We start from the raw sequence: 141,462 nt of genomic DNA on the forward strand, positions 1-141,462 counted from the left end.
TTTAGTTTTAAATGCCTCTGGTTTGACTGAGGAAAGAAGTCCCAAAACTTTTGAAAAACTCCTCGAGTTTACATACAAAAAGGCTAAGAAAAGTTTCAAAGAGATGAAAGGAAAAAAAAACTGAGGATAAATAGGAAAAAAGAGATTTCAAATTTAGAGGTTATAAAAAGTTAAATAATTGATCTTCTTTCCATACTTCAAAATTTGGTCAACAATTTTAAATGATCAACATTCATCTACCTTAACCGTGGGATAATTTTTGGTTAGAATTTGATACCTTTTTAAAATTAAAAATTTTAAAATTGATAAATTAATCTCCATAATGTAATATACATTTCAATTTTATTGCATTACAAACACTCCCCTCATGTAAATACAACGATTTCATTATATCCCACAGGTTTATGAGACCAAATAGACAAACACATCTTACGGAGTCAAATAAATACTCACATTGAGTTACGTTTCACACGTTTATGAGACTAAATAGACAAACACCTCTTACGGAGTCAAATAAATACTCACATTGAGTTATGTTTCACACGTTTATGAGACCAAATAGACAAACACTTTTCACGGAGTCAAATAAACCAGCACACCGAGTCAGAGATTGGCTCTGATACTATTTGTGATAATCTATACCTCCAACTGTGTAAATATTATCTGTTTTTAGACCCAAACCACCCAAATTCCTATTGAAATTGGTTTGAGCCCCAAGCGTAAGTGTTAATTTAAAAAATTTCTAGCAATTTGTTAACAATCATACATAATTAAATTCTTATTGTGGTAGCCAATTATGATAAATGTTATTATTTTTCAAAATGATAATTTTTAAATTAAAAAAATGATCAATTTTAAAATTTTAAAAGGAGAAATATATATAATATTATAAATATTTTCAATATATGAAAATAAATACATTTAACACTTGATATTATTCATGAGTTAATTTTATTCACTTCCTTGATATTTTTTAGTTAAACATACCTAATGTTCATTGATTTAAAATTTCAATTACATCTAAATATGCCTGATATCCATTGATTTGAAATTTCAACTAAATCTATTCAAATTTTAAATAAAATTAAACACAAATTAATTCTATTTTTTATTTTATTTTTCCCTTGAAAATGAATAAATGTGAGAACACAACCATTTTCATAATTTTTTTCCTTTATGAATTTGGATATAATATTGTGAGCCCTTTTCCCATCCCACTGGATAAAGGGGGCCTTGCCATCAACATTTGCAATTTTCACTTTAACAACACAGTGGATTGAAAAAGCAATTTCCAACTGTCAATAACTGTTATTTTCCCACCCAAAATGCCCCCTGTCAATTTCAATTTTTATCGTCACCTTTCTTCCAATCCCACTCAACGGCTATCTCCCCTAGCTCAACCACACGCTTCAATTCTACGGAAACTCAAAGATCTCAAACCCCTTCAACAAATTCATGCCCAAATCATCACCTCTGGCCTCACCCACAACACCTTCCTCTCCAACAGTTTGATGAACGCATACGTATACTGTGGGCTTTTGGCTGACGCCAAGCAGATTTTTCACCATACACCGTACAAGAATGTGGTTTCCTGGACAATTTTGATATCTGGGCTTGCTAAAAATGACTGTTTTGTTGAGGCGATTGATGTGTTCCGCGAGATGATTATGGGTAACTTTAAGCCCAATGCCGTTACAATTTCGAGTGTTTTGCCTGCTTTTGCTAATCTAGGGTTGATCCGGATTGCGAAATCAGTGCACTGTTTTTGGGTTCGGGGTGGTTTTGAAGGTAATGTGTTTGTGGAGACGGCTTTGGTTGACATGTACTCGAAATTTGGGTGCATGGGTGTTGCGAGGCAGTTGTTTGAGAGTATGTCAGAGAGAAATGTTGTTACGTGGAATGCGATTGTTTCAGGTTATTCTGATCATGGGTTTTCTGAGGAAGCGATTGATCTTTTTAATTTGATGCGGAGAAAAGGGTTGCTAGTGGACTTCTATACGATAATGAGTTTGATACCTGCTTCTTTGAGTGTGGGTTGTTTGCAGGTGGGAACTGGAATCCATGGTTTTATAATTAGGACTGGGTATGAGAATGATAAACATATTAAAACTGCTCTAATGGATATATATGTAAGTCACAATTGTGTTGATGATGCTCATCGTGTATTTAGTGAGATGTCTGTGAAGGATGTGGCTGCATGGACACTAATGCTAACAGGCTTTTCAAGTGGTCGACATTGGGATAGAGCCATCAAACATTTCAATAAAATGTTGGGAATACAAAATTTAAAATTAGATTCTATTGCTTTGATGGGTATTCTTTCAAGCTGCAGCCATTCAGGAGCTTTGCAACAAGGTAGACGAGTTCATGCATTGGCTATAAAAACATGTTTTGCAAATAATATATTTGTAGGATCTGCTGTTATAGACATGTATGCAAACTGTGGAAACTTGGAAGATGCAAAAAGGTTTTTTTATGGGATGGGAGAAAAGGATGTTGTGTGCTGGAATGCTATGATTGCTGGTAATGGGATGAACGGGTATGGTACAGATGCAATTGATCTCTTCTTGCAAATGAAGGGTTCAGGTCTAGATCCAGATGAATCAACTTTTGTCAGTGTCTTGTATGCATGTAGTCATGCTGGGATGGTTTATGAAGGGCTCCAAATTTTTTATCATATGGTCAAAACCTCGCATGTCATTCCCAATTTGCAACATTATGCTTGTGTTATTGATATTCTTGGCCGTGCAGGGCAACTAGATGCTGCTTATTCATTCATTAATAACATGCCATTCCAGCCGGATTTTGATGTTTACAGCACCTTGCTTGGTGCATGTAGAATTCATGGTAACATAAAGTTGGGGCATGAGATTTCCCAGAAAATTTTTGAGATGGAGCCAAATGATGCTGGGTATTATGTTCTGCTTTCAAACATGTATGCTTTGGCAGGAAACTGGGAGGGTGTAAAGATGACCAGAGCATCACTGAGATCAAAGAGAATGAAGAAGGACCCAGGCTTTAGTTCAATTGAGATAAATCAAGAAATTTATACATTCATGGCAGGAGAAAAAGATCATCCTCAGTACTTCAAAATTGAAGGGATTTTAAAGGGCCTAATCTTGAAAATAAAAAAAGCAGGTTATGTACCCAACACTAATGTTCTACTCCAAGATGTTTCAGATGATATGAAGAAGGATATCTTGTATCATCACAGTGAAAAGATGGCCATTGCCTTTGGGTTGATGAGAACCAAGCCAGAGACAATCATTAGGATAACAAAGAATCTGCGCACCTGCGATGATTGCCACACTGCTAGCAAGTTTGTTTCCAAAGTTTTTGGAAGAGTACTTGTTATTAAAGATGCCAACCGGTTCCATGTTTTCCAAGATGGAGTTTGTTCTTGCAGAGACTATTGGTAACTGTAAGAACGCTATGCATATATTCATCCGGGAGTCATCTTGCTCAGGTATATGCTCATTCTAATCTTAGCTAGCTGCACTTCTATTACTAATCTGTGGATGCATGCAGGGAAAGCAATTAAGCCTTCTGAATTTGATTAGTGAAGTGCTGTCAAAGGACAGGATTATTCTTTCAATCCACTACTCCCTCCGATGCAATCAGAACAGTTTCTTATTATAATTGGTATGGGCAATATGTGTATTGAAAATGGAGGCTTCATTTTACCTGATTGAAATTCTAACTCAGTATTAATCCAACCACTTGGGGTTGGCTGCATGTCTTTTTCACCTTTCAACTTTATCTAGAGCCACATCTTCCATTAAATCCTTCAATCTATTTAGTTTTATCATGTTCTTTTCTACCTTCCTCTTATACTTTTGACACCTTTAAAAATCAAATCACTTTGCTGCTCTGTGTGTATTACTGTTCATTGCTCATAGCTATACCAACTTATAAACAACTGTCCTTGTGGAAGTCCAAAATGATGTGAACAAAGTATTTAGAATGGATTTTGGAAGATGTGATCACGTGCATAAGTTATATGGCTATGAGGAACAGTTATAACATGAATTTTGATTGCTGAAGATAGAGTTATAAAGGGATTCATTCAGATGAACTAAATGTTTGGGTAAGATTTTTCTAGTTGAGTTCAATCCTTGATTCAACAGCAGAAGAAATTGTTTAGTCTGTCAAAATTTTCAATTTCTTGAACTTGTGCTTGGATAGGAGAATGTCGAAAAGATCAACACAAAATGGAAAGGAATGGAAGAAGGCAACATGGGTATGGGTTCTTTGTCTTTTCTATAGTTCTCTAAATCACTTATATGTTCCCTTTATTATTTAATTCCAAATTATCCTTTATATAGTTTCTTTTACTTCTCATTATTTGTAAAATTGAGCTTCTTTAAACTAGTGTATGAACCACAGAATGTTTAAGCAACAATGGATACTTCATACATAATTATGAATTCTTTTGACTTTTATGAATTTTTTTATTTCACATTGTCTTTTGCACAGTGCTTCCGGTAGAATGATACTTCCTTTTTCCTAAATAATTAATTTTTCATTCATCATGGATCATTTATGCCCCCTCTATCATTCTATGAATAATGAATTTTGGCTTTATATAATGAATCCAGGGTTTCAACCAACAACAAATAGTGAATGAAGACATAAAATGACAAACACAACAAAGTGTTCTTAATTAGAATCTTCTCTGCCTGCCTCTGATGATGCTGTCTTTCCCATCTTGCAGCCTCTTCTCCAAGCTCTCCACCACAGGGTGCCACACAGGTTTCACATTGTAAGGGCCCCTCTTTTACCTCTTTGTTGCGAAGGTAATGTAAGCTTATGAGTACAATATTTGATAGAGATAAAGATGAAATGTGTGGAAATATAATAAACGATACAACACCATCAAATCTCTGAAATCCCAAGATTGTATACACTTTTCTTTATCTAAAAAATGCATAGCTTTTTTCACAATCAAATGCATTTCTTTCTTTTAGAACTAATAATGCTGAATGACAAAGACAGTATAAGAAAACCAACTGATTTTGCAGCCTGCATTTTATCTGTATTTACGCTTGTATACAGATTCTTTCTTGATAACCATCATGAATTAGGCTTTCCAACAAATGCATATACTTTGAAACACCTGAAAACACCTAACCTTATAATATAACTATGGTCAGACTTGACCTAATCTTAATCGTTTCAATACACATTGAAAATACCCTTTTTCTTTGCAATATATCCCCATCTGTTTTAGAAATTTGCACCCATGCATAGGAACAACAGATTTGGTGTTATAATCTCGAGACAAATATTAACCTTGAACATCCTACCCATACAGTCTTTTGAAAGTTTTAAAGAAGGAAAAGGATAAGTGGTAAAAGATCCATGAAAAAAAATATTACAAATGAACATACAAGATGATTTATTGGGCAAATTTCATATTTTAACCAAGTAAAGAGCCTAATGGGAAACTCATTGCGTATTGTTCTCCAAATGCCAACTACACCTCATATTCCTAACATTTTCAATTACAATAGCATGAAAGGAAAGGGCATTTACGGTAAAGCTTAGACAAGGCCCACAGTGGTTATGATTCGTTTTTGTATTGCTTCTTTGATTTTCCCATGGTTTATCAAAATAATCTAATTTATGGAAACTACTCTGCAAATATTTTCAATCTAATTTGTCTACTTTGGAAATAAATATTTTTATTTTGCATTGTCATGTGTAACTTCTTGTGCTTGACTGCATCGACAGGTCAACCGAACTTTCCTTTGCAGCAAAATACAGCCAGCCTTTCTAGGGCATTTCAGTGTGATGTTTACTGGAAAATACTTCGTTATAAGAACTCTCAGAGATTGTGGCAGCTAAAAGTGAAGCATTTAAAACAACCTGTTCTTCTGAAATTCTAGGAAGGGCCGGAAAGTAAACTTTCTGGTTTTCAGGTTAGTTCACAGTTCAAGGTTTTAATTTATGGTTTAAGTAGCTGCAAGAGTGTGAAGTTAGTTGTGGCAAGTAATGATGGAAACAAGGAACAGAGATGACAGGAACTAAACACCATCTTAATTCCTAATGCATATATAACTAGGGAACAAGAAACTAGTTATTTCTGCTTGTGAGTTCTTACATATTCTCTTTCCTATCAAGATTTTAATTGATATTATGATAGATAGATGTCTTGTATTGAGGAGACACCTGCCTCAGAAACTGAAAGGAAATGGATACTTGAGCTAACTTTTGCTTCTAATTGAATTTGCAGATGCATTTTTATGACAACTTTGGGTGTGTTACAAGATATCACGTGCAGAAGTTTTCTAAATTTTATATGGTTATGGATTTCTTTATATGCATATGATATGCAGATAAATTTTACTGTTGGAAATTTGGAATAGTGTATTATCTTTTCTTAGTGTTTTCTTTTCATCAGAATCTTTTCTTTTCTCTTTCATCAAGGCCTGTTTTAATCTCATTTTGTTTAATGCAATGCACCATAAAGTTTATATTCTTCTGTCATGATTTTTTTCTGAACAGTTGGAAAAATGATGGCAGTGAATAGTAATCCTAGATAATTAATTCAATGGATTTTATTATTGTTTCCACAGGTACTGGACAGATACCTGGGTGAAAATGAGATCACCCATGTGCATCAGTTTTTTGTTTATGCATTTCAGTATATCTCATTCAGTTCCTACAGTGCTTTGATAAAGTAAGAAGCTAAATGGAAAGAAGCAGAAACTAATCCAAGATGTAAAGATAATAATTGATCTCATACATTACATCAGATAGCAGCACTGAATCTGTTTTTGTGCCTTGGCACAGTTCTACTTTTAAGATAGGTCAAGTAACAATTAGCAAAGACAGATACAAAACCCTATGTCAACACCTTGATCAATCATAAAACATGGACCTGCATTTCATCTTTATTGACAAGCTCAAATATGCAGACATCACCTTGCTTGAGATTGTTATAGCGTGCAAAGGGAGCCCATCCTCTAGAAAAGTAATGCCTTCTTGCATGATAGATGCAACTCACATCCCAAGCTTTCTCTGCTGAATTCCTCAGGACAACCCTCATCTTTGATGGAGGAAAGTGGCCAGCAGCAGAGAAGGATTGGGGGATGCGCTGCATGAATGACATCCTATCTGTAAGTCACTTATGAACAAGAAAATAGGAAATTTAGGAGCATTATTTGCAACATTAAATCATCAAAATTCTAAATGCACAAAACCATCCATTGCTTTTCCTTTTTTACTTTATCTGTATATGAAATTATGTTACAGGACATTAGTTTCTGAATCAGTTGTCTTTACTATCAACACCGCAGTTAAAAATGCAAAGGAAACCAAAGAAGAATTAGAACACTACTTACCAAGAGAAAAGTTGGAAACCAAAGAAGAATTAGAACACTACTTACCAGGAGAAAAGTTTTCTCCACATTGGACTGGGTCATACCAATCATGAAGTGGGGGGAGATTTGGAGGTGAAAGACCCATCTGTTTTCACAATCCCAGAACTTCCACCTGAACCCTCTTCAGAATTATGGAGCTGCAATTTATGGGGATTCAGTGAACCAACTGGGCTTTTCCTTGGTCTACCTTGAGCCCTTTTTCCATTACTGACTCTTGTTCCTTCTTGTGTTCTGTTACCAGAAACAAGGGCTGCTAGTCTTTGAACCCCACTCTTATCGAAAATTTTGACATAGAACTGCATATTTCCATCATATCTAAAAGTCAAGAACTCACTGTCTCCCAGGTTGTTCTCTTTCATAAATTGCTTCCACCCCTTTTGAAGATAAGTGCCATTTGCATCCGTAGATACTGTAACACGCCATTGGCTACCAGAAGGACCAGTTAGTGTTGCTCTATTGGACATTTCTTGTGACAGATGCTTCATGAAAGCTGGAGGGATCCGCTGGACCAAGAAGAGAAAATTTAATCATCAAATAAACAGGAAAAAAAAAAAACTTTACAGAAGGGGTAGCATGACTGTTACTAAGATCAAAAGAAGTTCAAATCAATATGAAGTTCAGAATCAAACTGAGGAAATGCATGGCATCAACAATCCTATTGTTGGGTCAAAGGCAAAGATTCATATAAATGAGAAAAAAGGGAAGTACCAGATGCCGTTTGACATCTTCTCCATGGATGATCTTGAAGAAATGAGGCCTAGCATCTTCAGTCTTCAGGCTTTCCTTCTCCATCGTTTGTCTGTTTGAAGCTTTTGAACCTGTAAGTTTTGACACTCAAAAGAGGTGGAAACAATGAAATGAAAAGGCAGGATTCAGGAAGTAGGTTTTGTGTTGGGGTTTGAAGCTGTAACCAATAAATGATATCAAACAAATGAAAAAGCAGAGATGGATTTCTGGGTTGGGGGTTGTTTCAATAAGGGAGCATTGTTGAGATAAGACAGGTGGGTTGAATATTTCCATACATGGTATCTGAACATATATCTGTTCAAACTTGCAGCTCATATAGATGTATCCATTCTCATGCATAAACTATAATGCAGTGATGTTGAGATTGATTCATATCGTAATTTGTCTTCTATTCATTAAGGCGGTTTCCAAAAATAATGATTTTCTCCTCTCTATCTCTCTCTCTCTTGTTTAACATCGTGAAAAAATATAAAGGAAAATAAAATATAATTTAATTTATGTTTACGTAGAAACTTTAAACCATTTTTAAAAATTATTCTTTGATGTTTATAGAATAAAAGTGTTTAAAAACTTAAAATATTTTTAACATATTTTTAAATATATTTTAATAATAACTTTTATATTTGATATTTTATTTTTTAAAATAACTCTTATAAAACAAGTGAAAACAATATAAAATAACTAAAACATGTTATTTGAAAACACTTTGTTTTCTGTTTTTAAAAATAGAAAATAGAAAATAGTTTTTAATTATCAAACGTATTTTTTTAATTTTTTGTTCTGAAAAACAGAAAACTATTACCAAACAAGCCCCTACGGAATGACCGGCGTCACCCTTTGTCGAATCATCTTTGATGGGTGTTCTGAATTGGCAATCCCAGGGTAAAGGCCTCAAACTCAAAAGGTTCAAAGACTGGTGCTCATGAAGAGAATTAGAATACTGATAACCACTCAATTTGGTAGACAAGGTGTGTTCCTCTCATTGTCGGTCTACAAAGTTTCCAAAAATCCAGAAATCATGATCACTGAATGAGGGGAATCCCTACATTGTACATTGCACCAAGCAAATTGGATTTATAATGGTATCAGCCAGATTCAATTCCATGACCATAAGCTGGTTGCTGTGATAGAACTATGATGTTTAAATCAAACTAAGCACTAGCTCAGTTCAACTAGACTAGAGATGCAAATCTTAAGATAAAATTAAAGGTGAAAATACTAATTATTGGTACTGATACAACAGCATAAAGAGAGTTTTTAGTTCAGGAGACTGGAGAATCATGATGGCTACTGAGACAAGAGGAAGAGTTGCCACACTACTCTTCTGTAAGTTGTAGGCTTAACATACCAGATTTATTTTGGAAAAATATTGACCAGCAATTCATTTTGACCCACAAGCTCAAATATGCAGATATCACCTGTCTTCAGATTGTTGCCACGTACGAAGGCAGCCCACCCGCCACATAAATAATGCTTTCCTCCAGTAGGAATACAATTCACTTCCCAAGTTTCCCCTTGTAGATTTCGTAGAGCCATCCTAGTTTTGATATTCTGGAGATGTGCCCTAGAGAAAGAGGTGGGGATGGTCTGCATGATTGATAATCAAAAAGTAAATTCACATATAACAAACCTAGGAAGTGTGTATATGTAGATGTATGAGAGAAGAAGTTTTGGTGGTTGGAGCCCATAAGTTTTAAAAACTACCAATGACAGCAAATATTTGTACATATAAAACCCTTGGTTTTATCATTAAAGGTGCCTTTCAGAACTATACCAATAAGCTTATATGTACCATTACATGTTGTGGCAAGAACACAGGTTTTTATATGAAGTGGATGCTAGCTGGGTCTCAATTATACCAGACATGTGCAGACATAAGAAGCTAATAACGCGGATGATAGTATATTACATGGTTCATAGTGATGGAGAGATGCTCCAAAATCAAGGGATTTGGTCCATTAAACTGAGGAAACAAATGGAATCCTTCAGTAGGACCATGATTCATGATCGGGTAAGTAGTGATGTGCAATATATATGGCTCCCATTCCTCCCTTGAACTAAAAACCTGTCTAATACCTTTCCTCTGATGTGCAGGATAAAGTAATCCATAGAGACTGAGCTCACTTGATACCTACTGGATAGGTAAGTGTATGCTTCTAGTCATCCCCCTTATGAGTAGGATTATGTACCATTGAACTAATCACCAAAAGGAAAAGGGGATACAATAGAGAGAATGCTGCTTAGAGTGATCAAAACCGAGAGCCTAAGGTCCACGAATACTTTTCAGGTGTTAAACAAAGTCTCATCACATGCAAACTAAGGAATATTGTCTTTTGGAAAACACCTGATTAAATAGGAAACCGGACAAAAATGCTATTTGGCAAAATGTGAATTGAGTTTGACTATTGAAACTACATAATCTAAATTCAGGAATTAGAAACACCATTGATTCAACCTGTGTGGACAAAAGGTAAGAAGGCACCATATGCAACTTGAAGGGACTTAAAAGGGGAGAGGGTTCTCTCATACAGTTTGCACCCTATTAGGGCACAACTCACCAAAACTAATATCCAATAATTATACCAACAAAAAAGGTAAAACAAAAGGGAAAAAGGGCTAGAATGCTTACCAGAATGAATACCTTATCCACACAAGCCCTTTTCAAACGTCTTTGAAAGTAGGGAAAACCAGAGGTAAAGGATTCAGCTACTCTCTGAAACCCAACAGTGTCTTCTTCTTCTTCTACTTCTTCAGCTGGAGGCAACCTTTCCAAAGAACAGGGTCTAGTGTGTGAATCTATTTTCAGGATAGGCAGATGCAATCCTGTTCTAGTCTTCCTCTGGAAGTTATTGTCATCTTTAAATTTCTTCACTTCTGAATCCTCTTCCTGGAAGGACAGGTCAATTTTGTCCTTGCCTTTGTCTTTAATCTCCCTTAGGATGCTTTTCCCTTCTTTAACTTTCTCAAACTTCTCTGATTGCAGTTGCAGATGGCTTTGACCTGTCATATGTAAAACATAGAAAAATGTGACTCCAAGTTTATAATACTTATGACTTATGAGAGTATATGTATCTGAAGAGCCTACTTAGTGAATGTATGTGATATGTGATATTTAATGTCCTTTTGATGGTAGATGCCTATTTTCTTCTCTCCATATGCCTTTGGATTGTGTACATGCATGTACGTGCAAATGCCCATGTTTGTGCACAAAAGAAATATTTCAATTGCATACCTGGGCCATCTCCGCAAGACTTTAAGGGAGTGGAACCAAGAGGGATTTTTCGTGGTCTACCTCTTTTCCTTTTTCCTTCGGCGACAGCAAATTCTTTATGTTTTCCAGTGACAGACATGCCACCTCTTTCACACCCATTTTTCTCAAAAATTTGAACATTAAAACACATATTCCCATCATATCTGAAAAGTAAGAATTCCCTGTCTCCTAAAGAATTATCTTTTAGAAACTGCTGCCAGCCATCTTGAAGATACATGCTGCCTATAGCCGGTCTCAATTCAATATTCCAAAATCTGCTGGATGAGCACTTCAAGGTTGCTCGGTTAGACGTGTCTTTCATCAAATGCTTCATGAAATGTGGTGGGATACGCTACAATTTAAAAATAGATGTCAGTATCACTGGAATGAAAAGAAAAAAAGATCAACAAGAAATCTGAACATCAATTTTTTTTTTTAATAGTTAAACAAGAGTGTGTGTATATATACATACATACATATATATATATATATATATATATATATATAGAAATAAAAAGTGTCAAACTAATGTGGCGAACATAGTATACCGGAAGTATACAAGTAAGGAACAAAAAAACAGCAACAGTAGCTACAACCCTACTTTAAGACTTGGAGCACAACCATTCTATAAAGTCTAACAAAGAACATGGACCTCTCTGCCCGTCACCAAGAAGAAACCCTCAATTCTACAAATAAAGATTAGTAATTAGGACATTCTTAAGAGCTTGGATAGAGCGTTGCTCCGTTTCAACAGCCCTCCGGTTTCGTTTCCATATTGTCCGCAAAAGGCAAAGAGGAGTTGTTCTCCAAACCTTCCTTCTTTTCTTTCCCACAAAGCTACCATGCCAACCCATTAACAACTCCTTAACAGAAAAAGGGAGAACCCACAAGATGCCAAAAAAATAAATGCTGGGGCATCTGGATGGACTCCAATTCTAACAGAAAATCAAGATAGTTTACTCTACTTTAGGAATCAAGTAAGCCTCAGCATGCCCATATGGCAACAGGTCATAGTTGGAAGTTGGAACACTTAATAGGCCACTGAATTTGCTTCAAAAGCACAAAACATTCCTCAGTTTGGTCCTCTTTCAATCCTGTTCATTTCCGGAGTGCCATTAGTGGAGTAAAAAACAACACCTATTACTCCAAATGCCACCCATGCACTTGAAAGAAATTGGTAACAACCCCTGCAAATCTTAACAAGAAAGAGATTCATGTTTATATAGTAATCAAGTTCTCATAGTATACATATCAGGTAAGGGGATGGCTCCTGTGAAATCAAGCCTACAGAGTCTCCTCCTCAGCAATCTACCTTGAACAGATAACCATAACCACAGTTTCCCAACAATGCTGCACATTTTTCAGCATGATCCAATAGAATATACTTCTGTCAAATGCTTAAAGCTACAAACAAGACATCAAATGGTCTGATATGGTGTTTCTCTTTATCAAAAGCCACAGTGAAACACAACAATGTAAAAAATCTTCCCATTTTGGACAGAAAGTGCAAAAAATCTACTCTATTAAGCCTTGCTCATTACTTAACAGAAGCCTTGATCATTAAGTAACACCGGAACAGGGATAGAGCTCAATTCTTCACTTGTTCACTTTTCCTCAGGTTTCTTAGCAACCAAACAGAACAAAATGAATCACAGGGCACATCACATGGATTGTGGTCAAAGAACACGCATATGCCCGTTAAAATACCCTCAACGGTTCTCTAATGGTAAATCCTATTTGAATACCTGCTTGGAAATTTCAGTTCAACTTCAAATATCCTTTTTCCTTTACGTCAAATTTCTCAGCAACCAAACAGAAAATAAACTGATAAAAAACTCCTTAATTTCAGATCTAGCAACAACAAAGCAAGCCCTAAACTTCCAACCTAAAGAAATATAAAAATGTAAAAATAGAAAACTACTAACAAAAAAAAAACAAAAAAACTGCGATTACCAAGTGCTCATGGCTTTGATCGGGATATAGAATCTTGAAGAAGTAAGGCCTCAGGTCTGAAACCCATCCCTTAATGTCCATTTCTGACTCCTCCTTCCCCATTGTTTTGGTTGCTATGAAGATTTTCTTGGTGGGTTTCCCCTCTCTTTTCACCTTTTTCTTCATCATTTTCTTGGGTGCCTTGCTGGATTTTACGGTGCATTTTCTCTCCTTCTCCCTCTCCCTCTCCCTCTCCTTCACCATTTCTCAATCTCTCTGTCACTTTTTTTTTCCTTTTTTTTTGGGTGAGATTGAAGGTTCTTGGTACGAGTTGCAGTTTAGTACTTCTCCATTGATACCACAATTCAATTCTAGGTATCAAACTCCAATTCTGCATTTTAAAAAAAAATCAGAAAAACTAGAAAAGTAATGCTTCAATTACCAAACTGCATCAGATTTCTCAGTGAACTTTTTCAGTGAATACCACACATTGCACGAACTACTAAGTAGCTGTCTGTATTAACTTTTTTAATATATATATTAGCCTAAAAAATTATACAAATTTTATTTTATATTGAAGTGTGCATTTTTATTAATATTAATTGTTACATGTAATTAGTGATATAAATTTAAATAGTTTTTTCATAATATAATTTTGAATTTTTATAATTAATTGTAATAATTTTCATATATAAACTTTTTTTTAACAAATCAAATAGTACAAAACTTGAATTTGTAATGCATAACCTTTCTCAAAAATATTTTTTAAATCCCCGGTATTTTATATGTGGAAGAGATAATAAGGAAAGAAATCAAATATGCATATTTCATTTTGACACAGCATGGTTATGAAAATCCACACAATTACACATATTGTATGTGTCAATCATTGTTCAGCTAATAAACTCATGGATATTAAAGTTCTACAAGTAATATTTCTTGATATTGTATAATTCAAATTACCCATAAATCGTAATAATCAAGAATTGACAATTAACATAATAAGAAACTCATGGGGTACTAGATTTTGTGTTGATTTTCAATTATTATTTTTTTCAAATGATTTTAACAATAAATATTTAATGATAATTTTTTTGCTCTTTGAAATAATTTAATAAAAAAAAATATAACACTTTTGTTTTTTCTTCTCATTTTCTATATTTTCTTTTTTTTAAAAAAAAAAAATTCATTATTTTTATAAATATTCCAAGCACAAGAGGTTGCAAAAGCATTTCTCTTAACATTAATCATCTAAATTTTTATTAGAAATTAGAGATAAATTATATTATTATATTATGGCTACATGAAAACATACTTCTTCTTTTTTTCTAAAAATAAAATTAAATAAATTAACCAAGAACAAGGTGGTAAATTCTAATTTTCTCTAGAAAAGAAATTCCAAATTGTCGTGACCTTTTCACGTGAACGAGCAACTTCCATAACCGCTTTTGGGACAAGATCCACCTGGCGCGCCAGTAGAACCGTTTCGCGCCACCTCAACAACCGGTTATCAGACGTTGCATAAGCTTTGGATTTTTACCATAAACCAAAATCAACCTATTCTTATTTCGAATCTCTCAATCTCCTTCCTCAATTATATCATCTGAGTTCCATTTCCGTTGATTTCATCCCGTCTCTTTCGGTTTCGAATTCATTGATGAAATATATATGAAAAAGATAAAGAAACTCTGGTTTTGGTTTTGGAAGAACATTGAATCGACCATAGAATCACCCCCAAATATCATTCAATCGTGGTATGCTTTTAGGTTTTTTTTTTTTTTTTTTTTTTGGTTCTCTGCAAATACTTGGGGTTGATTTGTTGGATTAATTTGGATCTCTACTTGTTGATGAGTAGGATGAAATTTGAACTTTGTTCTATTATGGTGATTACAGCATGTTTGATTGAATTGAGGGCTTTTTCTTTGGTGGGTTGGGGATTTTATAGTAATACTCTGATTGAAGTTGATGATGATGGAGTTTTAACATTGGGTTCTTAAATGTTTCTTCTGTTTGTCTGCTACTTAGTTAAAGAGCTATCAAGGATGATGGCCATGGAGAAACAAATGGTGATGGTGGTGGTGGCGGCGGTGATGGCAGTGTTAGTTGCAGAAGCAGATGATACAAATGATGTTTTTGATCCTTGCTCGGATGCAAAGGTTAAGAGGTTTGATGGGTTTACCTTTGGCCTTGCATTTTCTACAAAGGACTCATTCTTTTTCAATCAAACCCAACTCTCTCCCTGTGACCGGCGTCTCTCCCTCTCAAGCACAAATTCCCAACTTGCTGTCTTTAGGCCAAAGGTTGATGAGATCTCTCTCCTCACTGTCAATAGCACCAACTTCAATCCTGTATGGGTTTGCATTCAAATCTTCGGAATATTATGGTTAACGTTTGATGAATGTTTCTTCATCTACTCAGTTCAATGACTTAGTTTTTTCGTAGATTTCGAATGGAGGGTACATGGTGGCATTTGCTGGCCGGAAATATGCAGCAAGATCGACCCCAGTGCTTGTTGCAGATGGTCAACACACCATAACTAGTTTCACTCTGGTAAGCTTCTTCACGGAATTTTTTCCCTTTCCTCCTTCAGGGCATTTTGATAATGTAGTTGTGAGTACTCATTTTCGCAACAGGTTCTCGAATTCAAGAAGGGGACTCTCCAAAGCTTTTACTGGAAGAAATTTGGGTGTTCAAAGTGCTCCAAGTCGTCAGCTTTTGTGTGCCTAAATGAGCAGGATTGTGCAGTGAAATCCTCGCACTGTAAAAACCAAGGAGGCTCTATAGATTGCAACATCAGCATACAGTTGATCTTCTCAGGCACCGACAAGAAACTTGTAGCGCTTAACTCCTGGTATGAGCTGAAAAACCTTCGACAGTACTCACTGTATGGCCTCTATTCCAACATACGTGATGCTATCATTGATCAATATGACAATTTTTTCTAAGCCTGTATGACTAGCCAATATATGATACCAATTGCTAGCCTGATGTTACTGATATATTGTTCCAATTTAATTATCTGAGTAAAGGATTAGGCCTTGTAGACTACAGATCAATTTATCTTAAGCAACTCTTACACTCTTGAAATCCACTTCATGGAAATGGTTGATGTAGAAGAATGGAAATTTCTGTGTAAGACACATTTTTTCTAAAAGAATTGTAAAAGAAAAAAGAACAATACTCTAGCAAAAAATCAACATATATTGCTTGCTTTGTATCAATTGCATTCTGCTAGTGGTTCTTGCTGGCAAAAAAGAGAGTGCTTCATCTCAAAATTTTCATGGGATGTTTAAGGCAGATTTGGGAATGGTTGGTCGACAACAGAAGGTTCCATGTGAGGGTTTAAGCAAATTCCCAGTCCACTACTTTCATCTTCATTACCATCATCTTTGACATATGCACCATTGGCATCCAAGTGATGCACTTCTGTCCCTGCCACCTCTTGAATTGCTTCATATTTGTTATCATCATTGTTGTCATGTTGGGATTTTGGGCACCCATCAGCTTCCATGTCTGCATCAAGTGATATTATCTGCAAAGCATGCGCTCCTGTATCAGCCATGGACTGTGGTGTCTTTGCAGAAACCAAAATTTCAGCATCAGGGTCTTCTGAGCTTGTCTTAGCACGCCGTGTTTGGATGAGATAATGTGCCACAGACTTGAACCCTAGTTCTGAAACCTGAAAAAGTAAATGAAAATTAAATGTTGTTCCCCTCTGTGTCTCAGCCTCTCTCTCCAGAAGTATCAAGCCCTAGTCATTTTAGGGAAGTTAGGCCAAAAAGAAGCATATGAATAACATTCTAAAACGATGCTAAAACCCATCTGAGAGCCTGCATATGTCCAGCTCTGGTTAATCTAACAAACCAAAGAAGACTGTTCAAGAGAGAAGCAAAGTTTTCAGCAAAATTTGATTTAAAAGATCACAAGCTTAATAGCATCCACCTTCTTATACATAGGACCAGTGGGCATCCATCCTTTTGCTTGTCGGCATAAACTGCAGTTGCAAATTCCTCGACAGACTGGGCAAATCCAACTAGGGTTCTTGTTGGCTTCTATCACATTCTCCCCATATCTGTGCAAGACGGCACAAATAGAACAAGAACCATTACCGCCAACATTTTCAGCAAACACAGTTTCTTGAGCCACATTAATAAAGTTGTGTGGTTGTATACTTATCCAAAATTTCATTCAACTTTCCACAGAAGTTTGGAGCATTTCATATCAATGCTTGTGCATGCAAAATCTTTGATAATGTTTGAAAAGAAATGTGGAACATGATCAAGATGAAAACCCCAAATTCGGAGCATAAGAAGAAAAGCAAGAAAACACCAAGAAGTATCTAATAAAAAGATTTCCACGGTTGTTTCACTGGTTGCCTCAAACGATCCTACAAATCAGGATTGTGATACATTTTTCTCTTAGATTTCAATGGTGGCTCGCTCTAGGTATTTTATTGGCCAGTACTGTTGATGGAGAAGCAAAGAAAAACAGAAGCTTGGTTTTCTGGAAGGCCAATAAACTTCATGATGGTTACCTCATGTATAAGCAGTCTCCACAAAACTGCCCTTGGATCAATTTACATTTGCTGCAATGAGTGCGGTAACCCAGAGTTTTCTGCCTGCAATGAGGTAGGTCATATCAAACTGAATCATTGAATATCTCATAACACAAAGAACTAACATGCAAGAAATTCTTTACCTGCATTGATGGCATGTCTTCCCTTTCACCTGATCATATATGCGTTTCCCCTCCTTGTTATATCCATCTATAAACAGGGTCCAACTTGTCTTGCAATCACCCAATAGCTCCTCATGTTCTTCAGCATAAACCTCTGGTTTTGAACCCTTTCGTGTATGACTCTCATTGCTCATCAGAGCCATTGAGAATTGGCTCTTCATCTTAGGGCGTAGTTCTGAATAGCTAACAGGACTCATACTCTTCAACCTGAAAAACCCGTAAGAAAAGATCAAAACATACTCAAAAAATTATCAAGCATTAGGGGTAACAAGAAGATCAATGCCCAACTGCACTCCCATCTTTTTGTTTGCAGAAAAACTGCAGGACGGGGAAATATTTACACATTTATGTTTTTCTCCCAACAAAAGTATCACTTAGATGAATTATTCATCTTTTGGAAACCTAAACAAGAATAACCATAAGCTTCAAATTTTCCTTCCTTTTCTTTACACTTCTCTGCTACCAAGCGGATGGAACTTATGGTGATATTCTTTCAACCTCAAGCAAAGCTTTGAGACATTCCTGCACAATAATAATTAGAAGAACAAAGATACCCTAAAATACCCGCCTATTAAAACATCAGGAACATAAAAAAGCAGTATTAAAGAGATTAATGTAGCTAGATTTGGTTCCAGAGAAAATCCAAGGATGCAAAACAAACTATTTAGATTTGTATTTTTTATCATTTGGACACCCATTAAGAATATCTAAAGAAGATTAAAACAAATGAGAGGATATCAGAGTTCAAGATTCAATAAACGTTAGGAAACCCACATCCTTTTCTGCTAAGAAAAGAAATAAGAGTTTGAATCTTAGTTCTTCCACCATTTGGGAGCCAAGACGACACAAGCCTCCACTCTTCACTAACTCGTGATGAAATTTTCTTTTCTCTTTTGACTCAATACAACAAAAACCATGTCCATTTGTCGTTACCCTTTTTGCTTACCAAAAGCGCATTTCAGACCTAATAACTCTTAGACTACAAAACCTACTGCATTTGGTCGGTGAGAAACTTGACCTACAAACTAGAAAAAGAAAAGGGTTGCCCATACGGGTCCGTCTCTTTTATTTGCTTCCAACTTTCTCAGAAACCAAACAGAAGTTAGACAAGTAAATACCCAGCTGGGAAACTGCGGGCAGAAAAGGAAAAAGTTGAAAACCAGTTGATATTTCTCTGTGTTTAACCAGAGAGAAGGAGAAAAGAAAAAATAGATACCTAGAAGAGCGTCGAAGAGGCTGAGAAGGAGAGGGAAGAGAAAGTTTGTGGTGAGGAGGGTTCCTCCGGGGACGCTTGGGAGGAAGAAAGTGGGAGGCGAGGTTGAGGGAAAGGTCCAAAATGCCAAGTGTCTGCATTCTAAGCATGTTGTCTCTGATGCTTTGTTGTCTCAACAGCTCGTACCCAGTCACCCCCAGAGCTCCTCCGGCCACGGTTTCCCCACTACAGCCAGGTGACGGCTTGAGGATTCCCCTCGCACCTCTCTTCTTCTTTCTCCCCATTGCCCACTGTCTGTCCGTCTGTCCGTCCGTCTGTCTCTACATGAGATGGGAATGAGTTAATGAGATAAAATGGGAAAGAGAGGAACCGAATAATAGAAAGACACGTAAGAACCAAGAAGCAGGTAGCCCATCTCTGTCTTTTCGGCTACTCATCTTACTGCATTGCACTTCACATCACTCAAATCTTCCCTCTCACTATAAAAAAAAATACTAAACATCATGCTGTCCGATGACTGCCACCAATGAAAAGTATGCCCACTGCTCTGTTTGTCTCAAATCTCTCTCCACCCTCTCAATCCTCTCCCTCTTCATGAATGGGGAATCCATTTCCTTATACCTCATCAGTCATTTTACATTTTGTACGTATTTTCGTATGTAAATCTTCAGTTTTGTCCTATCCAGTTTGAACAAGAGATATAAGAAAGAGGAATTTCATTTTTATGGTGAATATAATACAATCAAGTTGAAAGTATCTTAGCTTAGGATAACAATTTTTTCGTTTCTTACGTGCGAATATGAATATGTGAAGAAAAATATTATTTTAAATGATAATAAATTATTTTATATTCTTTATATCTTTACACCCTGATTACAATTTTTGTCTTATTGTCACATTCTTCTTCGTATCTTAATTATATTTTATACATAAGTTATATTTTCCATACCTATATTGATTATATTTTTCCTATTGACTTTTGTATGTAAGTCATATTTGTTGTAACTCTATTATTTATATTAGTTATATTTTTTTCGTGCCTTAATATTTTGTTTTCATTTTTTTACCTATTAGAATCCTAGTTTTATCGACCAAAGGTGACCAACTTAGATGGTGTTGAATAAGATGATTGTCACTTTTTACGAATTTAACAATTATGAATGCAAATGATAGTATAAGTGATAATATGATAAAAATTAATATAAGAACAATGACAAATAAATAGAGTAGGGAAAAGAGAAATACAAACTCAAAATTTTATACTGGTTTGATGCAATCCAACCTGCATTCATTCTTCTCAAGCTCCTATCTGAGTGAGAATTCTACTAATCAAGCCTTCCAAGCCTTCAAACTTTCCACTTGGATTATGGTTTCAAGGAACTCTTTGCACCAAAATTTTTAAAATTGAAGTCTTTAACCTATTCCTTTAGATAGTAGTTTCAAATCACCCTCTCAAGATATACCAACTTTTGAGTAATCCTCACAAGGTTACATTTTGATAAAAAAAAATTGATTTCATAAAATCCTAATACAAGTTTATGCTCGATTGGATACAAGAAAAAATAGGATCAAAGTGCACTACATGGATATGTAAATTTATAAGCAAAGTACACTTAAAAACTCTTCTTTAATACTCAAATAAAATTCAATAAAGATTTGAAACTCTCTCACACACAAATGTAAAATAATAAATTTGGAACATTTAAATAACAATTGAAAACCTAAACTAGTTGTTGAACACAATTTAAGGCTGACCAATCAACCAATCGGTCAAATCATCTACTTAGCTTTGGGCAAGAGAAGATGTAATAGATAACTGTTAGGCTACAAAATTGGACTAATTGAGTAACTAGTTTAGCCAATACCTTGATCGGTTAAACAAAGTTTTTGTCACTTTAATTTATGAAAATTTTCCTAAACCAACTATCAATTGCTTTGATCAATTATTAATAAAAAAAAAATATAGAAAATGTGAGAAAATTATACACAAATAATTTTTAATGACTCAAATTGTTTTAATATGAAAACTTTTTTAATGATGAAATATAAGTCAAAACATGAGTTTTTATCTTTGAAACAATCAATCTCGTTTATATATATAAACCATTAAACTACATAAATAAATTCAATAGGTTTTGTAACTTTTGCATCTTTGGCACAAAAAATTTGAGAAAACTAGAGGTGGTGTTTGTTTTTTTACTTAATTCTAAATAGAACCTTAATACTTAATAGTATTAAATATTAGGTTGTTTGTTTTTGTAGTATTTTATTTTTATTAAGTATTAAAAAGTAAAAAAAACCATTGTGTTATTTTTTCTATTTAGAAAAAGCCACATATTTTGGCTTTTTCTATTTAGTAAAAAGTTTATAATAAGTCATGAAAAAGTAAAAAAACAAACAACCTAAATTCTAAAACTAAATGATTTTCAGCAAAAAGCCAAAAAAACAAACACTACCTAAATTAATTCCTTAACATTTTGAAAACCTTTTTAACCAAGGAAATCATTAATCAAAGTGGATATTCATTTATAAAGATTCTTCATCCAATTTATAAATTAAAAAAATAAAATTGATTTAAGCATTTGAATGATTTTAGGTGCTCAAATAAAATTATAATGTAGTATGAACCTAATGCACTAACAATCTTACAAAAATGTTCTAAAAAAATGGCTTTGATTGATCTTTTCTTTGAGATCCTCTACTTCTTATTGATTTTCTTAACCTGATTTATTTTTGTGATTATCACTTTGAAAATCTTTGTATCCAAACACACCTAGGATAAACCATTAATATCAAACCTTATTTTGTTATCATTAAAACTGAGATTAATCAAATCTTGGTTTTATAGTCTCCAATCACCCTCCTATATTATGGTTTCATAGCACCCTCTATAATAAGGCTTTTCAAAACAAAATCTTCAAACTCTTCCCTTTGGATTATGGTTTCAAAGCACTCTCACAAGATATATAAATAAAGAAAGTATTCACAATTTATAATATTTACTCAAATGGAATACAAAGAAACTAGAATTAATGACGCACTAAGATGAAAGCAAGTTTGAAAGTAAGCATACTCTAAAAACACTCCCTTGCGAGTTAAATAATATTAAGAAACGATTTAGAACCATTCTTCATATACAACAATAAGTTTGGAACCTTTAAATAAGAATTGGAGATTCAAACAAGCCATTAAACACAATTTGGGGTTGAATGGAGGACCAACCAATCAAATTGGCTATTAGTTGTTTGGTGGAAAAATATACAAAATCTAACAATTATGTCACAAAAGCTCAACCAATCAATCATTGGGTTGACTAATCCTCAATCAATTGAGTGAACAATCTCAATAAGTTGAGTGAATAATACTTGATTCGGTAAATAGTAACTAGTTGAGCTGCTTTTGGTAAAACCTTGGTCAAATATATACAAAATATGCAAGATTAATGTACAAATGACCTTTAATAAGTTGTACGGTCTCGTTATGAAAACTTAAGATTGAAAACCCTTTTTAATAATGAAATGCATATCAAAACATGAATTTTTATCCTTAAAATTATTAATCTCATTTTTTATATAAATTTTTTTAAAAAAAAAATGCATAAATGAGTTCCATAGTTTTTGCAACTTGTAAATCTTTAGCACAAAATTCTTAAGAAACCTAGCTAGATAAACTTTTGTCACGATGAAAACTTTTAAAACTATGAATAGTGTTAACACATAGGTGGTTTTCCCTTATAAAGATTTTCATCCAATTTATAAAAAAACAAAATTAATTTAGGCACTTGGATGATTTTAGGTACTTCAATAAAATGTAATACAATATAAACCTAATATAAAAAGATCTTAAATAAATGATTTTGATAGATCTTCTCTTTGACCTTTTTTTTTTTAATCTTTTATTTCTCTTTGGCTTCAATATATTTTTATGATTGTCTTTTTAAAAGTCTTTTTGTACAAACACACTTAGACTAAGTGGTGTTTGTTTGTTTAGTTTTTTGCTGAAAACAATTTGTTTTCAGAATTTAAGTTGTTATTTTTCTACTTTTTCATGACTTATTATAAACTTTTTAATAAATAGCAAAAAACCAAAATATGCAACTTTTTTTAAATACAAAAAATAACATATTGGTTTTTTTTTTTTTTTACTTTTTAATACTTAATAAAAATAAAATACTACAAAAACAAATAACCTAATATTTAATATTATTAAGCATTAAGGTTCTTTTTAAAATAAAGTAAAAAAACATACACCACCTAAATCATTAATTTTAAATCTTATTTAGTTATCATCAATGAAAACTTTTTAGTTATCATTAATTCTTAAGAAACCTAGCTAGATAAACTTTTGTCACAATGAAAACTTTTTAAAGTATGAATAGTGTTAAACAAAGGTGGTTTTCCCTTATAAAGATTTTCATCTAATTTATAAAAAAAATAAAATTAATTTAGGCACTTGGATGATTTTAGGTACTTCAATAAAATATAATAAAATATAAACTAGTACAAAGAGATGTTAGACAAATGATTTTGATAGATCTTCTCTTAAGAGGTTTTTCTTCTTCCTTTTTTTTTTCTTTTTCTTTGACTTCGGTACATTTTTATGATTGTCTTTTTAAAAGTCTTTTTGCATAAATACACTTGGATTAGGTGGTGTTTGTTTGTTTGGCTTTTTGTTGAAAGTAATTTGTTTTCAGAATCTAAATTATTTGTTTTTCTATTTTTTTATAACTTATTATAAACTTTTTACTAAATTAAAAAAGTCAATATAACTTTTTCTAAATAGAAAAAAAATAACAAATTAGTTTTTTTTTTTTTTTTTTTTACTTTTTAATACTTAATAGAAATAAAATACTATAAAAACAAATCACATAATATTTAACACTATTAAATATTAAGATTCTATTTAAAATTAAGTAAAAAAAATAAATACCACCTAAATCATTAATTTAAACCTTATTTAGTTATCATTAATATCAAGTTTAACTAAACCTTAATTTCAAAGTACCTTTGTATCTTTGTTACATCCATTGCACTTAAATCATATTTTTTTTTTTATACTTTTCTATACTCGCTTCACTCTTGTATTTAGCCGATAGATAAATGGTTTCCTGGTACAGCCAGGCATGGGCCCACACAATACTTATTGCAAAGAAGAGACCCAATACTTGATTTTTATTTTACTATTTTCATTTATAATAATAATAATAAATACTTTTCAATAAAATAAGGCATAAACATTATAATATTTTAATTATTTATAAAATATTTATTTTAATGTAATTAAAAAAATTTGAAAATAATTTATAAAAAGTCAACCACATGTTCGGTGTTCCATCACAAAAGTAACTTGGTTTAATTATCAAGAGGGGAATTGAAATTAATTTAGTCAAAAGTTAAAGGTGGTGTTTATTTTTTTGGTTTTTTTATTGAAAATAATTTAATTTTAGAATTTAGATCGTTTGTTTTTCTACTTTTTTATGACTTATTATAAACTTTTTACTAAATAAAAAAAACCAAAATATATAACTTTTTCTAAATAAAATAAATAACATATTAATTTTTTTTATTTTTTAATATTTAATAGAAATAAAATATTACAAAAACAAATAACCTAATATTTAACACTATTAAGCATTAATATTCTATTTAGAATTAAGTAAAAAAATAAGCACCACCAAGTCAACATAAAAGACAAAAGAATTGAGAGGCCTCATCCGACAATTCATACGATGGTTCATATCTAAAAATACCCAACCACATGAACCTTTCTACATATGACGGTTTATGTACATACCAAGTACCAACTGACATAAACCTTTTCATAAACTCTCGAAAGAAAGCAGTGGAGGGATGGAAACCTTACAGCTAATTAAAGGAAGAAAATCATCAAGAGCTTAGTGGGATAAGAAAAAATATATATATTTGAAGATCAACTTGATCTTGAACCCAGTGGAGAAATTTAAAGCTCCTGTTTCTTTAAGCTTGCAATAATCCAAAATCAAATACAAAATCCCTGGAATGGGGTAGATATTGGGAGCAAAAGTTTGAGGTTACAGAGCTGACTTCTATACATGATCAGAATGTACAACTTTTGTACAGTAAGAATAAAAGAGATACAGACCTCTTTTGTATTTCCCACATCCCAAAATTGAATTCCATCCGTGCCTATAAAATGCGAAAAAACCAGAGGCGATGCCATTAAAAATGATGGCATTCTGGGATTCCACATCATTGGGAAGGCCGATTTACATCCCCAGAAGGGACTGTGAATTTGAACAGAAATAGAACTCTCAGCTTTGTATACAGGTTCAACACGCATCATTTCTTCGCATGAATATCCAGTACAAGTTCCCGCAGCTCAGGGAACACCGATATTACTAGTAGTTCAAGAATTCCATATGCAAGTTGCTTCACACAGACAGTGGACTGCAATTTTCAATAGATTTGGATGAAATGTCAATGACATGGGGAAGAAAAGAAAGAGTCATAGTGCAAAAGGTTTGGAGACTTTACCTGAAGGAAATAGTAAATATCTTTTGCACATTTTTTATACTGGTTATGCCCAATCAAGCTTACTAAGGCAGTAGGAGCCCCATCTGAAAAACCGGAAAAAGAGAAGAAATTTAATCAACTGGTTTTCTTCACAGGGCCATGATATCCAATCTTCTTCATAGAATGCGTGGGAGTCAAACAAAAAGAGGAGAACAAGAAAACAAAATGAGACGATTCATGAATTTTTAACTGGTCTTGTTGCTAAATCCTCGTTTAACCTCCTGGCAAATTGGTAATAGGCTGTAGAAAACTGTAACATCATCCACTACCTCAGACAGTATGTGATATTTATATTTGCCCGCTTTAACTCTATTAATGAGGAAAGACCATCTACTTGTCAGGGACAATCAGATTTTAGTTCACTTTCCAGCTAGATATAAATCAATAACATGATGAAACAAAGACAATGACAAGTTACATGTGATATTGACAATCTGTCTTTGAACTCTCTTTTTTTCAGTTATGAGATTCAAAAATTAGGTCTTGCCATGGATGATTAAATACAAAAGAGAAAAAAAAAATTGTGACTTTGCTTTTGTCAACCATAGACATTTTCTGAAACAACACATGCAGCTTATATAAGCTCATTAAGATAAGCAATTAACAATTAAACTTTCACAACATAGCAGATGAATCGCATGTTAAGAAATACTCAATAAGTTGACAAAAAAAAAAATAAGAAAGAAGAATATCAATGCCTGGTAGACTGAGAAAGCCATCTCAAAGGAGTGACCAAAAAATAAACTGATAACAAAATGATTGAAATTCCAGATTTATAAAGACAGATGAAGATCATGAGTAACCTTAAACAAAAACAAATTAATAAGATTTAAGAGGTTGATAACTTACTAAAGATTATTTTCTTGACATCACTAGCTCTACGAGATGCCTCAAATTGTAGCTCAAAAGACCCTGGTTTAGAGGCCTTACTGCCAGCTACATGGCTTGCAGTTTCAATAGATTGAGAATCATCTGTACTGCTTCCGGTAGTTCCCAATTTTATGAAGAACGTGCCATCAGGCCAGAGAACCTAGCAATGAAATCCATAATTAGATGAACAAAATATATGTAATTTGGGCATGTGCGTGCAAGTATTCTTTCTCCCAAACAGCTTCCAGAAAGAGTTTGGTTTTAAGAGATGTTCAAGACACACACTAAATTTAAGAAGATAAAAAGTTCAAGGTAAGTTTTACTCATCAAACAGAATATGTGACATTGCCTGCTTTATATGCTATGCAGTAAGAGGGCATGGCCATAAGAGAGACCATAATTTTACTCTGAATAAATAAAGTCTGTAAATGTGATTGGATGAAAATTTAGAGAAGGGATCTGTATACATCTGAAGAAATAGTTTTTGTTACATTCTATGTTCACAAAAAAATCTGCAATGGGCATCAAGATAACCAGCCAATCCATTTGATATGATTTACATGTATGTTATTGGTTAAAGTATCATCATCCCAACACTGTTCACTAAATGAAACAGCTATTCAAATTTCATTCTGCATTTGGTTCAGTCAATCCATCAAAAACTCTTTAATTAAAAATCACAAACATTTTTAGATATTTATTGATGTCCCAATCCACAGTTCTAAAGCTTTCCACTGTGTCTCCATGGAAAAAGTCTTCACCAAACCACTAACGCTCAATAAAGATACCAATGGTCTTAGACTGTTCTGTATCTTCATCACTTCACCCTTTTGGAGATACTTTGCCCTTTTGGTTGGCTGGGCTATCATAGCATTGCAGATGCCTTTGTGCCAGTTGGAAGCAATAGGCTCAAGTTAAAGCATGATCTCTAGTATCAACTCTAAATAAATTCCCCAATACTTGTTTTGGATAAATAATATAAATTACCCTCAATTGGAAGTTTTTAGGTCAGAATTATAGTCAAATGCATGCACAAAGTGGAAGGTAAGGTATCAGACAAATTATCTCAAGCATCATCAAGTGACTCACATTTGACTGAAACATGATGCAACAATACAATACATAGTAGTGTGCTGAATAATCCTTTTTTTAACAGGAAAATAGAAAGCATGTATTAAGGAGTGCCTAGCAAAAAGAGGGGCCTCAATTCCCATACACTGGGAGTACACAGAGAGAGAAGTGTGCAGGACTTTCATTATAAAAAATAAAAATAAAAAGAAGCAAAGCTTACTCTAATGATAATAAATAAACCAAATTGTTCAATTAAAATCATTATTTGGAAATGATGATTGTCTCATCTTGAAATATTGCAAGAACGAACAGTCGAGGAGAGAGGTTTGAAGGTGATCCATACCAGTCATGTAGCCCTTTCAGAGTAGCATTGCATGTTAAAAATCCAACTCTCATGCTAATTCCTCCTAAGAGTCTAATTTCTAGAAATCTAGCTCTTTGTGATGAGGGAAGAATTCCCAGCTCTAATACTGTGAAAAAAATATATATAAAAAACACATATCAGAGTTTCTTACATTGTTTTTCCACGGTATTAGAGTTTAACATTTTACACTCAGGCTTGGGCAGAGGTATTGACCGGCATCCTGTCAATCAAACTGAGCACTAACTCAGTTGGACTAAACCTCAGCACATCCCAAATCGCACATCTAGGGGGACAAACACTCAGGCCGAGGGGCTCCATCCAAAACAAAGACTACAGTCCACCCCAAGATTCATAGCAGGAACAATAGAGCATGGTTCCAAGAAGTTAGTAAAAAAAATTCATCTTCTGAGTCATACAAGTGGCTTGGTATGTGATGCAGTTAATTACAAGCATATTACTCAAGCTTTATGTTTATGGATAGATAAAGCCATTTCTGCAAACAAGGACTGAAAATGGTTAAGAACTTACATCTTGGACCCACCGAATTCCTTGAGCAATAACTTCCTCTTTCCTGAGTAGTTGAATTTGCCTCAAGAGCCAATCATCAATAGCATCTTCCATTATTAACTGCAATATTTGCTTTGATATCCAAAAGACCTGTCTTCTGCATTGACGAGAAAAAAGCATGTGTCAAAACCCAAGTATTAAAAAAGGGGGGAAACACAAGAATAGAACTATCAAGTAAAACTGGTTAATTAGTCCCCAAGTTACCACTTCCAAGATAAACTAATCAACTTAACCCAGGTAATGTAATTCTTATGGAGTAATAATTTTTTTCTACTCTGAAATGACAACATATGCCATCCACTTCATTTGTTGTCAAGATCTCTATCCAACATCAATCTAAAAAGTTTTAAGAAAAATCAAGAAATGGTTCAAATGTTTTTCAATCATAATTCTATTATTGTCAAAACAAGATCTATTGTAACAAAAACAGACAACATAATATCACTTCAGGTGAAAATCTGAGGACTAGAGTTTTTGAAATGCATCAACACAATTCATCATTTTGATTTTGATTTTTTTATTTGAAACTATAAAGAAAGAGATAGTTAATGAAACAAAGCAAAAAATTAACTTGCCTTAGCCAACCTCTTCTCTTGAGCTGAAATACCTTATCAACTAAATTCAACAACGGTACACTTACATTAGGTGGTGCCCACTGCAAGGAATATAAAAAGGTGTTAAACATAGCCACAGATATTTGTTGCAAGAGATAAGTAAACAATCAAGCAAGATGCTTTAAATTCAAAAAGACACTAAGTTTTTTTATGCTTCCTGTAGTAGGGAATCAGGCATGAAGCAAAGACAAGGCAAATATATAAATATGTAGTACTATACAAAACTATGCCACATGGGAACAACAGATATTTTTGGTTCATCTCTCTAAATCTCTACACTAACAAGTAACAATTGCATAACTTGAATTGCTCTTCAACCCTTTAAAGAGTTTACCGAATCACACTTCTTTTAGATGCACCTTGCTAAGCATAAAGGAGTTATCCTCCACACTTCCCTTCTCCTATTATCAAACTTCTATGCCACCCAGCCAATACTGGCCTCATGGAACATGATAACACCCAACTCAGACAAGATAAGATGAAACTCAAAGTCCATATGTTCCCAGCCATCTAACAACACAGCACAATCAGTATCCCCTCATTCTTCTTATACATATAACACCAATTCTTGGAATCATCCTCTACCTTCTTACCTGCTGATCTATGGTTAAAATCCTATTCCAAACTGCTGTCCACATGAAAAAGGCCACCCAGATCTTTTGCTGGAAACTCACTCTCATCCCTGCTATCCATGGCCCAATAAATGGATTTTAACACAAAATTTATTATCCCAAGGACAGCTGCCATTCAATGGCAACATCTCTGCCTTGACTGATCTCCATTTTATACAGGTGTTCCATGAAACAAAGCACTTCCACTAGCTCTCTTGTTTCAATGACTCCTCCACCCATTAATCTCCGACCCTCACTTCTGTCCATCTGGATGGACTGGATGGCAACTTCAGTTCATGCTTGTCAATATTTATCTTTCATATACTCCTTTCATCACTGTCCAAGCATCATTCAACATTTTGAGATCAGCTGCAATCTCTAATACCAGTTCTTGAGACTTCTAGAAGGCTGTGACAAAGACACCCCATCATCTCTGCTTTGCTATACCACCTATTGGGCTATTCCTTGGTGGTCTACATTCTTAATGTACTTATTCCAGTTTTATTTTGCCATCATCAACATTAACATTCCCAGTCCATGTATACTTGTTTAGGTTTAAAATTTTCGTACAATGGGAAGAATTAACATCGATAAATTAATTATTTCCACAATAAACATATTACATACTTCACATGCAGTTCATGAGCTATCTTCCAAGCCTCAAGATAGAAAATATGGGGAGTGGAGATGGGTTCTTTGAAGTCAGATGCAGTAGGATTCTCTCTGTTTTCTAAGATTGAGAAAGCTGCTTTGAGGGGATTATAGGATACTTTATAGGAAGATGTTGAAGGTATTGGTTGAGAGGAAGACTTTCTTGATTAGGTTGGAAGGCAAACAAGGAGGCGAATGGTGCTCGATAACAGAGATAAGTAGAGGCTCTGTTTTTGCATTAGGTTTTGAAAAGGAAGCAGTCGAGTGGTTGGTTGATTATTTGACGAAAGCCTTAGCATTGAAGAGTCATATGGGTTTCAACAAAAAATTCAGAGGAAAATGCAGGGTGCATCTGATGGAAGTTGGCTTCAACAACCATGGAAGGTTCATTAGGATCTCGGAGTATGTTACCAACAGAAAGCCTTCCGTTCTGATCATTCCTGAGGGCGACAAGGGCAGAGGTTGGGAGAATATAAAACATGCGTTATCTTCTTTGTTGGTGGCCCATTATCCGAATGTATTAGAAAAAGGAAGGAATATAAGAGGGGAAAGCTGGCCTCACAATTATGAGGGATCGAAGCACAGATCATATGCGAACGTAGTCAGTGATGAAGGACCAAGAGGAGGTGGTCTAGTTCCAATTGGGAGATGGGCGCGTGCTGTGGTGTGTGAAAGCAAGTTTGACAGGGAGAATTGGGCTGAGGTTGGAAGATCAGTGGCGAGAAGCTTAGGGAAGAAAGGGTTATAACGGTTGTACCCATTTCAGCTAGAAATGGAGTATTCTTCATTGAAACAATTGAGGAAGCCATATTTCTCCATGATTTGAGGAAGATAAAGGTTGGGGAAAGGAACATCATCCAGTTGCGAAGATGGTCGCCGAAGGAGAACGCGGAAATAGACGGGAAGTTTAGAGAAGGCTGGATCGAGTTACGGGGGCTGCCATTTCACCTATGGTCGGAGGTACACCTGAAGAAGATTGTGGAGCAATGGGGGACAGTAAATGAAATCGATTGGCGCACGTTGAAGCTGTTCGATCTCAGCAGGGCGAGGTTAAAGATCGCAATGAGGGATAAGGCAATCCTTCCAGCTTTGTTAGAAGTGTCTGATGGGGATTGGGTGTTTACGGTCGTTGTCGTAGTGGTCGGAGATGAAGAAGGAAGGAGAGGTGGCGAAAAAGGCGAGTCGACTCGGGTGGCTGGCGCTTCTCACTCGGGGACAGATGGAGGAAAACGAGGGGAGAGTGGAAGATCAACGGCGGGAGGGAGATGTCGTGTCGGGGAAGACAACAGACAGAGAAAGGAGGGAGAAAAGGGTAAGGCTATGATTACCTCAGCCGGCAAGTGTGACAAGGGCTACCAACTCCCATCACAGTCTTGTTTGAAAACAGATGGGATGGACGGGATCGAAGCAACAGGAGGAGAGTGGGCCGGAAAAGACGAAGCTATTACCAATGTGGGCTGTCGGGCCTGTGAGAGGAAGGCCCAGTCGCTGGCAAGGCCTGGGCTAAGTGCAGTTATAACGGGCTGCAAGCTTAAAGGCCCAATGGGGTTGGGCCTAAGTCCAGAAGGGCTCACTCCATTTGAGACTGGGACGACGTTACGCAAGGAAGAAGACTCTTCTTCTGCAATCGAAAAGGGGAAACCAGACCCCGGACCCCTCGAGGTCCAGTCGAGCAGGCTAGCGAAGAAGAAGGTGCTGCACAGTTCAAGGAAGATGTGGTCAACCTTCTTTCCCCCAAGCTCAGAGAAACAACGGGGAATCCGGTGTAGCAGCGAGCCCATTTCGCGCGGAAAGACCAAGGTGGATAGCGAAGGGGACTCAAGGGCAGAAGATTCAGGTGCCGAATCTCAGGCGAAAAGAGGTTTAAGTGCAAGCTCTCTTTTTTCTCCTCGATTTCCAAGGCCCCGCAAGAAGAATTTAGGGGAAAGGGCTTCGGCGCCGAGAAAGGAAGAGATTTCGAACAATGCTTCATCTGACGAAGATATGGAAGGATTTTTGGGCCGAGTGGAGTCTGATCCTCGAGGCTCAGCAGTCATGGGTATGCCTTCTTCGCCAGTAACCAGAGGTAAAGGGCCTAACTTGTTGGGGAATTGTGGTTTGATGGTTGCGGAATCTCTGGAGGTAACGCCTTATCTTTTTCAGTCTACCCAGCAATATATTCCCTCTTCTAGTGGCCTCACTAATTCCATCTTGAACCCTTCTGTCTCCATTCCGAGTCCTTCTACTCCCTTGCTTCCCGTTTCAGCTTCTCAATCCTTGGCTCCTACGGAAAACCGAGTAAATTCCGAATTTTTTTTCAAAAAAGCCAACGATGCTTTTAATGGTCAAATTACTGTTGATATCCCTAATTCAGAAATGGAGGTGATCCAGCCTGCTTGTCCCAACCAGATGTGTGAGAGTGTCAACCCTCTCTCAGCTTCCAGTAAGGCTGCAGTTAACCTGGGTGGCACTGCGGGCTCTCCTAAGAGAGAGTTCCAAATAGAAGGACTATCCCCCAGGAAAATGGCAAAAGTATGGGAGGTTTTAAAGTCTCTGGATATCAAGGTGTATTCCAGGAGGAAGAGCAGATGCTCTACAAGATTGTGAGACCAATTGGATTTGGTTCGGGATCAGGGTCAGAGTGTTTCACATGAAGATAATCAGTTGGAATACCAGGGGTTTGGGTTCTAAGAAAAAGAGAAGGGTGGTCAAGAATTTTCTGAGTTCAGAAAAGCCGGATGTAGTGATGATTCAAGAAACTAAAAAGGAGGAGTGTGACAGAAGGCTTGTGGGTAGTGTTTGGTCAGCCAGAAATAAGGAATGGGCAGCCCTTCCGGCGAGTGGGGCTTCGGGTGGGATTTTGATCATTTGGGACTCTAAAAAGTTGCGTAGGGAGGAGGTAGTGTTAGGCTCTTTTTCGGTCTCAATCAAGTTCGCGATGGACGGATGCGAATCTTTGTGGCTATCTGCAATTTATGGCCCAAACAACTCAACTCTTAGGAAGGATTTTTGGGTGAAGCTTTCAGACATTGCTGGGCTCTCTCACCCGCGTTGGTGTGTGGGCGGCAACTTTAATGTTATAAGGAGAAGTTCAGAAAAATTGGGAGGTTCTAGATTAACCCCATGCATGAAGGATTTTGATGAATTCATAAGAGATTGCGAATTGATAGATTCACCTTTAAGGAGCGCATCATATACTTGGTCAAACATGCAAGAGAATCCAGTATGCAAGAGATTAGATCGCTTCTTGTACTCAAATGAGTGGGAACAAGTATTTCCTCAAAGTTTTCAAGGAGTACTGCCAAGATGGACTTCAGATCATTGGCCGATTGTTTTGGAAACTAATCCATTCAAGTGGGGACCAACGCCTTTCAGGTTTGAGAATATGTGGTTGCAACATTCTAGTTTTAAGGAGAATTTTGGAAGATGGTGGAGTGAGTTTCAAGGAAATGGGTGGGAAGGGCACAAGTTCATGAGGAAATTACAGTTCGTTAAAGCCAAATTGAAAATGTGGAATAAGACTTCTTTTGGAGAGCTAAGTAAAAAGAAAAAAGATATATTAGCTGTTTTAGCTAACTTTGATTCCTTGGAGCAAGAAGGGGGACTATCCCATGAACTTTTAGTCCAAAGAGCTTTAAGTAAAGGGGAGCTAGAGGAGTTGATTTTGAGAGAAGAAATACATTGGAGACAAAAAGCTAGGGTGAAATGGGTAAAAGAAGGGGATTGCAACTCAAAATTTTTTCATAAGGTGGCCAATGGCAGGCGAAATAGGAAATTTATCAAGGAGTTGGAGAATGAAAGTGGCCTAATGTTGAATAATCCAGAGAGTATAAAAGAGGAGATCTTAAGGTATTTCGAAAAGCTTTACGCGAGTCCTTCTGGAGAATCGTGGAGAGTGGAAGGCTTAGATTGGTCCCCTATTGATGGTGAGAGTGCGTCCAGGTTGGAATCCCCCTTTACTGAAGAAGAGATTTATAAGGCCATTTTTCAGATGGATAGGGATAAGGCTCCTGGGCCAGATGGCTTTACCATTGCAGTGTTTCAAGATTGTTGGGATGTGATAAAGGAGGATCTAGTGAGAGTGTTTGCAGAATTCCATAGGAGCGGAATTATCAATCAGAGTACCAACGCTTCCTTTATAGTCTTGTTACCCAAAAAAAGCATGTCAAGGAGAATCTCAGACTTTAGACCCATTAGCTTGATCACTAGTCTTTACAAGATAATAGCCAAAGTGTTAGCAGGGCGTCTAAGAGGGGTACTTCACGAGACCATTCATTCCACTCAAGGAGCTTTCGTGCAAGGGAGACAAATTTTGGATGCAGTTCTCATAGCCAACGAGATAGTGGATGAGAAAAGAAGAACAGGGGAGGAAGGAGTTGTATTCAAAATTGACTTTGAAAAGGCCTATGATCATGTGAGTTGGAATTTTTTGGATTATGTGTTGGAGATGAAAGGGTTTAGTCTTAGATGGAGGAAATGGATGAGAGGTTGCTTGTCCTCGGTTTCTTATGCAATCCTAGTGAACGGTAATGCGAAAGGGTGGGTTAAGGCATCTAGAGGTTTAAGACAAGGCGACCCTTTATCACCTTTTTTGTTCACTATAGTGGCAGATGTATTGAGTAGGATGTTATTGAAAGCTGAGGAGAGAAACGTCTTGGAGGGCTTCAAGGTGGGCAGGAACAGAACAAGGGTATCCCATTTACAATTTGCAGATGATACCATTTTCTTTTCCAGTACTCGAGAAGAGGATATGATGACGCTTAAGAGTGTTCTGCTAGTGTTTGGACATATTTCCGGTTTAAAAGTTAATCTTGACAAAAGCAACATCTATGGCATTAATCTTGAACAAAATCACCTTTCTAGACTGGCCGAGATGCTTGACTACAAGGCTTCTGGGTGGCCTATACTATATCTAGGTCTTCCTCTAGGAGGGAATCCTAAGGCAAGTGGCTTTTGGGATCCTGTGATTGAGAGGATATCAAGGAGATTAGATGGGTGGCAGAAGGCGTATTTATCTTTTGGAGGTAGGATAACACTCATTCAATCTTGTCTAACCCATATGCCATGTTACTTTCTCTCCCTGTTTAAGATTCCCGCCTCAGTGGCAGCAAAAATTGAGAGAATGCAAAGAGAATTTTTATGGTCAGGCGTAGGGGAAGGAAAAAGAGACCATTTGGTTAATTGGGACGTTGTGTGCAAGCCGAAGTCGAGAGGGGGTTTGGGTTTTGGAAAGATTTCTATGAGATATGTCGCTCTTTTAGGGAAGTGGTTGTGGAGGTATCCTAGGGAGGGTTCAGCTCTATGGCATCAGGTTATCTTAAGCATTTATGGATCACACTCCAATGGCTGGGATGTCAACAATAATGTTAGATGGTCTCATCGTTGTCCTTGGAAGGCCATTGCACTTGTCTTCCAAGAGTTTTCCAAGTTTACTCGGTTTGTGGTAGGGGATGGGGATAGAATTCGGTTCTGGGATGACTTGTGGTGGGGGGATCAACCTTTGGGAACCCAATATCCAAGATTACTTAGCGTAGTCACGGATAAAAATGCTCCTATTTCTTCAATTCTCGGGTATTCCCGTCCTTTCTCTTGGAATTTCAATTTTCGCCGAAATCTTACTGATTCTGAGATAGAAGATTTAGAAAGCCTCATGCCGTCTCTTGATCGTCTACACATATCTCCTTCGGTTCCAGATAAGAGATCCTGGTCCATATCTCCTTCAAGTCTTTTCACAGTCAAATCTTTCTTTCTAGCCTTATCCCAATATTCCGAGTCGCCTCCAGTGTTCCCTACTAAGTTTGTCTGGAATTCTCAAGTCCCTTTCAAAGTCAAGTCCTTTGTCTGGTTGGTGGCGCACAAGAAGCTTAATACTAATGACTTGCTACAATTGAGAAGACCCCACAAAGCACTTAGTCCCAACATATGTAAGTTGTGCATGAAGCATGGAGAAACAGTAGATCACCTTTTCCTCCATTGCTCGTTGACCAAGGGGTTGTGGCACAGATTATTTCAGTTAGCAAAGATGGATTGGGTTTCCCCAAGGAGCATCTCTGACATGTTTTTTACTAATTTTAATGGTTTCGGTTCTTCTAAGAGAGGGGTTGTGTTATGGCAAGACGCGTGCATCGCGTTAATGTGGGTGGTGTGGCGGGAAAGAAATGCAAGGATTTTTTAGGATAAAGCAAGGAATTCAGGGTTTCTTTGGGATTCTATTCGTTTTTTGGCTTCTCTATGGGCTTTTTGTTCTAAGGTTTTTAAAGGGATACCTCTTAACATGTTACAACTTGATTGGTTAGCGGTGTGTAAATAGTCCGTTTGCTTATTCTCTCGTTGTATTTCTTATATTTGATTCTTGTAGTCTTGTTTTTCTTTGGTGGGAGGATTTCTCATCCTTCTAATTGTACCTTCTTTTTATCAATATATTCCGTTGTCGTTTCCTATCAAAAAAAAAATGCATATATATAATTTTTTTCCCCAATAATTTGAATTAGATCCTTTGATTTATGACATGATACCATCTACTCTGGTTCCAAAATACAATTTGCTTTTAACTGCTATAAACAATATCAGATTATAGTGCTCCATACTCTCATCTTATGCTTTCTTTCCATACTTCATTAATTGCTAGAATGAAGAAATAGCACCAATCCTTGATTCCCTAGGCATTTAGCATAACTTGTTTCTTGTGAATAATTATGGTTAAAAAATAAGATAAATGAATAAATAAATAAATAAAAACTTGTTTGGTGCTTAGAAAAAGCGTTTGCAATCTTAGCAGAATTTTAGTTGTCTAATAAGAGAATGAATATGAAAATAGCATTAGATATAAGCAGTACAAGAACTAGAGTAAAAGTCCAATAAAGGATGCACAATATCCATGTATGGAGATGATCAAGTGTCTTATCAAAAAAGGGGAAAAGAAAAGACACAAAAAAGGGAAATGCTGATTACAAGTAGTAGAGCAGAGTATGTAAGACAATGAGCCTCAAAATTAGAAATGAGGTTACAAAATAAAACAAAGAGTTAGTTTACCTATCACAAAATAAAACAAAGAGTTAGATGCCATAGGTGAAAGAATAAGGAAGCAAACTTATCATTGCATTAGATGCCCAAAAACCAAAGATAACACATGCAGGGAGAAGAACTCCAATGTAGATGGTAGGTCATGACACAGCAAAGAGCTTCCCAAACATGCATGGTAGTGGTAAGAAACATTCCAACACGTCATAAATGAATGGAAAATATGGCTAAATAAAGCTGATAGAATAGGGTCTCTGCAACCAAAGTTTAACAGTTGATCTAAGTCCAAAAGGATGATGATTATAGAAGGGCTCTTTTGTGGGAAAAAAAAGGAAAAAACTGTGGAAGTCCATCCCGCTATACATTTTTGGATGATTTGGAAGGAGAGGAATAGACTAGCTTTTTGGGGGGGGGGTGTTAGCAATTTAGAAGTTAAAAACTTCTTTTGTGTGTAATTTATGGGGTTGGGCTAAATTGTACATTGGAGAGGGGCCGCTCTCCCTTATAGGCTTCTTGGAGTGGTTAGCCTCCACTTAGGGGTTGGTGTGTTTTGTTCTTTTTTGGTTGGGAAGCCTTAGTCGCCTCGTATACTTCCTGTATGCTTTGCGGCTCTTTTGCCTCCTGATAATATATTCTGCGTTTACTTATAAGAAAAAAAGAGTTTCTTTTGCATGCAATGCCCATCTTCATTAATCAAACAAGAATCAGTAGGAAGAAGCCCCAGCTGAGGACCAAAAATTTTGTTGACACCAACAAAACTAGGTATTTGGAGATGCATCTCCAGTGACAAGCAATGAGTAAAATAGGGGGTGGTGGGGGGGAGGACAAACAAACAAACAAAACTCTGGTGAATGTATAATACCTCAGGTGGCATTCCAACTAGATCCACCAATGGATCAGAGGTTAACAGAAAATTTGCTGCTTGGTCAATCCATTCTGATTTCATTTCTGAACCACGTTTCTCCCCAGAATCTAAGCTTTTAGGCTCATTACCACGTTTGATCACCCTAGGTGGAAAACCCTTTGAGTTCAATTCATTATCCGAATGCCATCCAAGAGCTTGTGCACTAGATTCAACTTCCTCATGGCCATGGGTTCCATCTTTATCACCTTCCTCATATTCAGAAAAGCTACTTTCTGTTTTCATCATGTCATGTCTTAAAGCTTCATCTGCATGCCAGGACAAGTTCATGCCTGAAATTGGAGAGGCATCATTAGGGGAGGAAGATGAGCCGACAACCTTTCGCATTAAGCCATCTGAAACCCCTTTGACTTGCCGAACAATATCATCCACAGCATCATCCACATTTACTGCGATTTTAAAAAACAAAGAAAGAAATGTCGTCTGAGACCCCTAATAATCAAAGAAAAGGAATACTGTCAAACACCAAAAATCAATCAGCTAATATTTTTATCATCATGAGCAGCTATGAAAAATATCCTTGTACGGTTTTCAAAGAATTAGCGTTTGGATCATAAAGACTCTTCACCATATGAATTTCAGAATTATATGGTCATGGAGAACTTCAGTACAAATCCTCTACAAACACAAGGTAACTCCTAACCCATATTCTATAGGGATGAAAGGACATACATCCTTTACAAACCATTGTAAGTAAATAAAGGTAGCAGCAAAAATCATCACATTCAGAGCATCAAAATCAAGGTACAAACAACAGAGACCTATTACAGTAATTGAACAGAATATCCATTAACTCATAATCATAACATACAAATTGCCACAAGAAACAGGCCTTTAATATGATTTATCCACATAAGCTGATTGTGTAGCATGCACTAAAGAATGTGCCATACAGCTTAAATAAATTCATAGAAATGCAGTTAAAACATTTTAATCTTCAGAAAACAATAAATGACAACAGGGAATAATGATGCATATGCGTTTCATTGTCTGCATTATAGCAACCTGGTTTCGTACAGGCTTGCTTTGGGATCCTGTAAACAGACTTACACAGTGGAAGTGTTTTATTTACACAATATAGACATTAAAGTCACATCCATAGACATTCTAGTCCAAGAAAAAGGGTGCATAAGAATGACATTTAAATGAATGTGCTAAAAATTGGATATCGATGCAGCATATTGAAATTGCTAAAATGATGTTACAGCCAAGAAGAAAAACCACACACCTGCCAGGGTTCTCATCACTGAGGAAGACTTTCCAAAAGAGTAATTCTTCATGAATAAGAGATAGTCATTAGACCATTTAGACATCATTCAGCTTAAAAAGAACACAAGCTATAATAGAACAACCATCTTAAATCATAGAACAAAACATCAAGATTATGCACACCTTAGAGGAAAGGTTTAAAAAGTCCCACACTTCATGTTGTTCAGCAACATTGGCTATTGACAGCAAATCCTAGAAAGTTAACATAATTAAAACAACATGACTATGAAATAAACATATAACAGAAGAAATGCAGAGAGGGGACTAAATAATACTTGCAGATATTTGTCAAGCTGAATGCAGCGCTGATGAACAAAAGAATCTTCTGTGCTTGATGAAAATATCCTTTTGGGAGGTAAATGTAATGTATAGTTAGGAATATCCTTGAGGTGTCGATGCAATCTCTCAAAATTCCTATATCTGCTGACAAAAAAATGAAATAAAAATTCAACCAGTCCCAGGTCCCAATTGTGTGCTGAGCAAGAAACTTCAGGAACTTTCTTAATGCAATGAAGAATAGAAACAGTTCATAATGGAGCAAGACCTTCTCTTCACAAACCAAGTTTTGCTCTCTGCATCTGTCACTGCAATTGAATAAACCGCAAAAGATTTTGACCCAAGTTTCTCAAAGTAAGCTCCTATAACCTGAAAAGACAAAAGTAGTGTAAAAATTTGGTGGAAAAATTAGGTAGTAGATAATCAACTTAGATTCAAAATGCCAGTTTTAAGATGCTAGAGGCAGAGGCTAAGCTCTTTTGCTTGCCTCAAACTGTAAGGCATGTATATCATAATTTATAAATTTATTTTTTAAAAATAATAATAAAATATAGGAAAACAATTAAAATGCAGAAAAAGAACTGGATAAAAGTTTTCAAGATTTGCATCAGAGGTCTTAAAATTTTCAAAATGCAGGGGGAAAAGGGAATTAAATAAAATAAAAAAATTCAAAGTTTGTGGCACAGGTCTTTAAGTTCCAGAGGGTATAACCACAAAAACCTTTTTTGAGGCATTGTATTACTTTGACATCGCCAATTAAAAGAACAGTTTCTAAGAATTTCAGAGCTACAGGCCATAGAGAAACTAAATTGAGCTGCCAATTTGGATTAGACTTAACTAGTGTGTGAGCCACAATTTTGAAGTAAAATGAATTAGGTTGTGAGATGGATGTCTTATGAGAATCATCCAATTATCTAAGCCTCAACTTTTGGCCTAGGGGCATTTCCTTGAGCCTCTCTTCAAGGCAAGCCTCAAGGTGCAACTAACAAAAAGTTATTAAAATAACAACCCAAAGCAAGTATAAGATGTTTACAGAGCAAAGTGCATGAACCAGCTCTGACTTAAATCCTCCATTTCTATAAATTTTATTTATAATTCATTTTCTAAAATAATGCATCTCATGAACTTTTGAGCAATGCTCACCCTGCACTTGAGCTTAGGATCATGTGGCCCCCCACCGCGGATCATCATATCTGAGGGGTTATTAACACGATACACTTCATTATCCCGATCAAAATTTGGGCTGTAGAACTCTGAAATAATCGGCCCTCCACCTTCACCTGTAAATGCTTTTTTATTGTCAGGTTTGGCTTTTAAAGCAGAAGTACTATTTGATCTCTTAAGTCTGCTTTTATTTCCATCAGCAGTAACAATGGTATTATCCTTCAATCCATCAACAAAATACCCTCCATCAAGAGAAGATCCCTTGTTTAGATCCTGTGACAACTGTGTCATATCATTGTGTCCATCACTTAATTGTGCATCAACACTTAATCCAGCTGTTCGCGGCACCATAGCTCTGTCTTCTGGTCTAGCAGTAGAATGTCGAGGCTTGATGGTTAGTATTTCCTTTTCCAAATTTCTTGTAGATACAGAACTACTAATTCCTGAACCCTTCACTACAGGAGCCTGAGATTCTGCCTTAACATCCTTGCGAACTTTAGCTTTATAATTTCTTCCTTTAGTCCACATATTTTCAAGATTTTCAGGAGTGAGAACTTCCGTTCGTCTCTGGGTTGCGGCTTCTAGTAAACGAGCCCAATCAGCAGGCCGTGGCTGCATAGTATCTTCATGATCCCCTGAATCATCCAACTCAGTCCCTCCATTATAGGAGGCTGCATACTTTCTCGAGGTAGATTCACCATTTTGTGAACTTCCAGCCACAACAGAATTGTTATGGTCAAGACCCACTGTACTAAATAATTGATTATCAGCTAAGTCTTTAGAACTACCATCTTTTATGGCAAGGAAGAGACATTCAATCAACTCGTTGATGTATCTGGACATAGAGATTATTTGACAATAGGATTAGATGTCCCAATGAAGGGAAAAAGGCATAGAGCAATTCCTGAACTTTTTGATAAATCTATATACAAGGATAAGTTCAAAAAATGACCAATGTAACACATTCCACATCAGCATAGCCACCCTCATGAAGAAGAAACAATATAAAAATCCATGAGGGCAGAAAGGTTGCAACAACTGTAGAAAAACCATTTAAATGTAAAAAAATCATAAATGTGACAAGTAACACCAGTACAAACTGAAACAAAAGTGCATAATAATATATCATCACATATGACACAATGAGTGCTCTGAAGTACCAATATATGGTCAAAACCATGAATTAGAACAATACTAATTACAACTTCACATAAATGTCATTAACCAAATTTTCGAGAAACAAATGATAAATAAATTTAATTTATCTGAACATATATTCTCAACGCAATCTGTTCTTAATCAGCCACAAATTTACATTATGTCAAATCAGAACCCAAAGACCAACTATTTTAATTTTCAAGACTAGGAATTATTGTAATATTATTGGCAAAAATAAATTTTAAAAATTAAATTTCACAGCATAAGTAAAGACACAAAACCTACACAAACTCAATCGAAAATGATAAACTTGTCATATGTGAGCATGTTTATTTAACATTGTTTTATAAGCATAAATGAATACAATCCCTTTTTACAGTCATTTCAACTTCAATGCAAATACACCTGTAGTGGTCAAAGGTCAAGAGTGGATTTGACATGAGAGGTTGGAAGTTCAAGTCACCATGTAGGACAACAAAGCTATCTTTTTTTTTAATCATAAACAAACATATTCATTAATATGTATTTAAAAGTACAAGTAAAGGATGAGGAATCCCTTGCAAATTTACAAACTCTAATCAAAGCAGAGGTGGAGAAGCCTTCTCCAAAATACCACACAAGACTACACATTATTTGGTTATGTCTAGATGCACCAACAATAGCATTATTTGGTTTGCTATCGTTCTCCTTTCAATCTCATTGATTGGTTCAAGTTCATGATCATCAAGAGATTCAAGACAGTGAACCATTGTGACAGATGTGATCAGGAAAATAAGCATTGGAGCCAGATGAGCTGGACACTCCTGGCCACTGGCTGATGCCATCATCATAACAGGATACTCTAATATTTCACATAATTTTCACACATTTATACATGGGAATGTCGGCTAGGGTTATACAATAAAAACATTGGATATTTTAGGTTTGGAGTGGCTTGGCATGAGCCCTCCTCTAACCTTAATTTTCACAACAATGAATTTTCTTCCCCTCTCCTCCATGCCCACATCCATTACAATACATTTAGCCATATAGATTTTATTGTGCTTGTGAGTTCATTTTATTTCAATTCATCCTTTTTTGTCAGCATTTATTGGAAAGAACCTGGGCAAGACTTGGCACTAAAGGCCTCAACAATTGGATGGCTGAACATGCTAAAATTTCCTAAGGAATAGGGCACCAGTTTAGAGGATCTGGGCAACACCCACTTAAAATACGCTCACAAAACATGTTTAATATCTCTCTCTCTCTCTCTCTCTCTCTCTCTCTCTCTCTCTCTCTCTCTCTCTCCTCTCTCTCTCTTAATTAGATTTCCTTTTTGTTGATAAAAGAAATTGCACTATTGCAATCTTACACGCAAAAGACTGAGTGAAGCAACTTGGGTTTAAATTTTAACAATTGATCAACTTAAAAGGAAAGGATGGGCAATGCCTAATTGATGCTACATGTGCAAAAATGAGGAAAAATCGGCTAATTATTTGCTTCTCCATTGTCTTTAGGCTAGTTTCCTGTGGCAAATTGTTTTATCTATTTTTGGAGTAGCTTGGGACTTGGATGATGCACTTCACCATAAGAGGAAATCTATTGAATTGCACGGATCTTTCATGGGAAAGAAATGGAAAAAAGCTGGAGGAATGCCCCCTTGCGCTTGTTTTGGATGTTGTGGAAGGAAATAACAGGTCTTTTGAAGATCCAGAATAGTCAAATCAAAAAATCAAATTCTATTTCATGAGTACTTTTCCAGAATGGATTAAAGTATATATTGGTGATCGTTCTTCATCAAATATTGACTTTGTTGATTGGCTTAGCTTAAAGTAAGGAAAGGGATTTTGTTTTTTGTGTTTCTCTCCATTTTAAGTGTGCCTTTGGTGGGTGTACATTGATGCGCCTTTTGCTTAGGTGTCTTTAATATACATTCACTATTTCCCTATAAAATAATAATAATAATAATAATAATAATAATAATGCAACAAAGCGAAAACCCTCACTACTTAATAAACCAAATGAAAGTCAGACTCTAAAATAGAATGAGCTGTTTCTTCCATCACATCTAAATTGAATTGACGGGCGCACATTTCTACATGGGTATTTTCTGAGAGAGGGACATATTACATTAATTTTCAGTCCTCCAATACAGCCATTGATTATCACACTAAGATTTCCAGATCATTTTCACATTTACAGACAATCAATAGGGAAACCCTGAGAAATATTTTTATTCATGAAAAATATTTTATGCTATTAACCCTTCACATTAGACAATTTTTGCAGACTAAAGCAAAAAATTGATACTAAAATAATTGAATATAAAAACCAGTAAGTTTTATATTACTTACATAGGGCTTGCTAAATTCATAACAGGCTGCATTACCAAGCAAGTTACAATCTCTCGAGCAATGCATCGAACCAGGGGGCATTGAGCTTCCCGTGGCCTTAGCACCACAGCTAACAGTCCACCAATAAGCCGCTGAAGAACCTATTGAAAATCCATGAGTTAAACACCATACAAATAGTAAAATCCATGAGCAAAAGGTCCATTCAAAGGAACACTCCACTCACACCTTGTACTCACACTCGGAAGATATCAACGCAGGATGAAGCTCCTTCGAAGCCATAAGATGATGTTTCAACCTTTCATCCCTTTCTTCAGAAGAAAGTGTTCCCATAACATCCACACCAATAGCAGCTTGGTTTCTTCTGAAAAGATCTAGATGATTCCCTATCAAGTCAACAATATCCCTGAAACATTGATAGTCATTTGGTTAAGATGTTCCAGCAACTCAACTATGGTACACACTTAATGACACATAACAATTTTTTTAAACAAAAAAATAAAAACAAAAGAAGAACCTTGTTAACAAATCAACAAGGTTTATCTCTTTAACCCTTCTGGAAATTTCACCAAGAACATCCATGATTACTGCACGTATCAGCTCAGGGGCCTCTCTGTCTGGTGTTATATCCGAATACCACAAATCTACCACAAAATCCTTTAGAATCTTATCAATAAACCCACTAATAGCAGCCTCCACAATGGGAGAATCAATTTTTCTCTTCCATTTTGGCGGGGGCGGTGAAGTGGCAAGGCGTGAGTCATTCACAGACAACTGCTTCTTTTCCAAATGAGATAGAAATGTCAGCCGAGGAACTGATCGTACCCTCCACCGGAACTCCACCTCATTAGATAAAATGCGTAATGCGGAAACCAAAAGAATTGATATGGGTATATTCATCCACATTGATTTACTTGTATCTGCAATGAACATTAAAATAATTGAAACTCATCAGACATGAAAAGAACTGGAAGAATTGAAGGAATGTAAAAAAGGTAACTCAGAGTCTCATTCTCAAGATGGAGAAACCTCCAAAACAACTAAAACAGTCCCAATAAAAGTACCCAGGTTGATAAATTCAGCAAATTTTCCTCACTCAAACGTTTTTTACCACCGTATGCTAGATGAAAAATATAGAAAAGAAAAGAAACCAAAGCTTTGCACCTTAAATCTTGTCAATAAAAAGGACTTCCAAAAGCACTCCATTCCTAAAATTTCCCAATAATAGAAACCAAAATTTGACATGACCAAATTTTCTCTCACAACCGCAGAAAACTCTACTCGACTCATTTACAATTCCAGGATGCAAATAGCAAGAAAGAAATACATGCCTATGTTAACAAATCAATAGTCGTAAAAAATAAACCCTAATCCCGGTAAAAAAAAAAAGTCAATTCTACAGCATCACATGACCGAAAATCATCTCAAAAGCGAGAAATAAATCAAAATAAATACAAAAGCATCGTCAATCATCCAAAGAAAACGAATTGAATGAGACGACTTACGAGAAAGAAAATAAGAAATTGCGAAAATACACAAAGCCCACCAAACCGTTCGAAGTTTGGCCTCCTCAATCAGATCTTGCAAAGTCTCCATCGCCTTCATCTTCCCAAACCCTAGTATTCACCTATGAAACAGAAGATTCTATCTCAAAGAAGCACCAATTAAAAATCTAAAAATCATCCGCGTTTCAGTTTCAAGATGAAGAATAGAATTGAAAAGTGGGGTTTCTTCGTTGGCCAAAATAGAAGGTGATGACCTGAAATTTCTTAGTTTCCTCAGGCGAGAGAAAGAGAGAAAATGCAAGAAAATACGTGGGAAAAAGGAAGACTTGTCGTTACTCGTTAGGAAAAGTCTGTCGAAGTTTGGGAAGTAAATGACGGATTTACCCTTTTTATTTTGTGTATATAAATGTAAATTATGGAATCTAACACCTGTCATTGTTTGTAAATTAATGACCAGTATGATCATAGAAAACAACTTTTTGAATTAAAAAAAAATGTGAACATTTTAATAATTGAAAAAATAAATTATTTAATAATAGCCGTGAGATTTGTTTTTATATTTTTATTTATACATTTTAAAAAGTTTCAAAATATTTTGGCATGGTGCTTTTGTGAGTGATTATAGAAATCGTTTATAACATTTTCAAGAATATGTTTCATGGTGATTTTAAAAAGCGTTTTTAATCTAAAAAGTGTTTTTTTTAAAAAAAATTAAAAAAAAAATTTAGAAAACATTTCTAACACTTAAATAATAAAAAATTTTAAGTATTAAAAATATAAAAAAAGTTTTCTATAATCACTATCAAACGGATTCTAAGAGTGCATTTGGTAGTGATTTAGAAAACGTTTTAAATATTTCTAATGATTAAATGATAAAAAATTTCAAGTATTAAAAATATTATATGCGTTTCCTAAAATCAGTATCAAACGGGTTCTAAGTATTTGGTAAATTTCAGGAAATAATTTTAAAAATACAAAAAAAATCATTTATGTGTTGAAAATTCACTTATAGTGTTTTCTAGGAAAAAGTAAGTGATTCTCATAAAAACACCATAACATAAAACACTTCCACTAAAAACACTTCAAGTAAAAATATCGTTAAATCGTACTCTTTATATTAAAAATAATAATGGAGGTGAATAAAAATATCCCATGAAAAAAATTATTTATAAAATAAATTTATTTTATTTCTAATAAATAATTTAAATATCCAATAAATAGAAAATTAATAATTTCTTATTCTTGTGTCTTATTTTAATGTTTTAAACATGTTCTTTACTTAAATTATTTCTAATAATAAATATATGATTATGAAAAAAAAAACATCATAAAATTAGAGAAAGGAGGTTAATAAGGAGATTGAAAAAAAAAAGTATTATAAATATGTAATATTAATAATTTGTCTTTTTTTATAATTTATTATAAGATTGAAAAAAACAATTATATGTATCATTTTTAATGTTGAAAAGGAAATTAAATATCAATTAATAGTAGACAAGCTTAATTTAATTTTGTATAGAATGTTTTGGTCATGGAAAGAAAAATAGGAAATATATATTTTTTTTTCCATTTAATTTACATGGAAAGTAAAAAGAAAAAGAAAAATAAAATATAGTGAAACTATTTCATTACATATTTTGAAATTCTTGATTTTTTAAATAGAAAAAAAATTATATAAATATGAAAATTATATTAAAAAAATGCATTAAATTTAAATTTATTTTTTGTTTTTCTTTTTTTTATTCTCCACTTTTCTTTTTTGTCACACTTTTTATATCCAAATAGGGCATAGTGCTTTAAAACGAGTAAGTAATATTTTTCATGAAAATAATTATTATTACACTAAAATTCATTTGATTGTTAGATTGAATAGGCTTGAACTTATTTGGCTTATCTTAAACATCCCAAGTTGATGGATCCCAATAATCATATTTTGTATATTTGGAAATACCTCTAAAATTCCAACGGAAGAAAGATGTGATGATGAGTTGTGGGAAGAAAGTAGAATTTGATTGCTAAATTAAAATTTTTAACTATAAATATACACTTCATTAAAACATCAAAAAATAATTTTATCCATTTTTAAATACCTTTTTCTATTTTTTAAATAATTTCATCATTTTTAAATCAAATTATTTCATGTAAACATGTCCATATACAATTGATTTCCAATTTTCTTATTCATGCATGTAATTGATAAATGGACAAAACCTTCGATGGTATTTTTACCTATTTTATGATATTTAACAAAAAAAAAATGTACCTATAAAAATGTCCATGTATATACTAAAAAATGTGTCATAAAAATCATGATTACAATTTTTAAGGTAACATACACGTTCATTTAATAATAATAATAATAATAAAAGAAGTCGTATTGATGTTCTTGAAACATAAAATTGTTAGGAAGAATGAATTAAGATTGGTATGGGGTTTGAGGATAACTTAATACACCTAGATGTCTACATTAAGCATTTTGCAATTCTTTGTAACCCTCAAACTAATTGTCACTTTTATGGGTTTATGAGAAGTTCGGGTGATTCCTCCAAACCATATTGCATGTATTCAAGCATGGGTTGCCTTGTCTTGCATGCACATTCACACTATAAAATAAGGATCATAGAGCAAGGGTTGCCTTGTCTTGCATGTACATCCCCACTATAAAACAAGGATTGTAGGATGTTCTTTAAGTGTATACTCTCCTAAATTATAGATGGAACTACTTTGAATTATTAATGAAACTTCATTGGTAGCACTCAATTTTGTGGTTTTCAACTCTTCCACCCTTCTTGCAAATGTCAATGTTTTAGTTTGCAACGCGTGATTTAGGTCAATTGAATACATTCCTTCATTTATGGAGATGTTTGATACAACATTCATATTTTTCTTTCCTATCCTCTTTTCTACCAAGGGATTATCTTAACTCTTGGCTATGCCAACAACATAATCCAAAAATTGGAATGCTTATTTAGTGCTCTTACTTGGGAATTTTCCTCCATATAAGTCTCTAACATTTGTTTCATCTGAGGTAGCATTCCCTTATAAAATATTGGAGACCAATATCCAATTGTCGAATATATGGTGTGAGCATACTCTAAAGATTCCCTTGAATCTTTTCTAACAAGTGAAGAATTTTTCTCTATCTTTAGCCATAAAGTTCAACATCTCTTTGGGGTATTGGTTCTTTGGCTAGAAAGAACTTGTGCAAAAAGTTAGTCTCCAAGTATTCCAATTTCTTATACTTTATTATCTTGAGGTGTTGAACCACATTTTTACATTGTCTTATAAAGAGAGAGGAAACAACTTCATTCTCATAAGATCCAATGTAACTTTAACATCTTGGAAGGTGAAATAGATCTATTCCAAGTCCTTAATATGAATGTATGGATTCTCACATTCGATGCCTCTTACTATTGGTAGCAATTGCAGTATATGTGGTCTAATAAAAAAATCTTCTGCAAAATCTCTTTCCCAACCAACTTGCATATGCAAAAAGCAATAATGTCCACTTTCCACCAAAGAAATTGCCAAAACTAATTGACGGTCTAATTAAAGCAAAATTAACCTATTAACTGCAATCAATCCTTCCAATTGAAGCACTTGCAATCCTTAGTAACAATGCCACTTTTGTTGGACTTAGGGTTAGTGTTGTGTTGTTATCATGGACTTGATTTATAAAACCAAGACAATAACTTATGTTCCTTGCCCCCTCAACCCCCCCTCCCTTGCGCTTACCCCAATCCCCTAGAAAAACCCTTCTATATAGCGTAGTAGTTTGATCGATCAAACTAAAATTGAGGGCTAATTTATCCTACTCTAAATTAAATCAAAGAAATGGTTTTTATAACTATAAATCAATTAAAATGAACTTAGAAAATCAATTAATGGTATAATAGATTATATGAGAGATAACTATTCAGAGTAGGCTACACTCTTTAAGTTCTAGTAATGTTTATTCACGTTTTATTTCACCAAATTGAACATGTTACTCATCTCAAGTGTTGATATGAGGAGGTTATACATTTTTTATTAAATTATTCATCAGTGAATCAAACTATGATAGTAAGCATTCACTAAACCCAACAAGCATCATATATTCTTTGTCTTGATAAACTTACAAAGAGTTTTGATTCTTTTAATAGGTTAATTTCATTCATTTCCTCAAGTTATGACAAAATATACATAATCCTTATTGGTTTAAAATTTCATCAAATATCTTCGTTAGACATTTTCATTTGTTATTTTCACTCATCTTTCTTCTCATTCAAATATGTCTCGTAGATACATTCACCTCTTTTAGGATCCCTTATGAGTTGCACCTTTTTTATATATCAATGATGAATTTTAGCGATTCATGATCGACCAACATATTTAGGAAGAAAAAAAAGACAAAAAATAAATAAAAATTCTATTGACCTAAATAGAGAGATCAAATTGACAAAATGTACCATATCTTTTAAAAAACAATAATGTAACAACCCTTGTATTTATCATCCCCTTCGATTTCAAATTTAAATTCCTAAATAACTCAAAAATCACTAAAATCATGTTTTTATCTTTTATTTATTATTGCTAAATCAAACAATTATTCATCTTATCAACTTCTTTAAAATGTAACCATAACCTCATCCCACGAACTACATAATCACAAAAAAAAAAAAAAAAAAGAACATCAACAAATTGAATTGAATTAAAATTTTAACAAATATCATGAAGAACTTAAGTTTAAATTTTGATAAATATTATCACAAAGAAACTTATGCGGTTCTTCTATTAGGATAGAAGAAGAAAGATATTCACATTCATCTAACTAGCAAACACTAATCCTAACCCTCCTTCTACTAACCACAATATAACTCGAAAATCTCAAATAATCTTGGATTCTTTGTCTCTCATTTAACTATCATTGTCAAGGGCTTTTGCCTTCACTCAATTTTTTAAGTGAATGATTATGAGATTGTGACGAAACATTAGCCAAGTACTTCAGTTTAAAAAAAATAAAAATAAAGGAAAAATGGATGTTTTATGAGCAGTGTTTTAAAAACCGATCCTACTGCCGGCTAGTCCAGTCGGTCACCAATTTGATCCGATTAGTCTGTTTGAGTCTAGCGGCCTTTGAACCAGCGTCGAACCGCCAGAACCGACAATCAGACCGATGAATTAGCTGACTCGGCTAGTTTTGGGTGAACTGAACGGTTCAAAAAATCCCCTTCTCTTTCCCCCACTTCCAACTCCAGCCTCAACCACCGAGCTCCTTCTACTCCCAACGTGCGCCTTCGGCCTCAACCGCCCCCTCCCCCTCCCACATCCTTCTTCTATTCCTAGCGTGCCCCTCCACCTCCATCCCCCAACCTTCTTCCTCTTCTGCCACTACGACACTGCCCCTCTACCCCTCCTCTTTCATTTTTCAGTTGTCCCTTACTTCTCCATCGATTTATTTATTTATTTTACCGTATTAGTTCATATCCATTATTATTTATTTTATTATTTATTATTTATTATTTATTTTTTTAACTTTATGATTTTTAAAACATGTGATTTTAATTTAAATTATTAAAAACATTATAATTTAAAATAAAATTCTAATTTTAAAATAAGTTTTTAATCTAAAAATAAATTTAAAATTTTCTAATTTTAAACTAAAATTCTGATTTTAATTTTAATTTAGAATTTGAAACTAATTTTTTTATTTTCAAATAAATTTATGATTTTCTAATAAAATTTTAATTTTTAAGTAGTATATAAATTATTATTTTTATTTTTATAATTATTTTTAATTTTAATAATATATAAATTATATATTTATGACGTCATCGATTTGACCCTCTAGTCAAACCGGTGAACCGTGAACTAGTATCTTTTCTGGTTCAATTTTTTTTTTTTTGGGAGGGAGGGGGTTTGAGGAAAAAGAATTGAAAAAGAGAAAAAAAAAAAAATCTCGTATCTATGATTTTTTTTGGGGAATCTTGATAAAAAGATGATGAAACTGTTTGGAAATGTTTTTGAATGCTTATTTTTAAAATTTGTTTTTAAGTTAAAAAATAAAAAACAACATTTTAGAATTTTACTAAAATAAGGGTGTTTGGCAAATTGTTTTTAAAAATAAAAAAACAAAAAACTTGTTTAAACAAATTGTTTTCTAAATAAATTTTCTATTTTGATTTTATAAAAATATTATAAATTAAATTTAATTCAACTCTTATTAAAAATGAAATTAGTTTTAAAATTTATTAATAAATTAAACAATAAATAGTTTTTAGTATAAAAAATGGATTGTAATGTTATAATAAAATTAGAAATTATATATATATTTTTAAATATGTTTTAAAAATAATTTTTAGTGTTTTATTTTTAATTATTCTACTTATTTATATAATTATTTTTTAAAACAATCCTTAAAAAATAAATAAAAATAATATAAAACAATTAAAAGATGCTTTTTAAAAGGACATTGTTTTCCATTCTTAAAAATAAAAAACAAAAAATAATTTTTGATTATCAAATGTGTCTTCCTACTTTTTTATTTTTTCTAAAGAATAGAAAACTATTATTAAGACAATTACCAAACGAATCAATTCAATTTTTTTTCTTCAAAATTTCTAACATTCCTAATTAATTAAAGTAGATTTTCTGTCATTTTCAAAATTTGAGTGGGCCATTAGCCCACTTTGGCTGCGCCATGGTGGAGCCCGAAGGTACCACATGAAAATCCTTGGATAAATGACCCATTACCCACAAACCATCTTTTAATGTAAGCCCATAATGGGCCAGCCGGTATTACATGCAAAAACCCAAAAAGCAAAAAGCGAAAAACCATGGGCCCAAAGAAGCCCATGGACCCACTGGTTTTTTCCCACCGTTTTCAACTGTTCCGCCACAATCCAGTTGCCAAAAAGAGAAAGGATAAGGTCACTAGGGAGGGCACCACTACTCTCACCGCCACCACCATCAAACAGATCACCGCAATTCGTCCGTCACCTACTCAAAGCGTCACAGCCCTGACACTATCCTCAATAAATTCAAAAAATCTGAAAAAAATAAAATAAAATAAAATATCTTGGTCTTATCCGCTTGGTTCTCCGCCCTATAAGAAACAGAGCAATTCCTCTTATCTTTGAGAATTCACTCTGGTTTTTCTCAAATTTGCGTTCTGCGATTTAATTCAATGATAAAATCATTCGCTCTTTCATCTCCTTCTCTGATTTTTGATGTCAGAGATTCAAGATCCTCTACAGTTTGCTGTTCTTCAAGGAACAGCCAGCCTTACATCCCAAAGCTCGAGCCTTTCAGCCGAAGCAAACTCGATCGAGTCCTCAAAGAGCCTCCTTTGATCCAAAAGTGCGAAAACGAGCTCATGGGTACATCAAAATCTCTCCCTTTTCTGTGTTGTATTGCTGTAACGTTGACAGTTTTGTTAGATTTCCACTTCAAATAAAATAATGTTTTGTGTGTGGTGTTTTGATATGTTGTTCTTTTTCTGTGATTTTCTTTCTTGATTTGTAAGATTTTTTGTTGCTGATTTGATACTGAAATCTGGTGTTTTTCAGATTATTGTTCGACGCTCGAAGGAGATGACTCGTATAGCTGTTGGCAGGCATATTTCGAGCTCAAAGATTTAGAAGTGAGTTCCACAGTTCCACTGCTCCCTGTTTGGCTGTCAAGAAAATAAATTGAAATCCTAAATATCCTGTATTCATGTTAGGCTCTTTTGAATTGTGTAAAATTAATTGTTTTTTTCGAAGTACCATGGATTTAATCTCTTTGAAATTTTCTATTGGCCGATTTGCACCTTTTCCTACGGATTCTCAACAGCCAAACAGAAAATAATTCATAAAATTGGTTAGTGATAATTATTTAATTTGTTTGTGATTATGATATTGTTCAGAAAGAGTCCCCAAAGGAAGATGTAGAGAAGCTGATTCTTCAAGTGGGGGGCTTGAAGTCTCTGATTGGATGCCTACACCATGTTGCAACCTTCAGTAAAGGGAAAAAGGCCGGGATTGGATCAGTAAAGGCAGTGAATACAGAGAAGGAAGAAGGAGGGAGACCGTTTCCCGTCCCGGATGGACTGCCAAAATCACAAGAAGAGCTTGAAGAAGAGGACAAAGGTAGAATGCCAGATTCGGCTTTCACCAGGCTTCTGAGAACAAAGGGGAGGTTCCCTGCATGGTATTCTCCTGCCCCTGACCACGAAACCGATTGATAGTTATGGAAAGTCAATAGTGAGAGGTTGTGCCGAGTTAACTGAGTTAGCTGAGTTGCTTTGTGAATATTTTTGGATTCTGCAAAGTGTGATTTTTGATAGATCTTAGTGGGTCTGGACTTGTGGGTAAGTGTAATGAGGGGAGATCCGGGATAACTATTTTAAAAACTTGTGTTATAGCTTCTACAAATTCTGTAATATATGATCAGTTAAAGAGGAAATCAATCTTTCTTTGGACTCAATTGCTTAAATTTTGTGGTGATATGCTCCTCATTGTGTGAATATTGTTCTTTATGATACAATACAATAAAAGGAGGGCTTGTATTATGACTCGGCATAGGTTTGAGCCTCGACCCATGATATGTGACGCTTGTATCACCTATGTCATGTGTCAATACTGCTACAGACTTGATGCATGCCATGAGTTGTGCCTGGACCTGCATACAACACCAGGATAGTGTCATGACCCGAATGAGTTGTGCCTGGACCTGCATGTCATGACACGAATTGTTATTAGTACTACATTCATCAATACAGTTTTAATCTCCACAAGGAAATTTATGCAGGGGAAGCTAAAGGATTATATAGGGAAAGCCAAAAGATAATATAAATCTCCAAGGCAATTCATATTTAAATAAAGATAGCTTTAAACTGGACTAAAGATAGTCCAGATGGTATTAAAGTCTGTAACAGTAGTATCCACTTATGATATAAGTTTACAGTAGAAGTACTAGACATAGAAAAAACATTAAACAGAAAACTAGCACCTACCATAACTAAGTGGCACTCTACTCTTTAATAAAAATCAAGACTCAAATCAATTCTTGTGTCTTCTTTCGTGTTCTCCTCCCACAATCGTGGTGGTTGCTATCCTGAGCTTGGCTACGATTTATGTGACCTGTAGCATCTCCCTTCTTGCCATTCGGATCCATTTCTCTTTTATTTTCCTAATATTCAATTAATTCTTAACGCAAAACAAATGAATATTGTAAATGCTTTTTATTTTTGCAATATGAACAAATAAAAGAAAACAGGAATGCAAAATCTATGGTTGGACTGTTCTAACCTACCTGCAAGTCTAGCCAATTTGGAGAAATAGAGCCTCATTTTGCCTTCAAATTCAAAAAGTTTAGTGTAATCAAACTCCAATCCTATTTTACCCTTAACTTCAAAAGTTCAAAAACTACATTATTAACAACTAACATGGTGAGAACTGGGTTATGGACTACATACATTTGTAATATAACTCAGTTAATATAATTCAAAAGATAAATAAAAGCATTATTACTCGAACAATATTATAAAGTGTTTTAAAAACTTTTGGGTGTTTGGTATTTTGGTTAAATGAGACCATCTCATATTTATAAGCATCATAAAACTCTCTAAAACCCTTAATGGTTCTCCTTAAATTGAGAATACTCACTTATGAGGTGCACCCAAACACTCCATCTATTATCCAGACACTCACGTTCTGGGTCTGCTCTGTTAGAAGGTCGCTATGGTAACTAACCTTACCAGGTAGTTAAAGGAAGACTTGGTCATGATTAGTTTGTTTAGGTCTGCTACTCCTGTTTCATTTCCTAGCAATCCCTTCCTAAATTTATCCCTAAGTTAGAGGTGCCCCAGATTTTGTGGTGTACAGAGAGACACCACATGTTTGGGTGCTAATATCGGAGGCCTCTGTCTACAACCTCTCAATGCCTCTCAAGCGATACCATCCTCTCCCTCAATATAACACCTTCCCTCGTTGCATCCCTGCTTAAAGCAGCCTTGGGCCTATCCAAGGTGGTCTGGCATGGCTAACCTTCAAATAATGCAGGCCTTAGGCTGCTTTATTCTTCTGTCTTTCCTTTTCTCTTCGGTCTCATCCTTCTCTTTGGCTCTTTCTGATGCTGAGGCGTCCCTCATCGCCCGGCGTCAGCTCTTGTCTCTCCCTGAAGATGGTGATCTCCCTGATGACTTTGAATATGAGATTGATCTTGTTGTAACCTTTGCCAATTCTAGGCTCCGGAGAGCTTACATTGCTCTTCAGGCATGGAAAAATGCTATGTACTCTGACCCTTTTAACACAACTGGCAATTGGGTTGGTGCCAATGTGTGTGCCTATAATGGTGTCTTCTGTGCTCCGGCTCTTGATGATTCCAACTTGAGTGTTGTTGCTGGTGTTGATATTAACCATGCCGATATTGCTGGCTACCTTCCAGCTGAGCTGGGGCTTATGACTGATCTTGCGCTCTTCCATATCAATTCAAACCGGTTTTGTGGAATCATTCCCAAGAGTTTCTCTAGGCTGCTCCTTATGCATGAGTTTGACATCAGTAACAATCGGTTTGTTGGCCCCTTCCCCACAGTTGTCCTATCGTTGCCAGCCCTCAGGTACCTCGACATCAGGTTTAATGACTTTGAAGGCAGTCTGCCGGAAGAGGTCTTTGAGAAGGAACTTGATGCCTTGTTCGTGAATGATAACCGGTTCACAGGCTCCATCCCTGAAACTCTAGGCCAGTCAACAGCCTCGGTGGTTGTTTTCGCGAACAATAAACTCACTGGATGCATTCCAAAGAGCATTGGGAAGATGGCTAACACATTGAATGAGATCGTTTTCTCCAACAATGACTTTGGTGGCTGCTTGCCAACAGAGATCGGAATGCTGGGTAATGCGACTGTGTTTGCTGCGGGTTCTAACTCCTTCACTGGGGTCCTGCTCAAGAGCTTTTCAGGCCTAAAGAAGGTGGAGCATCTGGATGTTTCACACAATACACTAACTGGGTTTGTCCCTGACGGAATCTGCAAGTTGCCTAGTTTGTCGAATTTTACGTTCTCTTACAATTTCTTCAAGGGAGAGGCTCCATCGTGCCAGCCACCTTCGAGGGCGGACATAACATTGGATGACACAAGCAATTGTTTGTCGGACAGGCCAAAGCAGAAGTCAGCCAGAACATGTTTACCAGTTGTGAGTCGGCCGGTAGATTGTAGCAAGTCCAAGTGTGGAGGAAAATCTTCGCCCCCTAAACCAAGGCCACCAGTCCGTAGTCCAACACCACCCCCGGCTTCCACCCCACGGTCCCCACCTACCCCTAAACCACAACCCCATCCTTCTCCTTCCCCATCACCTCCTAAACCACAGCCTGCTCCTCCTAAGTCCACCCCACCAACGCCTAAACCAAGGCCCAGTCCGCCCAAGTCGGTCCCATCGACACCCAAACCGCAGCCTAGTCCTTCGCCAGTCTCTGCGCCTCCAACACCAACGCCAACACCAACACCAACACCAAAGCCAAAACCATCTCCACACCCACCTAAAACTTCCAGCCCACCTCCTCCTCATAAGGCCACCCCTCCAACCCCTACACCAAAGCCATCTCCAGCTCCGATTTCTTCTCCCCCACAACCGTCTCATCCATCTCCCCCGTCAGATTCTGCTGCTCCATCCCCTTCACCAAAACCAGCTCCTATTCCCCAAGTCCCACCACCGGCGTTTCCACCAGACCCGAAGAACTATTCGCCGATATTTTCACCACCGTTGCCAGGTCGTCCACCAGCAAAATCACCACTTCCACCAACCTCTCCAGCACCTGCTCCATCCCATACACCGCCGGTCCACTCTACACCACCCCCTGTCCGATCTCCTCCACCACCGGTTTTCTCTCCACCACCACCAATCCCCGTCCGATCTCCTCCACCACCAACCCCTGTCCGATCTCCTCCACCATCGGTTTCTTCTCCACCACCACCAGAACACTCCCCACCACCGCCGGTACAGTCCCCTCCACCACCCTTGTACTCACCATCTCCTCCAGTTCATTCCCCACCACCACCACCAGTCCACTCTCCACCACCACCTGTCCGCTCCCCACCACCACCAGTCTCCTCTCCTCCACCACCACCGGTCTCTTCTCCCCCACCACCTGTCCACTCCCCTCCTCCACCAGTCTCCTCTCCACCTCCACCAGTCTCTTCTCCACCTCCACCAGTCGCCTTTCCTCCACCACCTGTCTCCTCTCCCCCTCCACCCGTCCATTCCCCACCACCACCACCAGTCTTTTCTCCCCCATCAGCAGTTCGCTCCCCACCACCACCAGTCTCTTCTCCCCCACCACCTGTCCACTCCCCATCTCCACCAGTCTCCTCTCCACCTCCACCAGTCTCTTCTCCACCTCCACCACCCGTCTCCTCTCCCCCTCCACCCGTCCATTCCCCACCACCACGAGTCTTTTCTCCCCCACCACCACCAGTCTCTTCTCCCCCACCACCTGTCCACTCCCCACCTCCACCAGTCTCCTCTCCACCTCCACCAGTCGCCTCTCCTCCACCACCCGTCTCCTCTCCCCCTCCACCCGTCCATTCCCCACCACCACGAGTCTTTTCTCCCCCACCACGAGTCTTTTCTCCTCCACCACCAGTTCGTTCCCCACCATCACCGGCCTTCTCACCCCCACCACCAGTTCGTTCCCCACCACCACCGGCCTTCTCACCCCCACCACCATCACCATCTCTACCTCCTCCTCCTCCTCCTAGCTTTTCTGCACCACCCCCAAGCGATGATTTCGTCCTCCCACCAAACATCGGATTTGAATACTCATCTCCGCCTCCACCAATGTTCCCAGGCTACTAAGTAGTATATCTTAACATCTCTCCCATTTTGTCATTCTCATTTCTAGTTTCACAATGCCAAATACACACTTTGTTAGCTGAGCTTCTCAACAAATGAACTGTAATATTTTCCATTTCTCTTTACACTGTAAAGCAACAAAAGAAACATCATTGCACGCAGAGAAATTCCTTCTTGTAATTTGAATCTCCATTATTATTGTTGATTTCTCTGATTGCTCTCATTTTAATCTTGTTTAATTATATGGCATCTAAACTAAATAAGCCCTTTTTATAAAAAAGAAGGCATTTGATCATAAGATTCATAACTGGTTGAACCTCCTGAGGTTTCGAAGAAAATGGTCAAAAGAATCAGGAAATCAAACACAAGAAAACGTCTAGTCTTTCCTTTCTGATTGTGATTTCATTTCTTTACAAGAAATTGCTGTTATTTTTTAGTAGGGAGACGTTTAAGCACGATTAAACATCCCATCCAGAAGCAAAACATGGTTTCACTACTTCAATTCTTGAATCTCTTGCACCACTCTCTTCATGGGAGGCCTCTCATTTGGATTATATGAAAGGCAACGCTTTGCAATTACATACATTTTATGCATATTGTCTGTAACATTTCCCAATTTCTTATCGAATACCCCTGTCCATCCTTCCTTCTTTTTCTTCTCTCTTACATACTCTGCTAAGTTGGTCACTGAGGGCTTCTCCCCTGTGATGAGTTCAAGAAGCAGCACTCCAAAGCTGTAAACATCAGACTTCTTAGTGAACATTGGTGAGTAGCTATGACTAGAAAGTAGTTCTGGCGCTACTCGACGAGGATTCCTTCTGATGATTGTTCTGGCAGGTACAAGGTAAGGGATTTCATAGCCAGAAAGGCATGCAGAGAAGTCTGTGCGGATCAAGATATTGGAAGACTTGATCACCCCACAGACAAGGGAATCCCCATGTTTTGTGATATGAGTGTGAACTGAGGCCACTGCCTTGGCTGTACAAAGAGCGATTCCCCACCGAATTTCCCAATTCAGTGGAGTAAATTGAGCTCCTTCACTTCCTACATTGCAGCCCACAAAGTGAAGTCAATCAAAGGGGTTGGGATTTGAAGGGGGAAATTGTAAAGAAAATGGTGTCTCACCATGTAAGAGCTCCTCTAAGCTTCCCAAGCACAAGTACTCGTACAAAACGAAAGCCTCCCCACCATACCAGAGACTGAACTCAATCTTCAAGAGCCAAACATCACACAGTCCTCCAAAGTATTTAATCCAAAGTTCGAGATCATTGGAGCAAGCCAACCCTGGTCTGATCTTTCTCATGGTGACAGTGGATCCACCGTTAAGCACAACCTTAAACAAAGCCCCCAAGGTCCCTTCTCCAAGCCTTACTCTGGGAATTTGAGACATCTCAACAGGATCATACTTCTTTGCAGCAGTTTCATCCCCAAATATCACCTTAATATAACGCTCAACCTTAACCTCCAGAAGTGAAACTGGGGTGACATTGGTCACTTTCCCATCCTCCGATGATCTACACGTCCTCTCCAAAAGTCTTGCCACTGCACAACGAAAAGCTACATTCAGACCAGGGATTACCATAAATATGATGAAAAGCAATAAGATTTTCTCATATGAAGATAGTTACTCACCTCCATGAAAACAAGAACCATATAAGTGCCACATGTGCTGCAGCATTGTTGCCTGGAAACAAACCTAATGTAGTTAGAAACTTCACTGGAAGAAGAAAGGACTTTCATTTTTGTGCCACGTTTCAGTTTCTTGTTCATAGTTTTTTTCACCAAGAAGCTTTGGAATTTCATCCTCCCACAGATGCATACAACTTGATTATGGGTAGAGTTTAAACAAGTCACAATCAAATTAACTAAGAAAATATTTATGCAAAGAGCCATTTGATGGCATCAGGGTCAAGAATCACACTTCATTTTATTAACAATTTTAAAAACAGACAAGAGCCTTGCAAGTATCTAAGGGAGCCAAAATTCTAAAATTTTAAATCAAGAATTACAAGATTCATTATACCTGTCTTTGATCATTAGAAAGTATTAAAAAACACAAAGAGAACAAACAAGCTAAGAAAAATTATGTTTGGATGTCATGAAAAACAGTTGAGTGAAAAAATCTCTTAGAAAATTTGGGCCAAATTGAAAAAAATTAAATAAAAATAGAAAATAAATTTAAAATTAATTACTAAATTATTTTTACATATTTCTTCAAACACATTTCATTTGTTCCTTTTCATTTATACAAGATTAAATAATTTAAAAAGGTCAAAATGTTCTTGGTGAAGAGTTTTAAAGAAAAATAAAATAAAATTAACTTGTAAGAATAATAAAAGTTTCGTACACTCTAAAATTAAAATTAGCATCATTTAAATGAACAAATGAAAAGATGAGTTACTATTTTACATATATTTTTAGATGAACATATAAAACATACACAATTTTTTCTATTTGAAAATATATAAGTTTATAACTAATTTTAATTATAATTGATTTTCTTTCTATATGTATAACATATAAAAAAGAGGTTGATAATATATCATGACATTTATCATGTCTCATATATATATATATATATATATAAAATAATACACTTGTGACATTTAAGTTTTTTTCTTAATAACGAATTCCAATGAAAGCGATTTTCATTTTTTCTATTCAAAAAAGAAATGATTATCATATCCTCATTTCTAAATAATACATTTGTGACATTTAAGTTTTTTTTTTCCTTTTTATAATGAAAACAATTCTTAGTTTTTCTTATTCAAGAAGGAAAATAATTGTCATATCCTTCTTATTGAAGAAGGGAAATGATTGTTATATTCTCATTTATAAGAGGAGATTAATTTTTAGAATCATTTTTCATTGACTTAGGTGGTGTTTATTTTTTTACTTCATTCTAAATAGAACCTTAATACTTAATAATTTTAAATATTAGGTTGCTTGTTTTTATAGTATTTTATTTCTATTAAGTATTAAAAGGTAAAAAACCAATATGTTATTTTTTCTATTTAGAAAAAGTTACATATTTTGGTTTTTTTCTATTTAGTAAAAAGTTTATAATAAGTCATAAAAAAGTAGAAAAACAAACAACCTAAATTTTAAAAACAAATTGTTTTTAGTAAAAAGCCAAAAAAACAAACACCACTTAAATGACATTTTGAAGTGCTAATCGAAAATTATCACCTTTTATATAAAATATAGTAACTCTTGTATAAAAAATATGGATTTATTTTAAGTTTTTAAAATTTGAAGATGTAAATTTTTTTTAATGTTTCAATTTTTTAAAATAGTTTTAAAAATATTTATACTTTTTATATAGAAGTTATTATCATTTTTTGTTTTTTTTTTTTTTAAAAAAAATAACATCCAAACAACATCATGCTTATTAATTTTCTAAAATTAACAACATTGAAGCATAAAATCATGTCCGAAGTATATATTTTTTAGTTTATATGGTTCAATGATTTTTTATTTTTTATTTTTGTTTAAAATTAAAAGCATTTAGAAATAAACTCTTTAATTAATTTTTTTTCTTCATAAATTGAGATTATTTCTACATGAAATATACCAAATAAGCTCAAATTATTGATGAACATTTTTATGTTTATTTTATCTTATTTATATAAATATTAATAACTATTTATCAAATTTAAAAATATATATTGACTTTACTTTATTTAGGTGAACATTAAAAACAAGGGATAGTTATAATTTAGGGGTAGTTAAGGTAACTAATAGATCTATATATATTTTTTTCTTTAGTCTCACTCTTTTACTCTCCCCTTTTGATCTCCAAGTGTCATATTTATTTCACCTTTTTAGTTTTTTTTTTCTAAAAATATTTTAATAATTTTTATTTATATTTTTATTAAAAAGTTAGAAAAAGAAAAATACAGTAGACATATTAATAGACTTTTAGTTATATCTTTTTAATTTTTTTAATTTAATTTAATTTTTATATTTTATAATTGAATAAGTTAAATTTTAAGTAAAAATAAATATTTTCTATAATTTAAATTTATTTTCAGTTTTATTTTCTTATTTTATTTTATTATCAATAATATAATATTTTAGTAACTTTGTTGAAAGTAATTAATGAAACTTTCATTAAAATTTAATTTTAATAATAGCATTTTTAAAATATAATTTCCATATATTTGAAAGAGAGCAATAACCGTTTTTTTTAATAGATTGTTTTTGCATATATTTTAAAATTTTCATATCGATATATATTATTATTACATGAAATTAAAAATCATGTTGAAATCATTTAAAAAATAATTTTAATATTTTCATCTTAAATTGTATTTTGAAATATAATTTAAAGTTAAAAACTTTTCAAATCAAGATTTTACTTTGAAGGTGAGTTTAATTTATTTATTTTTAACATTTAAAAAAATAAATCATTAGAGAATTAAAAGCCTCAAAATAAAAAATAAAAAAAGAAAGTAGGGTATATTGTAAATGATACAACATAGTGATAAATTCATTTCATATAATTAGAAAACCACGTACTTTCACTCAATAATAAATGTTTTCTACTTTGAATTAAATTTTACAATTTTTTTGAACTTTAAACCCATTATTAATTCTATCTTTCCCTAAAACATAATTATCCTTATAAACAATCAATTCTATCTTCCCTAAAGCATAATTATCCCGAGACTTAAAGGTTGTATAAATTCATTTAATATATTTTATGTTTTCTATTTTCAAAAATAAAAAATAAATTTTTGAAATTTACATTAAAAAGATAATGACTTTTAAAACTGCTTACAAAATTGAGGCATTAATTTTTAAAAAAATTGAAAATTTAAAAATAATTTTTATGTTGGTTATCTTAATTTTTTTAAATATTTAAATTTAATATTTACGATTTTTCACATTCCAAATTCCGACTAGTTTATTGGGTATAAAAACACTTTCTTTTATGGTTTTCTAAAAAGTCTGGAAAAAATGATTTAAATATTTGGAACATAGGGATATAATTCAGGAATATTTGTGTAAAGGATCAAAATGTTTCCCAAAACGACGACGTTTCAGCTACGTTTGAATCAGCATTCACTTCCAACAAACTGAAAATCTAGAGCAGCAGAAAACGACGACGTTTCGGCTAATGCTGTTTTCAAATACACACACGTCAGTTGAATCAGATCGCCAGCCCTCGCCCGTTTCTACTGAAGCCCGGAAACCTCAATCCACGGCAATCTATTCGAAAAACACAATCGGAGTTGCTCCAAAACCCTAAATCTCAACCTCTCTGACTTCAGTTTTTCTGTAATGGAGCAATCCGCAAAGTTGCCGGAGGAGAAGAAAGAGGCGGAAGAGCCACTACCCCAACAGCAACAACAAAGCGGCGGCGGATGGGGCGGTTGGGGCTTCTCTCCTCTCTCATATCTTTCCGATCTCCAAAAGGCCGCCGCTGTGGCCGCCGAAGAGATCTCTCGCAATGTGCGTAAATTTTTTTCTTCTTTCACTCGAATCTGATTTATTTTGATGGAATTAGGGTTTTGTAGAGGTTCGTGTTGGTGATTGAGTTTTTAGATCTAGATTCTATAGGTTTTGGGATTGATGAATTTTGGGTTAGCGATTTGAAGATTGGCTACATTTGTTTTCGAACATTTGATTTTGTTGCTTGAAAAGCTACATTTGGTGTTTCTGTGGACCTGAAAAATGGATGTATTTGGAGACTACTATGGAGGCACAGACTTAAAACTGGTCATCATTTTCACAATTACTCATTGGATACCGCGAAGCTTAACTACTGGAAACATTTAATTGTGCCATTAAAACGGAAATTTAGGTTTTGAGTTGCTTTGTTATGTGTCTGCATCACTCTAAAGTGACATTCGCTTTGTAATTTATGGAATTAAAGGGTTGTTGTTAAATTGATTAGGTGCTAGTGTTATTTAAAAGCAGCTTCCCTTGTTATCGGTATGCAATCCTGATTTTTCTTTACAATCTTGCTGACATGCGCCTTCTTCACCGATGTTCAGTAACTGCTTTGATTCCCTTCTGAGTGTAGCTTATTTTTATCCGAGTTTCCTGTGGAATTCACAGCATGTGATTTTTGGAACTTTGGGTTTAGTTTTTCAAGGGCGAAACACTTGCGATTTGCTTCATAAGCAAACATAGTGACAGGATTCTTAGAGTTATTCACATGCATTGAAGTTCTCATTTCCTATTTAATTCTATGATTGTTTCTCTGATTCAATGCCTCACTTGGGAATTTTTCTTTTTTGAATAATTCCTGAATTTGGAACTTGCTTCAATGTGTGCAAGGCAGGAATTCCATGTTTATATGTATAGTTACACAGAGGTGAATTTGCTACTGGAAAACTAGGTAAGTATTGAAAAACTGCCTTCTATTAATAAATGACTTAAGATGGAGAGATGAGGAATTTTCTACTTTATTCTCCCATTCTTAAGGTTCCAGTTTTTGTTTATTTACATTTATTTATATGAGGGGTTCTAACTTTCAAACATTTAATACTTTGTGGTATAATTTCCTGGGTAGATTTGTGTGGTTTTGCTGAGTGATGCTTTTGTGGATGCAGGCTGTTGAGGCTGCTAAGACTGCAGCAAAGAGCATCACAGATGCACAAAACATGGATGAGGACTCAGAATCTTCTAAGGATGAGGAAGAAGTGGATGAATCTGCGACCGAAGATAAAAATGATCATGAAGATGACAAGCTACGGAAGTCTGCTCTGGATAAACTGGAGAAAGCTAGTGAAGATTCATTCCTTGGCCAGGCAAGTCATAGCTTTGGATTTCAAATTTCTTGTATATCTATGGATCTGTAATTTGTCTAACTTTTCAAGATGTGCAGGGTTTGAAGGTTCTTGATAACTCTGTGGAGAATTTGGCTTCAGGAGCATGGCAAGCATTAGGAAGTGCATGGAAAGGGAGTTCCAATTTCGTTCAGAAGTATGTACCAAATTTAAAGGCAATCTAATACAACTGCACTCTGTATTTTATTTGTTAAGGGTGAAATTTTACCTTCAATAATTATTTAGGTTCATTTATTTTAATGGGTTAGATTCACTTTTCTTGGTGTGCAAAGCATTGATATTTCATTTGATGATCAATGAGTTTGGTTCTTCATGTTCCCCAGGCTCGAGAATTCTGCTGTGAACCTTGCTGAATCTATTCACCAAGGTGGTCTTCCTGCAGCTGGTTCTGTTGCACCATCCTTAATAGAGGTTTGGTTGGCACTCATCTTTTTGTTTATTAATTTTGAGACACTTCCTTATTTCTTGCTTTTGTTACAGACTGGAAAAGCTTTTACTGCAAAGGGAATGCAAGTGCTGGAGCTTGTTGGTAAGGAGACCATGGACTTACTGATCACAGAGACTGGTATTGAAATTGAGAAGAGTCCTAATGAAGTGGAAGAAAAAGCTGGAGAGGATCAATTATTTGAGGAAGTGACATTTGATCGATGCTTCTACATATACGGGGGACCAGAGCAATTGGAGGTTACTTCTTTATGTTTGGAACTTGATTTCTTTAAGTGTGTTAGTGATTGAATGATTGTTTTACTAAAAGTGCTGAACTATGATGGTTCTCAGGAATTGGAGGCATTGTCTAATCATTATGCATTATTATTTAACCGAAGAAAAGGAAAATTACCATCTGAGCAAAAGTCTGTTTATGATGGAAAGCTTAAACATGTCCAGCAAATTCTCAGTTTAAGTACTGAAATTGATGGAAGTGGTGCAGAGTCAGACAAAGGAAAGAAAGTAGAAGCTGGGGGGGAAGGACATGGTGATGAGATGAAAATTTTACATGATTCAAGTGTCAGCAAGGCTGCAGATATGGCTGCTGGGTAATTTATTTATTTATGTTTTAGAATTCGATGTTTTTCTTCAGTTTACAATTCTTTCATCTTCTAAAATACTCTGGCTTAGCATGTGCTTGCCTCTGTTGTGTGTGTCACTTATATGACTTCTAAAATCCCAACTCGCATTGGTACTTCCTCAAACTAATAATATAGATCTCTATAGTTGCAAGGCATCCTATCTCTCCCTGTGGTGGATTTATATGGTCATAATATATCTTCTTGGTCTAGTGATGTGAATGGGCTCATGAGGTGATATTTTGGGCAGAGTTATTTGGTTAGAAGTAAATTTGAAACTTCATAGATTTATGTTTAGGCTGAGTTAGAGTTCTGTCAATTTCAGAGTGGTAAAGCTAAATAAAGTTGTTTTTGAATGAATAAATGCATAATGGAGATAAATGCCCTTGACAACAAAGTATGATCTAAATTTCTTGGATAAAAAGCAAGAATGATGAGGAGGAAGGTGAAGAAGTAGATTGTGTAACTAATTTTATTTGGTAAGGGGATATAACTGGACCAATATTGAAGATTGCCTTTTTGAATCAAATGGCTCCTGAGATGGTGGATCACAGGCACAATTGGAGTTGTATAAAATGAATTATTTAGTCCAACTGTGAGCTGCTATTTAGAATTTAATTGCTGTAGTTGTAATGTAATTCAATCCCTCCTTGTTTCCATCTAAATATCTGGAGGCTGAAATCAATGTTAAAATGCTGAGGTGGGAAGCAACGTGTTTCACATGGCCAAAATGGTAGACTTAGTTCTCTAGACTGATGAATTAGCAGTTATATCAGCCATGAACATGTCTCTTATAGATAAATAAACATTTATTTATGAAGGTTGTGTTAAAAGACATTAAAGAACAGGTTAGGACTTACTAGTTTCAAAAAAATCATGGACTTAGTCAATGAATGTTAATCCATGTTTAGAGTCTTCAGATTTTCCTGAAAAAAAGGATGAGTTTTATGTCAATTTTATGAACTTCTGAAAAGTTAGCTAGCTCATGAAATCACACCTTATTTATATCTAGAGCTTCATGTCTCATGTGTTTCCATATAGGCTATATACCTTTTTAATGCCTCAATGCACATGGATACCTGCAACCATCTCTCTCTTGAGTCTTTACTGAGATAGCCTTGTGTTTATGCAAAGTGCATTCCGTGACACATTACTTTGAGCCTGGCATGAGACTTATGCTTCAACACCTTTGAAAACTCTGTTTTTGATATTGAAGTTGTCTTTAACATTGATAATATAATATATTGTCTACTTGATGTAGGTTAAATTGATTTGCATCAGTTTGGGGGTTGGGGATGTGGGAAGTTCCAAGTTTGATTCCCAACTGAGACCAAAAAACAAATGTACATATCAAGAAGAAAAAGTTATCACAGAATTTCTCACTTGACCAACTTAAACAAAATAACAGTGGTAGTTTAATTCTTTCACAATTATGATTTGGGTTTTATTTTGGGTCATGGGGTTGAATATCTGGTTGTTGAAAAGTAATTTTGGGTGTTATTTTGGTGATCTTATAAATGTCAATCTTACATTGTTGGATGTTTTTTTGTTTGAAGTGATATTGAAAAATTGTGTATAGGATTAGTTTGTAGAGACTCGATTGAAATAGTTCCATAGGTTTTCCTGGAGCTTTAATTCTAGAACAAACAAGACCTTCTTGGCTCTTGCTCACAATACATCTTTACTCATGTTTTCTCCATCCACCCTAAAGAATTCATACAAAGCCTGGAATTGATATCAGGGATCATTTGTCACTCTTCTGTACTTTATACTTGCCTAATTTTTTTCCAGGTTCACGAGTGCCTTGGCAGGACTCACTGCAAATGATATAATTCAAAGGACTGCTGGCAGACTAGATTCTCTTCACTCAGAGGGGGTTCATGTATGGAAATATCTCAGATGTTTATCAAGAACTTTTTAGTCACATTATTTTTCCATTAACATTGGGTTTATAGTTACATATCTAATATGCATTTTGATACAGAGGCTCTCGGAAATGTGCTGTTTTGCGGTTTCTCAACTTCTGTTGCTTGGGAAATCCATCATATCTAATGCCAACAAAGTTGAGGAAGATGCTGATGAGGATATGATGAATATTGAATGGCCTGAGGATTCCGTTGAAAAAGCTAAGATAATCAGAACAAAGGCACAATCGATGACAGGAAATGTTGAAGCAGTTTCCAACAGTTTCATTACAGGTATGATTCTAATTTCTATTATTCCATTTCTTTGGATGTAATCAAATCGATCTTGCTTCAATTAAATGGATTGCTTTTTACTGGGGTTACGGATTTTTAACTGGACTTCACAATTCTTCTAAGTGGTTTCATTTGCACATTAACGTGCTTATAAAGAATTACAATTACATGAAGATTTGAAAGTCTTCTGCTCTGTGCCCATTTTAGATTTTAGGTTGTATCCTTTTTGGTTTTTTGATGGGCCACGAAAAATATTACGTTATAGATTATGTCAAGGAACCCAGAAAACATCTCTTGTTTTGCATGATTAAATGATGTATATGGAGCAAAAATGATGCATAAGGATCAAATCCAATTTATGATTTCAATTTAAATGAATAACTGAAAGTTGTCACAGACTAAATTCGATGTCAATGGTAGCTTAATACCTTTGCTAACACCGTTGAAGGAAGATTACAATTGTTATAATGTAACTCAAAGGCATATATGACAGCATTGAAATGTATTTGATAGTTAAAATACAATCTGTGATGCAGGTATCTCCGATGTAACTGAAGCTTATCTAGCGGCAATAAAGGGGGCCACTGCAGATTCCCATGAGGTTCTTCCACAGACATCCATCCACGACAAAGCCAATCTCTTCTCTGAACATCTGCGTGCCGATCAGACCACTGCGGTGAACAAAATTCAGGATGGGCTCCAATACTTGTCTTTCGTAGTCGTCTCTACTACAATGCCCGCTGCTTGAAAGCTAGTGAAATTCTCAACCCTCACCATATCATCTTTAATTTTTCTCATTAGTTTTTAGTTGTAAATAGTTTGCATTTCAATGTGGGGCCAACCTTGTGTCTGATTTTTAAACTTTACACGCTTAGGCCCACGAAATTGCTCTCATCCAGAAAATAGAAGAAACATTTTCTTTACATCTCTGCCGTTCATCTGCTGTATTTACACCTGATTTGAGACGATGTTTTGGTTCTAATAGAAGCCAAATGTTCCGATCAATGCGCCATGTACTTAAAAATTATTTTCTATTAGAAGTTGTCAAATTTGTTTTTTGAGTTAGAAAATTGGTTTGTTTTCTTAAATAAAATGTGTTTAAATTGAATTGTTCATTGAAAGGAAAATGGTATAGTTGAGGGGTCGGAGATGTCAACAGAGGCGGTGAGGAGGGCCACCCTATGTTTCGCAATTTCTGTGAAGACTGCGTTTACGTGCATGACAGCAGAGAGCTCCACGCGATTCATGTGAAGTTTGCAACAAAGGGTTAAAAATTCTGTAGTAAAATGGATTTAATTTGGTAAAAATAAATGTTTATAGTGGTCAGTTTTTAGCAGATGGTATTAGTAAATGTTGGGAATATGGGCAGAAAGGGTGGGTCACATCATGTGAAAAAACAAAAAAATGTTGTCAGAGGAGGAGTGGGGTTTTCCCTTCTGATTCCAATCCCACCGACAAAAACAATCGCGGCAGTTGAAAATCATGTTTTAACACATAAGACGAGACTTATAGCAGTGACAGTCATGGCTGATCTATGGTAGGACTCAAGACTTGAGACAGTAGAATTCAGCAGAGAATCGTGCTGAGAGAGATGGGGTCGGAATCCGAAGACTGGTAATGCTGAGAGTCTGCTCTGATGCCTGCATTTCTTCCACACTCCACTTATTGTTCCCTACGCCACCCACACCCACGCCCACACCTACCCACCAATCATGATTCTTCATCCCTCGTTACTATCCTTTCATTTCATCCATATTGGTTAATGTTTAGTTAACCCACTTTTGCATCCAAGGTCCTGTAAGGAATCAAAGATAGCTCCTACTCTACTTCTTCATTCTCATAGTGAAAGCTAGCTCCTACTCCACCTCCTTCTTTATAGATGGTATTTGAGGAGATAATAATTTGAAAAAAATTCTAATTATTATCTCAAAATTTTAAAATTGTAAAAATAATTTTTTATGGAACCCTTTGTATCAAAATTGGTAATATCTAAGTTGGGTTGCAGTGATGGGTGTAGTACTTGTACTTCATATATCACATGAAACATGTAAATCTACCAGTGAACTAATCAAGCGTGTAGTGTTGCGCTGAGTTGGTTCTTTTTCTATATAAAAGCCTTTTCTCTGCCTCATTTTCTTCCACCATCATCCAACTTCCAGCCCCACTTCACCATATGCAGTCAGAACCCGGCAACCACCAGCGGCCCACTGGCCCTCCACCTCCTCCGGAGAACCACCACCACCTCCAATGCCCGCGCTGCAATTCCACCAACACCAAGTTCTGCTACTACAACAACTATAACCTCTCCCAGCCCCGCCACTTCTGCAAATCATGCCGCCGTTACTGGACTCACGGTGGCGCCCTCCGCGACATCCCCGCCCGCGACAACGCCCCCAAGCGCTCCCGCTCCCGCTCCTCTCCGGTGACCCCGCCCCTGGCCTCTTATCCCCCGCAGCGCGTGCCTCCCGACCTTAATGTCGGCGCGTCTGGGAGTTTCACCAGGTTGCTGAACTCGCATGGATCCGAATTCTCGGGTCTGGGAGCGGAATACGGTCTCGGATCAGGTCTTCACGAGGTTGGTGATGGTGGCGCGTGGCAGATTGGGATTGGTGAAGAAGTGGAGCTGGTGGAGGGCAATGGCTTTACTTGGCCGGATATTCATGTTTCAGCTCCCGGAAGAATTCTGAAGGAATAAAAACGATGGGTCTGAATTCAAGTCGACCCGATTAATCCAAAGAAATGGGTCAGGATTTATAATTAAGTATAAGGTGGGGGTCTATTTTGAAAAACAGAATGAAATTTAGATATGATTGAAGGACTGGTTTGTGATAACTGATAAGCTTTCATTTTGTTTAACCAATTGATACTATAATCACACAACCTTCCAAAATAAATTTATTTTTATTTTGATCCTACAATTAAATGTATTAAATAGCAGCATTAATCACAATTTTCGCTTATTTTAATCAACTATCAATTTCACATCACCACCTTCACTCTTATCAAATGTAATAAATACTTCTCGCTTATTTATTTAATATGATTTGACATTAAAAAATTAAATTTATTCCATGGTGTGACTTAAAAGTAGTTTTTTAATCTTTAAAAGTAATTTTGCTTTTTATCTTTAAAAATAATTTTTAAAATGTATATATTGTTTTTAAAAATTTATATATTGTTTTATAGTTGAATATTTGGTAGTACTCAACAAATAATATTTTTTCTCGTTAGTTTCCTTCATGCGAAATAGCATACCAGTAATAAAATGTGTTGGGATGATTTTTCCGAGCACATCTAAGTTAGTTTCCAAGCATATCTGAATTTGGTGGGATTAATGTTTTATTTTGATAGAGTTCTAACGTTTTATTTCTTTAATGCTTTAAATATCAATAAGTGATCTTACAAATAATTACTTTTGGGATTGAATTTAGATGTCTATGTTTATACTATTAACAGTTCGATATATTTATTATTTGCATAATAAACATAGACGCTATTCAAATAACCTTTTATTAATTATCCGAGATGTGGATTTATGTCTGGATGGATGCCAAATCCCATAATATTGAAACAACTTTTACTCACAAAGTAAAATAAAAAACAAATAATTTTTAAACACAAAGTAAAATATAGAAAACATTTTTAAAAAAATAAGTAAAATAAATTAAATAAAGAGACAAACAATAAATTTATTGATGAAAGACAATTTTCTTATTTTAAATAAAATACCATTAATCTTTATTTTTTTTACAAAAATTAATTATGCCTTTTATATTTTATAATATATATTGAAATAATATTATTTTTCAGTAAAAATATAATTTATGATTTTATCTTAATATTAAAATACATAATTCATAAAAAATTATTTACTTTTAAATTTAATTGTAATTATAAAATTATTTTTTATTTTTAATAATAATTAGAATTAAAATTAATTAATATTATATAAATCAAATTGATGATTTTTACAGAATTAAAATAAAAGATTATTTTACAATTAATTCAAACTTATTTATTCAAATGAATTTTTTATTTTTTATTTTTTTCTATGGAAGATTCCAAAAGCGTTATTTTTTTCTTAATTAGAAAACAATTTTTAAAAACAAGACGCACCTTAATTTTGGTTCCATTCTAGAAATTTTTGGAAAACCAGAGCCGATCTTGTCCTATCCTATCCAAACACTACTGTACGTGACATTTTCTCACCATTTTTTCTTGCAAGACAACATTTTCTTGGTCCCAAACACTCAGCCATGGGAGAGATTGATCCAGCCTTCATCCAATCCATTGAACACAGGCCAAAGCTCACTGTCACCGATCCCGGAGAAATCCCGGTCATCGATCTCTCGGCGTTGCACTCGGGCGCCGTGGATCTCCTAGTCGCTGATATTGGCAAAGCATGCGAGGAGTGGGGGTTCTTTAAAGTGATCAACCATGGAGTGCCACTGGAAGTCGTTCGGAGAATTGAGGCTGCGATGAAGGAGTTTTTCGATCAGAGTATCGATGAGAAGAGGAAGGTGAAGAGGGATGAGGCGAAGCCTATGGGCTATCATGATTCAGAGCATACCAAAAATGTTAGGGATTGGAAAGAAGTGTTGGATATTGCTGTGGAAGATCCCCTGGTGATCTCAGCCTCTCCAGACCCTCAAGATCAGGAATTGACCAAGTATTACAACCAGTGGCCTGAGTACCCTCCAGAATTTAGGTGAGTGAGAAAACTAAAATCAATACATTTAGTGTGTACGACCACCCTCACTTATCATGCTTAAATTTATTGAATCCTCAATCCCATTTGTGTATGCAAGAGTTTGTTGAATTTAATTTGAGTATTGATATATTTTATATAATGACTTATTTTCAGGAAAATTTTGAAGGAATATGCTGGAGAAATAGAAAAATTAGCTTTCAAGCTCTTGGAACTCATCTCCTTAAGCTTAGGCTTGGCCGGGGACCGGTTGATTGAATTCTTCCAAGGGCAAACCAGCTTTATCCGACTCAATCACTATCCGCCGTGCCCGTGGCCGGAGCTCGCTCTCGGTGTGGGTCGGCACAAGGACGCAGGAGCTTTAACCGTTCTCTTTCAAGATGGTGTCGGGGGATTGGAAGTGAAGCGAAAAGCCGATGGAGAATGGGTTGGAGTAAAACCTATTCCAAATGCTTATATCATTAATGTTGGTGATATTATTCAGGTATGATTCATCAAATGACTTCAATTTCATTTATACACATTGGAAAATCATAGGTTATCAATTCAGAACCTCCTCAACTTGCTTTGATCGAAAGTATATGATAAAATCTAGATCATTGAATAAGGATAAAAGTATACGAAACTAAAACTTAATTATATACATGACACGTTGTGATTCGTTCGGGTGGTTTTTTTTGGGAAAGTTGTGCTTTGGGCTTCCCATCCCAACATAATAGCATTTTCGAAACGAAATATGAGAATCAGCTTTTAATACGAAAAGTATTATCATTTTTGTGCACTCTGAGCCGACTCCATCTTCTGTGCTCAAATTGTCCCTCCATTTCTCCAGCTGAGCATTCTCAGCATAATCCCAACCTCCATGTCACCCTCTCTCATTTGGAAGCTTTCTCCCATCTTTCTTCACTCCCGAAAGTATATGATAAAAGTTATTGTATCTTATTAGATTATCAATTCAGAACCTCCTCAACTTGCTTTGATTGAAAGTATATGATAAAAGCATGCGAAACTAAAACTTAATTATATACATGACATGTTGTGATTGGTCTGGGTTTTTTTTATAGATATTATACTTATTATTATTATTTGGAAAAAAAAAAAACATGTTGGAGAAATTGGTATTGTTTTTTCATAATATTTATCCGACACCATACAGGTGTGGAGCAATGATAAATATGAGAGCGTGGAGCACAGGGTGGTGGCCAATAGTGAGAAGGAAAGGTTTTCGATTCCATTCTTCTTATTTCCGGCGCACCATGTGAATGTAAAGCCATTGGAGGAGTTGACCAATGAGGAAAACCCCCCTAAATTTAAAGAGTACAATTGGGGGAAGTTCATGGCAACTAGAAACAGGAGTGATTTCAAGAAGCAAGCTGTTGAAAACATCCAAATTCATCATTTCAGAGTTTCCGAACAATAATAATGTTGTAAGAACATGGTGTTGGACGCTAAATAAATAGTGCCATGAGAGTTGGTTGACCCAATTAGTAGTTTGTTATAGAATTATGTAAAGAATTTCGTAATCAATCGTTGAGATGTGGGAAAAGCATTTCTTTGGTGCTGGAATTTCTTTTGGTTTAGCTTCTTGGGATGGTATGAGAGCCTCCATTGCCAACAATGGAGGACTCCTCAACCTCCATCAAGGTAGCTTCTTCTCTGTTGAATGAAGTAGTTTCCATTCAACATGTTGTCCGGGCAAAATCCATGAATTCCCCCATTTCCATTATCTGCAACTCAATATATATCTCTTGGCTAGTGCTTCCATGCCTTTAAACTAGGGATGATGCTTTCAGAGCTACTGTATTTTTTCTCATTAATGGGCTTTATCATTACCTGTGGGTAGAGCTGAATGACAAGTGGATTGCAAATGGATTTTGTTAGGGGTAGTTATGCTATGTTTGGTTTAAGAAAATTTGAAGGAAAATGCAAGGGAAAGAAAATACAGAGGAAAAGTAGAAGGAAAATAAAAAAATAGATTAAAAGTTGATAAATTATTTTTTTTGTTACTTCAAACTCATTTTATTTATTTTAACTCATCAATATAAAGATTAAATAATTTAAAAATATATAAGTTTTTAATTAGTTTTAATTATATTTGATTTTCTTTAATATTTTTCATAGGACAACTAAACATGAAAAAATCATTTTACTTTGTATTTTTTTTTTCTTTCCTTAGTAATTTTTCGGGAACCAAACATAACCTTAATATTTTTGAAGTTGAGAGATTCGAAAGTGGTGATAGATGCCTTTAATGAGCAAAAACGTACCCTGTGTAATTGTAATTAATTTTGTAAATGACATCGAAATGAATATGGAATATGGACATTTTTTTATGATACTTGTCTCTTTATATTTGCTTTGGCCTTCCATGAAGTCTATTTTATAAATTATTCTCTTTTGTTATTTTTTCCTTAGTAGGAAATATATTGGAAATTAGTTTGGGAAAAGTGTGCCCTATTTGCTGAAAAATAGTTTTTGAAAACAATTTTTGAAAATTGTTCTTTGATATTTTATAAAACAAAGGTATGTTTGGGAACTTGAAATATTTTTAACATATTTTAATAGTTTTAAATACATTGTAAAAATAATTTTTTTATGTTTAGAGCTTTATTTTTAATCATTATACATGTTTTTATAATTATACTTTTAAAACAATTCTAAAAAAATAAGGGAAAACAATTGAAAATAGCTAAAAGATGTTTTATGAAAACACTTCATTTTATGTTCTTGAGAATGAAAAATAGAAAATAGTTTTTTATTTTATTTTATTGCCAAACATATTTTCTAGTTTTTTTGTTTTGAAAAACAATTGTCAAACAAACCCGTATGTTTTCATGTTCTCATATGAAATTGGTTTTTAAATTAGGAAATATAACAACTTTTCATTTGGTCATGCCCGTGTGTAAATTTTTTAATATAACCTTAATTGTTATTTTAAATTAATATTCTAGTGTATTAAGGAAGACATTAAAGTTTCCTTCAAATAAGATTAGAAATGCTTCTTAAGGAAATCACCTTTCTAAATCATGGTTATTAGCTTATTGTTGGAACACTAGTTAGTGTTATGGTTCTCCCAGTGAGATAAAATCTATGTCTTGGTATAGCTCATCAATTTTCAACTCTTTGGACCCAAAATCTATGACCTATCAACAAGGAAAATATCTTGAGATCAAAACAAATTCAACTACTGCTAGCAATCAAGCTCATATATCTAACTCATCTTTCCAAAACAGATTAGCCAATTCAAAACAAAAAATGATGCTATAGGTTACAATTGAAGAAATTGGCAAATACTAACAAAGATCTATATATGATAATTAGAATTACAAACAAGAGATCTCTAGTAAATTAAACAAAAGACCCTTAAATTTGATTTAACTAAAAATCCAATAATCAATTCGCTTACACAAAGTACAAGTGTACAACTACTACATAATAATAAATATTTGGAAGAGTTAGATTGCACCTACAAAGTTCACAGAAGTAAAAACTAGAACTCCTAGTCCAAAGATGCCTTGGCTTTGGGTGGTGCCAATCTACTTGCTAGACATGGGAAGCACACTCCTAACAATGCTTGTATGCCCGCCTTTAGGCACTACATCTAGGGACCTTATTGCTTCCATTCCTTAAGTGGTAATCAACAAAATAATCAACTTGCAAAAACACAAACACAATAGCAAAAGCTAAGGTGCATTCACTTGCAAAATCTATAAAATTTTACATAAATTACCTTGAATGAATTCATACATTAACAATAAGTTCTTCCCAAGAACTCAAAGAACCAACCCCAAAAACTAGGAAAAGGCTATTTGCTTTTGACCTTATCCACCTTAAGAAACCTTTCCTACAATATTTTTTGCAAATTCACCATTGATTAAATGTAGCTCAATCCACCATTTTTCTAGCTTCTCACCCTTAGTTCCCACCCTTTTGTGAATCCAAAACCTTTAGTCTTAAATGAACAAAAAATGCACTTTATGATGTGATGTTGTTTTTTCGTCATCTGCATATAGAGATGGAAAAAGAATAAAATCAAATAAAACACACACACACAAAGACATAAAAAAAATACAAAGACATAAATAAAAACAAAAGAAAAGACCCTTTCCCACTCAAAAAAAAAAAAAAAAAAAATTCAAATAAAAATGAAAGAAAAAAAGAAAGAAAGAAATATGCAATTTTATTATCGGGTAGGATTTTTCCCTTTTTTTTATGTTAAAATTCTTATCATGAACCATATTTGTACCTGTTAGCCCAAGGGTTCTCCTAATTGCGTTTTGATGATAACAAGCCATGGTTAAGTTGCTAATTGGTTTGAATTATAAAGAATTTAAGGTATTAGTTTAAAAATTCATCAAAGGACCCTATGAATGCAAAATCATGACAATTGGAAGACCCTTTAATCATAGGAAACATATGTAAGATGAATGCATGGGTGCACTTAGGATTTTCATATCTTTTCATACATCTTTCCAAATCGATTTATGCATTAAATATACATTTCCATTTAAATCCAAGTTTTATGAAATGAACCTTAGGCAAATTGTTTTAAAATTGACATTTTAATTTACCTAAAGATTTTGCCTAAGTGTTAAAAGAGAAAATAACATAAAAATAGGTTTTTAAGCCAAAAATGGTGAGCCAGTCAAGGCATTAGGCCAACTAGCTTAATCGGTTAGGGTATCGGTCGATTGATTAGCCCTTATCGATTGAGGTCCGGTCGAGAGATGAGAAAAATCTTCTCTCTCTTCTAGTAGTCTTGCATTCTTGGTCGATGTTCAGTCGATGATCGATCGAGGCCTAACGGTCACTTGTTATGCATTTATTACCCAACAACTAGTCTATCGGTTGATCCCCAGCTCAACCGGTTGATGCTACTTTTTGGTATTCTTGACTCTTAAGGTTAGAAACCTATAAATTGAGAGCTTCACTTCATTTATGAAAAAGATAACACCTACATTTATTTGTTTACCTACTTGTTCTTGCCTAAAAAACTCCCATTCTTTCTTTGGTGCATCAAATATCCATTTGCATACTCTTTAGTGCACCTTTGTGATTCATCCTAGCATTTGTATTGTATTTAAGTCATTGTTGAGCTAGGTTGAGAAATTCAAATTTGTTATTTGAGTGTTAGAACCTTTAAGTGAGTAGAGACTTGAAGAGATTGTGTAAGAGCCTAGTGGAGCTAAAATCCAAGTGTAAAGGGATTAGAAGCTTGGTTGAAACTTTAAGTATAATGGAATCCTCACTCGGTTAGGAGTTTGAGGAGAGTGGATGTAGGCAAGGAAGTTCCAAATCACTATAAAATCTGAGTTTGTTCTCTCTAACCTTATCTCTTTATATTTGTGTTTACTTTGCTTGAATTTGTTTGTGCTTGAAAAATATTTTTAAAAACTCAATTCACCCTCCCTCTTGGGTGTTTTCCTAATTAAGATTAGTCTTTATTTTCTCAATTGGTATTAGAGTTATGCCTTTTGTGTAAGACTTAACCGTCTAAGAGGAAATGACTAATCCATCAAACTCATCTCACATTGAAAGTTTTGCAACCAATAGACCTCCATTTTTTATGGGAATCGATTATTCCTATTGTAAAACTAAAAAGATTTGGTTTTTATAATCAACCGACTTGGACCTATGAGATGTCAATGAAGATGACTCGACTTTTCCTTCAAAACTAGTTGATAGAGTCACGGTTCTAAAACCCAAATAAGAATGGGATGAATGTGATAGAAGAAATTTTCAATTAAATGCTAAGGCTATTTATACCTTGCAATGTGATATGGATATAAATGAATATAATAGAATTTGTCAATGCAAATTAGCCTAGGAAACTTGGAGATTACTTGAAGTAACTCATGAAGGAACAAATCAAGTTAAAGAGTCAAAAATCAATTTTCTTGTTCATAGTTATGAATTGTTTTTAATAAAAAATAATGAAACTATTGTTGAGATGATTACTAGGTTCACTGACATTGTCAATGATCTTGAAGCTTTGGGAAAAGCCTACAAGGAATTGGAGAAGGTGATGAAGATCTTGAGGTCACTTCCATTAAAGTGAGATGCAAAGCTCACCGCAATTCAAGAAGCTAAAAACTTGACCAAGCTACCTTTGGAGGAGCTCCTAGGGTCATTGATGACATATGATATCAATTTAGTAAAGAAGTAACAAGAAGAGAAAGACAAAAAAAAGAAGAGCATAACTCTCAAAGCTACAACTAACGAAAAAGAAGAAGTTGAAGAACAAAAACAAAGTGAAGAAGATGAAGACTTGGCCCTCATCACAAGAAAGTTCAACAAGTTCATGAGGGGTGAAAAGTTTGAAGGAAGAAAGTTCACTTCTAGAAGAGACTCCTCAAAAAGGGAATCTTCATTCCATGGTGACAAGGAGAGATGAGAGGAGAAAATGGACTTGGTGTGCTTCAAGTGCAAGAAACTAGGACACATTAAATATGATTGTCCACTTTACAAAAGTCAAACCAATAAGAGGAAGAAGAAGACAATGATGGCTACTTGGAGTGAAAGTGAAATGAATCATCCAAAGAAGAAAATGAGAAAGAAGTGACAAACATATGTTTCATGGCAATAGATGAACTTGATGAGGTAAACTTTAACATTAGTGATAAAGATATACTTTGAAAAACTTGGTTTGAAAAAAGTTTTTCTCAAAACTAAAGTTCAATAACTTGAAAAAGAACTTGGAAAAGTAAAAGAAAAATTTTCAAATGTTAAAAATTCTAAAACTTATCTTGAAAAAGAGTGAGCTTTTAAGAAAGAAAAATGAATGGTTTACCTCTTCTATTTCAATCTTCTTTTGTAGACAAAAATCTTGTGAAATGATCCTAGCTAGCTAAAAATGTATTTTTGACAAACAAGGGCTAGGATTCAAATCTTTAAAGAATCAAAAGTATTTTAAGAACTATTTTGTAAAGGGATCTGCAAGTGCAAGTCCTTCCACTACTTGAAACTTTTGTGGAAGAGCCAAAAAGATGTCCTTTAAGAAATGGTTCTAAAAAAAATTTAACTGCAAAAGCCAAAAAAATTTAGGTTGAAAAATCCAAGGTCACTAACCCTTAAGGACCCAAGATGATATGGGTACCTAAATCAACTTGAGTTATATGTTGTAGGGTTCAAAGAAGGATAAATGATTCTTAGATAGTGGATGCTCAAAACACATGATCGGAGATAAATCCAAGTTTGCTTTTCTTACAAGGAAAAATGAATGATATGTTACCTTTGGAGACAATGCAAAAGGAAAAATCATTACTCAAGACAACATTGATAATGATGACACATCTTTTCTCATTGAAAATGTTTTATTAGTAGATGATTTAAAACATAATCTTTTAAGCATTAGTCAACTATGTGACAAAAGTTTTAAAGTGATTTTAGAAGCATCTCATTGCATTATCAAAGATATTCAAAATGACAAAACCATCTTCATGGGCCATAGATGTGATAATGTTTACACCATAAATATTTCAAAATATGATGACCATGATAAATGTTTTTCAAGCATGCATGACCAAAGTTGGTTGTGGCATAGGAGGTTGGGACATGCTAACATGGACCTCATTTCCTAACTCAACGAAGATGAACTTGTTAGAGGTCTTCCCAAAATAAATTTTCAAAAAGATAAAGTGTCTGAAACTTGTCAAGTGGGAAAGCAAATTAAAAACAATTTTAAAAACAAAAACTTCATTTCCACAACTAGGCTACTTGAGTTATTGCATATGGATTTATTTGGTCCCTATAGAACACCAAATCTTGGAGGAAAGTCTTATGCTTATATTATTGTGGATGACTTCTCTAAATACACATGAGTCTTGTTTTTAAGTTAAAAGAATGAAGCTTTTTATGAGTTTTCAAGGTTATGCAATAAAGTTCAAAATGAAAAAGGTTTTGCAATTACTTGTATAAGAAGTGATTTTGGGAGAGAATTTGAAAATGTTGATTTTGAAAATTATTGCAATGAGCATGGAATTGATCATAATTTTTCGACTCCTAGAATTCCTTAACAAAATGGGATAGTTGAAAGGAAAAATAAAACAATTCAAGAGATGGCAATGACCATACTAAATGAGAACAACCTACCAAAATATTTTTGGGTCGAAATGGTTAACACCTCTTGTTATGTATTAAATAGAGTTTTATTAAGACCCATTCTTAAGAAAACTCCCTATGAGCTTAGGAAAAAAAAACCAACATTAGCTATTTCAAAGTCATTGGATGCAAATGTTTTATATTAAACACCAAAGACAATTTTAGAAAATGTGATGCAAAATCGGATGTTGGAATTTTCCTTGGTTACTCAACTTTAAGTAAAGTTTTTAGAGTTTTCAACAAAAGAACCATGGTTGTAGAGGAGTTCATTCATGTTATTTTTGATGAATCTAACAATTCTCTCCAAGAAATAGAGAGAGTTGATGATGATTTAGGTTTGGAGATCTACATGGGAAAATTGCAAATTGAAGATAGAAGACAACAAGAAGCAAATGAAGTGGATCCTAAAGAAGAAAGATCACTATTGTTACTATCCCATCCTCAACAAGTGCAAAGTGAATCAAACTAAGACCTTCCTAAAGAATGAAAGTTTGTCATCAATCACCCACAAGATCAAATTATAGGTAATCCATCTAGTGGGGTAAGAACTAGATCTTCTCTTAGAAATATTTGCAATAATATAACTTTTATATCTCAAATTGAACCTAAAAATATAAATGATGCTTTAGATGATGAAAATTGGATGATTGCTATTCAAGAAGAGTTAAATCAATTTAAAAGAAGTGAAGTATGAGAATTAGTACCAAGACCTTCAAATTAAAGTGTTATTGAAACTAGATGGGTTTTTAAAAATAAAATGGATGAAAATGACATAATTGTTAGAAATAAAGTAAGGTTAGTAGCCTAAGGTTTTAATCAAGAAGAAGGAATAGATTATGAAGAAACCTTTGCCCCCATAGCTAGGTTGGAATCCATTAGGATGCTACTTGCTTTTGTATGTTTTAAAGACTTTGTTTTATATCAAATGAATGTGAAAAGTGATTTTTTAAATGGTTTTATAAATGAAGAAGTGTATGTTGAACAACCACCTGGTTTTGAAAGTTTTAATTTTCCTAACCATGTTTTTAAATTTAAAAAGACACTTTATGGTTTGAAACAAACACTTAATTAGAGCATGATATGAAAGATTGAGGAAATTTATTTTAGAAAATGGTTTTAAAATTGGTAAAATTGACACAACCCTTTTCATAAAAACCAAAGAAAAAGATATGTTCTTAGTTCAAATATATGTTGATGATACCATTTTTGGTTCTACTAATGTCTCTTTGTAAAGAATTTGCTAAGTGTATGCATAGTGAATTTGAAATGAGTATGATGGGAAAACTCAACTTCTTTCTTGGACTTCAAATCAAACAACTAAAGGAAGAAACCTTCATCAATTAAGCAAAGTATATAAGAGATCTTCTCAAAAGGTTTAACATGAAGGAAACCAAGGCAATGAAGACTCCAATGAGCTCATCCATCAAGCTTGATAAGGATGAGAAAGGTAAATCTAGTGACTCTAATATGTATAAAGGCATGATAGGTTCTTTGCTATACTTGATTTCTAGTAGACCCGACATTATGTATATTGTATGCTTGTGTGCTAGATTTCAATCTTGTCTTAAAGAATCTTACTTAAGTACTATAAAAATAATCCTCAAATATTTGAAAGAAACAATGAACATAGGCTTATGGTATCCTAAGAGTGACAACTTTGAATTAATTGGTTTTCCGAATGCCAATTTTGTCGGTTGTAAAGTTGAAAGAAAAAGCACTAGTGACACATGTCATTTCTTAGGACATTCACTTGTTTCATAGCATAGTAAGAAGCAAAATTTGGCAGCTTTGTCAATGGTGGAAGCTGAATACATAGTAGCCGGTTTATGTTGTGCACAATTTTTTGGATGAAACAAGCACTTAGTGATTTCGGTTTATCTTTTGAGCATGTACCTATTAAATGTGATAATACTAGTGCCATAAGTATATCAAAAAATTCCATGCAACACTCTAGGACTAAGTATATAGAGATTATATATCATTTTCTTAGAGATCATGCACAAAAGGGTGACATAACACTTGAATTTGTAAGCACTAAATATCAACTTGCCAATATTTTTACAAAACATTTAAGTGAAGAACAATTTGTTGACATTAGAAGACAATTAAGGGTGATTTCTTTATGTTCAAATGCTTGCTTATAATTTCTTGATGTCTATGCCTATTGATTATTTGATTTTCATGTCATATGCATCAAATAAAAGATCATATAGACATATACTTAGAAAATGATCATTTTTTTATCGAAAATAAAAAATCCCTTGGCATTGAGCATAAAAAAGTGGGGAATTCAACTGAAAAATATTGAGGGAGGATTAAGAAATGAAAAAATGCATAAAAATGGAAAGTCAAAGCATGTTGACCACGTTGACTAGGAAGTTAACTTGTTGAGATCTGGTCGATCGGTTCGTCGAGGTTGAAAATTTATAAGGCTTTCTTGCACCTCATTTCTTTACCGTTTTCTCTCATTCTTCAAGGAGTTTTATTGGTTTTTGCTTTTGAGATTGATTTTGGATCATTTCAAATCAATTAACTTGATTTTGGGAGGGATTTGAGGGCTTTGAAGGCTAGGGTTTCAGATTTGGGCTATTTTCTCTGCATTCCATGCATCATAGCCAACTCCGGTACCGATTCCTCTCCAATTCTATTCGTTAAGGTTTCAAGTGTGAGCTTCTACCATTTCCTTATCTTCACTTTGCTGTGCCTCCATCTTCTATGGCTCTTAGACAAGAGCCCATTGCTTCTAGGGCTTACGACAAGCACCCAACTGAGTTGTCTTAACCAGAGGCACACCTAAAGATGCATTTATATACCGCCTTGTTTAGTACCATGGAAGAGTACCAACGGTACAAGCAACATTTCTCTCATCGGCGTGTGGTACTTGAGAGAGACATTGCCTTTGCACAACTGAGCTACTTTAAATTTTAGAACCTTTTGGCGAGGATGGGATCGCTTCCGACTGTGTTTTTATCCAAGCCTGCATTTTCGTCTTTGGTCTGGGCAGTCTATGCCAAGGCAAGGTATCGTGTTGGAGATCCTATTTCTTGTACCTTGAGAGGAGAGGAGATTGAGCTTGATGCCGATTTTTTTTTGCCGGATTCTTGGAGTGGTAGTTGTTGGATTGAGTGAGGATATGTGAGTCTAAGGTGTGGCCTACCATTCCGAGATTTGAGCATAGAGAGGCAATTCAGAGGATATGTGGACTACTAGATGCCCATGGGATGGGCAAGCCATCGACATACAACTTGACAGTCATCTGTAAAGTGCTTCATCACATGCTATGATTCACTTTCTTGCCACGGGGTGGACACCGGGATGAGGTCTCCTATTATGAGGCTTTCTTGATAGATTTGATCCTCACTGGGAGATGGATTCATTTGGGATATCTAATGATGATGCATATGATTACTTGTTGTGAGAGCATGGCCAGAGTATTCCCTTATGGACATTTCATCTCCTTGGTATTTAAGAAGGCTGGCATAAACTTGAGTAAAGAGATAGTTTGAGGCTCCTAGTATCTATGACGCATATAATGATCAGTCTATGTGGATGATGAAATTTGAGAAGGCTTCAAATGGCTTTTGGATAAAAAAAAATGCAGAGAGAGGACAACCACAAGGATAGGTACACCCTGGAGTTGACGAGGAGGCAGAGATTAGGGAGATGAAGGGTGGAGTAGACCCTTAAGATGGCATAAACCCTTAGAGTGGCCACCAACAGAAATAGCGAAAACTTGATATTCCCCAACTTAAGTCAGACATTCTTTCATAGACTAGGAGTGTTTAGTTTGAGCCCACTTTCTTTGAGCCGAGGATGACTAAGCCGAATTTTAGAGATGGACCATTTACTCAACCATCTTACACCGAGCCCTCATTGTTTGGACCTGCATTCACCAACCCTACCTATATTAAGATACCACCTCTTCAAACACCTTTTGCTCCTAACTATGCTCCATGGATGAACTTATCAACCTAGATTAGCTCTTTTGGCACTCTCATGGAGGAACTTGTAGTGGTCAATGACAAACGATTTTAATCTATGAGGGATATGATGGACTAGTATTGGACTGGGTTCACTTTTTAGTTTAAGTATCTCTAGTAGAGGATTGATCTCTTTGAGATCACATGGAGCAAAAGATTACTTGCATTGAGGATCACATGGAACAGAGGATTGATCACATGGAGGATCACATGGAGTGTCAGCATGAGGAGATGATGGCTTACTTGCGTTCCATGTTTCCACTTCCACCTCATCAGCCTTGATTCGTTGGAGACCCCCTCATTGTTCATTTTTTATGTTGCCAAAGGGGGAGATAATTTAGGATCTAGGAGGCTAGACATAGGACTCATACATGCATATCATTTTTTTTGGATTGTATATTTCCATATGATGTACTGACTGATATATTTGACATATGATATATGATATGCTTATATATTTGATGACTTACATTGTTTTGTGTTGCAATTTAACATGTCTTGATCATCTTGTTTTTAAATTCTTAAATACTGATTGTTTGATCCATGATTGGTTTGAGAAAGTTATTATTTTTTTCTTAGATAACCAAGGTTTGTCATCATAAAAAAGAGAGAGATTGTTAGCCCAAGGGTTCTCCTCATCGTGTTTTGATGATAACAAACTATGTTTAAGTTGCTAATTGGTTTGAATTATAAAGAATTTCAAGTATTAGTTTGAAAATTCATCAAAGAACCCAATGGATGCAAGATAAAGACAATTGGAAAACCCTTTAATCATAGGAAACATATGTAAGATGAATGCATGTGTGCACTTAGGATTTTTATATCTTTTCATGTATCTTTCAAAACTTGATTTATGCATTAAAGATATATTTTCATCGAAATCCAAGTTTTATGAAATGAACCTTAGGCAAATTGTTTCAAAATTGGCATATTCATTTACCTAAAGACCTTGCCTAGGTATTAAAAGAGAAAAAAAAAAAAAGAAAACCAGAAAAAAATAAGTTTTTGGGCAAAAAATGGTGAACCGGTTGAGGCATTGGGCCAACTGGCTCAATTGGCTAGGGTTCTGGTTGATCGGTTACCCTTTCTCGATTGAGAGATGACAAAAATCTTCACTCTCTTCCAGTAGCCTTGCATTCTCGATCGAGGCTTTATCTTCTCGGTCAATGTCCGATTGAGAATCAGTCGAGGCCTAATGATCACTTGCCATGCATTTATTACCCAACGTCTAGTCAAATCGAGGCTGTTTTTTGGCATTCTTTGCTCTTGAGGTTAGAAACCTATAAATTGAGAGCTCCACTTCATTTATGAGCAAGAGAATACCTACATTTATTTGTTTACCTACTTGTTCTTACCTCAAAAGCTCTCATTCTTTTTTTGGTGCATCAAATCTTCATTTGCATACACCTCAGTGCACCTTTGTGATTCATCTTAGCATTTGTGTAGTATTTGAGCCATTGTTGAGTTACGTTGAGATATTCAAATATGTTATTTGAGTGTTAGAACCTTTAAGTGAGTAAAGACTTGAAGAGATTGTGTAAGAGCCCATTGGAGCCGGAATCCAAGTGTAAAAGGATTGGAAGCTTGATTGAAGTTTCACGTATAGTGGAACCCTCATTCGGTTAGGAGTTTGAGGAGAATGAATGTAGGTAAGGAAGTACTGAACCACTATAAAATCTGAATTTTCTTTCTCTAATCTTATTTCTTTATATTTGTGTTTACTGTCCTTGAATTTGTTTGTACTTGAAAAAGATTTTTAAAGACTCAATTCACCCTTTTTCTTAGGTGTTTTCCTAATTAAGATTAGCCTTTATTTTTCTTAGTACCTAAGGAAGGTAAAAGTAGTGCCTAAAGAAAGTAAATATAGTACTTATAAGACATGCAACACACATGTACATAAGTTCCTGACTTACTTGAAGTGGCCATGAAACAATGGATTTGGTGATGCACCCAAGGTGACAAAGGTAGTATCTAAGGTAGGAAAAGATAGTACCTAAGGAAAAGAATATACTGCCTAATAAGGGTATTGTCATCAATCAACTCCAATGTAAAATCTAGAGAGAAACTTATTCATCATCTTGTGGGCTTGGTACATGAGAGAATACAAGGGTATAAACTATATTCTTTAGCCTTGGTACAGATAGAAAAGAAGTTAGGGTTGAGTTTTGGAGAAAAATCCAAGTTTGAGAAATTTTTTTAGTGAATTTCGAATCCCAATTTCAAAAATAGTCATAAAAAACTGGCATATGCCTAGGAGCATAAAGAAAGCATCCAAAAAGAAATAATGTGTAATGAGCAAGGGAATTGAGATAGAGCATTGAGAGAGAACACTTTATAGAGTATTTATCCAAGAAAAAAATAAAAATAAAAAAATGAGGGAAGGAAAGCATGGAGCTCCATGCCAAGAAAGCAAAAGAACAAGAGAGTGACCCACCAACTCAGAATCATAAATTGGAAGGGAATCGGATAAGATTGTGTTTTACTTTGTGTGTATTTATTTTTGTGGGAAAGAATATGTGTGTGTGTGTCTGAGAGAGAGAGAGAGGCGTTTATGTGAGAGTAGAGAGGGTGCATAGAAAAGAATATTTGGGGTATTTGGAGTGGCAATGGGTTTAAAAATAGAGTGTTTGATACTAGTTTAAAGTTATACTTTTAATGTTCTGATTAAGGGTAGAATGGTTACATAAAAAAAACCAACTTAAATAGCATTTTCATAAATTGGTATATGCTACAGTATGCCTTCATTTAGGGAATGGCCTTGATCATGTTATGTATCCCAAAAAAAAAAAAAAAGAAAAAAAAAAGTCCCTGATCATGTTCTAAGTATAAAGTCAAAAGTTCCAATTGTTTTATTTATACAACTCCTAATATTCAATACCAATTCTGCAGTCCATTTTGAAGGGTTAAAATTTAAATGGCACAGACCACATCCATATATGCAAATATCATGGAAGTTAAGGGTCTCCAACGGGCCGGGCTGGGCCGTAAATAGGAGGCCCGCGGCCCAGCTCGGGTCGGGCCTATGGGCCCGTTGACTGGTCAACGGGCAGGGCCGGGCCGGGCCGAGCTAAAATGCTAGGCCCGCGGGCTTTTTTAAATAAGCCAAAATGGCTTTTAAATAAAGAAAGGAAGAGGGGGGGATTCGAACCCCTCCCCTCAAGCATAAATTTCAAGGCTCTAACCAACTGAGCTACATTTCTTTTGTGCTTATTAAATGAGTTAGTTATATATATATAAAAATATAGTATATTATTTTTTTTAAAAAAATTAAAGGCGGGCCTAAGGGCGGGCCTACGGGCCTAAATTTAGGCCCGGCCCGCCCATAAACGGGCTCGGGCTAGGCTTGGGCCGGGCTTTAGCCCGTCGGGCCGGGCCGGGCCTAAAGCGGGCCGCGGGCTTTTTGGAGACCCCTAATGGAAGTAATGAACTCGACTCGAAAGTGGCTGACATCCATTAAAAAAGGTACAAAAGGATGAAAAAAAAAGAAGAAAAGACCTGAGAGAAAAAGCATTGATCCAAAGAGTCCAACGAGAAAGAAAAAAGGACCATGAGAGGAAGAGCTACGGCAACCCTAACTTGGGGCTATAAACACCTTTGCCTTTGCCTTTCATCCATGATTTCTTCAAATTTTCTCGCACTTTCTCCATGCTTATCATTGTTTCTAGTCTCTATGGATTGAAAAAATGGCAATAGCGGCAGATCCTTCTATTCAATGATGCGACATGGATTTTTGAAAATGTCGAAACACCTCCATTTTGGGTCATCTTTCCTTCTAGGTCTGTTTGGCTGCCTAAAAAATAATATCAGGATCCTCTAGATCTTTAGAAAGATTTATGTCAAAAGACAAAATAATAACTAAAAAAAGCAAAAAATATTTGGTTAAAAGCGATGAAATAATCCTTAAATTGTAAATTTAACATTTCCCATATTTTTACTTGAAAAGTAACACATTTTTGATATAAATGTCATTTACTATTTCAAATATTTACCTATAGGTTTTAAAAAAAATTGTTATTTTTATAAGAAATTAGCAAAAATATTTTTATCAAAATGAAACAAAAAAAAAAAACAAATAATTAAATTTAAAAAATTAGGTTTTCATTGACTTTTTTAATCAAATAACTCGAAAAGAAAGAGATATTGGTTTTGGTGGTTTTTTTTTCTTTTCTATTTTCAAACATGTAAGGGTTGGTTGGCATGGTGGAGAGCATTTTTGGTTTCAACCTAATTTATCAATATTTTTATGTTAGCGTATCGAAACATACTTTTCCCTAATTATGAATTAGTAAATTCGAAAATGTACTCGAAACTAAACGAAGCGTATCTTTGATCAGAGTATTAGACTCCAATTCAAATACGGATCAAACATTTGAATGTGGAGAGTGCTGTTGCCGAAATCATTGAGAGAGATTCCCTTTTGGGGCTGCAGATTTTGGAAATCATACAACCAAATATCATTGACATTCGCGCAACACATGAGCCTACGCCAGCCCCCAACCAAAACTTAAAACGTAACCCCAATTATGTCCAGGTTCAGTGTACTAAACCAACCCCACTACACTACAAAAACCACCTGCTAAGTGGCCAAGTCCCCATTCACCATCTTCACGTGCAGCTAACACTAGCAGTGCATAACCGCCATTTCTAAGTTCTAAGTTCTAACCACTACCACAGCCATGGGAGAGGTCGATCCAGCCTGCATCCAAGACACCCAACATAGGCCTAAGCTCGCTGTTATCGAAGCTGAAGGCATCCCCCTCATTGATCTCTCCTCCGCCAATGCTTTCAACCATGTTTCTCAAATAGCTGATGCATGCAAGAACTGGGGCTTCTTTCAAGTCATCAACCATGGGGTGCCCTCCGAGTCTCGTCGTAAAATTGAGGATGCCGCGAGGAAGTTCTTCGCTCTCCCATTGGAGGAGAAGAGGAAAGTAAGTAGAGATGAGGTGAATCCTTTGGGGTATTTCGATACTGAGCATACCAAGAACGTTAGGGACTGGAAGGAAGTCTTTGATCTCGTGGTGTCATCCCCCGCCTTTATCCCTGCTTCGCCTGATCCTGATGAAAAGGAGCTCAATGAGCTGATCAATCAGTGGCCTCAGTACCCTCCTGAATTAAGGTACAAATTCCACCAGCTAAGGCACAGTCACTACAGTGAATTACTTGATTTTTTTGTTCTAATTGAACTGATTTATACAGGGAGGTTTGTGAAGAATATGCTAGAGAAATGGAAAAACTAGCTTTCAAGCTGTTGGGACTCATCTCTCTGAGCTTAGGTTTTCCAGAGAACAGATTCAATCTTCTCTTTGAAGAATCAACAAACTTCATCCGCTTCAATCACTACCCACCTTGCCCCATCCCTCACCTAGCTCTGGGCGCTGGACGCCACAAGGATGGCGTAGCCTTAACCATCCTTGCCCAGGATGATGTTGGAGGGCTGCAAGTAAAGCTAAAAACCAATGGAGAATGGGTTCGAGTGAAGCCCACCCCAGATACTTATATCATCAACGTTGGGGATATAGTTCAGGTCCCACACAAGAACTTTAAATTATAAGTACATGCTTATCAGTACTGTTTGGCTCAAGGAATTTTACACCCATTTGGCTAATTATACTGATATTAAACCAGGTCTGGAGCAACGATACTTTTGAAAGTGTGGAGCACAGGGTGATGGTGAATTCAGAGGGGGAAAGGTTCTCAATTCCGTTCTTTTTCAGTCCCGGGCACCATGTTTGGGTGAAGCCCTTGGAGGAGCTGACGAAGGGGGAAAAGCCAAAGTATAGAGCATACAACTAGGGAAAGTTCTTTGTTACGAGAAGGCGCAGTAGTTTCAAAAAGCTTGATGTGGAAAACCTCCAAATTTCTCATTTCAAGGTATCAGAGTAAAAGGGTCAGTGGGACATCATCTATCATGAATTCAATAAGAGCTTGTTTTAGCTCTCTGAAGTTGGCCATGCAGTATAGGATGCGTATATGCATGGAGAATTTGGAGGTTTGGTGTGAAAATAATAATGTAATTTGCTTGATAAATAATCAGCAATGCATGCTGGATTAATGGAATAGCCATTTTCTTCCTATATCGGGAAGAGAGTTATTAAGATGAATGGATCCTAAATAAGCATATAGCCACAATTAACAAATTTAATATTTTTTAAAAACAATTTGAATCCTATGACATACACCCAAGAAGAAGCGAATGAATTGAATGTGAATTTCTTTTTCAAATTTTAGTAGAAAAAGATGCGAATAATAAAAACTAGAGTAAAAATGAAATGGGAAGAAAGAGATATAATCAATACATTTACAATGGTTCATAATTCTCTATGTCCACTTATTAACTTTGCTTATTCTAAAATTTATTTTAAATAAAATATTATTTTTAAATTATTATAATTTATTTTAAACAAAAAATTTAATTATATCTTTAAGATGACGTTAATATCTATATTTCATGATATATATTAAAATAGTATTGTGGACCTGAGATCATGTCCTCACTTGAAAAAAAAAAAAGAAGACAAGACTCAGTTTAAATTGATGAACAATTGATTTTTAGAAAATATGGTTTTAAATTTGACACTTATTTTTATTTTATTTTTAAATAGAAAACAAAATAAAAAATAAAACTCTAAATATGAAACTTGAAAGGAAAGTACAGGTTTATAAAAAACCGAGTTTGGGTTCGAGGGTCAGGTTACTTATTGAAAAGGTACGATAATAAGTTGTAAAACCCCTCTATACCCTAAAATCAGGTCTCTGATAATTACGTTAAGGTATATGACAATTGATCAAAAAATCAATAGATACCAAGTAATTATCAGTGATGTATTATGGTTGAGCTATACTTAAACAAATAGGAGAAGGAAGGAACGTACAATAGCAATAAGTTGAGCGTTTCGTGGGAAACATGGTTAGTGTACAATCACAAACACAATAAATCTTATGTATGTTAGAGCAAGGTAGAGATCAATCATTAATCAATCAAGCGTAGCAATTAAAATTAATAATCAAAAGAGAAAAATTCATATGTTGGACCCACCAACGTCCAATTTATTTGCATGAATTAATTTTAGGAATTTCATCTTCCTAATGATCTCGGAGAAAAAGATAATAGAAATTTGGAGAAAATTCCATTATTTTAAAAAACATAGAATTTATTCATATTTATTAAAAAAAATCAGAAAATTATTAAAAATCAAAGAAAATAGAAAAATGGTCCACGCCAAAAGGAAGATGACAGCAGAAATTTATTGAAAATAGATTTTATTAATTTGAAGAGAATTACTGAGGAGGGATTTTAAAAGGGAAATGAATTTGTCAAAAATTTAAATTTAAAATCATTTTTTTTTTAAAAGAAGAGGGGGGTAGTACGCTTGAGCATATGCACCGAATTGCACACCTAAGAAGGTGGCCATGCATGTAGGAATTTCATGCACGTGGGAAGAGGGGAAAGGAGCTTGTGGGAACACCCATCTGCAAATTGTTCAATGTCACAGACCTTGTTTCACTCGCTGCTTTTCCAGGTTTACTCTTCTGATCACTTCTTTCAGGAATGACTGCAATTGACTTGTATAACACTGATCTTCTCTTGGACAAATTTAAGTCTGAGTTCCGGTTCTGGTCCATGGAGTTGTGTATAATTTCATGTAAGATGGGTGAGTCTTCTTCATGATATTTTCCAAAAGCTCCTTTCCCTTCAGCATTTGAGGTTTGAACCATTTCAGTAGCCGCTTGTATGGACACCAAATCAGTCGCTGCTTGCACAATTTGGAGATGGAAATCCAGAAACTGATCAAAACAGGCGGCTGGAGGTGCTGGTGGTGTAGATGATCCAGAAAGCTGTGCACCAAACTACCTTAACAATGGAAAACTAATGGGGCAGACCCAGTAGTTTCTTCTCCAACCTAATTACCACTCACAGCCATCAAGTTGGAAGTTCCTTCGGAATCTACATACAAAGCGCGCCCACCACCATTGGCAAAGGAAAAACCACATCAATTTCAATGTCAAATCTTTATGCGACTTCTGTGGAACAGTGCAGGTTAAGAAGCTGGCCAACTTCGTTAATCGAGAACTCCGGGAAATTTCAGTGAAGCATGAAGCGCTTTGTTGGAGGACCAACCAGAGGATCCAGTCGTTGATCATCACCAGGTTGTGATGCCCCAAGTGTACAGTACAAAGGACATGTGTACCTCCACGTGAAAAGAGTGATGATCCATGCAGTATAGGTAATTTGCCAGATTCACAATACAAAAGCCAAACTTCGTTGAGATGCCTTCCATCAACCCTTGAGTCTTTCTGCAAGCTTCATTATATAATTTTTACATCTTCACTGGGTCTTATCAAACACCCATTTGGCTCCAGTTGACAACTCATTAAGAACATCCACATCGAGGTACTCACGATACCATGTAGGTCAATCTTTGAGGATTTCTGCGACTCTTGTTGGCTCTAGACTGAAAATGGAGAACTTGGAAAGAGGAGAGCGGTGGAGGTTGAAGGAGCTGAGCAGACCATCGGAGATAGAACAAGGCAGTAGGTTCACTCCTCTGATAACAGGCTTAATTTGACTGGCTCTGCTCGCACTATTGCGATCACTCCTCTCGTCTGGCCATGAAAAAGCCCAAATTCGGAGGTCAAGCTTTCTACTGTGGGAAGAATGGTGCGACTCATCTTTCCGATGCCACCGGGAGTCCTCATACCCAGATTTCAGCATCTGACACAGTGGGTAACCATCATTTAATACAAGCTCCTTTCTAGACAAACTATATTAGGCAGATTCATCATTTCTCTTCCAGTCCCCACCCTCGGGTGCCCATCATGCAGAAGTCAATAAAATCACCAAGGCAAAGGATGTGTTTGTGTTTGACCTAGACTCCGAGGCTTCTTTTGATGTAAGTTCTAGGTATCTGAAAAATTCATATGTTCTTCGATCAAGCCGTCCCCAACGCGAGGTTGATGCCAGGATAAGCCTCCAGCTCCCCATTTCTCCTAGTATGCATATGCTCAAACGACACCCCCCTAGAGAAGAGAAGGCAACGAGAAAAGAGAAGAGGAAGAACTTAAAAGATAACCAAACAGAGAACCAACCCATTAACAAATATATAGAGCTCCATTTCATTATTTCATCAATGAGCTTGAAGGAACCGAACATGCCAGAATGAATTTTAAACAACTAAAATATGATTCCCGAAACATCAAGCAGCAAATACCAGTCTATATTCAGATTCATTTCCAAAGTTAACTCAAAAGAAACAGAAGAGTAGCAGTAACAAGTCCATAGCTAACCAATGCTCAACAAGATGAAGTGTGGCATCTGGAATCCATATCAAAGCATCAACTAAAATCCAGAGATCAACCGGGAAGGAAAGGAGAACAGCGGAAAATGAGAGACCCAATAATCATACTTGGAAAAACGTCCCCTCAAGCACTGATCTGCTTGCCTTCGAGCTCCCTTCCCCTCTTCCTCCAAACTCCTCCTCTGATTGTCCTCTCTACCCTCAAGCTTCTTGCTTCCCGTCTAACAAACCCTCACCAGAGAGAATATTCTCTTTACGTGTCTCTCTCTCTCGCCCAGCCTTCTCTCTCTCTAACCACCTCCAACTTGGAAGGATTCCTTTTGGCTAATAGCTACTGTAACTGGTATTCCTGTCATCAATTTAATAGACATTTTCTTTTTTGGTTCATATTCCGGATTGGGTTCATCCCTTTAGTAATAAGATGAATTGAGTTATCGACATGAAAGCCTAAGAACTCAATGGTACCCACCCCTCTTTGGCCAAGTTTGTATGATTTGAGAGGGAAGGTCCCGTTGAGTTCTCAGTAATCCCAAGATTTTATTGGTATAAATGCCAATCAAAACGAATCTCCTCTTACAATGTTTAAAAAACCTCCATCTACTCCCTCATTCTCTTGGTGTACAACTCACCTCCAAAACAATAGATATATAAATAAGAACGTGCTCTCCCAACTGACCCTAGAAGCCTCTAGAAGACCCCTTTAAAAACACGTGTCCTCATTATGAGCCATCTACTGAGAGCCTCTAAAAAAAAAAAGCTTAGACCCAAAATCGCCCTAAATGGCCTCCAAAATGTGGCTAAAAAATGATTAATGAGCCAAGTAAATGTGAACTAATAAGGGATGATGAATGATTAAGCAAGAAGTATCCAAACGGACACCAAATTAAAATGGGCATGGGGCGAGAGGAAAATAAAAAATGCAAACATACGTGCTATGAGACAAAATGGAGGGTCTATAAATATGCCCTTATTTGATATAGTTCATGAGTGAACTGAACACGAAGAGTGAAACATGAGTGATGAATGGTATGAAGTGAATTGCATTGAAGAACAAAAGAGAACTCATAATTTTTTCATAACACATGGCATGCTAAGCTCAAAGATCAGGATCACATACTAAGGAAGAAACTTAAGATAAAGATACAAATAATGTGGGGAGTGTATATGCAATGAACAACACTAGATCGTGACACAACATACAACTCAAGGACAACCAAGATAAGAAGTGATTAACTCACAAAAAATGATATTGAAGGAAGAGAATGTCATAATAAACTCGAGGAAGGGGAAAATTCTAAATGAACTCAAATAGAGGGGAATGTGCGGCTTGAGGCCAAACAAACTTAAAACTAGGAGGCGACTTGAAGCCGAATAAACTTAACAAGGACAAACGCATGGCTTGAAGTCAAATAGGCTCAAAACTAAGGATAAGGGTGAAGGCACGACTAAAGCCGAATGAACTTAATAAGGATAAAGACGATACTCAAAGCTGAACAAACTCAACAAGAAATGTAAAGGCATAGCACGAAGCTGAATAGGACTTAACAAGATACGTAAAAGTGTGGTTTGAAGCCGAATAGACTCAACTTGAAACTCAAAGGTGTGGCTCGAAGTCGAATAAACTCAACTAGATATATAAAAATGTGACTCAAAGCTGAACAAACTCAACCCGAAACGTAAAGGTGCAACTCAAAGCCTAACAAACTCAACTCAAAACATAAAGACGTGGCTTGAAGCCAGACATACTCAAATAGAGACATAAAGGCATGACTTGAAGCTACGACTTGAAGCCGAACAAACTCAACTTGAAACATAAAGACGCAGCTTGAAGCCAATCAAACTCAATTAGAGACGTAAAGGTGTGACTCAAAGTTAAGACAAACTCAACTCGAAACAAAAAGGCACAACTCGAAGCCGAACTCAACTAGAGACGTAAAGGCGCAACTCAAAGCCGAACAAACTCAACTTGAAACGTTAAGACATTGCTTCAAGTTGAACATGCTAAACTAGAGACGCAAAAATGTAACTCAAAGTTGAATAAACTCAACTCAAAACATAAAGGCATGACTCAAAGTCGAATAGACTCAACTAGAGATGTAAAAGCGTAGCTTGAAACCTAACAGACTCAACTCCAAATATAAAGGCGTTGCTCGAAGCTAAATAGACTTAACTTGAAAAGTAAAGGCGTAGCTCAATGTCGAATAGACTCAATTAGAGATGCAAAAGCGCAACTTGAAGCCGAATAGACTCAACTTGAAATGTAAGGCATGTTTTGAAGCAGAATAGACTCAGCTAGAGATGTAGAGCTGTGGCTTGAAACTAAACAAACTCAACTAGAGACATAAAAGCATGACTTGAAGTTGAACAAACTCAACAAGAAATGTAAAGACGTGGGTCAAAGTTGAACTGACTCAACTAGAGATGTAAAGGTGCGACTTGAAACCAAATAGATTCAACTTGAAGCCAAATAGATTCAACTTGAAACGTAAAGACACAACTTGAAGCCAAATAAACTCAACTTGAAATATAGATGCACGACTAGAAGCTGAACAGACTCAACTAAAGGCATGAGGTGCAGCTTAAAGTCAAACAAAATCAACTAGAGACATAAATACGTGGCTCAAAGATGAAAGAGATGTAAAAGTGCGGTTTGAAGCCGAATAGACTAAACTCGAACTGTTAAGGCACGACTTGAAGCTAAATAGACTCAACTAGAGGCATAAAAATGCGACTCAAAGTCGATCAAACTCAAGTAGAGACGTAAAGGCACAACTCAAAGGCAAACAAACTCAAATAGAGACGTAAAGGCATGGCAAGATTTTATTAAATTCATTTTGAGTATTGATATATTTTATATAATGACTTATTTTCATGAAAATTTGGAAAGAATATGTTGGAGAAATAGAAAAATTAGCCAACAAGTTCTTAGAACTCATCTTCTTAAGCTTAGGCTTGGCCGGGGACTAGTTGAATGAGTTATTCCAATGGCAAACCAGCTTAATCCGACTCAATTATCACTCTCCGCCGTTCTCGTGGCCGAAGCTCTCTCGTTGTGGGTCGGTACAAGGACGCCAAAGCTTTAACCGTTCTCTTTCAAGATGGTGTCACAGGGTTGGAAGTGAAGGGAAAAGTTGATGGTGAATGGATTGGAGTAAAGCCTATTCCAAATGCTTATATCATTGATGTTGGTGATATTATTCAGGTATGATCCATCAAATGACTTCAATTTCATTTGTACACATTGGAAAATTGTAGGTTATCAATTCAAAACCTCCTCAAAAGTATAGGATAAAATCTAGAGCATTGGATAGGGATAAAAGTATCGAGACTAGATCTAGAAAAATGAAATCATATACGAAGTAAATAAACTTAATTATATACATGACATGTTGTGATTGGTTTGAGTTTTTTTTATAGGTATTATAATAGCTAGGTCTTATATATTGTATCTTATTATTATTATTTAAAAAAAAAGAAAAACATGTTGGAGAAATTGGTGTTACTTTTTCTCAATATTTATCCAACACTATACAGGTTTGGAGCAATGATAAATATGAGAGCGTGGAGCACATGGTGGTGGCGAATAGTGAGAAGGAAAGGTTTTCGATTCCATTCTTTTTCTTACCGGTGCATCATGTGAATGTGAAGCCATTGGAGGAGTTGACCAATGAGGAAAACCCCCCTAAATTTAAAGAGTACAACTGGGGAAAGTTCATGGCAACTAGAAACAGGAGTGATTTCAAGAAGCAAACTGTCGAAAACATTCAGATTCATCATTTCAGAGTTTCCGAACAATGATGTTGTAAGACCATTTTCCACTTTTAGTCCCTGAAAAATCATGGTGTTGGACTCTAAATAAATCATGCCAAGAGAGTTGGTTGACCCAATTAGTAGTTTGTTATCACAGTTCCAGATAATTAAAGTTTGTTCTACAATTAGCTATGTATAGAATTTTGTAATCAATTATTTAGATGAGGGAAAAAGCATTTCTTTTCTGCTGGAATTTCTTTTGGTTTAGCTTCTTCAGACGGTATGAGAGCCTCCACTGCCAACAATGGAGTACTCCTCAACCTCCATCATGGTAGCTTCTTTTCTGTTGAATTGAGTAGTTTCAATTCAACATGTTGTCTGGGCAAAATCCATGAATTCCCATTTCCATTATCTGCAACTCAATATACGGAACTGCTCCAAATTAATGCAGTCAGATTTTTGGGGAGTGTCAAATACACAATCCTCTATTGGCTATCAGTTTCACATTCACTTCATTGATGCTTATTCCAAGTTTCGTTTTATTTTTATCTTCTTGGAAACAAATCTGATGCAATCCATTGCAAAACTAGGTTGAATTGCAGCTTGGTTTTGAGCTCAAACTGATTGGGTTGGGGAATATAGAGCTTTTAGCGATGATCGTCTTCAATCATATGTTGTTATTCAAACTGATTGCGTTGGGAATTTGATCCCATCACTAAGGTATACATAGTTAAAAGTAAAATTATTTATTTTTCCTATTAAAATGAAATAAACAAATAATTTTAAAAATGATTTCAATTTTTAAGCAAATTGCTTTAAGATTTAGATAAAAGAAACAAAAAAAAAAAAAAAACAAACATCATAGTTCTATTAAGTATTACTTAGATTTGAATTAAGATTTATAGATATAATATATAAAAATCTAAAAAAAAACTGAAAACCAAATTCCACATATTAATAATGTCAGTACTTTGTTATTATAAGCTTTGTCTATCTCACTATTATTTCCTTCGCCTTAAACAAATCATGATTTCGTCGTTATTGTGTTTTTTTTTTCCACATCCTCATTTCATGTGTTGTTTCCTTTAATTTGACAATCTTTTGTATGGTTACGACTATTAAAATATGTAAGGAAATATTGATATCGGTAAATTGATTAAATATATGAAAACTTTAGATATAACTTAAAAAAAATGATAAAATTATGTATATATATAATTTTTTTATAAAAAAAATGTAAATATGATATAATAATATTGAATAATAAAAAACAAATCATGATTTCGTTGTTATCGTGTTTTTTTTTTCCACATCCTCATTTCATGTGTTGTTTCCTTTAATTTGACAATCTTTTGTATGGTTACGACTATTAAAATATGTAAGGAAATATTGATATTAGTAAATTGATTAAATATATGAAAATTTTAAATATAACTTAAAAAAATGATAAAATTATGTATATATACAATGTTTTCAGAACCGGATGGGTCATTGAATCGAAAAAGTTACCGGTTCACGGTTTACCGATCAAACCGCGGTCGAATCGATGGTCGAACCGCGGTCGAACCGATGACGTCATAAATATGTAATTTATATATTATTAAAATTAAAAATAATTATAAAAATTTTAAAATATATATGAATAAATTAAAAATCAATAATATTATTTTATATATTTGATATTATCAAATTAAATCATATTAAATGAAATGTGTACAATATTTAAATGTGAATATATTCAAAATGAAAAATTTAACTAATTTTATAATTTTTAAAAATATTATATTATTTTTATTTAATATTAAAAAAAAATTAAAATCCAACATATATTGTTTTGTTTGGCATATCAAATAAGTAGCCGAGTGGTGTCCTAGTTTATTTACAAAACCTGAGGTCCCACTTCAAATCCTCCCTCTTGTTGCATTTGTTAAATTTTTTTCATTGATATTATCATATTAGTTTGCAATCCCACATCGGATTGTGAGAGAAATAAGGGTGCAAAGGATGCCTATAAAAAGTATCCTCATTGAAAGCAACAGCATGCCCACCTTGTGGGCTCAAAACTGAGCCTACTTAAATGGTTTGGGTGCGGGCTTTGTCATGTTAAGACATGGCCTAGTATGGTTTTTGGCCTACAACTTTTAATTTTTTATACAATGGACTTGCAAAATGATGGGCCAATATGGACTGTTCGGTTCACCAGTTTGACCGTTGGTTTAGGCGGTTCGTAACCGATCCAATAGTTAAACGGTTTAATAGAGTGGATCGGACCGAAAATGTGACCGGTCATCGGTTGGATCGGCCGATCCGATCCGGTTTTTAAAACATTGTATATATATAATTTTTTTATAAAAAAAAATGTAAATATGATATAGAAATATTGAATAATAAAAAGATGTGTATTAATTTTGTATGATATTTTGATTTTTCCTTACAAACACTATCATTAATTATTTTATTTTATTGAAAAACTTATACAATAAAATAACCAAATGGGAGGATATGTTTGAGACTGTCATCAAGAACCATTTTTTTTTTTCAAGAGTAAAGAAATATGAATTTTTTTTTGATTTTCAATTGGTCCTAAATAAGGTTTTTGAGATTTGTTAGGACAATAAGGTATTTGTTGGTAACATATTTTAAGTATTTTTAATTATTTTCACTTATTTTTTTAGAATTGTTTAAAAATTGAGTATATGTTGTAAAGTCTCAATTATGAGAAGACATTAATATATTTAGTTATTATGTATTTAATTACTATATGTTTATTTATTTAGTTATTATATTAGAGTTATTATTTTGAAAAATAAAACTCAAAATGAATTAGTTTTTATTTTTTTTATTACATATATTTTAATTCCAATTGTGTTGTATATTTTTTTTTTTCTCTTTTTCTCTTTGCATCGTTTTTGGGTTTTAAACCATTGGATGAGAACATAAAAACCAAGAAGGTTTAAATATAAAGCAGAGAATTCGAAAATATACACGACACCACTGGATTCATTAATCAAGCTGGAGTTAATTAAACAATGAGAGTATTAGACTCCAATTCAAATACGGATGAAACATTTGAATGTGGAGAGTGCTGTCGGTAAAATCATTGAGAGAGATTCCTTTGGGGCGGCAGATTTTGTTTTATGTCGGTAAAATCACTTGAACAATTATCATTAACATATGCGCAACCCGTGAGCTCACACCCCCAACCAAAACTTAAAACGTAACCCAATTTATGTCCAGGTTCAATGTACTAAACCACCTGCCAAGTGGCCAAATCCCCGTCACCATCTTCACCTGCAGCTAACACTAGCAGTGCATAACCACCATTTCTGAGTTCTAAGTTCTAACCACTACCACAGCCATGGGAGAGGTCGATCCAGCCTTCATCCAAGACACCCAACACAGGCCTGAGCTCGCTGTTATCGAAGCTGAAGGCATCCCCCTCATTGATCTCTCTTCCGCCAATGCTTCCAACCATGTTTCTCAAATAGCTGATGCATGCAAGAACTGGGGCTTCTTTCAAGTCATCAACCATGGGGTGCCCTCGGAGTCTCGTCGTAAAATTGAGGATGCCGCGAGGAAGTTCTTCGCTCTCCCACTGGAGGAGAAGAGGAAGGTGAGTAGAGATGAGGTGAATCCTTTGGGGTACTTTGATACTGAGCATACCAAGAACGTTAGGGACTGGAAGGAAGTCTTTGATTTCGTGGTGCCTACCCCCGCCTTCATCCCTGCTTCGCCTGATCCTGACGACAAGGAGCTCAAAGAGCTGACCAATCAGTGGCCTCAGTACCCTCCTGAATTAAGGTACAAGTTTCACCAGTTAAGGCACAGTCACTACAGTGAATTACTTTTTTTTTTTTGTTCTAATTGAACTGATTAATACAGGGAGGTATGTGAAGAATATGCTAGAGAAATGGGAAAACTAGCTTTCAAGCTGTTAGGACTCATCTCACTAAGCTTAGGTTTGCCAGAAAACAGATTCAATATTCTCTTTGAAGAATCAACAAACTTCATCCGCCTCAATCACTACCCACCTTGCCCCATCCCTCACCTAGCTTTGGGCGTTGGTCGCCACAAGGATTCCAGAGCCTTAACCATCCTTGCCCAGGATGATGTTGGAGGGTTGGAAGTAAAGCGAAAAACCAATGGAGAATGGGTTCGAGTTAAGCCCACCCCAGATGCTTTTATCATCAATGTTGGGGATATAATTCAGGTACCACCCAAGAACTTTGAATTATAAGTACATGCTTATCAGTACTGTTGGGATCAAGAAATTTTGCACCCTTTTGGCTAATTATACTGATATTAAACCAGGTCTGGAGCAACGATACTTATGAAAGTGTCGAGCACAGGGTGACGGTGAATTCAGAGAGGGAAAGGTTCTCAATTCCGGTCTTTTTCAGTCCCGGGCACCATGTTTGGGTGAAGCCCTTGGAGGAGCTGACGAAGGGAGAAAAGCCAAAGTACAGAGCATACAACTGGGGAAAGTTCTTTGCTGCGAGAAGGCGCAGTAATTTCAAGAAGCTTGATGTGGAAAACCTCCAAATTTCTCATTTCAAGGTATCAGAGTAAAAGGGTCAGTGGGACATCATCTATCATGTATTCAATAAGAGCTTGTTTTAGCTCTCTGAAGTTCACCATGCAGTATATAGGATAAGTACATGGTGAATTTGGAGATTTGGTGTGAAAATAATAATGTAATTTGCTTGATAAATAAGCAGCAATGAAAGCTGCAGTAATGGAATAGTCACTTTCTTCCTATACCAGGAAGAGAATTATTAAGATCAATGGATCCTAAAGAAGCATATAGCACCATTACTTTTTGAGGAAATTATTACAATCACCAATAATTTATGAGGAATTTGACAGCCATGGGAAAGGTTAATCCAACATTCATCCAACACTCAAAACAAAGGCCAAACTCTTGCTGCCACCTGAACTCAAAGCACGGGTTACAATTAATGTTGGTGGGCAGTGTTCAAATCATATAATAAGTTGAGTAATTTAATAATCAGGTTGAATTAGGTCTTATTTAAATCAATAAAATTAACTTTTTAATTTAATTCATTTTCGACTCAATTGATTATAATTATGTTAATACACAATAATTAAATAGATCTACTTAAGTCAAATTTGTGTTGTACGCCTTAATCCTAAAACAACTTCTTTATTAAAGGAATCATGCCAGTCAACACAACTTTGATCAATTCAAATGGGTGAAAACATCATGTTTGAGTCAGACTGAGGTATCAAGCATGACCAAGCCTACCCCAAAGTACCTTCAACCTGCCACGGGAAAGGTTTGGCTAACATTTTATATGTCCAAAAACCTTAACTGCACAACTTATATTAATTGAAAGATACATCTCAAGATTTGCAGAAGCAAAACCAAAAATGCCAAAAACAAATTGAGATCAGAACTCAATCCACAGATCACATTGGGAAAAGAAAATGTTTGCAGTTACAAACCAATCCGGGCAAGAGAAGAATTCAAGGGGAGGAGTTAACTACTTGACTCTGTATATTTCATTCTTTCTTCCTTTGCATAACTTCTTTATCATTGAAAAAGAGTGTGACGCAGGTGCATGTGTCATCTATGAAAAGACATAAACTCTGGCAGTCAAAGTGTACGTGTTCTTGAATCCTTAGTCCTTATTTTATTTCTAGAGTCAATTTCACGGGAAAATTTTTAATCAATTAGATTAGTAGTTGTAGTGAAAACCTACCCAATTGTGCCCTTTAAAATGCTGGGGTGCTGACCATCTCTGTAACAGGAAAGGAGTATGGAAGCAAGGAAGAAGCATATGATTTTTGTTTCCTTTCTGATTTTTCTTGTTTCTTCAGTGTATCCAATGGCATCAGAGGGGAGACAGGCTAATCCCGTCAAGCACTTTGTTCTAGTTCATGGGTCTTGCCATGGTGCCTGGTCTTGGTACAAGATTGTGGCACTACTAAAATCATCTGGCCACAAAGTTACTGCTCTGGACTTGGCTGCTTCTGGAATTAACCCAAAACAAGTGGGTGATCTGCGATCAATTTCTTGGTATTTCCAGCCACTGAGGGACTTCGTGGAGTCACTCCCTGCAGATGAGAGGGTGGTTCTCGTTGGACACAGCTTGGGTGGATTGGCCATTTCTCAGGCCATGGAGAAGTTCCCAGAAAAGGTTTCTGTAGCTGTTTTTGTTACTGCCTCAATGCCTGGTCCCACTCTCAACATTTCCACTCTCAATCAAGAGGTACTTCATACATACTATTTTTCTTTTACAGAAATTTACTTGCTGATTAAGAGGGGAAGGCTTCCCCTGTTTCTGACTTTTAGCCTGGTTTCTACTTCTTATTGAAGTCACTCAGGAGACAAGGTCCTCTACTAGACAGCCAGTTCACATATGATAATGGCCCCAACAATCCTCCCACCACTTTCAGCTTTGGCCCCTTGTTCTTATCACTGAATGTGTATCAGTTGAGCCCAACTGAGGTGAGAACTCCATTTATTAAGGCCTTACAACCAAAATCATGAGACCTTCATTGTTGTTGTCATATCATTTCGGGCACAAATATTCCAGGACTTGGCACTAGGGACTGTGTTGATGAGACCCGTACGCTTGTTCATTGAAGAAGACATGTCAAATGAGCTCATGTTGTCGAAGAAATATGCCTCGGTTAAACGTGTCTTTATTATTTCAGAGGAAGACAAGCTGGGGAAAAGGGATTTTCAACTCTGGATGATTGAAAAAAACCCACCTGATGCTGTTAAAGAGATTAAAGGATCTGATCACATGGTCATGATCTCTAAGCCAAAAGAGCTTTGGGTTCACCTGCAGGCAATTGCTGAGAAGTATTCTTGATGTTGTCATACCATTATGTGGAAAATGAAACAATTGAATGAGCAGGAAAAGAAAAAAAGTTTCAATAGAAATTGGTACTTTGAGCCGTGGATTGATTCAAAGAAATTTTTACTAATAGAACATCATAGTTCAGATGTATCAAACAATTAAATGTATTGCAATATACAACTATATTTCAGGAGTTTTAACAGAGTGTGCAGAAAATCAAACTGAAGTTCAAATCATCCCAAGCTTCATATCTGTCTTTCTTCTACAGGGTCATAAGCCCTGGATTTCAGATCTAAAATCAAATTTAAAGGGAAGAGAAATAAAGTGAAGATAAGGTGTTTTATCTTGGGAAAGTCGAGGAGGGCATCAAGGCTTTAATTTTAAGCTATGGATGATTGAAAAAAGAACAAAGAAAAACAGCCAGAGGGAGTCGAAGGGATCAAAGGACCTGATCATCCTACTTTGAAAAAAGAAAGGGACCGGAGCAATTAGTATTCTTCCATTGCCAGTTCATCAAAGGAATCCAATGATTGCTTCCAAGTCCAAATATGACATGTGGATCACATGTATCACCTCTATGATTAGCATACAAATAAATTATATCCCCCATAGAAATCAAAGCTAATATAAATATGACCATGATAGGCAACGTGTAACAGTTCATAATTGACCAAGACTAATGTTTCCCAGGAAAAGGAAGAGATCTTGGATGCGATTTCTTTCTTCAAATCCACACTATGGCATTCAAAATTATCAAAATTTCAGTGTTAGGTATTTTAAATGATATTACTACATTTTTAATCACAGACCCAATGATTCTAAGGCATGTCTAATATTGGGGGCCTTAAAATAACTTGACTTTATTAAAATAAGGGGTTGGTGTTAGGAAAATCTGCATTTTATATGGCGGATAAATGATCGTGCCCATGGAGAACCCAAGATTTGCTTTGTTCTTATCATCCATCATATATAGAAGCTATTGCCCCAAAAGATTCATATTAAGATTTTGTGGGTGTTCATACTCTGCAACTGCGCAGATGCACCAAATTAATGCAGAAGGTTAGCTCAAAGTTGTTCAAAATTTATGAGTTTGATGAGTACTAAAGTCCTGCTGGGACTATGAAAATCAAGTCATCTTCCATTTTTGACAAAAGAAACCATATTAAGAATGATGGAAACAGACTTTTATTTCATCTGATTCCACTTAATAATCGCCATTATAGCTTTTCTTCATCTAGACCCCATTTTCTTCTTCTTGATCTTCCCAGAATGATCACCAATTGAAAAAGAGTATCAAACCCATATCAAGCAAGAAAATAATTGATACCCAAGAAATATTTTTTCCTGATCTTGCAAGTATATTAAAGCCTTTCTTAATCATCATTACATCTTTTCTTTCTCCAGACTCTATTTTCCCTCAGATCTTCGCTCTTCTCCTTGATCCACCCAACAAGATTATTACCAAAGGAACAGCACATAAAATCGTGTGAAGCAAGCAAATAATCAGCACCCAAACAACTGAAGATTCGTTTCCAAAGCTATCAGCAAATGAATTTGCAGAAAATGAAGCTCACCCAGAACAAAATTTAATCAAAGTTTACATAGATGTGTATATATACTCTCTCCTATCAAACATGCACATCCTTTAGAAAATCTATCAAGGCAAAAAAGAACCCTCAACATATACAATGGCCAATGAGCATTCTGGTAAGGAAGGAAACTACAAGACGAAGAATTCAAAGAAGAAAACCGATAAAAGGGACAGAAACATCATTGCCAACTGAGGCTGAGTTTGCCAAAAGCGGCGTGGCATTGTGGTTGATGACTAGCCCGACTGCCTCCGCGAAAACAAGCACAAACTCTACTGCCATTTTCAGCAGTGATATACACATTTCCAGTCTCTGAATCACCATTACAGCAAGAGAAATGCTTATATACTCTTGGCTATACTGTTCTCTTTATCGCATCCCCGCGTCTCTCTCTCTATTTGAGTCTTGGTCTCCATTAATATATATATACTACAAGCTGTTGATTTGCCATGGCGATAATCAAAGGCAGGTTCAAAAATGGCCTTTGGACTCCTCCAAGGGACACCCCACCTTTCTCTCTCAAACAGTCAAACCCATATACAAATAATATCGCCCCACGCTTTTTTTACACTCAAGTTGGCGATTAGTGATTAGGCATATGAGTGAGTTATCCGATCTGAACACAGGACAAGCTTCAAGATATGAAATCTGCGTGTATTTTTATATGACTGCTCGATGGATTTGAGGGTTGAGTTCTCCTTGGAAACAGTCACATGGAAACAAGAATGATAGACCCAGCTGATTTTCACCTTAAATAGAATTACCCTGACAATGAAACCATTACCCAAGTGGGTTTATAATTATACCACAGCTTGTCTCAGGACCCTTATCCACCCCTTCGAAAAAAAAAAAAAAAAATCTTTTTGAAAAAAGTGTTACAACCCTAGATAAGGAGTGGATAAGGATGTGAATTATTGAGATGGCAGCAGATTTATGGTTAGGAATAAGGGAAATAGTGCCACAGAAATGCAGATCAGACTGTATGGGAGGTGTCAATTTCAGGGGTGGTTCAGAAAATAAATAAATAATTTTTTTGTCTGTGGACCTTTGCCTAAAGAATCTGAGCAATATTGTTAATCGACATGCATTATTTAATGCTGAAATCGTAACATTTCTTTCAAATCTTGAAAGAATATGGTATATGCCCGGAACATCTCAACTCTAATTGCCTAGAATAAGTATGAAAAGTTCTGCTAATTTTGGAATTATAGTTTAGCAATGAGTATAGCAACTTACGAAGAGAGGTCATTTTTTTTTATGGGTTGGAGTGAATTTTGAGTACTCTACAAGGATTATAGGTAGCTATTTTAGAAAAATACTAAGATATCGAATTTCAAATTAAAATTTTAAAAATATGTAATGAAATCTAAACTGTTAAATAAAGATACAAATAATTAAGATTGAGATATAAATAAATGTGATGTACATATAAAGAAATGAAATCGATGTTTAAACAAATAAGATCAAAGTACAATGTAATAAGAGTAAGGTATGACATAATAGGACTCATATATGATACAAATGAATGAAACTTGATTACAAAATAATGAGACCTAAATTATAAATATATTGCCACTTGGTTAGTAATGTGTTTTAGTAAGCCTAAAAACTTTCTTATATATATAATTTTTACAAAATTAAGAATAATTTTCTCATGAATTCAATCTATGAATATGAAATTAGTATATATATATATATATCAATATGTGTCACATGATTTTTTTTTACTAATATGAAATTAGTGTTAACACCTTTGTCGAAAAATTCATTGAGGTCCATCTATGGAGATAAAACTTAATATTTGATTGACTCATTGAAGAATTAATATGTTAAAGTTCTAGAGATTATAAAAATTTCAATCTAATTCTAGTGGGACTTTGAAAGCAACCAACAAAAGAAATCTTGATATGGTTGTCAATGATATAAAGAGACTTTAACTTGATGAAGTAAAGGTTGATTTCCTTGATTAGAACTCAAGATGCTTCCACATTGGGATAAATGAGTTTAAAGGATCCAAGTATAAAGAAAATGTGCAAAGTGAGTATGATTTAGATACTTTTAAGTTTGGTAATACTTGGTCTTTGTAATTGATCATTATACAATGGATTGTTTAATAGTGGGGATGACTTGTGGTTTTTCCTTTGAATATAGTTTACATGTAACATGTGATTATTTTTATTTTATTTATTTGTCACATACTCATATTATTATAGTACTTTGTTTTAATTATATTTGTGTAATGGATTGAAATATATTTTATTTAAAAGTATATTAATTGATAGGTAGGTGAATCAATTGATTGGACATCAAATAATTTTATGTATAGAATGTTGAATTACTAATTTTCCTAAAAGCTTAAACTTATAAGATTTGGGTTCAATATACATTTCATGCTTTTTAACACCATATCTTATGTGTGGCCCCATATCCACACGTGAAGGGACAAACAAACAAATGCAAATACCCTTTTCTAGACTTTCAAACATGCAAATGAGGAACAAACATACGAATTGCGAAGAGGTGGCTTGAACCCACGACCCCCAGTCAAACCAAGCTCTGATACCATGTTAAATGGGTTTGAATATAATTCATCCCTAAAAGCTTGCTTAAAGGGAGAGGGTGCCCAATCCACATATATAAACAACATAATAACCCGGTAACTTGGCGATGTGGAACAAATTCAACTTCTAACATAGAAAATTAAAATTATAAATATGGAGTTAGAAAATTTTCATTTATACGAATATGGTATTACAACTTTTGTAACTCCATCATTATGAGATTTAATTTATATATAAAGTTTATGACTAATAGAGGAAGATGAAAAAGTGTAATTTATATAATTACATGAATGTATTCAAGTTGGTAGTTTACTATTGTCCATTAATTTATATATAATGTTTAAAAATAATGAGTATAACTCTCATATAATCTTTTATGAGAAGATTAAGAGTTATAAATCTTTTTTTAAAGTTAAGGTCCTAAGTTGTATTGTATTCTTATGTTTTTAGTTGTTTTGCTTATAACAACATATACCACACAATTGTCTCATCTACTAAATGAGAATGATGAGTTGAATACCTTGACCCAACAATTCACAAAGTGACTCGAACTCACTTTAAAAGTGTTATCGGTATCATGGATTAAGACAAAAATATAATTATTATTTTGTCATTTCTTTATTTCTTATAACTATTATGCTTTATGCATCCAAATTGATTTTCCAAAATAATTATTTCACATAAAGTTTATGTAACAATTGATATTAGTGTCAATCAATTTTGGATCATAAAACATATTTTTCGAATTTTGGTTATTATTTGATCTTATGGACAACTAAAGTATATATATGATATGATGAATTTGAATAATGAATCAATATACATTTTCAATGTTTCATAATTTTAATTATATCTATTGCATAACTTTACGAAAGTTGCAAAAATATGATTTGTAATTTAAACATGTAATAATTGAAATCTTAAGAGATAGTTTTATCTAGTATGATGTTTACTTGTTTGTTTATTGATCATGTTATATGTTGTTCAATTTATGAAACAAGTGTTAATTAATCCAACTAAGGATCATCACTATGTTTGATCATATGATAGAAGTTCAATAATAAAATATTTATGAAGTTTTTACCCAACAGAATTAAACATTTTTATGTTTAATACTTTTATTTTAATAGTTATTATCATATTTATGTAATTTATAAATTATTATAATAGTTAATATAACCTTAATTGTTGTTTTTAAATTAATATTCTAGTGTATTAAGGAAGACATCAAAGTTTCCCTTCAAATAAGATTAGAAATGCTTCCCTTTAGGGAAATCACATTTCTAAATCATGGTTATTAGCTTTTGTAGGAACACTGGTTAGTGTTGTGGTTCTCCCAAGGGGATAAAATCTATGTCCTGGTTAAGCTCATCAATTTCCAACTATTTGGACCCAAAATCTATGTCCTATCAATAAGGCAAATACCCCAAGATCAAAACAAACTCAACTATTGCTTGCAATCAAGCTCATATATCTAATTCATTCTTCCAAAAAAGATTAGCCAATTCAAAACCAAAAATGATACTACAAGTTACTCAAGATTCATTCCATTGATAACTAATACAGTTGCTATTGAGGAAATTGGCAAATACTAACAAAGATCTATATATGATAACGAGAATTACAAACAAGAGATCTCTAGTAAATTAAACAACATACCCTTAAATTTGATTTAAGTAAAAATCCAAAAATCAATTCACTTAAACAAAGTACATGTGTATAACTACTACATAACAATAAATATTTCGAAGAGCCAGACTGCATCTACAAAGTCCACATAAGTAGAAGCTAGAACTCCTAGTCCAAAGATGCCTTGGCTTTGGGTGGTGTCAATATGCTTGTTGGACATGGGAAGCACACTCCTAACAACGCCTGTATGCTTGCCTTTAGGCACTACATCTAGAGACCCTATTGCTTCCATTCCTTGAGTGGTGACAATCAATAAAATAATCAACCTAAAAAAACACAAATACAATAGGAAAAGCTAAGGTGCATTCACTTGCAAAATCTAGAAAATCTTACATAAATTACCCTGAATGAATTCACACGTTAACTAAGTTCTTCCTAAGAACTCAAGGAACCAACCCCAAAAAGTAGGGAAAGGCTCTTTGCTTCTGACCTTGTCCACCTCAAGAAACCTCTCTGTGGACCTGCATTTTTCACATGCGTCCCCACTCGATTGGCGAGACTCTTTTTTTATTTGTGAAAAATTATTTAGTTTTGGAAAAGTTGGAGCCGCCACTTATTTTATTTTTATTTTAAAGGGAAAATAAAACAAGAAAGAAAAACCCTAAAATGTGACTCCATAATTTTTGAAAAAAACATGTCTTTGAAAAACCCGAGTCTAGGTCCGGGGATCAGGTTACTTATTGGGAAGGTACCTCTAGGAGGTAGCACCCTTCTAAGCCCTAAAGAGGTCTTTACTGACTAAATTGGGGAAATGAGGCAATTAATTGATTAATTATGGATACTTAAGTAAGCTAGGTGATTTTCAGAAAGTAGCATGCTAAATAAGGAGATCAATCACAATAAAGGAGAGTTAGGGTGCGTACCTGAACCACTTCTTAAGCACTATCATTAAACATCAATGGTTAATTCAGAAATATGACACACGACATGCATTTTATCAAGGATGATCAAACAAGCATCGAGGCAATCAAGTATGGCATCAAACAAGGGTAATGACATGCATATTCATGAGATTTTGGGAACGTACCTGGATAGCATATATAACTCCTAATGCACTTCCTCAGAACATGAGGGTTAGATAATAGATAATAGATAATAAATAATAAATCCTAGCATGCTTATCTAATTAATTAGCAAAAATTATCAGAACTCGGAATAATTAATTATCATACATATCTTGTATACAATTCCTAAAAAGAAAAAAAGTAAATATGATTATGATAAATAGTAGGGTGGTAGCAAAAGTAAATTTTGAAAAGATTTTCTTATGTAGGGGTTTCACCAATTCCCCAAATTAATATACATGAATTTAGCCTAAAATTGTTCCATTTATTTGGGACCACAAGCTTTGATTCGCGTTTTGTTTAAAACCAAAATTTTTGTTGAAAATTGAGAAGGATATTTTTGTTGAAAATTGAGAAGGATGCAAACTGATTAAGATATGGTTGCATGTTATTTTTTAAAAAAGAAAATAGATTTTGATTCTAGAGGCTTTAAATGAATAATAAAAAAAAAATTTTAAAAAGGGTTTTTTTGAGAAAAAGAGTTTTGTTTTAAAATAAAAGAAATTAATTTTTAAAATAACAAAAATAGAAAACAAAATATCAATCAAAACAAAAGGAAACAAAGATCACGAAATAAAGATTTTAGAAAATCTTATCAATTAAAGTGGTGAGAGTAAAGGCCAACCTTCATGGGTTTCCAGTGGTCCTAAAAAAAAATTGACCAACAATCACTAAGACAACAAATTTATGACTTCCTAATCAAACAAACTAACAAAATTATCATTCAAAAACTAACATTTAGATTTCAAGAAACACATGAATAACTAGAATTAGACTAATTGGAATTAAAAATGTAAACTTTACCTCACAAGATCGATTAAACTAAAGAATTAAGATCGATAACACATTCAAATTAAAAATAAACTAGAATTTAAACTAATCGGAATTAAAAATATAAACTTTACCTTACAAGACCAATTAAACTAATAGATTAAGATCAATGACTCATTCGAATTAAAAATAAACTAAAATTAAACTAATTAGAATTAAAAATATAAATTTTACCTTACAAGTCCAATTAAACTAATAGATTTAAGATCAATAACTCATTCAAATTAAAAATAAACTAAAATTAAACTAATCGGAATTAAAAATATAAACTTTACCTTACAAGTCCAATTAAACTAATAGATTTAAGATCAATAACTCATTCAAATTAAAAATAAACTAAAATTAAACTAATTGGAATTAAAAATATAAATTTTATCTCACAAGGACAATTAAACCAAAGAATTAAAATCGATAACTCATTCAAATTAAAAATAAACTAAAATTAAACTAATTGGAATTAAAAATATAAATTTTATCTCACAAGGTCGATTAAACTAAAGAATTAAGATCGATAACTCATTCAAATTAAAAATAAACTAAAATTAAACTAATTAGAATTAAAAATATAAATTTTATCTCACAAGGTCAATTAAACTAAATAATTAAGATCGATAACTCATTCAAATTTAAAAATAAACTAATTGGAATTAAAAATATAAACTTTATTTAAACTTTCATGTAAATTAAAAATAAACTAGCATAGAACTAATGAATTGCAATCATAAAAGATAGACATTTAATATAAGAAAAATAAAAGATTGTTCGAAATCGAGATTTAAAAGAATTTATCACAAACAATTAATTAAACCAAACAACTAAAACCCAAACTAAAAAAAAAAGGAAATACGGTATCAAAAATCGAAAACTAACCTGTATTGTATTGGAAAAATACTTTCTTGATGTGTCAAAATGGCAGCCCAATTAGTCGTTCAGGTCCTCTACCGCTCCCAAAAAAAAACTCTTGCGTGTGTTCATCTCCTCTAAAAAAGATTACTTTTTGTATGTGAATTTCTGCTCCCAAAAGAAAAGTCCACCGTGTGTTCTCTCTGTGACATGTTTATATGGCAGCACCTTCCTTCTATATGGCAGCACCTTTCCTCTATTGAATATTCTATATCCTTTTTCAATGCACATGGATAAGGAAAGTGCATACATGGTGGCTCATTGGGAGATTCCCTCAAGGATGCAGCCACATCTCGTTTAGTAAGTGATACAAGTTGACTTTTCTTTCTAAACAAAAAAGAATCCCCCTTACAGCCCACTATATGCGTGTTGTGCACAAAGTGGTCACTTCCTTTCTATTTTCATGCTATTTTCCTTTCTACTCATCCATCTGTTCCGCAACGTTGCATTCTAAGGATACTTTCGATTTCATCAGCTGTCATATACTTGGATCTGAACTGTGGCCACCAACATCACTCTTCCGACTGCTAGTATCCAAGCCCTGTTGAGAAACCCGATGATTTGGTCTACCTTTTTGCATTGACTTGGGTCTTTGATCCCTCAGATTACCTATCCCAAGCATTGCTTCATATTTGTTCATGATGAGTGGAGCTGGGGAAAGATGGGGATTAAATAGTTGGGGCTGCAACCCTGATAAATGACCAAATGAAGGTTGAACTGGATGATGCAGTCTATGCTGCTGTGGCTGCTGTTGCAGCATTAACTGTGGTTGCCGCTGTCGCTGCAGCTGCTGTGGCTGCAGCTGTTGTGGCTGCAGTTGCTGTGGCTGCAGCTGCTGTGGCTGCAACTGCTGTGGCTGCTATTGTTCAGGATATGATGAAGTTTTGTACAGAGGCTTCAATTATGAGAGATGGGAAGAAGAAGCATGGGGCTGTGATGACCATCTTTTGCCATCTTGAAGGCTTTTAGTCTCAAACATATGTTGATCAAACCAGTAATGTAGATCCTCTTGTACTCCCCAAGATGGTGCTCCTTATGCAAAACAAAATAAGATAAGATTAAAAAATCAAAGGAAAAGAGAAGCAACTAATGAAAGTCATGAAATTGGTAATAAAGTGAAATACGATTAAAAGAAAATGAAAGAGAAAATGAGATATCAGATTGTACAATTCCATCATTCAATAAGGGGGTTGTATGCATATTTAATATCTAAACAATTCTCTATTAAGTAGGTAAATAAATGAAAGAAAGAAAGAAAAAAAAAAACAAGACGTAATAGAAATTAAAAAATGAATAAATAAATGGATGAATAAATAAACAAACAAATAAATGAATAAACAAAGAAAATATAATCATCAAATGCATGCAATAATGATCAAGAGATTATATAAAAATGTTGAGCCCCAATGAAGTGCTTAAGCGGGTCTAAGGTGAATCTAGGCGAGTTTAAGGTGTCTAAACGGGCCCAAAATGTCTAAATTAGCCAAGGGTGATGCCTAAGTGGACCTAAAAGTGCACCTAAGAGCTATCCTAAGAAGGAATGAAAACCTTAAGTCTAAATCAAAACTGCCAAGGGTCACAATAAGGGGTTAGGCAATCCCTCAACTAGAGTCTCCGAGGTGGCTCAAGAAAGGTAAGTAGCGTGAGTAGCTATGGGCTACCAAGAGATTACTGTAAAGTATTGGTAATGGACTTTAAAACATGTGCTAAAGGGACAAAATTGAGGGTCTACACTCTCCTACAATCTTTTTTGCAAATTCACCATTGATCAAATGTAGCTCAATCCAACATTTTTCCAGCTTCTCACCCTTAGTTCCCACCATTTTGTGAATCCAAAACCTTTAGTCTTAAATGAACGGAAAAATGCACCTTATGATGTGATGTTGTTTCTTCTACATCTTCTGCATAGAGATGAAAATAAGATAAAATAAAACACACACACACAAAGACTAAAAGAAACAAAGACATAAATAAAAACCAAAGCAAAGACCAAAAAAAAAAAAAATCAATCAAAAAGGAAAGAAAGAAAGAAAATATATGCAATTTTATTATCAAGCAGGGTTTTTCCCTTTTTTATATTAAAATTCTTATCATTAACCGTATTTGTACCCATGGAAGGTAAAGGTAGTACCTAAAGAATGTAAATTTAGTATCTATAAGACATGTAGCACACATGTACATAAGTTCCTGACTTACTTGAAGTAGCCATGAAACAATGGATTCAATCATGCACCCAAGGTTACAAAGGTAGTATCTAAGGATGGAAAAAGCAGTACCTAAGGAAGATAATATACTACCTAATAAGGGTACTATCATCAATCAACTCCAATGTAAAATCTAGAGAGAAACTTATTGATCATCTTGTGGGCTTGGTACATGAAGGAATACAAGTATAAACTATATTCTCTAGCCTTGGTACAAATAGAAAGGAAGTTAGGGTTGAGTTGTGGAGAAAAATCCAAGTTTGAGAAAATATTTTAGTGTGTTTGTGCGAGAAAGAGAGAGAGAGAGGTTGCATAGAAAAGAATATTTGGGATATTTGGAGTGGCTATGGGTTTTAAAACAGAGTGTTTGATACTAGATAAGTTGTACTTTTAATGTTTAGATTAAGGGTATTTGCTACCGTATGCCTTCATTTAGGGAATAGTCCTTGATCATGTTAAATATTTGGTTAAAAGGGATGAAATAATCCTTTCTATATTTTTACTTGAAAAATAACTTTTTTTTAATGTACACGTCTCTTACCATTTCAAGTATTTACATATAGGTTTAAAAAAAATGTTATTTCTACAAGAAAATGGTAAAGATATTTTTATCAAAATGAAAAAAAAAAGAACAAAGGGTTAAATTTTAAAAATTGGATTTTATTGATCTTTTGAATCAAATAACTCAAAAAGAAAGAGAAATTGGTTTTGGTGGCTTTTTGAAGATTTTTTCTCTCTTTACTTTCAACGTGTAAGACTTGGCTGGCAAGGTGGAGAGCATTTTGGATTTGAAATACACATGAGCTGAAAATGCATAATTCTCCAAATAATTTCCAATTGCATTATAAACCTTAAAATATGAAAAATTAGGATCTTATTTTGCTGATATTTTTATATTAGCGTATTGAAGCACACTTTTCCCTAAATATGAAGTTTTTAATTCGAAAATATACACGATACTCAACAAAACGTATCCCTAAATATGAAGTAATTAATTCGAAAATATACACGACACTAAACAAAACGTATCTTTGATCAAACATTTGAATGTGGAGAGTGCTGTACGTTGCCAAAATCATCGAGAGAGATACCCTTTGCGGCTGCAGATTTTGGAAATAACTTGGTATCACTTGACCAATTATCATTGACATTTGCGCAACCCATGAGCCCACACCCCCAACCAAAACTTAAAACGTAACCCCAATTATGTCCAGGTTCAATGTACTAAACCAACCCCACTACACTACAAAAACCACCTGCTAAGTGGCCAAGTCCCCCTCACCATCTTCACGTGCAGCTAACACCAGCAGTGCATAACCGCCATTTCTAAGTTCTAAGTTCTAACCACTACCACAGCCATGGGAGAGGTCGATCCAGCTTTCATCCAAGACACCCAACATAGGCCTAAGCTCGCTGTTATCGAAGCTGAAGGCATCCCCCTCATTGATCTCTCTTCCGCCAATGCTTCCAACCATGTTTCTCAAATAGCTGATGCGTGCAAGAACTGGGGCTTCTTTCAAGTCATCAACCATGGGGTGCCCTCCGAGTCTCGTCGTAAAATTGAGGATGCGGCGAGGAAGTTCTTCGCTCTGCCATTGGAGGAGAAGAGGAAGGTGAGTAGAGATGAGGTGAATCCTTTTGGGTATTTCGATACTGAGCATACCAAGAACGTTAGGGACTGGAAGGAAGTCTTTGATATCGTGGCGTCATCCCCCGCCTTCATCCCTGCTTCGCCTAATCCTGACGACAAGGAGCTCGAAAAGCTGATCAATCAGTGGCCTCAGTACCCTCCTGAATTAAGGTACAAATTCCACCAGCTAAGGCACAGTCACTACAGTGAATTACTTAAGTTTTTTTGTTCTAATTGAGCTGATTTATACAGGGAGGTATGTGAAGAATATGCTAGAGAAATGGAAAAACTAGCTGTCAATCTGTTGGGACTCCTCTCTCTGAGCTTAGGTTTGCCAGAGAACAGATTCAATCTTCTCTTTGAAGAATCAACAAACTTCATCCGCCTCAATCACTACCCACCTTGCTCCATTCCTCACCTAGCTCTGGGCATTGGTCGCCACAAGGATTCCGGAGCCTTAACTTTCCTTGCTCAGGATGATGTTGGAGGGTTGGAAGTAAAGCGAAAAACTGATGGAGAATGGGTTCGAGTTAAGCCCACCCCAGATGCTTATATCATCAATGTTGGGGATATAGTTCAGGTACCACCCAAGAACTTTGAATTACAAGTACATGCTTATCAGTAGTGTTTGGCTCAAGGAATTTTTCACTCATTTGGTTAATTCTACTGATATTAAACCAGGTCTGGAGCAACGATACTTATGAAAGTGTGGAGCACAGGGTGATGGTGAATTCAGAGAGGGAAAGGTTCTCGATTCCGTTCGTTTTGAGTCCCGGGCACCATGTTTGGGTGAAGCCCTTGGAGGAGCTGACGAAGGGGGAAAAGCCAAAGTATAGAGCATACAACTGGGGAAAGTTCTTTGTTACGAGAAGGCGCAGTAATTTCAAGAAGCTTGATGTGGAAAACCTCCAAATTTCTCATTTCAGGGTATCAGAGTAAAAGGGTCAGTGGGACATTATCTATCATGTATTCAATAAGAGCTTGTTTTAGCTCTCTGAAGTTGGCCATGCAGTATAGGATGCGTATATGCATGGAGAATTTGGAGGTTTGGTGTGAAAATAATAATGTAATTTGCTTGATAAATAAGCAGCAATGCATGCTGCATTAATGGAATAGTCATTTTCTTCCTATATCGGGAAGAAAGTTATTAAGATCAATGGATCCTAAATAAGCATATAGTCACAATTAACAAATTTAATAATTTTTAAAAACATTTTGAATCCTATGATATACACCCAAGAAGAAGTGAATGTGAATTTCTTTTTCAAATTTTAGTAGAAAAAGATACGAATAATAAAAACTAAAGTAAAAATGAAATGGGAAGAAAGAGATATAATCAATACATTTACAATGGTTCACGATTCTCTATGTCCACATATCAACTTTGCTTATTCTAAAATTTATTTTAAATAAAATATTATTTTTAAATTATTATAATTTATTTTAAACAAAAAATTTAATTATATCTTTAAGATGGCGTTAATATCTATATTTCATTATATATATTAAAATAGTATTGTAGACCTGTGATCGTGTCCTTACTTGAAAAAAAAAAAGACAAGACTCACTTTGGATTGATGAAAATGGTTTTAGGCCACGTATCTTTATTTTATTTTTAAATGGAAAAAAAAAAATTCTAAGTATGAAACTTGAAAGGAAAATACGGGTTTATGAAAAACCAAGTCTGGGTTCAAGGGTCAGGTTACTTGTTGAGAAGGTAGGATGATAAATCGTAATACCCCTTTATACCCTAAAATTAGGTCTCTAATAATCAAGTTAATATAAGAATGACAATTGATCAAAAAGTCAACAAATACCAAGTAATGATCAATGATGTGTTATGGTTGAGCTATAATTATGGCTTTAAAAATTGGATTGGATCGGCTGGTCACGGTTTCAATCTGGTTTGGTCAATTGGGCTGGAAAGTGGTCGGACTAGTTAAATCGGTGGTTCGGCCGACTAACCGGACGGTTCGGATGGAACCATCCGGTTCAACTTTTTTTTTTTCCCCATTGTCGCCACTCCTACCCGCGTGCGCTGGAAGAGCTCTTCTTGCCCATTGGAACCCCCCACCCCATCGGCACCCCTTGCACTGGAAAAGCCAAAAAGCTTTTCCCCTTTTGGCCCACCGGAAGGGCCCCCACCTGGCGCTAGAAATGGAAACCCCACCCCCCAAAACCCTGTTGGAACCCTTTTTTGCTTGTTCCTCTCCTCTCTTTTTCCATTTTTTTAAATTATTTTTTACCTCATTTCAGTATAATTTATTTTCTTTTATATTTATTATTTTTTATTTCATGATGTTTAAAACTTATGATTTTAATTTAAATTAATGAAAATATTATAATTTTAAATAAATTCATGATTTTAAAATAAGTTTTTTTTTATTTAAAAATGAATTTGAAAATTTGAAAATTAAAATTAAAATTATGATTTTAATTTTAATTTCTAATTTGAAACTAATTTTCTAATTTTTAAATAAAATTTTAATTTTTAAATAATATATAAATTATTATTTTTATTTTTATAATTATTTTAAATTTTAATAATTTATAAATTATATATTTATGACATCACTAGTTTGACCGTGATTTGACCGCCGATTCGACCAGTGAACCGTGAACCAGTAACTTTTCCAATTCAATGATCGGTCCGATTTTGAAAACATTGGTTATAACTAAACGAATAGGAAAAGGAAAGAACGTACTTGAGAATAAGTTGAGCGCTTCGTGAGAAACATGGTTAGTGTACAATAACAAGCACAAAATAATCTCATGTATGCTAGAGCAAGACAGAGATCAATCATTAGTCAATCAAGTGTAGCAATTAAAAACAATAATCAAAGGAGAAAAATTCATATGTTGGGCCTACCAATGTCCAATTTATTTGCATGAATTAATTTTAGGAATTTCATCTTTCTAATGATCATGGAGAAAAAGATAATAGAAATTTGGACAAAATTCCATTATTTTTAAAAACATAGAATTTATTCATATTTATTAAAAAATTGGAAAATGATTAAAAATCAAAGAAAATAGAAAAAGGTCTATGCCAAAAGGAAAATGGCAGCAAATTTTTTTTGAAAATAGATTTTATTAATTTGAAGAGAATTACTGAGGGATTTTAAAAGGGAAATGAATTTGTCAAAATTTTAAATTTAAAATCAATTTTTCAAAAAAGAAGAGGGTGATAGTACGCTTGAGAATTATGCGCAGAATTGCACACCTAAGAAGGTGGCCATGCACGTAGGAATTTCATGCACGTAGGAAGAGGGGAGAGGAGCTTGTGGGAACACCCATCTGCAAATTGTTCAATGTCACAAAACTTGTTTCACTCACTGCTTTTCCAGGTTTACTCTTCTCATCACTTCTTTCAGGAATGACTGCAGTTGACTTGTATTACACTGATCTTCTCTTGGACAAATTTAAGTCTGGGTTCCGGTTCTGGTCCATGGAGTTGTGTATAATTTCATGTAAGATGGGTGAGTCTTCTTCATGATATTTTCCAAAAGCTCCTTTCCCTTCAGCATTTGGGGTTTGAACCATTTCAGTAGCCGCTTGTATGGACACCATATCAGTCACTGCTTGCACAATTTGGAGATGGAAATCCAGAAACTGATCAAAACAGGCGGCTGGAGGTGCTCGTGGTGTAGATGATCCAGGAAGCTGTGCACCAAACTACCTTAACAATGGAAAACTAATGGGGCAGACCCAGTAGTATCTTCTCCAACCTTACCACTCACAGCCATCAAGTTGGAAGTTCCTTCGGAATCTACATACAAAGCGCGCCCACCACCATTGGCAGAGGAAAAACCTGATCAATTTCAATGTCAAATCTTTATGTGACTGCTGCGGAACAGTGCAGGTTAAGGAGTTGGCCAACTTCATTAATTGAGAACTCCGGGAAATTTCAGTGAAGCATGAAGCGCTTTGTTGGAGGACCCGTCCAGAGAAGCCAGTCGTTGAGCATCACCAGCTTGATGTGGTGCCCCAAGTGTCACATTGCAAAGGACCTGTGTACCTCCACGTTAAAAGAGTGATGATCCATGCAGTATAGGTAATTTGCCAGATTCACAATACAAAAGCCCAACTTCGTTGAGATGCCTTCCCTCAACTCAAAGTCTTTCTGCAAGCTTCGTCATATAATTTTTACACCTTCACTGGGTCTTATCAAACACCCATTTGGCTCTAGTAGACAACACATTAAGAACATCCACATCGCGGTACTCACGATACCATGTAGGTCAATCTTTAAGGATTTCTGCGATCCTTGTTGGCTCTAAACTGAAAATGGAGAACTTGGAAAGAGGAGAGCGATGGGGGTTGAAGGAGCTGAGCAGGCCATCGGAGATAGAACAAGGCAGTGGCTTCACTCCTCGGATAACAGGCTTAATTTGACTGGCTCTATAACAACCGGATTTTTAATGACATGTCAGATTAAAGTTATCATAAAATCATTAGTCAAATGTTAAAAAAGAATGACGAAAATCCCCGTGTTAATATTTAATTAAGAAATTTTTTGAAAAAGTTAATAAAAAGTCAATAGTATAAAAATTCCATCACGTCATATGCAAAGAGTAGGAATTTCAAAAATTAAATTTAAATTTGGAAAAAAATTCAACCATCAAATAATTATTGATATTATAGTCTCTAAAATTGAATATTAAGTATATTATGACCATTAATTTAATTATAGAGAATTGTAGTAAGAAAAACTTGATAAAAATTTAGATTATATCAAATTGTTATAATGGATAATTAAAAAGAAATTGAATTTAATTTTATAAGAAATCAATAATTTTTATAATTAGAATTAAACCTTATAGAATTACAAAACATCAAATAAAATTGAATTGAAATTACATTAAGAGTAAATTATGATATATTAATTTAGGGAATATAAAAGGCTAAATTAATTAAATATGAATTTAGTGAATTTAACTTTTGAAATTTTGATTCAATTGAGAAATTTGACAAATGAAGTAAATTAAATAAAAGTTATACCAAAGGTTGAGAATATGATTTTATAAATTGAATGACTAAATAACTAATGGAATTAAATTTCAGAATATTGCTTAAATTTTATTGGTAAATAAATATTGGTAAAATTAAAGGATTAAATATTATTATGAATTTCAGCTTCTTGATGTTGAAGAATTATTTTATGTTTCAGATTTTTTTCTAAAATTGATTTTTTTTAAATATATAATTAATGAAATCATGTTCTAAATGAATTTCATAATAAAAATGTTTCAAGTAATTAAAGTCAAATTAATTTTTTTTTGAAAAGTAGACTTGTAATAAATTTAATTAAGAATATAGCAGTATATTTTTCGTAAGACAATAAATCATATATTGAGTATAATTTATAATTGTAGAATATGAAATAAAGAATAATAATTTGATTTATTAAAAAAATGATACATGTGACATTTTAAATTTGTTATAATAAGAAATAATATATATATATATATATATATATATATATATATATATATATATATATATATATATATATATATATAATTTATTAAGAAAAGTATGAAATTGTATTTAAGTAGATTTTTGGATTAAAATAAATAAATTTCTTAACATGGTATGGTTGATAAAGAATAATAATTATAATAAAAAAGAAGAAGTGCAAAATGGTGTCTTAAAGTTGAAAAGATAAAGAAATTGAGAAAATGAAAATAATAATAATAATAATAATAAGGAATGTCTTATGGGAGAAGAAAGAAGAATATAAGGGGATTTACCTAACTAGCTTCAAGTTCGCCAACGATGTCATCTTTCTGTATAACTTTTACCTAACTATGACTCGCTTGTTATTGTGGAAAGTATACCCGATTAAAGGTTTGGATGCAATTGATGTCAAGCACGAGATAGAACTCTGAGACAGACCCTGGAACAGTGATTGTTCCAGTTTTATGGTTTATAAAGGAAGTTCGTTCATAGAATAGCGCAGGTAAGGGGAGCTCATCCCAATAGACAGAGTTCGAGATTGAGGAAGTAGAACGTGAATTTGCCGTTTTTGAGATTGTGCACTCGCGCTTTCAGCTCTGTTTCATACGCTAATGTGTTCTTGTTCCATTAATGTGACTACTTAACAGGGGGATTCACTGCAAATACTAGCTTGGCTCATTATTGTCGAGATAATGGCCTACTTCTTCACATCCATCGTGCAATGCATGCAGTTATTGATAGACAGAAGAATCATGGTATGCACTTTCGTGTACTAGCTAAAGCCTTACATCTTTTACCAAGTCTACCAAATAGTTGATGATAAAGGGCCAACTATCGTTGCGTTACAGAGGACGGTGTCGTCTCACTTTGATTTCCTTCATTTGTAGATCAGATGATATGCTTTAGCGATGTTACCTACCAAATAAACTGCTAGGTGATCGAAATCGCTCAAGTCAGTGAGGACTCACTCACTCACCTGAATCTCAACCTTTCTTAACTGTGAAACCTATTCTTGCACTTGTGTTGAATCTTCTACTCTTTATGGGCATGAATCCGAGTAAGCATCTCGTGCGAGGTCTCTATCATCTTACTATACTCCTTTTTCCATGCCAAGTCTAATCTCTAACATTGATTCTGATTTCTCGTCGATTTCAATTCTCTTGAGACTTTAGTTACATACCTTCTAACTGGGTAAGCCCTGTAAGACATTGTGTAGCCTGGGAGCATATGCCTCCCATCAATCCCGTTCTCATACGAGATTGTATGATTTTTCTTAGAAAGAAAATAAGCTTTCTTGAAAACAGGAAGGTGGAAGGAAGACAACCTATAATGCATTACCAGAAGGAGAGCTACCTGCACTAATAGCTAGAGGACCTAGAACTCCAGAACTAGAGTAAGTGATTGAGCCATAACAGAGTGCTAGAGGGCCGGAGAGATATTGCAAGGTCTAAGACGACCCAAAAAGCACTTGATCATGATCAACTTTGTAGGCCTACTTGGGTATTGAGCATTTACCTATAAGAACTGAAGTTCTTCTAGCGGCCAAATAGCGTATAGTAAAAAAGGTTGTTTTTAGTGGACAATTAGGTTGTGAGGGAGGAAATTGACTGTTGCACATTCATCTGATTCTAGATCTAGAATTTCATTTCCATTCATAGTGCAAATGATGGGAAATTGATTGTTTTCTTGAATATCATTCAAAAAAGTTTTAGATTGCCTAGTATTCCACCAATTAGTAACCCAAGATTCCAAACTTTTATTAAATGATAAAGAGATCCACCAGGACAAAAATACTATAGATGCAAGATATAGAAGGGGAGTGAATGCAACCCTAAGATTGGCTTTTTAACCGGCATTGTGAATCCGCGACTACTCATCCAACTGCATTTATATTCGACGTGCATGAATCTGCTACACCCCTACTCACTTAAAGCTTTGTTGAAAAGTATGGACTTCTTTTCTCTCTTGCCTTTCTTTTATGTACCCATAGGTGCTATATTGGATTTGAATCAGATTTTAGATCAATATATATTGATTGACTGCCTCCATTATGTTGTTGCTAGCAAATACCACTATTTTTGGTTTTGGATCTTCTAAATCATTTCCGTAGGAGATCCGGATCTTAGTGGGCTCCGAGAAGGGAATTGATTATATCTAAAATAATAACATCCCCTTCATATAATCCCCTATAGATATCTACATGCATATAGAAAAATTGACTTTCCATTTCAAACATCTGACGATCCTGATCTATTTGAAAATGGCTATAATTCATTTACACATATATCATGTTTTTACATATATAAGAGCTCTTTTTATGTTTTGAGGAGTTACATCATCTTGCTTGGCGAAGACTGTGCCGTAGATGTTCTTCGCCTGAACATATAGAAAAAGCAACCTTCTATCCGACCTCTGTACCAGTAGTGGTGTGGCTTGCTACTTTCAATCAGAAAAGGAAGATTGAGCAAGGCAAGAGAGAAAGAAGTTGTCCCATCTTCTCTGGTAACCCACCACCGGTCATATAGAGCGCTCTGCCCGCCATCACATATGTAGAGAAAAAGGGAGCGGGGAAGGAAGAACAACCGTTTGACTTTGGTACATGAGGTGGTGAGTTTGGCTCGCTTTTAATTAATTAAGAAAGCGATTCCCCGGTGTGAACTCCTACCTTATAAGTAGGCAAGCCCCTTTGTCTAGATAGTGACTTCACTTCTCCTTTTGTTTTGGGCTTAAAGAATGGCTTCGCACCTAGGAGACTCACTAAGGTGATTGGAATCCGATCTGAGAGGTTCTAGATGATTTCATTCAAAAGCAAAGGGTCATAAGGCGGCTACTCAACCAAAGCAAACAGTAAGCTGAAAAACGCTAACTTTAACTTGAAATTGAGAAAAGAAAGAACAACTATGTAAGTAAACCTTAGCTAGTCCGTAGGTCCATTAAGGAAGTTATGATATTTAATCACTCTCAAACAGGGGTGGCGGGTGGGTACAAAAAGACTCATCCAATCTTTTAATTCAACAAGAAGTACCACCAGTGTGATAGAATGCGATTCCGAGGTTGATGAAGAAGTCAAGCCCATTTCTCTTCCTAAGAAGTCAGGCTTTAGGGCAAATAAGTCCTCGATTAAAAGCTTCAAAACTAGCCTTTTCATGCTCTACAGAGGCCAAGCTTCTTCTAGATTTGATTAAGTGAACATACCGAGCACTTAAAAGTAGGGCATTGGATGGGACAAGTCGTTTCCTTTAAGTCGAGAGAGGGTCGTCGCTAAGCCTTTTTGGCCGCCCCTTTCTTTAGCAATGATGAAACTTCCAATGTCATCGAGACCAAAAACCTTCCTAGCTTGGACAAGATCAAGTTAGATATAGTTCGAATAGGATTCAATCCAGCCCCAAGCGTACCAGGGGCTACCCTATTTACCAGATCCGTAGAGAGAAGAGTGCAAACGGAAACACAAAGGAAGAGAAGAAACAAGGAAGGTGCAACAAATATTTGGGTTGTCATCCGACAAGCCAAATGAATTCTGTTTTGCATGAGATTTTAGCAAAACACTCTATTTAACATAAAGAACATTTTTACGGAGTCTGATTTTAGTTTTAACAATTAGATTTTCAAATTTGATGTAGGGTGGTTTAACCCTAAAACTTTTATTTTATATTTTTCTTTGGAAACAAAATTACACATTATGTTTTTGGGAGATAATAAATGTTATTTGTATTATTTGGAGTCTGATTATGGTTAGTGATAATTTTGATTAGTTTAAATGTATATAGTTGTAGTACATTAGATGTAAAATTACACTTTGATATATGATTGTGTTTTATTGACTTAGAATTTCTAATTTGTGTGGGTGTAAAATACCTTACTAAGTAATGTGGAAATGTCCATCCCTTTATTTTCTAAAATTTTTAGATGCAAATATAGTTTTTAAGGAACCATAATAATAATGGTTTTTTTTTTTTTTTTTTTTTTTTCAGTTATCTTATATTTTAGCACATACTAATTTAATTTATAAGAACTTTTATAACTTAGACTATATTTTATTAATTTGTAAAACTTTTTTTTGTAAATATTTGGGTTATCATTTTGGGTGATAAGATGTTTGACAGATTTATTATACTTGCAAATAAGTGATAGTGTAATGGTTGATTTTTGAAAAATAAAATCAAATAATATGATATAGTAAATCTTAGCTTAATAAATTAATTTGGGACTAGATGTTGTTTTATTGAGAAAAAAAATCAAGTTATTAGCTTAATAAATTGATTTGGGATTAGATATTGTTTTATCAAGAAAAAAAAATCAAGTTATCAGGATTGACTACTAGATTGAATAGATGTAACCTTTAAGTTTAAACCTTTGATTTGGAGTCATGGTTAAGTTCACCTAGAATTTGGGTCGTGACAGGCTTGGCTCATACTATTGTGATCACTGTTCTTGTCTGGCCATGAAAAAGCCCAACTTCGGAGGTCAAGCTTTCAACTGTGAGAAGGATTGTGCAACTCATCTTTCTGATGCCACCAGGAGTTGTCATACCCAAATTTCAACATCTGACATAGTGGGTAATCATCATTTAATACAAGTTCCTTTCTAGACAAACTATCTTGGGCAAATTCATCATTTCTCTTCCAGTCCCCACCCTCGGATGTCCATCATGCAGAAGTCAATAAAGTCACCAAAGGCAAAGGTATATTCCTTGTCAGATGATGTGTTTGACCTTGACTCCGATGCTTCTTTTGATGTGAGTTCTGGGTATTTGAAAAATTCATATGTTCTTCGATCAAGTCGTTCCCTAACGCGAGGTCGATGCCAGGATAAGCCTTCAGCTTCCCATTTTTTCCACTATGTATTTCTCAAACGACACCCCCCAGAGAAGATAAGGCAACGAGAAAAGAAAAGATGCAGAACTTAAAGATAACCAAACAGAGAGCCAACCCAATAACAAATATATAAATCTCCATTTCATTATTGTATAAATGAGCTTGAAGCAATCGAACATGCCAAAATGAATTTTAAACAACAACTAAAATATGATTCTCTAAACATCAAGATGCAAATACTAGTCTATATTCAGATTCATTTCCAAAGTTAACTCGAAACAGAAGAGTAAAGCAGTAACAAGTCCATAGCTAACCAGTGTTCAACAAGATGAAATGTGGCATCTGGTATCCATATCAAAGCATCAATCAACATGCTCTCCTAGTTGACCTTAGAAGCCTTTAGAAGACCCCTCTAAAAAGGGGGAAAAAAAGCCAATATGAGAACAGTGTCCTCACCCTAGAAGCCTTTAGAAAACCCCTCTAAAAAATGGAAAAAACCTTCCCAATGACACTACAAGGAAAAACATATATGGTGACATTTATAACGAGTCACCCTAAACATAGGGTGTCGCTACAACATAGCGTCACCTTATCCACCAATACCATAGAGGGTACCAATTGGTGACGTATTTGGAAGCGACACCAAAACAGATAAATTGTGACGCATTTAGAAGCGACACCATATATTTTTAGTGATGCTTAATTTGATATAGAGTTATGTGAGATATATAAGGTGTCATATTAAATGCATCACCTTTGAGTTATGATGTCACGTTAAATGCATCACCTTTGAATTATGGTGTCACTTCATTGTAAATGATTATAGAAGATATGGTTGTTTTTTGTTGACTAGCCTATAGATTTTTGTAATGCTTATTAATAAATAAGATCAACGTGTGTAAATTTTGTCCATAAATATAATAATCATATTACATTTAACTTATATTTTCTTTATGCTTATGGATTAACCTATAATACATTACATCATCCACTAATATTTGTATATCAAATGTTCACAAAACATAGTATATCAAACCCACCAAAACTAAAAAAGAAAAGTGAATACACATTAAAACATGATTTAGAAATGTTAAGCATCCCAACATTCATGTATACTTACGTTTCATATGCATAAAACCGGCTAACCAAATGACACAAGAGTTGCATAAAAAAACCCACAATTCTCAATTCCAAATAAAATAACATTTATGTCGTATAATGTATGACATAAGAGTCACATCTAAAAATCCAAATCTTGTTGCTTCTTTCTTATTTCTTTTTATTCTTCATATTGTCCTCTCAAGAGTGTATATCTGCATTTTATAGTTTAATGAGTTTTAGAGTTCTTATTGAAAATAAAAATGTGATTGTAGACCCCCATTTGGGGGCTCACTTTTTGGCAGCCTGTGTTTGCCAAGTGTCGCAATCTCATAAGGCCACGTGCCTTCTTAGGATTGGTCACTGTAGAATCACTATAGTGGAATTGATGGGCCAATCAGGGAAAGACACCTGGAAAAGGGAAAGAATTTTCTAGAAGGAGAATCTGCTGGCCGTTAGAGGAGTAGAGGCTGCCAGCTGCATGGGGGTAGTGGAGGCTTGCAGCTGCAGGAGAGAGAGGGTGCTTTTGAGGGTAGTGAGAAAGCTAGAGGGGGGTATTCTGTTACGGGGGCAGGCCAGCTGCAGAGGGAGGTTTTGGCTGCCGTTTTTCAGGGAGAGATATTTTGAGAGGAGGAGAAAAGAACTTGAGAAGAAAGAAGAGATCGGTCTGGAGAGGGATTTCCTTGAGCTTAGGCTGCTACGGAGAGGGGTTCTAGTGCCAAGGATGGGAGCAGATTGGTTTGGTAGGTGAGCTTCATCGGAGAGGAGTTTCACAGGTATGAAGTATCGTGTTCTTTTTTTTAGGGTATTTTTCATTATCACTGTTCTTCATCATTTTTCTCAGGCTACTTGAGCATTGTTAGTTTTTCTTGATTGTGGATTGATTTGCTGAATTTGAGTTTGTTTTTGTATTTGCTCTGTTTGGGTTCTTTTCTGCTTTCTTTGTTTTTTCCTGTCAATAACCGATATATGGATTATTTTTGAGATTGATTAATCATGCCACTGCTCCCTGCTTGTCTCACCTGTTTAGATCCATTGAGTGCAGCATGAGATGGAGTCTTGATTAACGAATTCTGAGTTTGCTCTGTTTCTTGAGTCTTACCTTTTTTTCTTTTTGCTTTTGAAAAATACCGACCATTACTTTGTAAAATACCTGAAAGTTCTAGGATGAGGTAGAAAATGTTTCTAACTCCAAGTGGTTTCTGGATTTAATGGATTGGGGAAGTCTAAAGTTCAAGTCATTGGTCTGGTTTTGGTTGCTGTCAGAATGGGTGAAGGAACTGGTAGTAGTGGGGCTCCTGTGGTTGCAGCTGTAGAATCATTGGGGAGTTTTTTGCATCCTGACTGAGAAACAGAGTTATTGAATGGATACACAGTCTTGAGGCTCTCCTACTGTTTCCATTGGAATTGCTGATAATGGGGGAATAGAAGAGTACAAGGTAATAACTTCAGCTTCTGATATCGGGTTCACTTGATGGCCAAGTTCCCATTGGCAAATCACTACCAGAACCATCATCAGTTAGAGCTTCCTGTTGTATAAACTCCGTAGCATGGTGATGTAACGAACCCAATAATGGTGTTTGGTGTGCTTATGGGCTTGAGCTTGGGTGCATTTTGATGAAAGATTTCTTCAAGTCATTCTCCAAGAGGCTCGAATGCAATATCACTGCCTATGAGTTCTACCATAGAGTTTACGTTCCTGAGGGACAGTCTCCTACGTCTGATCCCGAGGAGCCTTTGAGGGTTTATGTTCTGTTCCAGCATATACAGAAAATGTTGTCAAGTGAGACTACTGTCATTGCTGAGACTGGGGATTTTTGGTTTAACTGTCAGAAACTGAAATTGACTAGGGGATGCAGATGAGTTCTAAATGCAATAAGGATCAATTGGTTGGTTAGTAGGTGTCATTCTTGGGTATGCACAGGTCATGCCAAACAAGAGGGTAATGATTACACGCATTTCTATACTGAGGAGTCAGGAGCTTCTTGAAGTTCTGGGAGTTAGTGGGAATAGCAACTCATCCCAACCATGTAAATCGTGTGGTCATTCAGAAAATATATTGTATATGCTCATTTGTGATAATAGTGAAGAAGCCTTCCATGCATCTTGCTGCAATCCCAGGGTAATGATAATGCCAATCGATGAAGGGTTCTGCCATGATTGTTCAAAAATCGAAATCTAAAGTATTCATTGGAGGCTCTACCTTCCTAAAGACGCGTTGCATCAGCTTGAAGGACTCAAGATCGCGGACACTGATTGATCAGAGTTTAAATTGGTAGCATCAGCTTTGCAAAAATCCGAAAGTTGACCCTGACATAAGGACCCTATTTTGTAGATCATACTTGTGGGTAGCCAAATGGCCCAAGGGCCCCATCCCCTCAACCTGAAACTGATGCCATATTCCCTAAACAGCCCTTCACTTGACCCGTTTTTAGTTCCTTTGCATAATAGACCTCCACGTATACATTCTCCATGCATGGTAATCTAATATCACCCGAATCCCATTCCTACCTTCATGCTTTATCAAATCCATTCCCATTTCCACCTATGTGCATCCATCATCCATTTTCCTTTACCACCCTCACACGCCCGTTCTCTCTCATTAACCTTCATACCCATTTTCTCTATTTCTCTCATGCCCATAGCTCATTCCACTCACCATGTCTTTCCTCATGTACGCCACATTCCTCTTTAACACCACACGTTTCATACCACCAAGCCCACACCCATTCTTTTCTTCCTGCTACCTTTCTCTTTCTACACCGCCGCCCAAAGATCCACTCAAAGCCTCCATGAAGGTCCCAGCATCACTCATTCACGTGTATGAAATCATGCAAAGCCTGACCACCATTCCTAATGCCCATTTCCCATTGATTGGATTCATATGCTACCCCGCGGCTATATCCTCATGACGTTGCCATAGATCAAGTCTTGTACAGACTTGGATCTGCTAAACAGCTACAAGAGAGGAATTAAGGTTGTGTTGATGCTTTCCGCTGTGCCCATGTTAGTGGCGTGATTGAGCGGCTGGATGAACACGCAGTTGGCAGGGATACTGCTCTTGTTTGATGCCTTTGGCTTCGAAAATTCATCCACAAGGGACTCCGCATATCGCGTTGCATGCAATGGTTACAATGTTCTGGTAACAGATTTATTTCGCGGGAATCCATGGATAAGGACCAACTGAGGAATCGGTATGATGTCTTGAGGATGCAATATGTCACTATCAAGGCACTTCTTGATCAAAGTGACTTTAATTGGGATGAAAACACATGCATTATCACGGCTAAGGATGACACATGGGGCAACTACATCAAGGAACATCTTGACGCTGAGAGTATGAGAAGCAACTGGCTGTCCAATTTACAAGCAACTATGCATGACCACATTTTGAGTCACGTGTCCTTTATTTATTTTTTTATTTATCTATTTATTTCTTTATCTTCAATTTTAAATTAATTTCCAAATTTCCCGTTTTCAAATAGTTTCCAATTTCTAGATTTTCAAATAATTTTATTTTATTCTTATTTATTTATTTATTTTTCAAATTTTCATCTTTAGAATTTTTAGGATCACTCAAAAATCTCATTTCCAATAAAATTTTGTTGTCATCTTTCCTTCTAGCAAATAATTTCCACATCTCCTTCGTTTTAAAACGTTTTAAAATAAGCAAGAATTCATTTCCGTAATTCCAAGTAATGGAGTTATTGGAATTAAATCATGCAAAATAAATGGACTTTGGTGGGGCCCCACATATGTGATTTATAATCGATTAACTAATTGATTTATTTATTTGCTATGCATGATTGATTTACTCTATTCCTTGATATGCGCTTAATTATATCTGTTCATTGTTCACTAACCATGTTTCATGATAGCGCGTTCGTGATTGCCGTCCAGGTACGCATCTATTCATATTTCGCTCATTCTTTATACATGTTTTGCTTCTCATATTGTGCATGATTGATTTGACTATTCATCGATTTTCTTGTTGACTGCCACGTCAGCTTCATTCTATTAGTAAAGACCCGATTTTAGGGACTTAGAGGGGTGCTACGGTCTTTACCGTACCTTCCCGATAAGTAACCTAACCCCCGAGCCCAATCCGGTTTTTTCGTAGATCGCCTTTTCTAAAATAAGGAGTCACACTTAGGGTTTTTTTTTCTTATTTTGTTTACCCTTTAAAAATAAAACAAAAATAAGTGGCGACTCCAAGTCATTTTTAATGAATAAAAATCATTTTTCAAAATTAAAAATCGAGCTCGCCATCGAGTGGGAAACGCATCGAGCCGAAAATGCGGGGTCCATAGTGATGTTATAAAAAAATAAACAAATCTAAGTACTAATGTTTCCTTTTTTCTTTTTCCTATTTTGATATAAAAATAGTTCATAAAGAATAAGTAATGTTATACAATACCAATGGAAAATTTATATAACAACTAAGGGACTCACCATGCATGATCACGATACATCAACATGATTCATGATTAGTTATAACACAAAAGCAATCCATTCTCCTCTTATTTCATCAAAGTCTACTTGAGAATATGTTTTTTGTCATCAAACTAAAATCAAATGAAAATAACATTAATATCACAATAATTAGAAGTATGAAACTATGTACAATTCATTAAATGAGTAAAACCTTTAATGCAATAACTGTAGAATCAACAATTATCCTTTTAATGAATCTCATAACAAAGTAGTCACATTTGAACTCAAATAAAAACAATTCAAGAAAATATGAAATAAATCAAAACTACAAAATCAAAATATAAATCTAAAATTTTAGAAAATACTAATCTTTTAAATTTATTTTTTATAATTCATAATGCTTTTAAAAATCATTTTTAACATCCAATTCTTTTTATATTTTTTTATTTCTTGGAAGGATTTTCTTAATTTCAATATTTTTTTTAATGTTCATTTTGTGAAATAACAATGTCCATTAAAATTCATGTAAATTATATAAAATAAAATTTTAGTAACAAAATATAAAAATGTTTTCAACTACTAATATGATAGGACATGATATTATAACAAGCATGAAAATTGTGTATATAAAACAAAAAAACCTAATTCACTATTAAGAAATGTTAAGAGAAAAATTAGTATGAGAAAGAATTAAAGAACCTTTCATAAAAATTATTGATTTTTCAGTCATAACTTCAATTGATATTTTTTTTAAAAGTAAAATAATTAATAGAAAATTTGGATATGAAAAATATGTTCAAATAAAAATAATAATAAAATAACAACATCAAAGGAAAAAATATTCAATATTTTAAATTTTTTACTTTTAATATTCTTTAGATCAATAAATTATCAAACATCAAAAAAGAAAAATGAAGAAAAGGAAGAGTTTTATGGAAGGAATAGGAAAAAAAAAAAAATTGTAATAAAAGGATTTTATAGAAATTTCCTAGCCTTGAAAGGAAAATTTCATCATCAATCTCAAATTACTCCAAAGTTTGGTCAATGCATATAAAAACAATAAGAAAAGAAGGCAAAAATAAAACATACTTTTAAAATCCTTTTGTGGCAGATGACAATATTGAGAATAATTTTCTCAAAAATTAATTTTCAAATATCACCAACCAATATCCTCATCATAACATACTATAATATTCTTAGAAAATAAACAAACAGTCCAATAAAAGGAAATTTCATAGAAATCAAAAGAAAATTATCAAACATCTTCTTAAAAAAGGAAAAAGGAAGAGTTTTATGGAAGGAATTGAAAAAATTATGTAATAAAATGATTTTATAGAAATTTTCTAACCTTGAAAGGAAAATTTTATCGCCAATCTCAAATTACTCTAAATTTTGGTCAACACATATAAAAACAATAAGAAAAGAAAGTAAAAACAAAAAGCAAAAAACATATTTTAAGAATATAAAAAATATATATAGAACAAGATGAGATATTAACCATAATACCATGTAAAAGAATAGAAAAAAAAATCAAAATATAATATTTGATCATTTTTATAATTATAAAAATTTTCATTCCTATTTAAATTTAAAAAAAAAACAATTCATTTACATTAATAAATAAAAAATAAAATTAATTTCTCATTGTTAATTCCAACATTCCAAACCGACTCCAATATGATATGAAAACTATTTCATTTTTCATTTTGTGGGAGATGATAATATTGAGAATAATTTTCTAAAAAATTATTTTTCAAATAACACCAATCAATATCTTCATCACAATATACTACAATATTCCTTGAAAACAAACAGAAAATCCTATCAAAGGAAATTTCCTACAAGATCAAAAAAAAATTTTGTATTGTAAAATGTTTATATATTATCTTGAGTATAAAAGATATTTAAAAATAATTCATTTTTCTTATTTTCATTCATTTTGGGGTTTATGGGTTTAACAATGAACCAGAAGATATGGTGGAATGTTAAACCTAGTTTTTACTTTCCTACAACTCAATAAAAAAACACTATTTACACAATCCATATTACAAATATATTAAATCAATAAACATAAATCAATTGTGTTCATAAAGATTTTGACATTAATAAAAAAATAAATGAAAATGATAGATCTAAGAGATTTTGGGTTACCTGAGAGTCCACAAAGCAGAGAAGAACAGTTGTGTGTTAACTATGGGTGTGAGAAGAGGTAGAAAAAAATTTTGGTTAGGGTTATGGAATGAAATTTTTTTGGATTGTGGGTATGTGGAAACAATGATTTTTTTATATACTATCATTATTCTCAAAGTGGGCCAATTGAGTTATAATATTTAGAAAAAAAATATTTTATATGGTGTCATTTTTTGGCAACTGACATTATAAACCTAAAATTAATATCATTGATCCTAATTGAAAATTTTTATATGATGTGTCACCTTTGTGGATTTTAAGCTATATGGTGTCATTATTTTAAAAGTGTCACTATAAATAGTGACACCATAAATGATTTTTGTAGTAGTGTGAGGAGGCGTGTCCTCATATGAGCCAACTACTAAGGGTCTCTAAAAAATAAGCTTGCATGTACTCAAAATTCCTCCTACATGGCCTCTAAAATGCGACTAAAAAATGAATAATGAGTCAAGTAAACGTGGACCAATAAGGGACCATGAATGATCAAACAAGAAGGATCCAAAACGAGCACCAAAAATGAGTATGGGGCAAGAGGAAAATAAAAAAATGTGAAAATATGTATTATAGGACAAAGTAAAGGGCCAACAAATATGTCTCTCTCCGATGTAGATCACGAATGAAATGAACACAAACAGTGAAACATGAGTGATGAATGGTATGAAGTGAATTGCATTGAAGAACAAAAGAGCACTCGAAATTGTCTTAGCACATGGCATGCTAAACTCAAAGATCGAGGTCACGTATTGGGAAAGAAACTCATCAGGATAAAATATAGACAATGTGGGGAGTATATATGCAATGAAAAACACTGAATTGTGACACAATGAACAATTCAAGGACAACAAAGATAAAGAGTGATCAACTTAAAGAAAAATGAACTCGAATGCACTAATAAACTCGAGGAAGGAGAAAACCCTAAGTGAACTAAAAAAGAAAGGAAGGTGTGGCTCAAGGATAAACAACTTCAAAACTAAGACGTGGCTCGAAGCCGAACTTACTTAACAAGGACAAACGCATGGCTTGAAGCTGAATAAACTTAAAACTAAGGATATGGGTGAGGGCACAACTAAACTTGAACAAACTTAATAAGGCTAAAGATGTGGCTCGAAATTGAACAAACTTTAAAACATAGGCACAACTCAAAGCTAAATAAACTCAATTGGAAATGTAAAGGCGTAGAATGAAGCTAAATATGACTCAACAAGAGATGTAAAAGTGTGGCTCAAAGCCGAACAGACTAAACTCAAAACTCAAAGGTGTGACTCAAATTCGAACAGACTCAACTGGATATATAAAGGTGTAGTTCAAAGTTGAAGAGACTCAACTCAAAACGTAAAAGTGTGACTTAAAGCCAAACAGACTCAACTCAAAACATAAAGACACAACTTGAAACCGAATAGACTTAACTCAAAACGTAAAGGCGTAGCTTGAAGTTGAACAAACTCAACTAAAGATGTAAAGACATAGCTTGAAGTCGAATAGTCTTAACTCAAAATGTAAAGACGCGACTTGAAGCCGGATAGGCTTAACTTGAAACGTAAGGGCATGGCTCAAAACTGAACAGACTAAACTCGAAACAAAAAGGCATAGCTTGAAGCCAAACAAACTCTACTAGAGATGTAAAGGTGTGGCTTGAAGTCAAATAGGCTCAACTTCAAACCTAAAGGCATTGCTCGAAGCTGAACAAACTTAACTAAAGACATAAAAGTGCGACTTGAAGATGAATAGACTTAATTTGAAACATAGAGGTGTGGTTCAAAGCCAAACACACTCAACTCAAAAATGAAAGATGCGGCTCGAAGTTGAATAGACTTAACTAGAGACGTAAAGGCTTAACTCAAAGCCAAACAGACTTAACTTGAAATGTAAAAGCATTGCTCATAGCCGAACAAACTCAATTCAAAAAGTAAAGGTGCAGCTTGAAGCTGAATAGACTCAACTAGAAACATAAAGGCACAACTCGAAGTCGAATAAACTCAATTCGAAACATAAGATGTGATACGAAGCCAAACAAATTCAACTAGAGATGTAGAGGCGCAGCTCAAAGCTAAAAAAACTCAACTAGAGACTTAAAGGCATGACTTGAAGTCGAACAAACTCAACTAGAGATGTAAAGGCACGATTTGAAGCTAAACAAATTCAACTTGAAACATAAAGTTGCAACTCGATGCCAAATAGTCTCAACTCAAAACGTAAAAGCGCAACTAAAAGCCGAACAAACTCAATTAAAGGCATAAAGGTGAAACTTAAAGCCAAACAAATTTAATTAGAGACATAAAGGAGTGGCTTGAAGCTGAACAGATTCAACAAAAAATGTGAAGATGCAATTTGAAGCTGAATAGACTCAATTATAGATGTAAATGCACGGCTTGAAATCGAACAGATTCAACTAAAATGTAAAGGCGTGGCTCAAAGCCGAATAGACTCAACTCAAAACGTAAAGGCATGGCTCAAAGTCGAACATATTCAACTAGAGGTGTAAAGGTGCGACTCAAAGCCTAACAAACTCAACCGGAGACATAAATGCACAGCTTGAAGCCAAACAGACTCAACTAGAGACATAAAGGCAAGACAAGATTTTATTAAATTTATTTTGAGTATTGATATATTTTATATAATGATTTATTTTCAGGAAAATTTGGAAAAACTATATTAGAGAAATAGAAAAATTAGCTTACAAGTTCTTGGAACTCATCTCCTTAAGCTTAGGCTTGGTGGGGGATCGGTTGAATGAATTCTTTGAAGGCTAATGCTTCATCCGACTCAATCACCATCCATCGTGCTCGTGGCTGGAGCTCGCTCTCAGTGTGGGTCGACACAAGAAGGAAAGGGTTTCGATTCCATTCTTCTTCTTACTGGCGCACCATGTGAATGTGAAGCCTTCGGAGGAGCTGACCAGTGAGGAAAATTACAAGGTATATTTAAGTGTTTTCTGTCAAACATTATTAGGTTTAAGATGGTTAGACTATTTTTATTCAACTTTTTTATTTTCTAATTCATTTGGTTACATTTTTTATTTTCTATGTTTAAAATAAGAGAATATTAGTAACTTATATATAAAATACAAAAACTCTTAAAATTTTATATTGAAAAAATAATAATTTTAAAAATTATTTAAAAGAATTAAAATATTATAAAAAATTTATTATCTTAAATTTAAAATTTTTTTAAAGTGATTTTTATTTTTATATAGATGTTTCTAATTTAAAAAAAAATATCCAATTGAAAAATAAAGAATTTAATAATCTATTATTTAGATATGGTAAAACGCTCTTTGCTTTTAAAATTTATTATAGTTAGTTTTCCTATGAAATAATATTAGATATAGAATTTTTTTTTTTTTTTTTTTGTGCATCATTTTTTTTTCCCTTATACAATTTTTGGTGCAAAAGCATATATGTTATTGAACATCTTGTGATTTGTCTTTGTGGAAGATTTTTTTAGAATTTTGTAGGATCAACTATCAACAATTGTGGATAAGAATGAGATTAAATGGGTGATTACCGATTTAATTAATTTATATTATTATAATGCAATTTTAATTTTACCTATTTCTCATCAAAACTCTACCTTCTTAAAACTTTGGCATTTTTTCTTCAACGTTATCAACTCTTCTATTTTTCTTATCTTCACCGTTAAATATATAGCATTGAATTCAAAAATAGACATTACACCATCAGATTTACTAATCAACCTTCCAAATCGAGTACGGATGAAATATTTGAATATTGAGGGTGCCGTGGAAATAGCTAGGTATCACTTGACCAAATCTCATTAACATATGCGCAACCCATGAGCTCACACCCCGAACTAAAACTTAACACGTAACCCATATTATGTCCAGGTTCAAGGTATTAAACCAACACCCCTATTATGCTATAAAAACCACCTGCCGAGTTGCCCAAGTCCTGTAACCATCTTCACCTGCAGCTACCAGAGCATAATTGCCATTTCTAAGTTCTAATCACTACCACAGCCATGGGAGAGGTCAATCCAGCCTTCATCCAAGACGCCCAACATAGGCCTAAGCTCGCTGTTATCGAAGCTGAAGGCATCCCCCTCATTGATCTCTCTTCCGCCAATGCTTCCAATCATGTTTCTCAAATAGCTGATGCATGCAAGAACTGGGGCTTTTTTCAAGTCATCAACCATGGGGTGCCCTTGGAGTCTCGCCGGAAAATTTGGGATGCCGCGAGGACGTTCTTCGCTCTGCCAGTGGAGGAGAAGAGGAAGGTGAGTAGAGATGAGGTGAATCCTTTTGGGTACTTTGATACTGAGCATACCAAGAACGTTAGGGACTGGAAAGAAGTCTTTGATTTCGTGGTGAGAACCCCCGCCTTCGGCCCTGCTTCGGATGATCCTGAGGACAAGGAGCTCATAGAGCTGACCAATCGGTGGCCTCAGTACCCTCCTGAATTAAGGTACAAATTTCACCAGCTAAGGCACAGTCACTACAGTAAATTACTTAGTTTGTTTTGTTCTAATTGAACTGATTTATACAGGGAGGTCTGTGAAGAATATGCGAGAGAAACGGAAAAACTAGCTTTCAAGCTGATGGGACTCATCTCTCTGAGCTTAGGTTTGCCAGAAAACAGATTCAATCTTTTCTTTGAAGAATCAACGAGCTTCGTCCGCTTCAATCACTACCCACCTTGCCCTGTCCCTCACCTAGCTCTGGGCGTTGGTCACCACAAGGATGCCGGAGCCTTAACCATCCTTGCCCAGGATGATGTCGGAGGGTTGGAAGTAAAGCGAAAAACCGACGGAGAATGGGTTCGAGTGAAGCCCACCCCAGATGCTTAAATCATCAATGTTGGGGATATAATTCAGGTACCACCCAAGAACTTTGAATTATAAGCACCTGCTTATCAGTTATTTCGCTCACCGAATTTTGCACCTATTTGGCTAATTATACTGATATTAAACCAGGTTTGGAGCAACGAAACTTATGAGAGTGTGGAGCACAGAGTGATACTGAATTCAGAGAGGGAAAGGTTCTCGATTCCGTTCTTTTTCAATCCCGCGCACCATCTTTGGGTGCAGCCCTTGGAGGAGCTGACGAAGGGGGAAAAACCAAAGTATAGAGCATACAACTGGGGAAAGTTCTTCGCTACGAGAAAGCGCGGTAATCTCAAGAAGCTTGGTGTGGAAAACCTCCAAATTTCTCATTTCAAGGTATCAGAGTAAAAGGTCGGTGGGACATTATCTATCCGTAAACAATAAGCGCTTGTTTTACCTCTCTAAATCTTATCATGCGGTATATACGATACG

General features: G+C 34.9%; 17 protein-coding genes and 2 pseudogenes across 28 annotated transcripts; 13 read left to right on the plus strand and 6 right to left on the minus strand.

Annotated features, from left to right (window-relative positions):
* The first annotated feature begins 1,184 nt into the window (after nt 1-1,184).
* Nucleotides 1,185-6,424, plus strand: LOC100253709 (pentatricopeptide repeat-containing protein At3g57430, chloroplastic). 10 transcript variants are annotated; one of them, XM_010649504.3, is made up of 5 exons: nt 1,185-3,642; nt 4,186-4,240; nt 4,715-4,796; nt 5,734-5,921; nt 6,236-6,424. In XM_010649504.3, exon 1 carries the CDS (start codon nt 1,326-1,328, stop codon nt 3,417-3,419), a length of 2,094 nt encoding a protein of 697 aa, XP_010647806.1. In that variant the 5' UTR covers nt 1,185-1,325; the 3' UTR covers nt 3,420-3,642; nt 4,186-4,240; nt 4,715-4,796; nt 5,734-5,921; nt 6,236-6,424. The 10 variants fall into 10 exon arrangements, with proteins under 10 accessions (XP_010647806.1, XP_059591866.1, XP_010647808.1 ...); XM_059735883.1 differs by having other exon boundaries at nt 4,715-4,762; XM_010649506.3 differs by having other exon boundaries at nt 1,203-3,642; nt 4,599-4,796.
* Nucleotides 6,425-6,707: 283 nt separating this feature from the next.
* Nucleotides 6,708-8,672, minus strand: LOC104878798 (B3 domain-containing protein Os01g0723500). Of its 2 annotated transcripts, none has more exons than XM_019218122.2 (3): nt 8,094-8,672; nt 7,392-7,888; nt 6,708-7,129 (listed from the first exon to the last, which is right to left on the minus strand). In XM_019218122.2, exons 1-2 carry the CDS (start codon nt 8,175-8,177, stop codon nt 7,433-7,435), a joined length of 540 nt encoding a protein of 179 aa, XP_019073667.1. In that variant the 5' UTR covers nt 8,178-8,672; the 3' UTR covers nt 6,708-7,129; nt 7,392-7,432. The 2 variants fall into 2 exon arrangements, with proteins under 2 accessions (XP_019073667.1, XP_010647802.1); XM_010649500.3 differs by having other exon boundaries at nt 6,708-7,099; nt 8,094-8,671.
* A 633-nt stretch (nt 8,673-9,305) lies between these two features.
* On the minus strand, nt 9,306-13,802 carry LOC104878797 (B3 domain-containing protein Os01g0723500). The gene is made up of 4 exons (XM_010649499.3): nt 13,336-13,802; nt 11,365-11,734; nt 10,762-11,132; nt 9,306-9,719 (listed from the first exon to the last, which is right to left on the minus strand). Exons 1-4 carry the CDS (start codon nt 13,576-13,578, stop codon nt 9,486-9,488), a joined length of 1,218 nt encoding a protein of 405 aa, XP_010647801.1. The 5' UTR covers nt 13,579-13,802; the 3' UTR covers nt 9,306-9,485.
* Nucleotides 13,803-14,767: 965 nt separating this feature from the next.
* On the plus strand, nt 14,768-16,356 carry LOC100243476 (uncharacterized). Its single transcript, XM_002281524.4, has 4 exons — nt 14,768-15,068; nt 15,340-15,662; nt 15,757-15,864; nt 15,948-16,356. The coding sequence occupies exons 2-4, from the start codon at nt 15,357-15,359 to the stop codon at nt 16,257-16,259; spliced, it is 726 nt and encodes a 241-aa protein (XP_002281560.2). The 5' UTR covers nt 14,768-15,068; nt 15,340-15,356; the 3' UTR covers nt 16,260-16,356.
* Nucleotides 16,357-16,498: 142 nt separating this feature from the next.
* On the minus strand, nt 16,499-20,005 carry LOC100265793 (uncharacterized). The gene is made up of 5 exons (XM_002281532.4): nt 19,268-20,005; nt 18,013-18,258; nt 17,849-17,932; nt 17,257-17,386; nt 16,499-16,993 (listed from the first exon to the last, which is right to left on the minus strand). Exons 1-5 carry the CDS (start codon nt 19,546-19,548, stop codon nt 16,604-16,606), a joined length of 1,131 nt encoding a protein of 376 aa, XP_002281568.1. The 5' UTR covers nt 19,549-20,005; the 3' UTR covers nt 16,499-16,603.
* A 5,156-nt stretch (nt 20,006-25,161) lies between these two features.
* Nucleotides 25,162-46,549, minus strand: LOC100260575 (uncharacterized). Of its 2 annotated transcripts, XM_010649498.3 has the most exons (16): nt 46,441-46,549; nt 46,187-46,308; nt 45,199-45,601; nt 44,910-45,087; nt 44,685-44,824; nt 41,173-42,028; nt 40,298-40,398; nt 40,029-40,173; nt 39,877-39,945; nt 39,713-39,758; nt 38,425-38,873; nt 29,263-29,342; nt 28,649-28,784; nt 26,665-26,845; nt 25,777-25,859; nt 25,162-25,689 (listed from the first exon to the last, which is right to left on the minus strand). In XM_010649498.3, exons 2-16 carry the CDS (start codon nt 46,284-46,286, stop codon nt 25,582-25,584), a joined length of 3,075 nt encoding a protein of 1,024 aa, XP_010647800.1. In that variant the 5' UTR covers nt 46,287-46,308; nt 46,441-46,549; the 3' UTR covers nt 25,162-25,581. The 2 variants fall into 2 exon arrangements, with proteins under 2 accessions (XP_010647800.1, XP_010647799.1); XM_010649497.3 differs by having other exon boundaries at nt 46,187-46,533.
* Nucleotides 46,550-53,264: 6,715 nt separating this feature from the next.
* Nucleotides 53,265-54,631, plus strand: LOC100267586 (CCG-binding protein 1). Its single transcript, XM_002284848.5, has 3 exons — nt 53,265-53,544; nt 53,734-53,807; nt 54,072-54,631. The coding sequence occupies exons 1-3, from the start codon at nt 53,352-53,354 to the stop codon at nt 54,387-54,389; spliced, it is 585 nt and encodes a 194-aa protein (XP_002284884.1). The 5' UTR covers nt 53,265-53,351; the 3' UTR covers nt 54,390-54,631.
* A 1,409-nt stretch (nt 54,632-56,040) lies between these two features.
* LOC100255508 (pollen-specific leucine-rich repeat extensin-like protein 3) lies at nt 56,041-59,175 on the plus strand. Its single transcript, XM_010649580.3, has one exon. It carries the CDS (start codon nt 56,185-56,187, stop codon nt 58,996-58,998), a length of 2,814 nt encoding a protein of 937 aa, XP_010647882.2. The 5' UTR covers nt 56,041-56,184; the 3' UTR covers nt 58,999-59,175.
* Nucleotides 59,176-59,256: 81 nt separating this feature from the next.
* Nucleotides 59,257-60,058, minus strand: LOC100852892 (probable inactive receptor kinase At5g58300; the record flags this gene model as incomplete). The annotated part of the gene is made up of 1 exon (XM_010649496.3): nt 59,257-60,058. A coding segment is annotated over one exon (570 nt), but the record flags the coding sequence as incomplete, so codon positions are not given.
* LOC132252617 (leucine-rich repeat receptor-like protein kinase PXC1) lies at nt 60,026-60,669 on the minus strand. Its single transcript, XM_059735884.1, has one exon. It carries the CDS (start codon nt 60,575-60,577, stop codon nt 60,065-60,067), a length of 513 nt encoding a protein of 170 aa, XP_059591867.1. The 5' UTR covers nt 60,578-60,669; the 3' UTR covers nt 60,026-60,064.
* A 3,358-nt stretch (nt 60,670-64,027) lies between these two features.
* On the plus strand, nt 64,028-70,127 carry LOC100262433 (uncharacterized). The gene is made up of 9 exons (XM_002284850.4): nt 64,028-64,452; nt 65,559-65,756; nt 65,834-65,931; nt 66,119-66,206; nt 66,276-66,479; nt 66,573-66,829; nt 68,651-68,741; nt 68,844-69,057; nt 69,594-70,127. Exons 1-9 carry the CDS (start codon nt 64,282-64,284, stop codon nt 69,803-69,805), a joined length of 1,533 nt encoding a protein of 510 aa, XP_002284886.1. The 5' UTR covers nt 64,028-64,281; the 3' UTR covers nt 69,806-70,127.
* Nucleotides 70,128-71,057: 930 nt separating this feature from the next.
* Nucleotides 71,058-71,872, plus strand: LOC104878796 (dof zinc finger protein DOF1.6). Its single transcript, XM_010649494.3, has one exon. It carries the CDS (start codon nt 71,231-71,233, stop codon nt 71,750-71,752), a length of 522 nt encoding a protein of 173 aa, XP_010647796.1. The 5' UTR covers nt 71,058-71,230; the 3' UTR covers nt 71,753-71,872.
* Nucleotides 71,873-73,164: 1,292 nt separating this feature from the next.
* Nucleotides 73,165-75,331, plus strand: LOC100257318 (protein DMR6-LIKE OXYGENASE 2). Its single transcript, XM_002284856.4, has 3 exons — nt 73,165-73,765; nt 73,922-74,249; nt 74,922-75,331. Exons 1-3 carry the CDS (start codon nt 73,314-73,316, stop codon nt 75,183-75,185), a joined length of 1,044 nt encoding a protein of 347 aa, XP_002284892.1. The 5' UTR covers nt 73,165-73,313; the 3' UTR covers nt 75,186-75,331.
* A 15,116-nt stretch (nt 75,332-90,447) lies between these two features.
* LOC100252188 (protein DMR6-LIKE OXYGENASE 1) lies at nt 90,448-91,945 on the plus strand. Its single transcript, XM_019218883.2, has 3 exons — nt 90,448-90,964; nt 91,045-91,372; nt 91,474-91,945. The coding sequence occupies exons 1-3, from the start codon at nt 90,522-90,524 to the stop codon at nt 91,639-91,641; spliced, it is 939 nt and encodes a 312-aa protein (XP_019074428.1). The 5' UTR covers nt 90,448-90,521; the 3' UTR covers nt 91,642-91,945.
* Nucleotides 91,946-98,024: 6,079 nt separating this feature from the next.
* Nucleotides 98,025-98,942, plus strand: LOC109122306 (gibberellin 20 oxidase 1-like; annotated as a pseudogene).
* A 3,158-nt stretch (nt 98,943-102,100) lies between these two features.
* LOC100247063 (jasmonate-induced oxygenase 2) lies at nt 102,101-103,696 on the plus strand. Its single transcript, XM_002284874.5, has 3 exons — nt 102,101-102,695; nt 102,777-103,104; nt 103,206-103,696. The coding sequence occupies exons 1-3, from the start codon at nt 102,253-102,255 to the stop codon at nt 103,461-103,463; spliced, it is 1,029 nt and encodes a 342-aa protein (XP_002284910.1). The 5' UTR covers nt 102,101-102,252; the 3' UTR covers nt 103,464-103,696.
* A 977-nt stretch (nt 103,697-104,673) lies between these two features.
* On the plus strand, nt 104,674-105,819 carry LOC100241930 (methyl jasmonate esterase 1-like). The gene is made up of 2 exons (XM_059735725.1): nt 104,674-105,127; nt 105,235-105,819. The coding sequence occupies exons 1-2, from the start codon at nt 104,675-104,677 to the stop codon at nt 105,406-105,408; spliced, it is 627 nt and encodes a 208-aa protein (XP_059591708.1). The 5' UTR covers nt 104,674; the 3' UTR covers nt 105,409-105,819.
* Nucleotides 105,820-117,665: 11,846 nt separating this feature from the next.
* On the plus strand, nt 117,666-119,352 carry LOC100263992 (jasmonate-induced oxygenase 2). Its single transcript, XM_002284881.5, has 3 exons — nt 117,666-118,366; nt 118,448-118,775; nt 118,877-119,352. Exons 1-3 carry the CDS (start codon nt 117,924-117,926, stop codon nt 119,132-119,134), a joined length of 1,029 nt encoding a protein of 342 aa, XP_002284917.1. The 5' UTR covers nt 117,666-117,923; the 3' UTR covers nt 119,135-119,352.
* Nucleotides 119,353-140,110: 20,758 nt separating this feature from the next.
* The window catches only part of LOC100264135 (jasmonate-induced oxygenase 2-like), a 1,413-nt pseudogene continuing 61 nt past the window's right edge, over nt 140,111-141,462 (plus strand).

Source organism: Vitis vinifera, chromosome 3 (assembly GCF_030704535.1).
Source record: "Vitis vinifera cultivar Pinot Noir 40024 chromosome 3, ASM3070453v1".
In the NCBI taxonomy this organism is placed as follows: Eukaryota; Viridiplantae; Streptophyta; class Magnoliopsida; order Vitales; family Vitaceae; genus Vitis; species Vitis vinifera.

Excerpts from the sequence above, each read along its gene's own strand:
- LOC100241930 (XM_059735725.1), top strand. The coding sequence starts at position 104,675 with ATGGAAGCAAGGAAGAAGCATATGATTTTTGTTTCCTTTCTGATTTTT. Across the intron at positions 105,128-105,234 it reads TTTCCACTCTCAATCAAGAG|TCACTCAGGAGACAAGGTCC; the intron begins GTACTTCATACA and ends TTCTTATTGAAG.
- LOC132252617 (XM_059735884.1), bottom strand. The coding sequence starts at position 60,577 with ATGGTAATCCCTGGTCTGAATGTAGCTTTTCGTTGTGCAGTGGCAAGA.
- LOC104878798 (XM_019218122.2), bottom strand. The coding sequence starts at position 8,177 with ATGGAGAAGGAAAGCCTGAAGACTGAAGATGCTAGGCCTCATTTCTTC. Across the intron at positions 7,889-8,093 it reads AAGATGTCAAACGGCATCTG|CGGATCCCTCCAGCTTTCAT; the intron begins GTACTTCCCTTT and ends TTCTTGGTCCAG.
- LOC100260575 (XM_010649498.3), bottom strand. The coding sequence starts at position 46,286 with ATGAAGGCGATGGAGACTTTGCAAGATCTGATTGAGGAGGCCAAACTT. Across the intron at positions 40,399-41,172 it reads ATCCTAAGCTCAAGTGCAGG|GTTATAGGAGCTTACTTTGA; the intron begins GTGAGCATTGCT and ends TTGTCTTTTCAG. Across the intron at positions 25,690-25,776 it reads ATATTTACTATTTCCTTCAG|TCCACTGTCTGTGTGAAGCA; the intron begins GTAAAGTCTCCA and ends TGAAAATTGCAG.
- LOC100263992 (XM_002284881.5), top strand. The coding sequence starts at position 117,924 with ATGGGAGAGGTCGATCCAGCTTTCATCCAAGACACCCAACATAGGCCT. Across the intron at positions 118,367-118,447 it reads CAGTACCCTCCTGAATTAAG|GGAGGTATGTGAAGAATATG; the intron begins GTACAAATTCCA and ends TGATTTATACAG. Across the intron at positions 118,776-118,876 it reads ATGTTGGGGATATAGTTCAG|GTCTGGAGCAACGATACTTA; the intron begins GTACCACCCAAG and ends ATATTAAACCAG.
- LOC100265793 (XM_002281532.4), bottom strand. The coding sequence starts at position 19,548 with ATGGGGAGAAAGAAGAAGAGAGGTGCGAGGGGAATCCTCAAGCCGTCA. Across the intron at positions 18,259-19,267 it reads CCTCTTCGACGCTCTTCTAG|GTTGAAGAGTATGAGTCCTG; the intron begins GTATCTATTTTT and ends CGGGTTTTTCAG. Across the intron at positions 17,933-18,012 it reads AAGACATGCCATCAATGCAG|GCAGAAAACTCTGGGTTACC; the intron begins GTAAAGAATTTC and ends ACCTCATTGCAG.
- LOC100255508 (XM_010649580.3), top strand. The coding sequence starts at position 56,185 with ATGGCTAACCTTCAAATAATGCAGGCCTTAGGCTGCTTTATTCTTCTG.
- LOC104878796 (XM_010649494.3), top strand. The coding sequence starts at position 71,231 with ATGCAGTCAGAACCCGGCAACCACCAGCGGCCCACTGGCCCTCCACCT.
- LOC104878797 (XM_010649499.3), bottom strand. The coding sequence starts at position 13,578 with ATGGTGAAGGAGAGGGAGAGGGAGAGGGAGAAGGAGAGAAAATGCACC. Across the intron at positions 11,735-13,335 it reads ATCAAAGCCATGAGCACTTG|CGTATCCCACCACATTTCAT; the intron begins GTAATCGCAGTT and ends TTTAAATTGTAG. Across the intron at positions 11,133-11,364 it reads GTCTTGCGGAGATGGCCCAG|GTCAAAGCCATCTGCAACTG; the intron begins GTATGCAATTGA and ends TACATATGACAG.
- LOC100267586 (XM_002284848.5), top strand. The coding sequence starts at position 53,352 with ATGATAAAATCATTCGCTCTTTCATCTCCTTCTCTGATTTTTGATGTC. Across the intron at positions 53,545-53,733 it reads GTGCGAAAACGAGCTCATGG|ATTATTGTTCGACGCTCGAA; the intron begins GTACATCAAAAT and ends GGTGTTTTTCAG. Across the intron at positions 53,808-54,071 it reads TCGAGCTCAAAGATTTAGAA|AAAGAGTCCCCAAAGGAAGA; the intron begins GTGAGTTCCACA and ends GATATTGTTCAG.
- LOC100253709 (XM_010649504.3), top strand. The coding sequence starts at position 1,326 with ATGCCCCCTGTCAATTTCAATTTTTATCGTCACCTTTCTTCCAATCCC.
- LOC100257318 (XM_002284856.4), top strand. The coding sequence starts at position 73,314 with ATGGGAGAGATTGATCCAGCCTTCATCCAATCCATTGAACACAGGCCA. Across the intron at positions 73,766-73,921 it reads GAGTACCCTCCAGAATTTAG|GAAAATTTTGAAGGAATATG; the intron begins GTGAGTGAGAAA and ends ACTTATTTTCAG. Across the intron at positions 74,250-74,921 it reads ATGTTGGTGATATTATTCAG|GTGTGGAGCAATGATAAATA; the intron begins GTATGATTCATC and ends GACACCATACAG.
- LOC100262433 (XM_002284850.4), top strand. The coding sequence starts at position 64,282 with ATGGAGCAATCCGCAAAGTTGCCGGAGGAGAAGAAAGAGGCGGAAGAG. Across the intron at positions 64,453-65,558 it reads CCGAAGAGATCTCTCGCAAT|GCTGTTGAGGCTGCTAAGAC; the intron begins GTGCGTAAATTT and ends TTGTGGATGCAG. Across the intron at positions 65,932-66,118 it reads AGTTCCAATTTCGTTCAGAA|GCTCGAGAATTCTGCTGTGA; the intron begins GTATGTACCAAA and ends CATGTTCCCCAG.
- LOC100247063 (XM_002284874.5), top strand. The coding sequence starts at position 102,253 with ATGGGAGAGGTCGATCCAGCCTTCATCCAAGACACCCAACACAGGCCT. Across the intron at positions 102,696-102,776 it reads CAGTACCCTCCTGAATTAAG|GGAGGTATGTGAAGAATATG; the intron begins GTACAAGTTTCA and ends TGATTAATACAG. Across the intron at positions 103,105-103,205 it reads ATGTTGGGGATATAATTCAG|GTCTGGAGCAACGATACTTA; the intron begins GTACCACCCAAG and ends ATATTAAACCAG.
- LOC100252188 (XM_019218883.2), top strand. The coding sequence starts at position 90,522 with ATGGGAGAGGTCGATCCAGCCTGCATCCAAGACACCCAACATAGGCCT. Across the intron at positions 90,965-91,044 it reads CAGTACCCTCCTGAATTAAG|GGAGGTTTGTGAAGAATATG; the intron begins GTACAAATTCCA and ends TGATTTATACAG. Across the intron at positions 91,373-91,473 it reads ACGTTGGGGATATAGTTCAG|GTCTGGAGCAACGATACTTT; the intron begins GTCCCACACAAG and ends ATATTAAACCAG.
- LOC100243476 (XM_002281524.4), top strand. The coding sequence starts at position 15,357 with ATGATGGCCATGGAGAAACAAATGGTGATGGTGGTGGTGGCGGCGGTG. Across the intron at positions 15,663-15,756 it reads ATAGCACCAACTTCAATCCT|ATTTCGAATGGAGGGTACAT; the intron begins GTATGGGTTTGC and ends GTTTTTTCGTAG. Across the intron at positions 15,865-15,947 it reads CCATAACTAGTTTCACTCTG|GTTCTCGAATTCAAGAAGGG; the intron begins GTAAGCTTCTTC and ends TTTTCGCAACAG.